The sequence below is a fragment of the Maylandia zebra genome, linkage group LG6 (genome assembly GCF_041146795.1).
Source record: "Maylandia zebra isolate NMK-2024a linkage group LG6, Mzebra_GT3a, whole genome shotgun sequence".
Lineage (NCBI taxonomy): Eukaryota > Metazoa > Chordata > Actinopteri > Cichliformes > Cichlidae > Maylandia > Maylandia zebra.
In genome coordinates, this window is record NC_135172.1 from 14,048,060 (window position 1) to 14,190,724 (window position 142,665).

At 40.7% G+C, this 142,665-nt stretch overlaps 8 protein-coding genes and 2 long non-coding RNA genes across 12 annotated transcripts; 3 read left to right on the forward strand and 7 right to left on the reverse strand.

Annotated features, from left to right (window-relative positions):
- The first annotated feature begins 3,294 nt into the window (after window positions 1–3,294).
- Window positions 3,295–6,315, forward strand: LOC143418972 (zinc finger MYM-type protein 1-like). 2 transcript variants are annotated; one of them, XM_076884709.1, is made up of 3 exons: window positions 3,295–3,423; window positions 4,204–4,353; window positions 6,138–6,223. In XM_076884709.1, exons 1-3 carry the CDS (start codon window positions 3,339–3,341, stop codon window positions 6,146–6,148), a joined length of 246 nt encoding a protein of 81 aa, XP_076740824.1. In that variant the 5' UTR covers window positions 3,295–3,338; the 3' UTR covers window positions 6,149–6,223. The 2 variants fall into 2 exon arrangements, with proteins under 2 accessions (XP_076740824.1, XP_076740823.1); XM_076884708.1 differs by having other exon boundaries at window positions 4,204–6,315.
- Window positions 6,316–12,594: 6,279 nt separating this feature from the next.
- Window positions 12,595–15,966, reverse strand: LOC143418973 (intercellular adhesion molecule 2-like). Its single transcript, XM_076884710.1, has 4 exons — window positions 15,380–15,966; window positions 14,555–14,824; window positions 14,061–14,387; window positions 12,595–13,827 (listed from the first exon to the last, which is right to left on the reverse strand). Exons 1-4 carry the CDS (start codon window positions 15,450–15,452, stop codon window positions 13,574–13,576), a joined length of 924 nt encoding a protein of 307 aa, XP_076740825.1. The 5' UTR covers window positions 15,453–15,966; the 3' UTR covers window positions 12,595–13,573.
- A 2,725-nt stretch (window positions 15,967–18,691) lies between these two features.
- On the reverse strand, window positions 18,692–41,771 carry gtf3c1 (general transcription factor IIIC subunit 1). The gene is made up of 39 exons (XM_004569036.3): window positions 41,318–41,771; window positions 39,442–39,654; window positions 38,606–38,782; window positions 38,346–38,489; window positions 37,982–38,081; window positions 37,777–37,900; window positions 37,167–37,346; window positions 36,246–36,361; window positions 35,000–35,052; window positions 34,502–34,893; window positions 34,305–34,373; window positions 32,935–33,172; window positions 32,702–32,855; window positions 32,479–32,582; window positions 31,360–31,451; window positions 30,631–31,005; window positions 30,341–30,486; window positions 29,658–29,755; window positions 29,463–29,559; window positions 29,069–29,252; window positions 28,883–28,979; window positions 28,235–28,367; window positions 28,058–28,145; window positions 27,889–27,950; window positions 27,226–27,334; window positions 27,001–27,143; window positions 26,765–26,907; window positions 26,607–26,691; window positions 26,401–26,513; window positions 26,256–26,315; window positions 26,080–26,173; window positions 25,386–25,558; window positions 23,950–24,558; window positions 23,489–23,631; window positions 22,484–22,588; window positions 22,105–22,394; window positions 20,663–21,216; window positions 20,393–20,576; window positions 18,692–19,091 (listed from the first exon to the last, which is right to left on the reverse strand). Exons 1-39 carry the CDS (start codon window positions 41,536–41,538, stop codon window positions 18,894–18,896), a joined length of 6,660 nt encoding a protein of 2,219 aa, XP_004569093.3. The 5' UTR covers window positions 41,539–41,771; the 3' UTR covers window positions 18,692–18,893.
- A 3,177-nt stretch (window positions 41,772–44,948) lies between these two features.
- On the reverse strand, window positions 44,949–61,231 carry LOC101472703 (axin-1). Of its 2 annotated transcripts, none has more exons than XM_004569035.4 (13): window positions 61,057–61,231; window positions 59,455–60,136; window positions 57,733–57,926; window positions 57,370–57,525; window positions 56,077–56,211; window positions 55,859–55,955; window positions 53,566–53,703; window positions 51,679–52,069; window positions 50,769–50,946; window positions 49,935–50,108; window positions 48,628–48,924; window positions 48,381–48,530; window positions 44,949–48,296 (listed from the first exon to the last, which is right to left on the reverse strand). In XM_004569035.4, exons 2-13 carry the CDS (start codon window positions 60,064–60,066, stop codon window positions 48,170–48,172), a joined length of 2,649 nt encoding a protein of 882 aa, XP_004569092.1. In that variant the 5' UTR covers window positions 60,067–60,136; window positions 61,057–61,231; the 3' UTR covers window positions 44,949–48,169. The 2 variants fall into 2 exon arrangements, with proteins under 2 accessions (XP_004569092.1, XP_004569090.1); XM_004569033.4 differs by having other exon boundaries at window positions 49,935–50,111.
- Window positions 61,232–62,703: 1,472 nt separating this feature from the next.
- On the reverse strand, window positions 62,704–67,781 carry LOC143419167 (uncharacterized). The gene is made up of 3 exons (XR_013099143.1): window positions 67,590–67,781; window positions 63,377–63,512; window positions 62,704–62,863 (listed from the first exon to the last, which is right to left on the reverse strand). It is a non-coding gene; the product is annotated as an uncharacterized LOC143419167 (long non-coding RNA).
- A 9,085-nt stretch (window positions 67,782–76,866) lies between these two features.
- On the reverse strand, window positions 76,867–79,752 carry thumpd1 (THUMP domain containing 1). Its single transcript, XM_004569031.3, has 5 exons — window positions 79,249–79,752; window positions 78,593–78,770; window positions 78,415–78,500; window positions 78,033–78,195; window positions 76,867–77,944 (listed from the first exon to the last, which is right to left on the reverse strand). Exons 1-5 carry the CDS (start codon window positions 79,453–79,455, stop codon window positions 77,616–77,618), a joined length of 963 nt encoding a protein of 320 aa, XP_004569088.1. The 5' UTR covers window positions 79,456–79,752; the 3' UTR covers window positions 76,867–77,615.
- A 91-nt stretch (window positions 79,753–79,843) lies between these two features.
- On the reverse strand, window positions 79,844–86,235 carry eri2 (ERI1 exoribonuclease family member 2). Its single transcript, XM_004569029.4, has 9 exons — window positions 85,991–86,235; window positions 85,677–85,738; window positions 85,502–85,582; window positions 85,282–85,409; window positions 85,045–85,201; window positions 84,720–84,820; window positions 84,380–84,461; window positions 84,209–84,297; window positions 79,844–83,487 (listed from the first exon to the last, which is right to left on the reverse strand). The coding sequence occupies exons 1-9, from the start codon at window positions 86,011–86,013 to the stop codon at window positions 82,021–82,023; spliced, it is 2,190 nt and encodes a 729-aa protein (XP_004569086.3). The 5' UTR covers window positions 86,014–86,235; the 3' UTR covers window positions 79,844–82,020.
- On the forward strand, window positions 82,360–84,571 carry LOC143418974 (uncharacterized). Its single transcript, XR_013098919.1, has 2 exons — window positions 82,360–82,441; window positions 83,445–84,571. It is a non-coding gene; the product is annotated as an uncharacterized LOC143418974 (long non-coding RNA).
- rexo5 (RNA exonuclease 5) lies at window positions 85,301–95,345 on the forward strand. The gene is made up of 19 exons (XM_004569030.4): window positions 85,301–85,451; window positions 87,626–87,898; window positions 88,028–88,154; window positions 88,253–88,364; window positions 88,551–88,658; window positions 89,255–89,343; window positions 89,760–89,875; window positions 90,041–90,179; window positions 90,445–90,539; window positions 90,614–90,716; window positions 90,796–90,860; window positions 91,830–91,917; window positions 92,132–92,248; window positions 92,330–92,467; window positions 92,564–92,656; window positions 92,770–93,130; window positions 93,219–93,376; window positions 94,797–94,906; window positions 94,993–95,345. The coding sequence occupies exons 2-19, from the start codon at window positions 87,648–87,650 to the stop codon at window positions 95,045–95,047; spliced, it is 2,325 nt and encodes a 774-aa protein (XP_004569087.2). The 5' UTR covers window positions 85,301–85,451; window positions 87,626–87,647; the 3' UTR covers window positions 95,048–95,345.
- A 2,167-nt stretch (window positions 95,346–97,512) lies between these two features.
- parn (poly(A)-specific ribonuclease (deadenylation nuclease)) lies at window positions 97,513–108,342 on the reverse strand. The gene is made up of 26 exons (XM_014411400.3): window positions 108,193–108,342; window positions 107,870–107,947; window positions 107,694–107,773; window positions 107,453–107,520; window positions 106,255–106,336; window positions 106,024–106,084; window positions 104,256–104,424; window positions 104,028–104,090; window positions 103,897–103,935; window positions 103,775–103,817; window positions 103,611–103,691; window positions 103,438–103,494; window positions 103,142–103,219; window positions 102,967–103,010; window positions 102,827–102,869; window positions 101,841–101,916; window positions 101,643–101,753; window positions 101,498–101,567; window positions 101,343–101,398; window positions 100,923–101,009; window positions 100,761–100,835; window positions 100,485–100,653; window positions 100,235–100,359; window positions 99,774–99,831; window positions 99,537–99,691; window positions 97,513–98,398 (listed from the first exon to the last, which is right to left on the reverse strand). Exons 1-26 carry the CDS (start codon window positions 108,209–108,211, stop codon window positions 98,352–98,354), a joined length of 2,034 nt encoding a protein of 677 aa, XP_014266886.1. The 5' UTR covers window positions 108,212–108,342; the 3' UTR covers window positions 97,513–98,351.
- Window positions 108,343–142,665: the final 34,323 nt, after the last annotated feature.

The window sequence follows — 142,665 nt, forward strand, 5'->3', positions numbered from 1 at the left end:
GTGGCAGCCCTAGTTTATTGGCTAGAGAAATATTGGATAGATAGAATCGGGCTACCCTCAATTGCACAGCTCTGTATCTAGAATCAGTCTCTTGGAGACAAAGCAGAGTGCTAAGCATGGCAGGACAGCATTAATATACACTTTATTTATCCCAAAAGTTATAGACCAAAATCAAAAAAGGAAACGAGAGACAGAGGGTAATGCCCACCGGATCTGTCACCACATGATGAGGACATCATTATACTTATCGCACAGACCACAGCTATCAAATTCAAATTGACCTTTTTTTATGGTACATTTTCTCACTTCAAATATTTGATAACATAAGCTCCAGGCAGTGTGCAGTACGACTGATGTTATATCTTAAGTGGATGCTATAGAGATTGTATCAGTTCCCAGTCTCTCTCATCGGCAGCTCTTGGGGGTTTAAAAAGGGGAAGTGTTGGGTGAAACTGTGAATGAGGTGCCAGTGTTGCTCATGGATAAAGGGAATTTATGCTCAGGAGTTTAAGAAGCAAAACAAATGTGACTATTGCAGTGTGTACTGTGCATTAGATGTACAGGAGTGATTTCCTGTGTCGTTCAGTGGTGTATTTGTGTAATCTCAGTCTCTCACTGGACATGCTCCTGTTACTGGCCAGCATGTCATGAAGTGGGTGGGAGGTATTGTCCAATATTTTCCTTATCTTGGGCAACATCTGCCTCTCCGAACCCAACTTCAGGGGATCCAGCTCCGTCCCCACAACATTACTGGCCTTCCGGATCAGTTTATTGAGTCTGCGACCCTCAACCTGCTGCCCCAGCATGCAATAGCTTAGATGATAGCACTGACCACAAGAGACAATCTTGGCCATTGTCCAACAGATGTTGAAAAACCTCAGCTGCCTCAGAAAATAGAGACGACTCTGGCCCTTCCTGTAGAGGGCAGTAGTGTTTTTAACCCAGTCCAGTTTATTATCGTTGTGTACTCTGAGGTATTTAAAGTCCTTCATAATGTGAGAATTTAATGGCTGTTTTGCTCGAATGTGCTGTGACTTTCAGTGACTCAATTTTCTGTTACTTGGCTGTGTCTTTTTTTTTCAAGGACACTGCTAGACAGCTTTTACATTTTCATGTATTTTTCACACAAGACAGACAAACAGATAATATGTTATATAATAATAATAATAATAAATTTCAAAAAGGTAGTAAAGAGATTTAAACTTTACTGGTAATTCTTCTATCAAAATAAAATAAAATAAAACAAAAATCCTCAGCTTCATAAGTCATAAATAGGCAAGAGAAACTTCAAGTCACCCATGTCTGTCCATACGTCAGTTTGTTCGCAGCTACCAAACGTTTAGCATCGACTAAAAAGAATTTGGAAACTTCTAACAGGATTCAACAAATGCAAGAGGAGAAAAGTGCCGAAACGATTAAAATGAAACAATTTACAGAAATATTGAAAGACAAATAAAAACAGGACAAGAAAAACAGAAATGCAGTGCAAGGTCCAAGACATGGAGAAAAACAATGAAAGCCTGCAAGTGATGTTTGATGAAATGCTGAAAAGAAACACATAACTTTTAAAAGAGAAGGAACAGCAGAAGGCTATACACCAAGAAATGCAGTTCAAACTCCAAGACATGGAAGGAATACATCACGAGATGCAATCCAAGCTCCAAGTCACTGAGAAAAAAAATGAAGGCCTCCAAGTAATGTTGATAACCACTGAGGAGAAACACAAATGCTGAGCCAAGAAATGCAAGCTCTGGGATAACCAAAAATACACCAAGAGATGCAGCGCAATAATGAAGGCCTCCAAGTGATGTTTGATGAAGTGCTGCAAAGAAAATGCTTAAAGCAGGATGCAACACACCAAGAAATGCAAGGCAAACTTTGAGACATGGAAGCAGTTCACCAAAAGATGCTGTGCAAGCTTCAAGCCACTGACAAAAAAAATGAAGGTCTGCGCTTAATGTTTAACGAAGCACGAAGAAGAAACAAGGAAATGTTGAAAGGAGCAACAGGAAGCAATACACAAAGGGATTGCGTGCAGGCTTCAAGACACCGAGAAAAACAATGGTTTGCATATCATGTTTGATTAAGCTCTCAAAAGAAATACACAAATGCTTAAAGCGAAGGAACAACAGAATTCATCAAAAGATGCAGTGCAAACTCCATGACACAGAGATAAAAATGGAAGCACTGCAGGAAGTCTTTGATAAAGCACTTCAAGAAAATGCAGACGTGCTAAATGAAAAGAAACAACTGGAAGAAACCCAGAAAGACGCAGCAGATTCTCCAAGACTTTGAAACAAGAAAGGCAGAATCGCAACTAGTTTACAATGACGTGAAGCACAAAAACACTGAAGTCGAGGAAGAGAAACGGCAACTAGAAAAAAAATGCAGGGATATGCGGTGCAACGTCCAAGTAATGGTGACAAAAAATATCCATTTGAAAGCGTTATACAACAAAGCCCAGTGTGCAAACACCGAAATTCAGGAGGAGAAACAATGGCAGGAAAAATCTCAAGAAGACACGCAGTCTTTGCTTGAAGAACTGCTGAAGAGACGACAAAAAGACATGCATGAGAAAAACAAAGAAGTGCGAGAAAAAACTGATGAAAAGCAAGAAACATTAGAAGAACTGGAGAAACATTGTAAGAATCTTGAGGTGCAGGATGAACACTTTTTCACCGACATGACAAATCTCATAGCGCAAAACAAAGATCTGCAGGAAATCTGCCTAAAAAAGAAAAGAAAGCAGTTCGGGATCTTCTGGAAGAAGGACTTCTTCCCAAGATTAGCTTCATCTTCCTCCTTCAGGGGCTAATTATTCAATAAAATACACAAATAAATTCAGTGTGCTTCAGGGGCTTATTTAATTTTAACATTACTGATGAAAAACACCGTTTAGCAGTGCTTACGAAAAGCTGAATAACTTAAACTGAGCTTTATTTAATATGACTTCCTGTTTTTAGATGAGTCAACAGGTTTGAGTTGGATAACAGGTACCAGTTCAAGACTCAAAACTCACCGTAATTGTAAAATAAATTTTAAGAAAAGTCACACTTTGATCCAGTGCCGTAGCTCCGCAAACGCACATAACGCACACTGCGTAGGGCACCAAATGGCCGGTAGGGCACCAAAAAAATCAGGGTCGTAAAAAAAAAAAGTAAACCATATTAATACTATAAATATCATATGCATTAATATGGTTAAACAATACAAAAGCAACATAAAACAATTTTCCCGAGAAAAGGGGTGAATCTGCTTTGTGCCCTGTCTCCAGTCTCCTCCTGGTGCCCCCCTACTCCCAGTGGTCTGTTCTATAATTGGTAAACACCTGTTTGAACATGGCCTCGAAACGGCAACAGGAGTCGGGAGCGGAGAAAAGAAAGAAGAAGAGGAAGCGTGATGAAACTCAGGCGTCGCTTGCCGGTAAGGCAATGTTTAAATAATAATAATAAAAAAAGTTCATTATTGTAGCCCTTGCTTGCACGCTCATGTCCGTCAACTCTGTGATAGCTCCTGTTAGCAGTGTTCATACTGTGTTAACAAATGTTGCAAATGATTGATGTTGGGTAGTTTGTTTACGTTGTGGATATGAATATAGAATGGACTACTAAAAGCAACTCATCATGGTCACTCAATTGACGGTTTTCAGATAACGTTAGCAATCGTGACTCACGATTGCTAACGTTATCGTGATTCGTGAGACTAGCATTTCCCTCCTCAGGTTGCTAGCTGGCTAACGTCATGCATGCTACTGATTAACCTTAACTTTGGGATAGGTCAGTGATGCAGTCAAGTATTATTATCAGATTAGACAAGATTACTTTGTATGTTGCTGCATTTCAGGATATCTATAAAGACGCATATCTTATTTATGCCATTGACGTCTGAACACATAAATAGTTCTCGTCTTTCTTTAGGTTCATAGATCAAGGGCGACATCTGTTGGTGAAACTGTAATATGAAACCTATATCTTCCAGTAATATAGATTTCCTACTTGCGCATTTATATCAAATTATGTACAGCATGTTTATATTGCCATTTGCCATTATGAAAATCTATACATGTAAAATATAGTTAGTAATTTTTAAATGTACCAGTGACTTACTTAATTTATTAGTCTTATAATGCAATCTTTCGTAGGCCTACTGTAGATTCAAAATTGTATTTCTGTAAAATCCCTGAATATTTTCTCTTGTATGCAGGGTCAATGCTTAAATATGTTCAAGGAGGATCTCAAGGACAGGATGAACCATCCAGTAGTAGTGCCATCCCTGGACATCAACCACCAGCCATTGTAGACCCTGCAACAATCCCTAGCCAAGAAGAACAAGAACCATCAACCACCAGTTCAGGTACAGTTCCATACACAAGTACCACTGAGAGTCCTGTCACTGAGAGACTATCAGAAAGTGACACTGTGGAGACATGTGTGCCCCCTTCAACCGATCCTGCTCTTTGGCCAGCTCACATTGTAGATGCTGATCGTGTTGAAATTGTGCGGAGAGGTCCTTTTAATGTCAGCTCTGATTTTAATTTTCCAAAGGGGCCTGATGGAAGAGCATTTCACACTAGCCTTAAGTTCAAAATTCTTCCCAATGGAGAAAAGGTTCACCGGAGCTGGTTAGTGTACTCACCGCAGAACAATGCTGTGTTCTGCTTTGCATGTAAGCTTTTCAGTGTGAAGGATATAAAGCTGAGTACAGAGGGCTTCAGTGACTGGTCGAACATCAACATCCGTTTGAGGGGTCATGAGTGTAGCCAAGACCACATACAGTGCATGCTTAAGTGGAGAGAACTGGACACACGGCTAAAGAAAAGCATGGCAATAGATCAACAGGAGTTGACCTTACTAGAGGCAGAAAGGAAAAAGTGGCGAGAGATTCTCAAACGATTACTCTCAATAACTCTCTCACTGGCTTCCAGAAATTTGTCTTTTAGGGGCTCTTCTGACTGTCTTTATGAGCCGGACAATGGCAACTTCTTGAAGGAAGTAGAGCTTATGGCAACATATGACCTTGTAATGGCAAATCACTTGGCCAACATAAAAGATGAAGGTTCCCACACACATTACCTCAGCCCTGAGACACAGAACGAACTAATTCAGATTATCTCTTCAGAAACATTCCGCGCCATTGTGAAGCAAATCCAGTTGGCAAAATACTTCTCCATCATTCTTGACTGTACTCCAGATGTGAGTCACACTGAACAAATGTCAGTCATAGTACGCATTGTTTGTTTCCAAGCACAACCAGATATTAAAGAATACTTTCTTGGCTATATAAATGTGGAGCAAACAACTGGCCTTAACCTGTCCAATGTTGTCCTTGACAAGTTGAAGGAGCTTGGCATTCCATTTGAAAACTGTCGAGGACAGGCCTATGACAATGGGGCCAACATGAAGGGGAAGAAGCAAGGTGTTCAGGCCAGACTGCTACAATTAAACCCGAGAGCATTGTTTGTGCCTTGTGGAGCTCACACGATGAATCTGGTCATAGCTGATGCTGCCAAGTCCTCTCCAGATGCAACTGGCTACTTTGGGTATTTGCAGAAGTTGTTCAATTTCTTTTCCAGTGCCACCCAGCGATGGGCCATTTTAACAAAACATGTGAAATTGACACTTAAATCTTGGAGTGACGTTAGATGGGAAAGCAGGCTTCAAAGTGTAACTGCTGTCCGGAGTCAGACAAAAGAAGTGAGGGATGCTCTCCTGGAGGCCAGAGAAGCTGTAAGTGATGCAGTCGCAAAGGTGGAGGCTCAAGTGCTTGCTGAGGAAGTAGCCTCATTTCGATTTTTGATTTGCTCCATCGTGTGGTGTGAACTTCTTACAATCACAAACCAGGTGAACAAGTTACTACAGTCCAGCTCCATGCAGCTCGATGTTGCTGTCAGGCTCATTGACACTGCCAAAAGTAACCTCTCTAAATACAGACAGTCTGGGTTTGATGAGGCTGTGTCAGCTGCCAAAGAACTCTGTGAGGCCCTGAACATAGAACCACAGTTGAAGGAGAAAAGGCTCAGGAGCACAAAAAGGCAGTTTGCATATGAAGCTGTTGATGAGCCCCTCCATGATGCCCTTAAAAAGCTTGAGGTCACATTTTTCAATTGTGTTGTGGACTCTGCTTTAATCTCCCTACAGGAGAGGTTTGAGACCATGAATCAAGTGAAGGAGAAATATGGAGTGCTGCTTGATTTCAGCAAAGTGAATGGGATGTCCAAGGAGGATTTTAAAAAAACACTGCACTGAAGTACAGAAGACACTGACAGATAAGGGAGTAGCTGACATTGATGGACCTGAGATGATGCGGGAAATCATCAACCTTCCTCAGCTGCCACCACAGACGTCTGCTTTGGAAATGCTGTCATTTTTACATGACAATCAGCTTCAAGAGGTATATCCCAATCTGTGGATTGCTCTGCGTATTGCACTGACCCTGCCTGTCACAGTTGCCTCTGCTGAGCGAAGCTTTTCAAAGCTCAAACTCATTAAAACGTACCTGCGTTCATCAATGGGGCAGGAACGTTTAAGTGGTCTGGCTGTTATCAGCATCAATGGTGACGTGGCTCAGAAGCTATCATATGATGACCTTATAGCTGATTTTGCAACCAGAAAATGCAGGCGTGTGCCTCTCTAGGCCCTAGAGAGGCACACCACGCCTGCATTTTCTGGTTGTCAGAGTATGCCCTAGAGTCTAGGGCATACTCTGACAACGAATTGTAAAAATGTTTAACATAGTTACTTAAGGAATGTGGCTTTTGTGTTCAAATTCTTATTTTTCTTATTTAAGTTTCTTATTTAAATTCTATTGTGAAACTATTTGTAAATATATTAATAATAATACTATTATATTATATATATTATTTTTTTATAAAAAAAATTACACATTATTGCCAGGCTCTTTGTTCTTGTTCCAATGTTCAATTTTTGTTCCAGTATTTATTTGTAACAGTATTTTTAACCTCCTTTAACCTTATTTATTTGTTTAACTGTCATGTTTGTTGTTATTTAATTAAACAAATTCCACTGAGAAATTCAAAAGTATTAATGTTTTTTTTTTTTTTTTTTTCAGTGGCGGGGGGGGGGGGCACCATAAAGCATTTGTGCTTAGGGCACCCAAATGGCTAGCAACGGCCCTGCTTTGATCATTTGCCTTCATTTTATGAAGATATGTATGCGTTAGTATTGACTGATTCTTTTAAGCCTTGCTGCTTTCCCAATGACCACAAAGATTTAAACAACAAACATATAAAAGTGGAACACAAGTTAAAAATAGAAGGATGAAATAATTTGCGGATTTCTTTCTTTCTAAAAGTTTCAGGGACTAAACAAAATGCAGATGTGCTTCTAGGTTTTAGGAGGCAAAGAAGACAAATAGGCACCATATTATTTTACATGCATTTTTTATAAAACATGCATTTAATGCACATCATGATCATTGACAAAGATCATTGAAGACCTGCTGGCATTAAAAAATAATCAAAAGGATTAACATTATTCTTTTTAACGTTTAAAAAAAGCTTTCTCGGTAATCTATTTAGTTCCCTGAGCTTACATTATCCACATTTGTTGCCTAAAAAAACCCAGGCAGAGCTTACTTAAAATGTGAGATTTCAGTTACTTGACCTGAATGCCGATTGGCCTGGAGAAGGTGACTGGACTAGACCAGTGATTACACAAACAGATTGACAGTATGAGAAAGTGATAAAGCTTAGATTTAACTGGCAACACCTGTGAGCGCACAGATGTGAGGCCATAGATCTTCCTTATTGAACTTGCGCATAAACTTCATTTAAAATATAAGTAAAATAGTAGTAATTTTATATAAACGTATATAATACGTAATAAAATATATATAATATATAATAGTGTAATATTATTTGGTTTGGTTGTGCTTAGGAAAAGAGAGAATATTTTATTGCATAAAAAAGCACTGATTACATCTTGCAAACATTTGCTTTGCCAGATGATTCTGTGGCTCGTTGCACCCAGACTGGCAACAAAATCAGGACTCCAACTTGTTGGCCTGGTGACTCAGACAGGCTCTCCTCCCTACAGTCCTCATTTATAAAGTGCTTTAAAAAACTAATATTACAGCTAACAGATGGCGTGCAGGTAGAACAACAACGTATAACCACTGACTGCTGAAGAGACTCCAATTTTTAGTTTAAGTGTTTATACATTTAGCATTTAGCAAACACTAGTGAGAGGAACTGAAGCTTAAACAAAAATCAAGCCCTTATTAGGGCTGATGACAAGGGTGTGAAACAAAACAACTTGAACAGTGGCAGGGGCTAAACTAAGACCCAAACCGGCAACACTAGAAAAGACTATGACGACTATGAACATGATTTTGTGCAGGCATGAAAGAAACTATGAAATACAAACATGAACTAGATACATGAACATGCCCTGAACAAAATGATGAAAACCTTGGAAACCTGAAGTGACATGGAGGGCAGGAAATAGAATAGAATAGCCTTTATTGTCATTGTACAGAGTACAACGAAATTGGAGTGCCACTCCCTTGGTGCAAGATTCAATAATAAATATAAATGTAAAATATAAAAAGTACAATAAAACAATTGCAAGTACTCAAACAATAGTAAGTACGATATATACAGGATAGCAGCATTAATATAATGACAGTATGAATAGCAGCATAATATAATGGCAGTGACGGTATGGTATAGCTAAGCAGGTTCATTTGATTTTGTGCTTATTTACTACGGTGATAGCTCTGGGAAAGAAGCTATCCCTGAATCTGTTTGTCCTGGTTTTATGTGACCTGTACCGTCGGCCTGACGGTAATAGTTCAAACAGTTGGTTGCTGGGGTGAGAGTGGTCCTTGATGATATTGCCAGCTCTGCTGAGGTACCGAGAGTTTGCAGTGACCTCCAGGCTGGGCAGAGAGCAGCCAGTGATCTTCTGGGCTGTGTTGATGACCCTCTGCAGTACTTTCCTGTCCGCAGCTGAGCACCCTGCATACCATGTTGTTATGCCGTACGTTAGGATGCTCTCTATGGTGGCTCTGTAAAATGTCACCAGCAGCCTCTCCTCCAGGTTGTTCCTCCTGAGCACTCTCAGAAAGTGCTCAGGCCTTTCTGAGCTGGGCCTTTTTTACCACCGCCGTGGTATTTGCAGAGGTCATCAGAGATCTGCACGCCCAGAAACCTCATGGAGTGTTCCCTCTCCACACAGTTCCCGTGAATGTAAAGTGGGGCCGGGTCTGCTCTGCCCTTCCTGAAGTCCAAGATAAGTTCTTTAGTTTTCGTGGTGTTCAGTTGGACGTTGTTAACTGAACAACACTCAGTCAGTCTGTTGACCTCATCTCTGTAGTCCGACTCATCCCCCCTTGAAAACAGACAACCTGACGCTGAACAATGGAAGACACACAGGAGGTGATCAGAGGAAGGAGAAACACATGAGGAAACAGTCAAAGTCAGCTTTAATGTCAAAGACCATATATACAATCATACACAGGAATTTGAAATTGCAATGCTCACATGGCCCTTAAAGTATACTAAAACAATATAAAGATAAAAAGATAGAATAAAATGGAAGTCTTATGTACAACACAATACTATACAACTGTATAAACAGCAGTTTCCAACACAATCATAGTGTTGTGAGCAAGTTCATGTGCAAATGGGGATGGGGCAGTTTTGTATGTTTGGGGGGCGGGGGTTCGGAGGGAGGAGGTGAATGCAGGTCTGGAGTTTGTGTGTGTGAGAGCAGAAAGTGAATTCAGCATCCTGACAGCCTGATGGATGAAGCTGTCTGTCAGTCTGCTGGTTCTAGCTTGGAGGCTCTTCAATCTCCTTTCTGATGGCAGCAAACTGAAGAAGCTGTTGGACAGATGAGTGGAGTCACCTGTAATTCAGAGAACTTTCCAGATGAGCCAGGTGCAGTAGATCTCCTGCAGGGAGGGAAGAGAAGTACCCACAATCCTCTCCACTGCTCTCACTACCATTGTAATTTTTTCCAGCAGGACCCAGTGCAGGAGTCATAGCACACAGTGATCCAGGTGGTGAGGATATCGCTCTCTCTTTTTTGACCAGGAAAGATCTTCTGGGATGTGCACACCCAGGAACTTACCCTCTCCACAGCAGCACCATTGATGGTTAGTGGAGTGTGCAGGGAGTGAGTTCTCCTGAAGTCTATGATGATCTCCTTGGTCTTCTCCACGTTCAGGTACTGGTTGTTGTTGCTGCACCACTCGGCCAGATGAACTTCACCCCTGCAGTAGGTCTCATCGTTGTTGCTGATGTGACCTACCACAGTTGTGTCGTCTGCAAACTTGCCTAAACCTACCCCCTAACCATAACCGTAAGAACCATAACCTTGGATGAGAGAAAAATAAGTTAATTTGGGTTTGGTGTTGTGCGCATGCGCAAAAAAAAACAAAACGTTGGCCGCGGAGGGTGAAACTGGGGAACCCATGGCAGACCCATGTTTCTGCCTGTAGTACTGACCCACAATGGAACAATAATACTGACCCTTGGGTGTGAAACTGTCATGGCTCAGAGGCCCATGGAGTGGAATGGACTCAAGCGCAGAACCAAGAGATCAGAGGCTTGAAGTGATTTGCAAAAACAAAACTTTTATTTACAAGAATTCCTAACTTAGATTCTCAAGGCAAAGGAGGGCTCCACCCAGAGGAGGAGAGCCGATGCTGTGGAAAGTTACTCAGACTCACCCAGACCATGACAGAAAAAGGTAGAATTAACACACAGTTCCAAAAGCAAACACAACTGATCAGTGCTGAGGCTGGTTCTGTTGCTGAATTTGGGGTCATCCTCTAATCTCTTGCAAACTACCTTCAGTGACTGGAATGCAAGTGAAGGGAGATGTAACATCTCTCTTCACTGACTGTACACGTACTAAGATTGGGGAAATCTGCAGTCAGCTGAGACTGAAAAAGTCACTTGGATGACAAAACATTCTCCCACTGAAAACACAACATCCAGATGAACAGAATCAAGAATCAATTTGGGATTTACAAAAGGTAATCCTGGATGATTGAACATGCATCAAGACATTATTTTATTAATATCTCTAAAATGATTGCAGCACAAACGTAGCACAAAAGTTTGACACCACTTTTGCTTGATTTGGGTAATGTGGGGGGCTGGTTGACCTTTTGACCTTTACATTTTCGTTAATACTTTAAAACAGAAGCAGCACAAACAACAATTTTAGTAGCACAAACGTAGCACAGTTGATTGACACCAATTTTGTTTGATTTCCTTAATGTGGGGACTGGTTGACCTCTGATGACCTCTAGAAATTCTTATTAATATCTTTAAAATAATAGCGGCACAAACTAAAATTTTTGCAGCACAATCAGAATCAGAATCAGAATACTTTATTGATCCCTGGGGGAAATTATTTTTTGTTACAGTGCTCCATTTTAAACCAACATTAAGACAAGACAGACAATACGCTAACTAAGAATAGTACAATATATACATATACATACATACATACATACATAAGTCACTTATAAATAAATATTTGGAAAAGAAACATGTGTAGCTGTAGCAGCAAACAGTGTGTTAAGTGGATGCGTTGTACAGGGAGATGGCCACAGGCAGGAAAGATTTCCTGTGTCGTTCAGTGGTGCTTTTCGGTAATCTCAGTCTCTCACTGAACGTGCTCCTGTGACTGACCAACATGTCATGGAGTGGGTGGGAGGTGTTATCCAACATTGTCTTTATCTTGGACAGCATCCGCCTCTCCGACACCACCTTGAGGGAGTCCAGCTCCATCCCCACAACATTGCTGGCCTTACGGATCAGTTTATTAAGTCTGTTGGCATCTGCGACCCTCAGCCTGCTCCCCCAGCATGCAACAGCATAGAGGATCGCACTGGCCACCACAGACTCATAGAAAATCCTCAGCATTTTCTGGCAGATGTTGAAGGACCTCAGTCGCCTCAAAAAATAGAGACGACTCTGGCCCTTCCTGTAAAGTGCTGTGGTGTTTTTAGCCCAGTCCAGTTTATTGTCAATGTGTACTCCAAGGTATTTATAGTCCTCCACAATGTCAACACTGACCCCCTGGATTGAAACAGGGGTCAAGTGTTTCCTGGTCTTCCTGAAGTCCACGATCAGTTCCTTGGTCTTTGCCACGTTGAGCTGCAGATGATTCTGCTCACACCACGTGACAAAGGAGTCGACCACAGCCCGGTACTCTGTCTCATCATCAGCACAAATGTTTGATACCACTTTTGTTGGATTTGAAGAAGGTTGGGGGTCCAACTTCACTCACATCTTAAATTTCTGTAAGCAGGTGTAGTTGAAACAGCAGTATTTTGTACATATATATTTCAAAGTCTTTTGATTTTTCATACGTCATAACTCTTCATAATTCATATATATTCAACTTTAAATATTATGCACAAATGTGTATCCTAATAATACCAAGTCATGGCTTCTCTTTGCCTTTTGGGTTTATCGCGGTTCTCCAGCTTCCTCTCTTTCGTCTAAAAATCGTTTAATCAGCTTGTGCCACTTGTCTTTTCAAACAGGCTAAATGAACAGAAAGACAGAAACTTCTCATGTACACATTAAATGTTGTGACCAAGAGGAAGAAGTTGTTTACATTAAAAAATCAACAACTTTATTTTGGTTCATATTTGGTGTACATACATAGAAAAATCATTATACACACATAAAACAGAATTCTGTGATTAAAGCCATTCTCAGATCATATGTTTCATTATATAGAAGGAAGCTAAAACTGGTGTTATTGTAACTACAGGAAGATCTGTTATAGTGGCTGTCAGTGAATAAAGCATTAACGCAAAACAAAATGTATAATGTGCATTTATATACAAATCAGCACTGTGGTACATGGGTCCAATGTCAGACTGTTTGGTCACCAGTTTGGCATTCATGATCCTCGCAGGACTAATGCACAGACTGATCCCGACTTTTCTCTGGCAGAAATGATTTGTTGCAACTTTGGTAATGCTGTGACCTCATCAAAGACCATCGACAGCTCAAATGAAAACATTTCCCTGCAGTGTTATTTATGATTAAATATCTAAATGTACTAAGTTCTTAGAGTAAAGTATTACTTTTCCTCCTGCGATCATGCCGGAGATTAAAGTCGACTGAGAGAATGTGCACAAAGGGAAAAATAAAGACAATATTATGAGATTGAACTTATATTTCTGCTGCTCCTCATTTGTTTGTAAAACAAATAGATTATAAATGTGAACACTGTCAGAATGGACGTGTTCTTATTTATAGGAAAATGAAGGTGTTTAATTTCTAATGAATTAAAATGAGGACGACATCCCAGAGCGACACTACAAGCTGAGAAACATCAGCTTGTTGGTGTTTCTAGCACAGCTGTAAACAACTCTAATGGTCTAAATAAAAGAAAGCAACTCTAACTACTCACCTTAGTTCGTTATGTGTGTGCATATATAGAACAACAACTCATTTAAATACTGCTCACTCACTGCCTTTAAAGCTAAGAAGCTATACAGAAAATGAATGAAGTATTTGCTATGATCTAATTACATTCATTGTTATAATAGGCTTATGGAATCTTTTGATATGAAATCAGATGAGAGCAGAGAGCAGAAGCGTTAAACACATGAAGCTGTGAGTTAATATTCTGTTGGAGCTGCTCTGTGGTGTAGTGATTGCTTGTGCAATTACTGCTGTCTTGGTCGCTGTTGTTGTTGTGGCTGAGCTTGTAGTTGATTTGGTGGTTGTAGTTGTGGACTTTGTAGTTTGGGGTGTTGTGGCTCTTGTGGTTGACCTTGTTGATTTAATGGTTGTAGGTTCTGGCTTTCTGGTTGTGGTAGTAAAATCTAGGAAAAGACAAACAGGTAATTTGAGCAAATAAACATGTATAAATCACGTGTTTTGGTCGGTCTGTTAATATTTTCAGTCTGTATTCTAAGATAAGCTAAGCTGCTCCCAGCAAAAGGTTTAAGATTATGCACAGATATGGAAGCGATACCAAACAAAGAAAAAACTGTGTCGGTTTGGTGTGAATATAAAACTGAGGTTTGATTCTTTTAATTTTCCCACAGTGACTTACAGACTGTAGCATTGAGTTTTTCTGATGTCACCACTGGAGGGGGCTGTGGTCCAGCTGGTCCCAGCTCCAGCTTGGCTTCACACCAGTACTGGGCTCCATCATCTTCTCTTCTGGGAGTGATGTTCAGAGTGAAGGTCTTATTCACTGGTTTCTTATGTTCACTGTTGGACTGTAGGTGACCCAGTGCTGTGTTTCCTCTGTAGAAGGTCATAGTGAGGCTTTGAACAGGAGCTACGTTCTGTACGCTACACTGCAGGGTGTACTGCTGATTCTCAAACATCATCTCAGTGTGGTTTACAAAGCTGATGGAGACACTTTCTGGAGGCTCTGAGAAGACAAGGAAAGAAAGAGTAGCACAGGTAGATATTAGTCAGTAACTGCTGAGAGCATGAATCCATCTAACCGTGTATTAACACAAAGAAATCAAATTCTGATAATAAATGATGCAAAATGATGCAAAATTCAGTCTCCTGTTATAAAGTAAGCATACTTACGATAAAGAGTTGGATTCAGAACGGTAGTACACTGATCACCAGCATCATTGGTATAATAGCACTGTAGAGATATGCCCCATTCAGTCAGTCTGTCAACTGTCCAGAACATCGTGGTTCCATTTTGTGAAATTTTTCCCACAGCGTGCTCTAAACCTGAAGCATCTCCACTGCAGTCCTTCTGACATGCAACACATGTAACATTGGCTGGGTCACCGTACTTCACTACCAGTGCAGATGGAGTGAACACAGGATACTCTGTGCAGATAGAATCTGTAAGAAACACAGTACATGTTTGAGAAAATCAATAAAACAGTAGTTACAACAATACTTAATTCTCACAGTATTTGGATACTGTCGGGTGATTTGGCAGTAAAAGTTTAAACAAATCCACAAATAAAATGAACATTTGTTTTTTATGGATGTCTGTCACATTTGGACTAGATCCCACAAAGCTTTATATTCTTTAAATACAAAATATCCACAAATAATAATCCTTCACCACACAACTGTACACGATGGTCTTGTTATATATGTGTGTTTGTTTTTCGCTTGAGTTATTAAAAATTTTAAGATTGACTGATCAAATTCAATGATCACATTACAAACTGATCAAGCACTAATCTAAGAGCCACAGTTAGAGTAATTAATCTATCACTTTACAACATCTAAAATAAAAAGTGAGAACCATTAAATTAATGGGGTATTACAGTATGCTTCCACCTGTAACGATGGCTCTAAGTTTCTAAGACATTCAGCAGCGTGAGCTGTAAATTAGTTGTACCATGCACATCGTGAACACAGCCTCTTGGAAAACCCTTCACTTACCTTGACTGGACACTTGGTGGGTACGCAGAAAAGTAACTGAGGAGGCTACCAGAAAAATAAAATAGGAAAACATTATTCCCAGCTAGATTTTTAGAAATCAAATGTTGTCGAGAAGATGATCAAACATTTAGTCCGAAGGCGTTCGCAGAGGGGAATGTGCTCTACGAGCTCCTCATTTTGGTTTTCTATTGTAAGAGAACAATGTTGGCAGTGTAGCCTGTTTTCACAGCACACATCCGCTGGTTTTTTCCTTTCCTGTTTTACAGCCATCAAGTTATCAACGTTGGCAAATTGTGAAAACGAAAGTGTAGCATTGTCACCATTATACATACCGTGCTGCAATCTTTTTATATACTGACTTTAAAGTAGTAATATCCTCATAATAATTAAAAAATCAATCAGTATGACTAAGGAGCTTGGAAAGAAAAGCGTCTGGACTTCTTTAAGTTGCTTGAAGACGTTTCACCTCTGATCCGAGAAGCTTCTTCAGGTCTAGGGTCAAATGTTGGAGAGACCCAGATTTAACCCCTGTGGGAGTGTCCCCCCGAGAGGGACAATGGACCCCCTAATGATCCTCTACCTAATCACATGAGCCAAGGTGTGAAAATGGGTGTGGGTCACAACCAGCCAGGGTTTCGGGTGAGCTCTTTGTGAAACCTAGCCCCACCCTATCATGTGATTTCCTGAGGTCAGATGGCCCAGGATGTGAGTGGGCGTTAAGGCGTCTGGGAAGGGATCTCAAAACTGGATCATAGATGGCAGACAGTGTCGTAAACCACCGCCTCTGTTCAAAGATGGTCGCTTACAGTGGACATAAATGGCTTCTTTTACCCCTCTTTCAAACCATCTGTCCTCTCTGTCCAAAAGGTGAACATTGGCATCCTCGAAAGAGTGACCTTTGACCTTTAGATGCAGATGGACTGCCGAGTCTTGTCCCGTGGAGGTGGCTCTTCTATGTTAGTACATACTGATTCTATGTCAATCAGTATGACCTTAACACACCATGCACTGTTTTTTTTTTATCAGTCTTGAGGTTTAAACATTTAGTGGATGCTTCCAAACGTTTGCTTTATATCCAGTTTATACTTATTGTGCAGTTACTGTTTTGTATTTTTTGCTTGTTGCTTTTAATGCCATTACAGTATACCATGCATTAGCTTATAGAGTACTCTGTATATGCATCGTAACTTTTCTAAACTGTAATATGGGAGAAACATCAGTTGTGCAATTGAGAGCTTTAGTCGTGAGCCAGCATTAGACAGTGGCTCTGATTAAAGTGAAGATTATCCATTTTAACATGTTCTGAGTGTCCCATTTCAGTCCTGTATTGTAGGCTATGGAGAACTCAAGGAATTCACACACACCTGCACAGTGCACTCAAACATATTCATCTGTACATAATATCTGTAGGCTGATCGGAGGTCCACACTTACAGTCAACAATGTTGAAGGTTTGGTACTTTGGCTGAAGGAAAAGAGGAAGTTTTGTGCTCATAAGTCACATTGAAATGAATGTGACTGTGGTACATTCCTTTCCTCTTTGTTTCCCCGGTGATCGTTATCACGGTTTCCTGAGACTCCCCCCATTCTGTATCAGTCTTGTATTTATTCACCCAATAACAACGGTATTATTCCTGCACTTTCTGTTGTAACCCCAGTTCTCTATATGACTGTACCTATCTCAAGTGTATCAACAGATGACGGCAGAACATCATAACTAGACTTAAACTGTGAGTCTTTAGGCTGTCTGTGAGGCTGTCAGGAAGCTAAACTCCCTCCCGATTCTGCCCCCCTCTCCCCTCTTCTCCACCACGGTCTCACTGAACTCTGTCACACACACACACACACACACTCACTCTCTGACGCACTCACTGGCCTGCTCCAGTCACTTTGTGGAGCATTGGACTGCTTAAGCATTGGACCTCATAAGACTTTGTTGTTACACTATCTCTTACCGTACACTACTAAATCTCCATTTGCACTATTTGCCTATTTTGCACCACTATGCCTTCTTACTTGAATATTGTATATTGTATATTGCATAGCTTTTTTTTGTTATACGTAAAATTGTATTGTATTTATTTAAATTTTTACTTTTTAATTATTTTATTTGCATTTTTCTAATCACTAGGGTTTGAGAGTAACGCAATTTCTATTCTGTGTATGTCCTGTACATGTGGCAGAATTGACAAATAAAGTTGACTTGACTTGACTTAAAAAAAACAAACAAAAACAGAGCAGTCCTGCCTAGTCCGACTTTCAGCACCTTTACAACCATCTAGGAAGTGAAAGCACAGCGTACGCCAGTAATTACAAAACCACCTGAACAAATAAAATTATAGCACTGGTCACAGACAGGCTGGTCTGAGCATTTCACATTTTCTCACACTAGCATCTCTAGGGTTTACAAACAAGTCTCAAAAAGAGAAAATATAGAGCAAGTTCTGTGCAAAATGTCCTGTTGATGCCAAATGACAATAAATGTAATAAAGGTTAGGCGAGCTTCCACTGCCAATCAAAGATACAGATGCTTTTCATTAAGTACTTAGAGCTCTGGTTTTCATATTGCACTCTCACCTGGCTTTTATATATTGTGATTGTCTTAAAATATCCTAATGACAGCTTATTGCTAAAACATCTCCACCTTCTTATCCTGTAATAAAACAGTTATTAAAGTGTTTTTCATTAGAGTGTGCTGGTGTTTTCGCCCTTTTCCAGATATCTGCCCGTTCTGTAAACACTACTCGCATTACTAGTCTTCTGCAGCTAGAAACAACCTCGCTCCACTACACCAATCTCTTGATACACTTTGAAGGTACCCAATCAGGCTATAGAGAGAACATGAGTGAACGAATGGGTCCAACAACAGGAGCCATGAAAACCTGACAAAAAGATGACTCCTCAGCAAACAGATATCAGACATACCATTTTTTTGCATGAAAGACTTCCCCCAGAGTCATTCACGCAACACCAAAGAATCTAAGTAATTGATAAACAATTAAATGACAGAAAATCTCTTGTTTTCCATTGTACTATAAAAAAATATGGGAAATATGGGACAGTGTGGGCAGTGAGCGCAAACATTTTCTGTGATTTCACACCTTCATCATGTAGAAAAAACTTGTAATGTAAAGAATCTAAATTTATTACTAAATAAAGTAAAAAATAGAGTACACCGAGTGCGTTTCTCTCATAAGACTTTACAAAGCTGATTTTAACCTTTAAGACCTGCATACTGTATGCATAAGTGTAAACACAGCTTTTGCATGTTTCAGAGAAAATGACAAAAACGTGATTAACTAATAAATACAAGTTTTAAGAAGACTTGTGGGTTTTTATTAAGAATTATAAGTTAGAGTACACAAAAGCTGAACACAAAAAAAAACTTTCCCAAAAGAAATACAAACAACCTGATCAAATTTTTAAAATATCCTCACTTAGCTCTCAAAGGCTTGATCATTGTGTCAATATTTTCTCAGTCCTTGGAGATCTAAAAGAAGTTTAGCAAACACTTTTCAGGGTATACAACAGTTCCAGGTTCGCTCGTTGGGCAACACTCGACAGAGTCGCAGGCAGCAGCTGATGGTGGGCTCATACATCACTATGTCTGGTTCTCTCTCGCTTTTTCTTTGCTGTGCAGGACGAGTGAACAGTGAGGGTTTAGGACTTTTAGCCAGAGTTTTCTTCGTCACACAGCCCAGTTCGATAAGTGCCTGTGGAAGAGACAAAAAGAGTAAAAACACAACCATAAAAAGGGTCAATTTTTGTCTTTGATGCATTTTGGCTCACGGGTATTCTTAACAAAGTTGCGGAACTTGTCATCTCAAACTTTGAACAGGTTTAATATGGGCACATTATCTATAGGACAAAAAATAAGGAAAGACAGCTCTTTTATAGCAATGCTAAAACTGTGACAAGCTAAAGAGTGCTAATGTGTAAAAACTAGTTATCCTGGGATGTACCACGTTTTAAGAATTTCTTCCTTTGCCCTCATCAAACTTGTGGTAACTTTTATAGTTGTCATTTTTCATGTTGTGTATACTGCCCCCCAAAAGTTGGGATGCTGCAATTTACAAATCTCATAAACTACTTCCAGCTAATTAGGTTAATGGGCAACAAGTCAGTAACATGACTGGATAAAAGAAGAGCATCTTAGAGACGCTCAGAGTTTCTCAGAAGTAAGGACGGGAAGAGGTTCACAATCTGCAAAAATAACGGTGTCTACAAATTGTGGAACAATTGAGAATGTTCAGCATCACGTCTTTTTCAGGGAAGATCTTGCATATTTCAGTAAGACACTACACTGCAGACCAGTATGGCTTCATAGCAGAAGAGTCCAAGTGCTGAACTGTCCTGCCTACAACCCAGCCTTCTCAACAACTGAAAACATTTAGAGCATGGAACCAAAAATGCAATAAAAAAAGCCAGGACTGCTGAGCGGCTAGAATCCTCCATCGGACAAGAATGGGAAAACATCCTCTCCCAAAAGTCCAGCAGTCGGTCTCCTCAGACGCTAAACGGCAGCAAACAACTTTTCTGAGACTTGATCTATTTCACAACTTTAAACATTTGATACCTTTTATTGTGTGAATAAAATCTGGGTTTATGAGATTTGCAAATCATTGCTTCCTATTTTTAAAATCACGTTTTACACAGCAATCGTGTTGCGTCTGCTATTCAAAGATACAGGCATATTTTTAACATTTAAGCATGGATTTAGTGCCGCTATAAGGCTGACTGGTTCATTTTCACTACTCTCATCAGTGCACTTGCTCAGCCCAGCAACAAACTGTCACTATAGAAAGCATTTACCTGCTAAAGGAGCTGATAGAGGTCAGAAGGGAGACTGAATATTGGACGTGTATGACCCAAGTGCTCAAATAATGGAAAGTCTATTTTATCTTTAGATCCTTTAGATTTAGATTTCTAGTGTTTGTGTGTATGAAATGTTGATACACTTAAACGAAAAAATAAAAAACTAATAGATGAAGTAACAACTACTAGACTGGAATACCTGCACAAGATCCTGAACTGCCACTGGCTGCAGCAAATCTTTGTAATGCTCTACCAGCGCCTGGTGTGTCAGGCCGGGCTGAGACATGATGTGGTAGAGAACAGCTTCCAGCATGCCCTTACACACCTGCCGGTTCACCTTACCATCAACCAAGCGCCAGGGCCGGCTGATGAAGCTGGTTTCACTGGATGCAAAAAGGAGAGAGATGAAACTTGGAATATTGATGAAGGGAAAAACGAAAACCTTGGTATGATTAAATTTGGTACTCACGCATCAGTATCGGGGCCTGTGGAGGAAGAGCATGCCTCATCGTTGTTCTCATCCTCTTTCCTTCCTCTTCTCAACCTCTGCTCTTTCCTGTTATCTTGTCTTCTCTCTGCGTCCGTCGTCTTCTTCCTTTCTGCAGCCTGTTTTTCCTCCTCCTGTATCTGCTTTCCTCCCTCCTCCTCCAATAACAACAACTGGTCTCCCCTCGATTCATCTGCCCTCTCCATCGGCCGTTCCAGTTGTTCCAGCTGTTTCTCCTCATTTGTTTCTTGGTTACTCGGCACTCCGTCCACATCCTCTTTGTCAGCGACGTCCTCTCTATCCACAGCCAATCTTTTCGCCGGTGGTTCTTCCTTCTCCACTTGGAATTCGCGGCTGCACCGCTTCCGTATAAAGGGGATGGTTTGCTTCTTCTCCAAAAACGGGTGTGACGCAGTGGATGACTGAGACCAGTGCTTGGAGCTGACAGTAAGAAGCCATGGTCCAGCGAGCTTCATGAGCACCCAGCGGACACTGAGACTCCCAACTTTTACCACCTGGCCTTCTTCTTCCAACTCCTAGAACACAAACATGTTGCTATGAGTCACTGCCATTTTTAATACTTTTTACAAGGTGATTCCTCTGTAATTATTGCAGCTTCAGTGTTGTATAACATTTCAACTACATATCAAGAAAATTAGAACAGACTAAAGAAACTGAATGAGCTGCTGTGGCTTTCATCATTGGAAAGAGGTGCGTGATGTAAAGCCTGGCTTAGGCTCCTGTGGGGAATCCTAGTAGAGACATACAACATAACCTATTCCCTACCTACCTAGTGTCTGATGTTATTGCCCACATTTATGCTGGTGCATTATGTGTAATAACCGTGTCCCGGTGCCAGTTTATAGAAGGGGAAAAAAAAAACTTTTTCCCCTCCTGGGTCTCCACTTTTTGTTCCGGTCATTTTTTTTTTTCAGGAAAAACATATTTGCTTCTATTCAGATAGTTTCAACTCGAGGAATTTGCTGGCATTTGGGAATCTTTATATTATACTATGACTACTATTCCTTATACTGAGAGAATGATTGTTATTCTCTCACTAATAAATTCAAAAACTGGTGAAAAAGTAGTGCACAGAATGAACTGATGGTGCTGAACGACATGTAGTTCCATGGGGTGTGCATTTATGACATCGCTACAGTGTAGATTTCCCATTGAAGCACAATGAAAGCAGTAATGCCTAGAATTTTAAAACATCCTGAGGACTTGTCATTTTTCAGTTCCTGCAGTGCAGACACGCAAACAAAGGGAGAAATCCTTAAAGAGTCATAAGAACGATGACGAAGATCCTGTAGCAGGAAATAAATTAAAACGATGCAGAAAACACATCGTAACATAACTTAGACACCAAATCTGTTTTCTTCACCCTTCACATAAGGATGTTGCGTTTAGATTTTGATTTTTACCTCCATGTACTGCTGCAGCTTCCTGCTGCGTCCAGACTGCCGCTCCAGCAGGTTCGCGTGAGCCTCGAGAAAGTCATAAGCATCCCAACCTCTTTCACCAGCTTCATCTAAGCTCCTCATGATCTGAGTGCACGCTTCAATGTCCCGCGGGGTGTATCCCTTTTGATTTACAAAGCGCCTGTAACACTCCTCCACACTGGGTGGAGAAAAGGAGGCTGAACGGACGAAGGAGGTGAGGTTGGAGGGCAGAAGGGATGGACCACATTTTGTCAAGTCCAGAGGTGCAAAGTCTAAAAATGAAGGAAACAGAAAATAAAGGATTTTATACAAACAGAGTTTGGTGTTCAAAAATAAAAGTCTAAAATGCGGTGGCTCTTACTCTCTTCACTGAACAGGCTGTGAGCGGGCGTGTTGCGCAGCTGCAACCTCATAATACACGACTCCATCACAATGCTATCATTGGTGTTTAGGTTGCGCACTTTTACTAGAAAAAGAGAAGAACAAACATAAATAGAAATGCAACATCCTTTAATCTTCTTAACACAGAAAACACCTACAAATTATATTACTAGCAATCAACTGATGCTACTGCAGGACTGCTGCTAATAAACACAATGCTAGCGACTGCTGTCCATGAGTGTGTGAAAGACAGACGGGACCAGCTTTGGCTGGAGGTTGTTTCTCCGAAGATTTTCTAAGAAGATTCTTGATCGAGTTATAATTGTTTACAAAACAATGAAACGGCTCAACGATCACAAAACTTTTCCACCTTTGTGCATAAATTATAAGCCACCTACCTACCTCACCTCTCTTAAGACTTACAGTTAGGCATAGATCATGTGACCCTGAACCCTCCTTTAGTTATACTGTCTTCTTCACTCACTATGTGTTTAGACACCACTCTGTATTTAATCATTTGTTATTATTAATCTCTGGTGTGTGTCTTTTTGTCATGTCTTTGTTCCCTCACCCCCAACCAGTCACAGCAGACGGCTGTCCCTCCAACAGACAGCTGTTGTGCTGGAGGCTTCTTCCTGTATAAGGAAGTTTTTCCCTCCCACTGTCGCTAAGTGCTTGCTCATAAATGGTCATTTGAATATTAAGCTTTCTATTTCTATTACTGTCGGGTCTTTACAATAAAGCACAGCGACTGTTGCTCTGATTTGGTGCTATATAAATAAAACAGTTTCTCCAAATATGGCAGGAACTTCACTGAAGAGTGTGTAAACTGTTTTAGAACAAAATGCACTGACATAAACTGCTTGCCGCTTGCTACAAAACTGTTTTGGAAGTTTGCTGACAAATTGTTCAATCAATCCAACAAACTTTCCGTTCAATCATCCACCAGGTATTATTACACAGTAAAAGGTTTCTAAAGCTTTACCGATGCCTGGGGTGCAATATCCTCGCATCATTAAGTACTTGGTGTGCGAAGCTTTTTGTGCCTTCACTTGTTGCCTTTTTTTCCCATCGTAATCGTCACCATCATCGTCATCCTCCTCTTCTTCTTCTACTAGTTCTGCCATACTGAAAAGAAAAGATTGTGACTTTTGTAAATCGGGCTACAAATAATTTTTTTATGTTTTCTGTTTGTAAGCTTCATGAGAGCCCACTGTACAGTTCCTTCTAGCTAAAAACGGGATATATCTGTACAACTTAATAATAAAAACTACTTTCTGATTTTGCTTTTACTTCAATGTGTTGTCACTACTACACTTTCAACCTGCTGTTGTTTATTAACACTTCAAGCAACATTTCATGTGTGAAAGATGATGTACATATCTTTGCCTGAGATGCTTTGAAACTGTATAAAAGTCATTACGGTGCTGAATCCTTATGCCTCACCTCTTCACTACATCCTTGTCCACCAGGTTGCTGTCCACCACCACCATCTGTTTAGGTATGGAGGCGTACACATTCAGCAGTCCTAGAGACATCAGGCTGAGCGAGACTAGGCAGGCTCCACCCGGGGACTGGAGAGAGAACTTGAGCATGTCCGACACATCTGGAGGCTCGTCTGAAGCTGGAGGTACCGTGTTTGACGTGGCCGACACTCCTGGAGCCTCTTCACCAGATCCAGATGTGGAGCTGTCGTCAGGCTTTTTCTGCTCGTCCGGCTTGCTCGAAACATCAGTTTTCTCGTTGTTCGTGTCAGCGTCCTTTATACTCTCGTCTCCTTTAATTTCACCTTGGTTGTCATCTCCTTCCTTTGTGGTGACATCTTTTGCCCTTTCCGGCTCACTCGCTGGTCTGTCAGCTTCTTTTCCTCCATGTTCTTTACTTTTGGAGCCTGTTTTTGTCTCCAGCACTTCCTCTCCATTCTGTGACCTGTACTCAGTTTCGTTGTAGAGTGTGATGATGGGCCTGTCATCATGCGTGCCATTGTCAATTAGACTCCTTAAGAAGCGGAAGGAATCGGTGCACAGGGAATGAGGAAAACGCCATGAAAAACACCTATAAGGAAGGAGAGGGAGAGGGGTGGTGAAAAACTTCAGGGGGCAGTAAGTAGTGCAGGAAGAATTCACATACTGGACTACTGGATTTTTATTTTATTTTTATTATTCTGTATCCACCTGTACAGTTTATGGATGCAGCTTATCAACCACGCTTGCTAGCTTTAGGTGAATATCTTGAAGCTTTACCATCTTCACTTGTTTCTAGGAATCCACCATATAATAAAAAGGGCCTGACACCGGACACAACTGGGTAATGAATCACTCTGGATTTCCTGTAAGCAGTCAAATGCAAACAGAAACAAAGGGCTGGAAGCTACACTGATCCCAGGGGCACCCCTTCCTAAAGGGTACTTACCATAACATAGTGCACATAACTATTTGTCATGAAAGCAGCTTTTGTGTGAGAAATTTAAAAAAACCAAAGACGTCCAGGTTTCTAGACGAGTTCTAGCAGTTACAAAAATCACCTATAAGTCCTACTTATGAGTGCTACTTAGGTGAAAGTGGCTACAGCTCTATTCCAGCTAATTAATCAACTCATTCATTCAGACATACAGTACATTTGGAAAGTGTCCATTAGTTATAATGTAGGTTTTTTTTCTTCTTTGTTTTGAATACCTCGCCACTTTTGATGAGCAAACAGTGGAGCAAATAACATGTGGAAGACAGAGGAGGAGCCGTGGGTTACCATGGTAATGAAACAGTTAGTAAAACATTCCCACTCCGTTCTCTGTAGTGCAGGACGTTCACTCCCGACCAGCTACCAGGATCAAGTGTTGTTTCAGTGATGCGTGCGAGCGTATCATTTCTCAATTGGTCGCGTACCTGAAGTAGGACTGGGACAGCTGGTAGGACATGGGCAGGATGGGCAGCGCTCGGTTCTTCTTCGGCCCAAACTGCTGGCTGATACGCCGGCGGTTGACCAGACCCCTCTTCCTGCACTGTATGAAGACTTTGCACAGAAGCTCCTGGTCATACTGACTGTACAAGTGGAAGATCTACGACAGAAGTGAGACAAATAATCAAAGGACTGAGCCTTAAAACATGACACAGATCTACTTATTAAGGGAATTTAATCCTATATAAAGCTTGATTACACTTTTTAATGATTTTTTTGTTTGAAGACATGAATAAAAAAAAAACATTCTTTACAGATAAACTTAGTTAACCTCCTAAGACCCGAACTCTTCCAAAGTATGCATTTTTAATTTCTCTTTGATATTTGGGCTGATTGGCACTTGATGAATGTAAAAAACAAAGAATTACCAGATTTTTTTTTTACCTTTTTTTTGTTTCTAAGAAAAATGAGAGCCACATATGAGGATTTTCGTTTAAAATTTCGATAGAATAGTGGCAGTATAATGTCCTTCTAAGTGGATATCAGGCCCTTGTAGAGTAAAATTGAGTATTTTGGTCTAAATAACCCAAAATGTGATGTCCACATATGTGGACGCCAGGTCCTAGGAGGTTAAAGGGAGATTTTATGGAAAAAAGGACTAAAACTGAAGGTTGGCTGTACCTGAAAGGATCTGGAGGTTTTCATTTGATTGTTGGTCATGGCCAGAGTGCTCTGGATCAAGTTATGTAACACTACAGAATGAATGTCATCTGTGCTGCAGTGGAGACACACAAACAAACAATCACTTACTGCCATAAACATTCATATTCTAATGTAAAAATCTTAGATAACCTTACCTGTTCAAAGTGTCTTTGTATGGGAGCTTTTTCCCGCTGTCTATTGCAGAAACCTTAAACCTGTTTAAAAAAAAAAACAAACACTTGTTAGCTTTACACTTAGCTACATATTGTATGTCAGCACATCAATCTTCCAGCTTTTTACCTCGAGAAGAGCTGCTGTTTGGTGTCAGGGATGATCAAATCATGAGCATTGACAATTGTGCTGAACTTCTGTCTGAGCAGCCGGATATACTCTGAGAACACTTTGGCACAATCCTAAAAAAGCACAGACAGAAATATTACACTTTCAATTCACTTAAATAAATAAAAATACAGAAAATGGAAATAAAAAGAACGGCAAACACATACCTCTGGTTTTTCGGGATCAGCAGGTTTCTCCTTCTCCAAAAGACTCATCAGCGACTTGTCCTGGTACACTTCAGCCAGGCAGATCCTGCAGCAAAATTCCACGAGTTTCACGAATGACTGGATTTAAAAGTATGTGTTTCTTTGCTATCTGCACTCACCTGTAGTTCAGAAGTGTCTGAGGATTTTTCAGGATGTATCTTGAGCGACGTCCAACGGCAACTGACGTTTTATCCGATGATATCTCAAACTCTGCGTGGAGCAGGTCTCTCACCACGCAGTGAGGTACAAACTGCCTTTTTAACTGCAACACATGATGTAACGTGCAGCACGTTTTGGAGGAAGTACGTGCGAGAAGCTGTAAAATTTAAAAAGATGATTGAATTTCTGTGCGTACCTTGCTGTTGAGCAGGTCTGCAGCCACACAGCAGAGCATCACCAGTGAGTCTTCCTGTACAGTCCAGTTGACTCTTTGTCTGGTCATCCGTTTCAAAGCCTGGTGGTCCGTCTCATCGTGTGCAGGAGTGCGTTTCTTGGGCTCTTTGATTATGAAAACACGTGTTTTTCCTCACATCCAGCAGACACATGCATTCATTTTTAGGTTAAGATGGACACTTTGTACCTTTTTTCTTCTTGCGTGGAACTTTGACAACATCTTTCTTGGTTCTCTTCCTCTTCTGCCCCTTTCCTCCAACCACCCGCTGGTTTCTGGATGCTGGTTCTATTCCCACCTGGTTATCAGTGAATAAGAATACAAACAATAACTTCTAGACAGTCTAAATAGATGTCTTTGAGCACTGACCAGTAATTAAATAAAAAGAAACAACACCATTACTGCCTTTGGATAGTTACAATACTGGACAAAGAATGAGCAGGTAAATAATTATGTTGTTTATTATATAATAAAGGCCCACATTATGATTGTACTCTCAATTTGAGCTTAATTAAACATACCTGCTTAAAAGCTTCTTCCACAAAGTTAGAATTATTAGTTTCTGTTAGCGTTGTGACGTACTAGATTATTAGACCAAATGTTGCACTGCTGCAACAGCGTTTCTATTCTTCTGCACATCCCATTACTATTAAGACGTGGCTGAAGACCAGAAACACCCCCACTGTTCAACAGCTTCCTCAAATTGTATGTCGGAAAAGAAAACCTCTGAACATTGTTCATTTTCTGCAGGCAGGATTTAATGCAGGGCTGTTGAGTAGCTTTGAACTTATTTAATAGACATAACAAACTGGAAGATGAGCATATGTTAGAGTTAGATAGAAAATCCCATACCTGAACTTTTTCTGCCCTCGCTGGCCGCTTGGATGTGACATAACGCGGTGTCGCTGTACCTCCTGTTGTAGAGATTTGTGGTTAATATAAATGTTAAAAGCTCCAGGAGCAGATGTGACATAGCTGATCACATGAAGTGGACAAAAGAAAAAAAAAAAAAAAAACTCACCAGCTTTAAGCGCAAATCTGAGAGCATCTTTACTCAGGAGGCTCTTTAGTCTGGTTTTGTTGTCCTGTGCCTCTAAACCAGATTGCCTCTTAAAAACAAAAAAACCCCAATATGTCAAAAATGCCAGCATGCATTCAACATGCACATGACTGTCTGTATTGCATACTGTGTTTGTACCATGTTAACAGAAAGCAGCTGATTGGTCCAAAACCAGTTGCGTTTAAGATGACCAAAAAATTCAGAGTCCAGTCCTCCTGCTCCTTTACCGTCTCCTGGTATCAATCCGTCATCACACACTTCAGTACTGCCCCTGTGTGTGTTTGACAGATGCACATTCATCAGCGTGACTTTAAAACACTGTGTATGAAAGGTTTCTGTGCTACTGTAGTACTGTAACTGCTCGAGTTAGTCAGCTTTAATTGAAAATGAGAAATGGAAGAAAAGAAGCACAGTGAATAAGAACCCAGCCACACAGAAAAATGGGTGCTCTCTGACTGGCTGACAAGTGGCTGCCGGGAGTCGCTAGTGTGAAGCTGGTTGTAAAGTGGTATACGGTTGTTAGCAGCTCAATAGTTTGCATGGAAGCTGCCAACTTGTCTGCAAACACTCGCAAACTACTCACCAAGTAGTGAAGTAAAACTACATTTCTTTTGCCTTCAAAGTTGGCTGCTGTGGTAAGGCACAACTTTTACTTTAATAAGTCACAATGCGATTTATGATGCAGCACCCTCTTTAAAACCGATTTCACTCGGCGACAGCCAGGAACCTTCATATCGTTTTTTTCCTCCCTTGCAGCCAGAGGGAGAGAAATCATTACACACGTACTTTAGCAGGTACGCCATTCCTGCGAAAACGTGGCGTTCTTGCACAAAAGAAGGAGTCGTTTCCTCATCAGTGGTGTTCCTCTTACAACGAACTACCCCTAAAAAGAACATTTTCAAACAGGGACATATTATTATTTGAATAATTGCCAGAGCAGTGCGTGCGTTTTATGGTCATGTATGTACGTACCCAGTGGTGTGTTGAGGCAGACGCACATCAGGTCAAACCAGTACTTTTCCAGGTCATCAGCAGTGTTGAAGACGTAAGGGCGCCTTTCAAACGGTTTTTCAAGGCACTCTGTGACCAGCCAGTAGTGAGGCTCGGTGTTGGTGGTGTCAACAATAGTAGCATTACGTTTAAGATACACAAACACCTGGATGATTGAATGGATAAAGACATATTAGTGCATAAAAATGCTCCTGAGCAGCTACATTTACAGTCATTGATAAGTAAGATTTTTGTGAAGATCAAGCAATTTTTACAACCTTAGAAAAAACCTTAAAAATCAAAAACATGTGCTTGTATTCCTTTTAATAGTCCTCGTACGCTTACACGTACTTTACTGTTTTAAGGTTTTGTGTACCTGGTCTTTCTCCATGAACTTCTCAATTGGACCAAACTGCAGAAGACCCATGTAGACCAACTTTAGCAGGTTTTCATGAAATACAAAGATGTACTTCCTAAAATAAAAAAATAAAAAATAAAAAAAATAGTCCATAAATGCTCACTTTCAGGTCCCAGATGTGGCGTGTTACCGAGAGGACAGAATGAAAATCACCGTTTATAAAGCAGCCGTCTTCTCATTCGTGCAGGCAGCGCTCTCACCAGATGATGTTGCTTTACAGGATCATTGAGATATTCCTCCAGTCCTTCCACCTGTGGGCACAAGTTAGCAGTGTTAACTCAAAAGAATGGGTCGTTCTAAAGAGCTCACTGAATTTATGCATGGCACTGTAGTGGTACAAGTGTATTTAGGAGCACAGCATCTCAGCCATGAAGCAGCAGACCACATAAAGTCCCAAACTGGAGTTTAGCCAAGTGCTGAGATGCACAGTGTGTAAACATCACCAGCACTCTGCAGACTCAGTAAGCGCAGAGCTCCAACCCTCCTCTGGCATTAACATCAGCACAAGAACTATACTACCGTCCATATAGTGCATCTCAAAAAACAATAACAGGGCTGATGTTTGCCACTTGAAACTCAGAGAAAACTGAAAGACGGATGCTTTTAAAATATGTGAGCACATTTTTTAGTATTTACACAGTATTAAGGTAACTGATCCACAAATACCTAAACATTGCACTACATCTGCTACAAAATGAGTTCAAACTGAGAAAATCTGCACATATCTGCCACAAAGTTGACCCGTTCATCTTTTCAGAGAAAACATATTTTCCACTCCACACTAGCCAATGAACTGCATGGCCTTTTTTCCCCCCAAAACAAAGCTTCACACTCACCTTATAAGTAACTTGAATAATTTGCACAAAAACAGAAAGAGGCAAACAGAGGAGCAGGTCGCCCACCATCGCCCAGCCGCTGCTGTACTCCTCGTGAACACGGACAGGAGGGATGAATCTCTTCCAGGAGTCTTCATCGAGATAGACTATCAGTGTCACACAGGAAATAAAAAAGGGGAACCAAGAACATTAGCTGGGAAAATGCAAAACTTCCACACCCCTGTAGACAGAAACAAGCAATCCAAATTACATTTTCATTAGAAATGCAAGTATACATGAGGCTGTCTCACCTTTCATGTCAGACTGAGAGTAACTATCTTTTTGCTCCTCTCCTTCATCACCAGATGCCACTTCCATGTTAGATAAGCTGGAGTCTGCACTTTTCCGGCCGTCACATCCGGTGCCAACACTGTCAGACAACGGTGTTGGTCTGTCTGCAGGTGTAGAGCTTTCTGCTTCTTTCAGATCCTGTTGTGCTTTGCTGTCTGCGGGTTTGGCAGCAGGATCGGAGCCGTCTGCGCCGCTTGATGATTGACTGGTTGAATCAGAGCTGCTACAGTTGTGTCGGAGCGGATGCCCATAGATCAGGTACCAGAGGAAGGTATGCATCATGCGTAGACGATGCATTTTAGGCTGGAAGCCATAAGTCTTACTCAACCCTGGAACTATTTAAAAATAATAATAATAATAAAAAAGTGAGTCAAACATTTACTGGAGACAGATCTGATTTAGTATACACAACAGCATGATCTTAGCACGCCTGCTCAATTTACTGAATTTAAAAATGTTTTTAGTCTCTTCTTATTTTTGACCATCTGATGACCATCATTCACTTGTTAGAAGAGTATTAAGGAAATCATGAAAATAATGTTTATTCTGCCAGTTTGATATAGAGCTTGAATCACATGATTGACCCACTGGGAGAAACTATTCGTTTTTGCTCATTTCTGTTCTTGGGAATAGAAATCTGTGGGAAATTAAAGTTGTCTTTTTGTTGTGGTATAAAATCAAAAAACAACCTCTTGTGGGCTTGAAGTCCGGGTCATCATCGATAATTGCTTTCTTTTTGTCAGCCTCCTTCTCTTGTTCTCTGGCTCTGTCTTCAGCATGGCTGAGGGACAGAAGAAGAATACCGGGGGCACAACAGGCATAAGCCAGTGAAACACAGAAGACAACACAGAAGTTCACATTCTGGTATAGAAAGATCTGAATACATAAACACAGCAATCAGGCAGGCCGAGTGATCATTACCAAGATCAGAAGTCCATTTAAATCTCTTCACATGTCAACAAACACCAGGTAACAGTAAAGGCACTGAGTACTGTGCAAAAGTGAGACGATATTTCTTTGCATTTTGCTTCCATTGTTCTCCAGACTTTCTGAATATGGTAAAATGGATCTTTCAAAGTTTTCCTTTAGACATTGGCTGCCTTTTTGCTCATTTACTCTTAACACTCAAGGATAAACAAGGCATCAAACTCAAGGGATGAACCTGTGTTGTGTCTACACATAACAGATAAATTAGCAAAGAACCAATTTTAAGTTATATTTAGACAAAAAACACAATTTCTTTTTTAGTTGTATCTATGGGAAACACCACTTTCCTCAGTTTCACAGCCATTAAATGGTGTTTTTGAGAGTCACCTTGTAGAGTGTTAGCTGAAAATACCTCGGCTTGGTGTGCAGCATGTCCTAAAATAATTTTTAAAAAATGGACAAGTGGAGGACAAAAGAAAAATGAGGGTTACCCCAAGTAGACGTTTAAGGGGGAAAAGGTCAAAGGGAAAAGGCGGGAAGACTAAGATATGCCAAATTACACACGAACTGGACTGAGAATCAGTGGCAACAGGTCTGATGGAGTGATGGATCTAAATTTAACATTTTTTGAGGCAGCATTTGAGCCTGTGGTGATGGGGATCTCTTCAAAATTGCTGGACTAATGATCAGTGATCATCCAATCTCATCATTGTTCAGAAACACACTGACACCTGTTTTAATAAAGCACTGCCACTACTTTCCATTTTCCTAGTAAAATATTTTTTTAAAATGGAGGGGTCACGTAAGACATTAGGACAGCTCAAACATCCTGTTGTTTTTGTTTTTTTAAAAATGTGACTTATCTTTGATTATGTGCTCACCGTAACACTGCTGAAGAGCTGGAAATTCTGAATCGGACCTGCTCAATAACCTGTTTGACTCGGTCATTGTTGGGCTGAATGGACGGATGAACAATCATTTCAACCTACAGGTGCAACAACAGACACACACATCAGGCAGACAGAGGAGACTTTATATATGACTCCATAAAACTCCCATCTTGCCTGTATAGAAAGGCAGAGCAGATGTGATGTGTTCACGTACCTTCCTTGTCATCCCATCCTGTACAACAGTGGTCGTGTATATTTTAAGCAAGCCTTCTCTAGCGAGACAGTGGACGAGACGTACGATAGTCTTCTTGCAGCACTTTGAACTGACACCGTCCTGTTTCTCATCATCATTGATCATCTTCTGCAGCCTGTGGAAAGCACAGCACGCTCTTACCGTGCATCAAAAACACTTTGAACTTGAACTATTGCCATTTCAGACAAACTTACTGGAAAAGACCTTCTATGATTCTTAAGTTGCAGACAGCCTCAACTATCAAGTTCTTCCTCCTTAGCAGGCGGTACGTCTCGTGAGACCTCTCCCGAGTTACGCTGGCTTTTTTTGGAGAGGGAATACTTTTAACGACCACTGTGATGGGTGCCGCATTATCAGCTGCATTTGGTGTCTCACTTTGATGCAAAGAGCTGGCATCAGTTGAACTGGTTTCTTCCTTTTCCTCAACCGGAGCTTTGTAGGAGAGAAAGGAAATTTCACGGGCACATAATGCACATCATCATCATCCCAAAGAAAACTATCAAAGTTATTTCAGTAACAAACAAAGAAAAGCCATAAAAGGAGAAATTACAATTTGGCAGATGTTTGGTTTTTTAGGGCTATAAATAAACTGGTGGCACTTTTCTTTGTTAGCTAGGTTTCTGCACCAATTGTCCAAAGCGCACCTGAGCAGGACTTTCTGAATCACCCAACAAAAAAATTCCTTAGGCTGGTTTTAAAGCCCAACCTCACATGTAAATAGAAAATACTTGAAAAATGTCCTGAACTAACAGTTGGTGACCCCAGCTGTCTCCATGTGTGTTGAACATTAATCCACGTCTGCACTCAGAGAATGTGTTTCTCCTGCTTTTGACACTACGCCATCAGATGCATATTTTTACACTTTCATAACTGTGACTACATTTCTCTATAAGGAATGTTGTAATTATGCATACATAAGCACATTGAAAATAAATGCATTATAATAGCAGGAGCACAGAAGAGCCCAAACAATTTCTTAAAACTGGATCACCTGACTGCACCTTCTGTCACCTTCTTTCAGCTTTATAGTGAAATTCTGCTTCTGCTTTAACGTCTACAAACTTTTTTCATCTATACTGTTATTCTTTATTGATTTCATCGCCACCCTGTGGCTCATTTGGAACAATCTCAGACCGCTTTACCTGGATTTGGGTAACAAAAACAATCAAACAAAAAACCCTGGTAAAATCCACTTTAGGCTTCAGTCTTCAGTCTGCTTGTTAGCAGATCACCATGTTTGCTATAATTTCCAATTACAGATGCTTGTTGAGTTTGTGTTTGCAGACAAGTCAGCGTCTTCCACGGAAACTAGTGGAGAAACCTGCTAACAATCAAAGTGATCGCAAGGAGGTGTGACCAGTGGTTGCCAGTAACTATACGCAGACAGCAAAGCAAATCGAAATCGAAATGAATATTTACTCGATGTTTTAAGTTTTAATTCAAATGCACGCGTTTGTAAATAAGTATTAGTTTGATCTTTCTCCAACTAGAAAATATACAAAAACATTTTTTACTTTATTTTAATCTACAGCCAGAGCTCTTCAGGTTAAAATGTGGGAATTACCTGTCACAGCACCAGACACCGAGTCGGGTGTCCCGTGAGTCGCAGGTTTGCTGCACACTGAAGTTTCACCTGAGAGGTTCCAAAAAAAAAAAAAAAAAAAAAACAACTCATCAACATTAAGAGGTTATGATGTGGATTTTACCTTATAGAGATTTAGTATCTATTCTGAAATCAGCAAAGGTGTAATGACTGCTCACACTCAGCTGGTGCACTCTGCATGACAGGAACGTCAGGCTGAGTGTGCTCTGCTGTCATGCTGCCATTTTCCCCTGTTGTCTTTCTCCTGGCTCCTGAGTTTTCCCTCACTTTACTTTCATTTCCATCCAGCCCTTCCTCTCTTGAATTTCCTTTCCCGTCTTCAGATGTCTGCCCCCCTTCCTCTGCCTCTTTGCTTCTTCCCTTAACTTCTTTTTTATTCTTCTTGGCTTCAGGAGTTCTGGAGCTTCCTTTCACTGGCGCCTTTGACGATGACGGCGTTTTAGGGGAGGTCGGTTCTGCACTTGACGTTTGAGGTGCGGAAGAAAAGAGCAGCATCTGCCGCTCCTGCTCTTTAGCAAACAGCTGGAGTTGATTGCTACTGCCGACACACCTGCCAAAAGATGTGAGCAAAAGATATTTTTAACGGCAGGATTTAGTGCAAAGTGGCGCGAAAATAAGAATTTAAAGGTATAATTTATGCATTTAGGGTTACAAACTTATGGCTGATGAATTTTGTAGTCCTCTGCCGACCCTCATCTTCCATGAATCCCTACAGAGCGAGGCACACACACACACACACACAAGTGAAAAACAGAAATTTACAATGTAAAACAAAACTAAGCAACACTAAACGACCCACTGCTTTGGTAGATTGCTGCGGCATATCATTTCCTGGTATGAAAAGTCAAGACAATGCTGAAGTGCCGGCTTATAGATCTATGACCTCATTAAACAATTTCCTGATGAGTTTATGATCGCAGTCAGTACTTGCAAGTTTTATTGAAAACAACGCGATATTCAGTTTGTAATTTTTGTTCCTCGTTTGAATCAAGAATGAGATCATGGATACCAGTGGCAGAAAAGAGTTTTCTCCAGTGGGTGGCTGTCCTCTGACTCAGAGACAGGGTGGGGCATCATTCGAAAAGGGCTCAGAGCAGCTGCTACTCTTTGGATGACAAGCAGAAATGATCCTGGGCTGGCAGTTGTGATGTCAGGTTTGGCATTTGCCGTTCATGAGGGCGAGAAGAGCTGATATAAAAAGGTTGTAACCGATAATTTCGGCTGCTCCCAAGGAGTTGCTTCAGAACATGGACCTGCATATTTAATTTGGCACAGATTTTACAGCCCAGGGTGGGTTCCTAATGCCTGTGCTTCCTCTCACTTGTGAACCGACGACCTTTCGCGTGTCAGAGAAACAACGGCAGAAGAATTAGAGGTTAAGCAGGGACAATTCTAGCACCATAAATATATACATTTTTAAAAATAAATAAAAACTGTATCAATCTATCAAGCAGATAATAATAAGGGCAATTAGAAACTGCTGATGGCACTAAAGGCCAAATCAGAGAGCACCAGAGGCAAGATTAGGTGCAGAATTTTGGGAAAACTTGGGGATTTACAGTTTGTAGCTCACCACAAATAAAAAAATAATACCAATAAAAAGGAAAAAAAAATTCCATTTAAATAAATATGCAATCCTCCAATTTGACACCAAATAAACTTTCAAGTGGGTATCTGATCGTCAGCACATGTGCCATTAATAATAGCGTTAGGAAGGACGTTGTTTGTGGCGGCTGACCTCTGGTCGTGTGGGTGGGAAGCCGAAACACATCTGACAATTGAGTATACCTCCAAATAAGCTATCCTGGTCATCAGTACTGCTTTTTCTATTTTTAGCCTCGATCTTTTTTTAAGAGAAGGGCAAAAAGAAAGAAAGAATAAAAGCATGTGCCCAGACGTCACCTTGATCAACCCATCTTTCTCTAGCCTTCGCCAGAGCATGCGAGCTTCCAATTTGCTGACGTTCAGTCTGAATGCAATATCACGCTGGGGGATGCCCTTAGTGCCAGAGGATAGTACTGCATTACAAGAGAAAAAAGACAAAAGGCTACAGTTAACACAACACTCGAGTGTTCAGCTGATTACGAGCAAGACAAACAACTTCCTGTGAGACTGAACAGAAACAAAGTGATTTGAAGGTAAAATGCAGCCTTCATTAGAGAGTGCAGAGAACTGCAGTCTGTTATTAACTGTCCTGCTGCACTTTCTTGAGTTATGAGGACTAGTGATGAACTTCAGAAACAACAATATTTGTTGCCTTATTTACACCTCACTGTCTTCATGGAAAGAGATGACATAAGAATGATATTGTACATTTCACGAGAAGATTACGCTTTAGCACAAAATCAAACTATTAATAACAAATTAAGTAGTAACAATTTATAATGTAAGGAAAAAGGCCTGAAGGAGAATTAGTCCTCTGCAGCTTTGGACACTGAAAGCATGGTTCAATGTGGTGAATGTCACCATGGAAACCGAGGTTTCAATCCCCCGTAAAAATTAAATCTTATTTTATCGCAGAAACCTTAAAAAAATTTTAAAAAAAGAACTTCGCAAAGAAGGAAGGCAATATTAAATATTGCATGAGATTTTAACTGTTGTAGTAAAATCAACGAGTTAAAAAGAGCTAAATGGGGTAAAAGCCCTTTGCTGTTGGCTCAGTACAGCTGTGATCACGCTCAAACATCTGCACCTTCATGCAACGGTTTGGAGCACAGACAGAAAAATATCGCTGTGTTTATGGAAGTGTTAGCTTTCACCAGTAAAAGCATCAAGACTTCATTTTTCTTTTGTTTCTTAACTTAAGGAAAAGATCAAACATACTGATGTGATAGGCCTGTGTTAACAGGTCCTTCTCCATGATCCGGCCCTCTGTAAGCAAACCCCCTCTTCCTGCTCCACCATCATCATCCTCGTCTTCATCGTCATCGTCATCTTCCTCAGCCACACCCTTCTTTATGTATGGCTTTAACAGCCTCACACAGCGAACAGTCACTTTGGAGCCTGAGAAATAAGTAAAGCAGTGTACTCTTTTATGTTTAAATTTTAGTAACGCACCAACAAAAACTAATTTCGAATACTCCAAAATCACTTCTTCATGGCTCTTTACTTTAGAAAGTCAAGCAGTGACAGAGTTGTTTTTTACCTCACCACTAAACATGGAATGACGACTTTTGCCAGGCACTGAAGGCCAGGCAAAAACGTGTGCATATACATCAAAATATTTGAGAAACTAAACACACAGAAGCAGCAACTCTGTAAACTGCACATGAAGGACAAATAAGACGTTGATTATATCAAGAAGCAGTTGAGTCATAAGCAATTTGTGTCTGATTTCTTGTCTTTCTGATAGGTCATTAATATCCAAATCAAGCATATGTTGTGGTGCACTCATGCACTGTGAGGCTTATGTGGTTTTTCAGTGTTGCATTACCATTTTTGTTGGTGCGGGGTCCAGCGCTGGGGTCCAACTCCTCCAAAGGGAATCGGCAAAACTCGATCAACTTGGACGCTCGCATGTACTTGAATAGACGCAAGTAAGTCCTGTCGTCCACGTTCTACGAGAAAAACAGACAACTTTCTACCACAAGCAGAAGGCTAGACAGACAGGGGCGACAGAAACTTAGAGGGATACTCACAACAAGCTGTTCTCTGAGCATGATGACTGTGGAAAACTGATTCGGACACTGCTGGAGAAAGTTGGACGTGACTTCCATCAGTATATCATACTTGGTCCTCCTGAAAGACAAAAACAGGAAGCAGATGTGATAAAGCCAACACACAGATGGATGCACCTAAATTTTAAAGCTGCAAAAACCGTGCACAGATTTAGGTGGTATCTTTATTGCAGAGGTGACGTGCATAAGACAGACTCTCAACTGAGGGTCCAAGGACAGACCATGTTTTATTTCATGCTTTTCTTTTTCACTGATGATGCTAAACCAACCATTCCCGTTTCTGCTTTTGATGAGATAAAATGTGAAACACAGAGCACAAACATACCTGTTTACATGGAAGCGTTTGAGCAGCAGAAGGATGGAGTGCTGCTGCTGTCCGGTCTTCATTCGCCTGACGTAGGACTGCATGGTGACCAACTGGTATCGGACAAGAGACTTTCTGAAGTAGTGAAACTTTCGGGCATCCACCCTGCTCAAACACAACACTGACTGTTAGAAGGAGGACACCTGAGTGCAAGCCGGTCTGTAAAGGAAACACAGAACAGTGATGGAACCGTGCGAAAGGTGGGTTTAAGTGTCTCCTACTTGAAAGAGCCTCCATGTAGATCCCTCTGCAGCTCCCCTTGCCATCGTGCTCGGCCCACTCTCTCCAGCACGCAGTAAGAGTCGCTGCCGAGTTTTACATCAGGATCGCTCTCGCTGCCAATCAGGGCACGATATCGCAGACACTGTGATGCCACGACAACCAGCTTTCTCCCGTATCTTAGAAGGAAGAGAGAGAGAAGAGGAGAATATGTTACTGAAAGACTTTGAAAGCACAATAAAGGACAAATACATCTGCTAATTCCACAGAGCATGTTAATCATCACGGGGGGGGGGTATGAAACATCCAACATCCCTCACTAAAAATCTCACCATCCTGCATTGATAGTTTCATGGTTAACACGAGCAGCTTTCATAAACACTATTTTAAAAATTGCATTTTATTGATGTTTTGTAGGCATAACCATGTGTTGCTAACTTTTCTGCCACTTAGGTCCTGTCTGCAACCATCTAGCAACCACCAGTCATCTGGAAAAATTTGTATTCTCCAACAGGTTGGGAGTGGTTGCTGCAGGAAAATCATTGCCAATGTCCCAGTCATGCAGGCCTGCAGACCAGTTGTTGCCCCTATGGCAACCACTTGTCACTAGGAAATCTAATAGCAACCAAAACAATCAATAGGAGGTTTTTGAAACAGCACCTCTGATGTCACACAACGCCAACCACTAGCAACCGGTATTATTAATCACATCCAATATAGCAGGCAACTCTGAAGCACTGTGCATGTGACATTGTATGAGAAATCTTCAATAAGCAGCATATTTAACCAGATTTAATTCCAGGTAGGGTTTTGTCAGTATCAGCGCATCTCTACAAACCTTTCCAAAGCCTCGCTCAAGCTGACCAATGGGGTCAGCGGGGACTTGGAGCGGACTTGCTTTGTGACGTCTTTCCTCGTTTTGAAGAAGGCACACGAGCCCTGAATCCCATCCTTGTTTTCTGGGACAACGTCAATGGGGTAGATGTCTTTGGGAGTGTCCGTAAAGCTGTCAGTCACTTCGATGCCTGTCTCTGCATCAATGTCCTTAAACCTGAAAGAAACAAGAGCAACTCCAAACATAAGGAGATGGCAAAATAACACATTTATTGCATTAAATTTCAATGGTAAACTTGACCCTGAAAGAAAAATGCTCTTAGAACTACTACTACCTCTACAAACTAGGGTGTAATATTAATAACTATCAATATTTACACTAATAAAAACAAAAGAATTCACTTCTGTTCAACCAGAAGAGCATTAGGAAAGTCCAAAACTTTTGTTAGGATGTCCACAAAAAGAGTTTACATCAGAGTTGTCAAACAAAAGGCTCGAGGACCAGAATAGGCCCACAAAAGATTCAAATTTGGCCCACTGGACATCTTCAAAGCAGGGAAGGCATAAACCTTGGATGTTTTGAGTTTTACAGGTTTTCCTACTGATAATCACCTTCACCATGGAAATTCATACAGCACCGAGGTAAATAAGAAACAGATGAATGAAGAACAGAAAGTTCTTGTTTTAAAACTAATGCAGAAATTTATTATTTCTACAGTGGGTTCACAGTTCAAGAAAGAAAGAAAGAAAGAAAGAAAGAAAGAAAGAAAGAAAGAAAGAAAAGACATTCTGTCAATTAACAACAATTTTCCATGTTATACATCTTTCGCCATCTTACAATGCTGTGATTGCAGCCATTCCCCAACTCTCTGTGAATGGTACTCATGGCCATTGATCAGTGGTCTTTGATCAGTGGGTTTTGATCAATGGGTTTTGGTCAGTGGTTGTTGATCAATGGTCATGAGAATTTGCATAATTGTGATTAAGGAACTGACCTCCCAGCCCAGCCATCGTTCCTTCAGTGGGCTGGTTTCAGTCATTATGCAAATGTACTGTTTATAAGATTGGGGAAACCTGCAGTCAGCTGAGACTGAAGAAGTCACTGGATGAGTGACGAAACGTTTCTCCCAGAAAACGCTACGTCCAGATGAACAGAATCAACTTTTGGAGAGTTTCCATGTTATAATTACAGGACAGCCTGTGCAATTAATTTCTTACAATGAAGGAAAACTGAGTTATACTGTTCAAATTGCACTTTTGTTCTTATATTAAGATATCTCAGGGATTAAATGTGTAATTACACTTCTTTACAACAACAGAAAAAAGAATTTCACTGCTTCGGCTCACTTAAGATCAGCATGGATTGGATGCGATCAATGGTGCAAAATGACTTTGACATTCCTGGTCTACTTGCTTTTAGGTAAAGGGCTCACAGCTAAATGTTGTTTTTAAAGGATCAGTCCATTACCACCAGTGCTATCCAGCTGATGTTTCAGGTCACTAAAATCTCAGGAGTCACTGATGAGGTTAAGATGACTAATCTTTTTCTTTTGGTCGAACAAAAGAAATCAATGGAGGATGACAACAAAGGCTTGAGAAATTTACAGTGGGAGATTTTCTAACACAGATGCACACAGAGGATTATTAAGTGCATCACAATCTGGTTTACTGCAGGGTTTAAGATGGAGTACATAAAGTGCAAGAGTGTTAAAGTGTAGGAAAACAACAGCCCCACTCAGAAAATAATTGTTCCGCCTGTCTGTGAACCATCGTGACAAATCTGAGGATTGATTTACTTGTTGTGTGGAAGCCTGCCGTTTGTTTTAACTGTGTTAAAACTGTGAGATTCCTTATGATATCTGTGAGGATGAGAACGTCACCTGTCGGTCAGCACGACATCGTCTCTCTCCTCCGGGAGCTCGTAAAACAACAGGTCGCTGTTGATGACCAGTGACTTCCAGATGAGCTCCTTGGTGCAGTCGTCGAGCTTGAGGGGAAACCCGGGCTGCCTGTCTTCCAGTCGTATCCACAAAGTCGGAATGGTTATCCCGTCCAGCCCTTCCAGAGCCACTTCATCCACAACTATACTCAGCAGATCCATTCCGTGCTATTGGCTAGCTAACATGCTAGCTCACCGGCAACTATCCTGCAGTCTGTGCGCGCGCTATAGACTCGTAAAGTCACGGGATGTGACCGGAGAGCTCGCGGGCTCAGATATCTGTGTTAGTGGCAGAATAAATAAAAAGATTGATTTAGAAAGCATTACTTCTTACTTCTACTACGTCTTCCAGCTACTTTGTGTCCGTGTACGTTCCTGCGTCATATTTAAACTTTGACCTCACGTTGCGTGATTAGTTGGGGGAAAATGAAATCCACCAGGGGGCGTACAGGTACACTTTCTGAATGAGCTTCATCGACGCACTGGCATATTTTGAAAAAAATTTTTTAAAATAGAATAACTCGAAAACATATTTGCTTTACAGGAAAGTGAAAATTTTACAATTATGTTCCCATTTAAAAATTATTCTGGTTTTATGTTGAGCCCTGGCATTATATTCCCCCCGCCGCCTTTTTAAGTACTGGTGCTAGTAAATTTTGAGGTATATTGTATATTAGCCATAATTGAACCTATATTGTCCTCTCACCCAGTTGGACAGTTTCCAGATTTGAACGCCTTGAAACAAATTTCTGCCTGCTTCACAACCCTTCCCAGCGGATGTCTGCATATTAATCAGCATATTAATCATGCTTTTCTTTGAATATACACTCTTTCAGCAGTCACTTTGTTTTTAAGTTGCTGAGTAACCGCTGCAGTTTGTTACACCAATATTAAATGGCCATTGTTTTATTACTTTTTGTAATTGCTATAAATTGACCTTCTATTCAGTGGAAAGGTTATCTCTTTACAACACAATACTCTGAGCCGATTACTCGAAAATAATAATAATAAATATGTACCAGTCAAGCATAAGAGTTTATTCATTTGAGACAGCGCGACAAACGACGGTGGTATATTTGGGGGGTTTCTGTCAACTTAACTTACAACCTTTTTCCTTAACTTGCTGTTTTTAAATATATTTATAAATATTTTTTATTTAAGTGTTTTGTGTGACTTCCCATCCATCCATCCATTCGCTTCCGCTTCTCCTTTTCAGGGTCGCGGGGGGCGCTGGAGCCTATCCCAGCTGTCATAGGGCGAGAGGCGGGGTACACCCTGGACAGGTCGCCAGTCTATCGCAGGGCCAACACACAGGGACAGACAACCATTCACACTCACATTCACACCTAGTGGCAATCTGGATTATCCAATTAACCTATCCCCACAAGCTGCATGTCTTTGGACTGTGGGAGGAAGCCGGAGTACCCGGAGGGAACCCACGCAAACACGGGGAGAACATGCAAACTCCACACAGAAAGACCCCGGCCTGATGGTGGAATTGAACTCAGGACCTTCTTGCTGTGTGGCAACAGTGCTAACCACCGTGCCAACGTGCTGCTATCCTGCTGTTTTGTGTGACTTAAATCTGTTGAATTTATCTGACTTAATTTTTTTTTTTCAAACCTGACATAATCTAATTAAGTTTGTCCAGCAATTCTCCTTTTCCTTTTTAGGTCATGGGGACCTAACTCCATCTGCTGCTGAAGACAGTGCGTCACATGTGACACCTGTGGACATGAAAGCGAAGTGGATGGTACATGACATTTGGTAAGATGCTGAGTACATTAACTATATGCAACAGAAAGTTATATACATTTACACCCACACCCCCTGATGGAACAAGTATTGATATTGGAGACATGTATGATTATTGAAATCATGCTAAATTACATTTTCTTAGATAGTGTTTCAATTAGTTAAGCTAAATAAGTGCCTGTAGACATTGCCAAGCGAAGGATCAATATTTGCTTCTAGGAGGACATTTTATATATCATACACTAGTGAACAAAGCTATAACTGATATAAAGACATTCAATTCTTGGCTTAAAATAAATCAGGCCCGACTTTATTAATTAGAGCTGTTTAACCTGCCAAGACCCGAACTCTTCCACAGCATGCATTTTTAATTTTTCTTTGATATTTGGGCATATTGGGTGGGGCCCAGTGAATGTAAAAACAAAGAATTACCAGCTTTATTTTTTTTACCCAATTTTTGTTTCTAAGAAAAATAAGAGCCACAAATGCGGGTATTCGTTTAAAATTTCGATAGAACGGTCGCAGTATAATGTCCTTCTAAGTGGATATCAGGCCCTTGTAGAGCAAAATTTAGTGTTTGGGTCTAAATAACCAAAAATGTGATGTCCACATATGTGGACGCCAGGTCCGAGGAGGTTAACTTCTCATTAACACAAATACAGTGTCTAATTAGCCAATCACATGGCAGAAACTTAGTGCATGCAGACATGTCAAGATAACCTGCGGAAGTTCAAACTGAGCATCAGAACAAGGAAGAAAGGTGATTTAATGATCTGAAAAAGAAGAAAATATCCAGAAGAAAAGCATCTCTGAATGTGGAACACAGCGAACCTTGAAGCAGATGGGTTAAAGCAGCAGAAGACCACACTGGCCCTGTCAGCTGAGGCTTACAATTTGCCCATTCCCACCAAAGTGGGGCGTTTGAAATACCAAAGGAGTTTGAAAAATGTTGTCTAGTCTGATGAGTCTCATTTTCAGCTGCAATATTTGGGTAGTGATGTCAGAATTTGGTATAAACAACATGACAGCACAGATCCAAACTTCCTTGTATCAGTAAGGCAGGCTGCTAGTGGTGGAGTAATAGTGTGGGGAAATGCCACAGCTTACCTGAGTATTGTTGATGACCATGTTAATCCCTTTATGGATAGCGCACCATGTCGCAAAGCTCAAATCATCTCAAACTGGTTTCATGAACATGACAGTGAGTTCACTGTACTCAAATGATATCCACAGTCACCAGATGTCAGCCCAACCTCTGGGACATCACATCACAAATGTGCAGCAACTGTGTGATGCTATCATGTAAATATGGACCAAAATCTCTGAGCAATGCTTCCAGAAACTTGTTGAATCTGTGCCATGAAGTATTAAGACAGTTAAAAGGGATCCACACTAATAGTAGTAAGGTATACCTATTGCAGAAGCTAGCGAGTGTACGTACATGCAGCCCTTATACAGAGTCTATACACACACGCACACACACACGCACGCGCGCGCGCACACACACACACACACACACACACACACACACACACACACACACACACACGTGTAAATATGCTGTATGTATACTCAAAATACTGATTTCATTTCACAATAAATTTATCTAATGAAGTGGCTCATGAGTGTATGTGTGATTGTTAAAGGCTGCCTGAATATTTTAGTGTTTTTCATCACCAGCTACAGCTATCACATAAATGCAGAAGCCAAACAAACTCCAAACTGCAGTGGTGTACAAGTGCAATGCATCTGAAAGTTAAGACTTTTAGTTTAAGGCAAAAAGAGAAAGCCATATAAAATACATTTAACCTCAAAAATAAAGTTGATGAATTTATTCAACATCTTTATTATGAAGTACCCTTTTAAAAGAAATGTACAAGTGGAACCAGCACAGTGACATCTTGGCGTTGGAAAAAAACAAAACAGAAAACACCATGGACATGTGGTGCAGGTCTGAAGACACGTATGAAATGATAATGTACATATTTACAGCAGAGGGTTGATCAGAACAGAAGAAATAGAAATAGCATGACTGCAGCTAAAAATACAAATGGGACTGAGTGATGATTAAAACTAATAATAAAAAGCATGGATTGGTTTCAATAAACACATTTTTGAAAGGTTAAAGGCACTGTGTTTCACACAAATCAACAACGCAACAGATGCAGTTATTTGTTCTTGTCCATCAAATCATAAATCACAAGAAACAACTCAATGTAGTCATTCAACTGTCCCTGGGTGCTCTTTCTAATAAAACAGATGCAAAATATATCAGAGGGCCAAAAGCAGTTTGCACATAAACATTAAACCAAAATAGACAGTTCAATTCATCTGGAAACATTCCTTAAAGAACATGCTCGCTGATTATTAAAATTACATTTTTTTTCTTATAAACAAATACATTTCTAAATTTTTTATTTCATACTGAAGGCATAATGGGTTGGAGTAAGGACAAACACATTTTCTGATCCTATGCTCCTCTTGCTGGGGCAAACCCAGGATGATTTCTATTTGACATTAATGCAACACATTCAATTAACAATCAGCATCGAGGACACAAAACAATCAGGTGAACAGATCAATAGTGAACCTGTCCTCAAGTAGCTGACATGATCGATCCTTCGAGGATATGGTGGACAAAAGTAAAAAAAACAAAAACAAACTTTAAAAAAAAAAAAAAAATTCATAAAGTTACATTCGGCTTACGTAGCTGGTGTGCCCTCAGTGCAACGTTTGCACTGCGCTTTATATTCTGACCTCAAGGCTTTACCGCGTTATGGTACAAACACAAGCAGGTTAAAAGACTAGCTTGACATGTTGAAAAATTCACTCTGCTGTTTTCATAACAAAAAAGTGACCAAATGTGTAACACTCCTCGTGTCTATACAGTAAACATGAAGCTATAGGCAATTAGCTGAGCTTAGAATAGAAGACATCTCGCCTGGCTCTGTCTACATTTCGCAGTCTGCCTCCCAGCACATTTCAGCGTTTCCTAATCAGCATGCATCTATAACCTGAGCTGAAGGCCTTACAATCATTACGATCTTACAATCTTACTCCGACCTCAAATCTGTTTTTCCCCACCCGCAAAAGCGAGTAGTTATTAGACAGCTCATCAGGCTCTAGGCAATCGTGATAGGTCCTCTGAATCATCAATTTATATGTAATAATCTAGCAATCCACAGATCAACCAAATATCAATACTGGCATATTTTGAATCATCTACCGTGTCACCAATTTTGTGCTGAGCTAGTGTGATATAAATCTGAAAAACCTTTAAACAGTTTAGAATGACAAAAACAAAATAAATAAATAAACAAAAACTAACAATCAGCTATCAAGCAAACTATTTTAAACATCACCACTGGTGCCACCTTTCTTATAAACCAATGAACAACAAATAACTGATAATTAAATTAAATTAACTTAACTTGTAGTTGAAACTCACGTAGTTTAACTCACGTAAGAGCCAGGGTAGGTCCAATCTTTTTAGTAAACTATAAACTAACAACTGCTGGCTTTAGCTTTGCATTTACCGCTTAGATATATGAGCTGTATTAACTTATCACAGTATTCCTGGTGAAAATTTCTAATGTCAAACTATTAATTTAATTTGGAGAAAGGAAAACAAACAAAACAAACAACCCTGCAGTTTTTAAACTCAGTGTTCCTCTACAAAGTTTAAAGATGTAGGAGGAAATACTACATTCCCTCACAGTTATGTCAAATAACACACATTAGATAGCAGTGGACTGCACATACATGTGTATGTAGGCGAAGGGGGCTCACACTACACTCTTTGGCTGAGTTCCGGTGTACACGACGGACACTTAACGCTTCAGAATAAGCACTGTAGATAGTAATGGCACTGGCCAGGCAGGCAGGCAGGCAGGCACCTAGACTGAGCTTGGAGTTCTGTGCGCAGGCTTGTGATATAGCAGAAGACTTCTAAAGTTACACAAGGGGCCAGTGTGACCGTTTAAAAAAAAAAAAGATATATTGTGGTCTTTTTTGAGGGTAATAAAAAAAATCCTATATTTAAAAATCCTCCCGCAGTAGAACACGACTGCACACTCAAAGGTAAACAGTACAGAGCTGAGGTGCAGTGATGTGGTATACTGGGAAGAAACAAACAAATCGGTTGCCCTGAAATGACTAATGAACTAGCTTCAAAACATACACAATAATACAACATTAAGTCTGAGATATGACGAAATTAAGCTGCAATAATAAGTAATAGTACCTGCCTTGTACATACACGATTCAAATAAAATGAAAACAAGTAGCTAGAATACTTGTCTTATTAAAAATACGGTAAACAAGTTATGCAGAGAACTGTTATCTGAACAAGGTGATGTGAGAGATCACTACGTGACTTCTTGGAATTGAGGGTGAGCAGGTTTCTCTGTTCTGAGGCTATGAAGTCAACGAGAGGCAGGCTAAATGTTCCACTCCCCAAAAATCTTCTGTCACCAGCTGATGAGGAACAGAGACAGCAAAAGGCAGCTAGACTCCCGAGAGGAACAAAACTGCTTCCTTTACCGTCCTGAGCACCGATTGAAGAGTTTCCGTGGTAATGTAGCAGCATCGTAATGGTCTGCGGAGGACGGGCTCCTCCAGAGCAGAAGTGGAAGACTACTTTAAACCTCTCTCCTTCAGCAGTCCCCTCACCCTTTTCCCATCCATTGCAGTAGAAGTGGAAGACTGGTCAGACATACCTGAACAGCTCTCCTTGATCGTCCACAGTGGAGACAGGACAGGTGAAATAATTTATGTTCTTCTACTACCCGCTGTATCATCTGACTGAGCTTTTTTGCTTTATGTGGGTTTGGATCCAGGCGTTGATGCTCCGTAAAATTAACCGCCTCCTTAACGCTTGAGCTTCGACTATGCAGCGCAATCTCCATTCGGTCGCACGTTACTCCTTCCGCCTTTCTACTTCCCGTTGTTCGTTTTCTGGCAGGTGAATTTCAATCCCACCTGAATGTTTTCTTCCTCTTTTTCATGCCATCTGATTTGTTTTCATGTTCCCAAAATTTCAGTCAACCTTCTCCACCTTCCCAACGATCTTCTCCTCGAAGATAGGCAAGATTGCGTCATCGTCACGAACCTCCTCGAACACCACACCACAGTCAAACTCGTCGCTCACTTTCTTGAAATAGAACCTAAACACAAGCACAAGTGTAAGAGCACATCTTTAACATTCCCACACACACTTATGGCTTTTTAAAACCTGTCTATGTATTTACCTGTAGTGGCCCTTTTTGGTAAGCAGCTCCTTGAACTGGCCCAAAGTCACTACACGGCCTTTAACAGATGTTCGATAGGGAATTGGTTCTCCACAAAAGTAGTAAGCCACTGTCATGTTCTCGCACATTTGACGCTTTCCAGACTTGTGCCTGAGACAGAAAAAATACACGTAAACACACAACATAAAGAATAAACATTAATAATAATAACAATAACCGAGTACACAGAATTTGGCCTGACACCTACCTAGGCTTGACCTGTTGTAGTGCAGCCCTCCTCCTCTCCTCCTCCAGCCTCCGTCTAGCCTCCTCCAGCTGGGTGAGGGGGTTGGGAGCTGGGTTGGGGGGCATAGCTGGGTCCTGGATGAAGGGATGAGAAGGCTGGACTTGGGTGGATGATGAGCCGGGGATAGCGGTGGACACTGAAGAAGGGTTACGTAGTTGAGCAGAGACCCAGGGGTGCACAGCTCCAGGCCGCTCCACTGAAGCTGGACGTGGCGATTCGCTGCTGGTTCCTGTCCTCCTTGAGCTACTGGTGCTCCCTCTGAAAAAACAAGAGAATTGCCTGCATTAAAATGGGCACAGGAACTAGAGTCTCACAATATGAGACTATGCTAAGCATAGTCTTATTGATCGCTATATCAAGAACCACTGAAATTCTGGTTCTTGATATAGCAAGTACGCGTTACTCAGGACAAACATTTAAAACCTGAAGAAGAATAACCCCCAACATAAGCAGAAATGATTTGTTCGATGTATCCACGTGCTCCCCTGTGAGATTCTCCCTCTCCGATGCTGCCTAAATATCACTTTACTCTCATTTATTAGTAGGCTCCAAATTCCATTCATTTGCAGTAAACGTTAAATATTTCTAAGATATGTATGTCTCTCTGATCTTGTTTGAGGGGAATGGGCATCTGCCACATGGTGTTGTACACAAAAACTCATTTTTTAGCATCACTGGGGAAGAGAATTAAACTCTCACAAATAAAGTTATACTTCACTTGCGTTGTTACTGACAACATGTGCAACAAGTTCCTTCCATGTTAGAGCAGAACACGGGCAATCTGTAACACATCTAATGCTGGAGGGCGGCCTTGCTGTTAATCTTGTTGGCACAGGTCTGTTATATATGCCAGCTGACTAGTGCCCGCACACACAGTTATGTGGTCATGGGTTAATAATAAAGAGTAATCATTAGCCAGGTTATTGCTTAGCTGTGGGCACAATCGCAGATTCCATTTGCCGTTATCAAAGTGTCATCTATAAGGTCACAGAGACATTCACTTTGCTAGGAGCAGAGTCTGCTTTTACTTTGATCCTCTGCTTTAAATGGCGACCAACAACACAAAGTGTTCTTCTTTTTTGCCAAGTAAAATATCAATGCCAAACCACTGCCAAATAAAAAAAAAATTCAATACACTATATCTGATGAGAAAGAAAACACATCACCTGTATTCCTAATTTAATTTTTATTTCATTATTTGATCTTAAGAATTTTAAAAATTTCAACAACTATAAATTACTGTCAGCTTTAAATATAAAACGACTCACCCATGGGAACTCTTTCTCTGTCTGTCTCCATCCATCATCCATTGCAGGATCTTCTGGTTTCTCTCCAAATCCTCCATTGGTACCTGTGCCTCCAGGCCACGCCCACTCTCGTCACCTTTCCCCGATGCCTCTGATGTCTTCTTACAACCTCGCCGTGATAGTGTGCTGCCTTTACTACTGCAGAACAAACAGGTAACAAAAGAAAAAAAAAAAACAGTTGGAGTCATCCGATTACTTAACAATAAGATACTTTACTGCCACTAGGGCACTACCAGGATACGGACTTGTCATTAATAATAGTATAATACATTAAAGAAATACAAATGTATGCAAAGTTCTGGAGCCTATCCCAGGGTGCACCTGTCACAGGACAAACACACAGAGACAACCATTGGCACTCACTTTCACACCTATGGGCAATTGAGGTTCATCAATTAACCTAATCCCACTAACTGCAAGTCTTTGGGTTGTGGGAGAGAACCCATGCAAACATGGGGAGAACATGCAAGCTCCACACAGAAAGATCCCGGCCTGATGACGGAATTGAACTCAGGACCTTCTTGCTGTGAGCCAATCGTGCTCAGTGGGAATATGGCTGTACGGTAAAAACTGTTCAGGAATTGTCTAGTTTTGAATTTTTCATGAATCTGTATCTCTTAGCAGACGGTAAAAGTTCAAAAACATTTTAGGCAGGATGGAAAGGGTTTTTGAGTTGTATGCAAGCAGCAAAGAGATGAAGATGTCACTCAAAGCTGGTAGGTGGAAGTTAGTGACGCCTCTGCAAAGCTGTTCCCCTTCCATACAACTTCCTATAGACCAAGTGCACATGCTTACCTATAACCCATCCCCTCGTGTGTGCTGGCTCCAGCTCCGTCAGCATAGTTTCGACTTCTCCCGGCATACTGATTGGCTGACTCTCCATTCCACAGGAAGTTGGGCTGAGACCTACTACCCGTTTCCTCTGGCCCATCCCTTCCTCTGTGGTGGTACAACGGCTTGTGGTGATGCATACCTGAGATGGAAATCAGTAAAGTAAATGGAAACTCACAGCACTGACATCTGTGCTATTTCACCTGAAGAGTCAGTTATGGCTTGCCATTAAAAAAATTTGTAACAGGATGCACTAGTTAGTCCAAGCATATTATAGTTCCTTCCTGTGTTGTAAAGGCACATTAAAAATCTCAAGACTCCATCTTCACATTAACTCAATATAATGAGCACGAGTTAAGCCTACTCTGTTATACCAACATCAATATTAAACAGAGCAACAACAGCACATTATTCCACAGCAACACAAACACTTGAGCAGAATAACAACTATTTCTTGCTACTTGAGGTTACATTTGCCAAAAACTACAGTGTACAGTAGGTGTGGGGAATACGGTCTCCAAAAAACCAAAACAAAACAAAACACTCTTAAAAAGACAGGGACACAGGATATGAACCAGGTATAATGTTGAAGCATCAGCATTAACTTCTAATGCACAGTTCCGCAAATAAATAAAATAATTTTTAATGTTTGTAGAAATAATTTACCCAAAGTTGTGTAATGTAAGAAAAAGTCTGCACTTTTTCTAAATGTGTTTGTAGAACTGGAGAGGACATGTAACTGTGTCCGTTGGAGAGTTGCTTTAGCGACATGTGGTATTGGGGGCAGAGCTTAACACAGAGAGTAACCTGGGCCCACATTTAGATCGTGGAAATCGTGCTCGACCATTTCTCCCTCCCCTTCACAGCCTCTTACCTTTGACTCCAGCAGCAGGCAGACTGTGACCTGCACCTCTGTGTGCAGGGTAGTGAGGCGGCCCGATTCCCCCGTCAGGTGAACGCGATGATTTGGGAGGAGTGTGCCGACCCCCTCCTGCTAAGGTGCTGTTGTTTGCCCCTGGCGACTGGCAGCCTGGCGTCCTCATCACCCGCTGTACATGCTCATCCAAAATAGATTCTGGGTCGTCGTCATGGGGATCATCTATGGGGACCAGGCCTCCGTAAGTGGCGACTGTTGCCGTGTTAGCAGTTGTCTCGGAATAACGGGCACCATAAAGAGGTGGAAACGATGAGGGGACGGGTAGAGACATGCTATGAGAAGACATTGAGGTTGTCATGGAGACGTCAGCATCATCCCCCTCTTCTTCCTGTTAAGAACAGAAAATACATTTAGTTTTTCAATTTTAAAACTGGGTTGTACATCAATACAGAAGACAATGATTAAGGTGATGGAGGCTAATAAATGTGTTTCTTTTTTTGCCTAGCCTTTCTGCCTGTGTATTACAAGCCGGATGGCTTCGTGGCAGTAACCTGACACCCAAGGGAAAAAAAGTAAATTAAAAAAGAAAAAGAAAAAAAGAATTGGGCAAACTTTATCTAAAAATGCTGTTGTGCCAGTTCACCTGATATCAACTCACTTAGAATCACCAATAATTAAACTATCGATATATAATCCCAGAGTGATTATCTCTTCTCTTGATGGCATAGTCTCTCTTCTTACCAGCAGCAATGAGTCTATACAGAAGCTATCACTGTTAAAGTGGAATGCTAGAGCCAGATTAACTGAGTATAATATTAAATTCCCACCGTGGCTGGTCACAAGAAACCGAAATGGCAAGTTTTTCTGGCAAGAATCTTGTTTGTCACTTGTTATAACAATGTGTTGCTGCTTAATAGGGCTGCACGATTTTGCATAAAATGAGAATCACAATTCGCTCACGATTTTCTTTTCTAATATAAATATTTATTGCACTTATTAACTGCACATCCACTTCGTAACAGTTGAGACTAAACAAAAACAATTACGTCTCCACCGTTGCTCGACACTGCGTGTATACAGCAGGTAGTGCAACATTTGAAAAATAGTTGCGGGACGGCACCGTGTAGCGTTTGTCTAGGGTTTTGATCATTTTCCTAAATCCCTCGTTTTGCACAGTGTTGATGGGAGCCATATCTTTGGTCAGGTGATAAGTGATAGCCTCCGTAATTTCTTTGTGCGTGCGGGAGTTCGACAGGTATAGGGAGGCGCTGTATAAGGTTCCTGTTATTGATGTTTGGGTGGTTGACCGGGACAGATTTTCTCCTGTCACTTTCTTGGGCTTTACAGCTTCGTCATCTCTCACGTGCTCTCCGTTGTTTTTTCCCTGCCAGCTGACTTCTGTATCACGTGGTATAAGCCTCCGCCCTTGTCATTTGTTGAGCAGGAAGAGTGAGCGCTTGTTTTCATGCAGATTATGTCCCGGATCAAAATGCGGTACAATCGTCATCTTTTTTTTTTTTTTTTTTAAATCGTTGTCATTTGGAAATGAGATCACACATAAGTATGAATTGAGATTGCGATTTTCTAACGATTAATTGTGCAGCCCTACTGCTTCATACAACTCTACCCTACTGCAAGAGAGTAGAATCAATCGCTAAACTGTTCACAGGCATTTCTGCATATATGGCATAATGCATTGTCTAAATTTCTACTGTGTAAATCTCCTTGTAGATGAGAAGCTAGCTGTGAGTCTGGAATAGAAGTGACAGAGCTGCATAGGCAGGCTGACTAAAATGGAAACAACTCTTTCTTTCACTTACAAAGTTTTAATTTCGAAGAATTAAAATCACATTGCAGGGTGCATATATATGATCGTGTACTCACCAGCCGTACTCTCTTCAGCCTCTCTTCAAGTCTTTCCTGAGCCTCTCGCTCTCTGAGCACCGTCTCCAGCCTGCTGATAAGCTCCGCTGCAAACCTCTCAGGCTCTACGTGGATGTCCTTTGGCATTCGATACGTGCGCTGTGTATTGACACAAGTAGAAATTATTACATACTACACACGGGTGCATATGTCTGCTGCCATAATTTAAATGGCAAACTTATAAACTAATATGCATTTAACACATTCAAATGGGAAAACTTAACTTGTGCAAACAATCAATGTTAGCAATGTGTGACAGTTATGGTAATTCCTTCTCAACTACTTGCAGATAATTACTGCCTTAAGACCACCTCACATTATGAGCTAAATCTGCCTGCTGTGTATAGTACCATTACATCTACTCCTCCTACTTCTTCAAACCCAGAATTTAGGAATATGTAACTATGTTTTATTCCAAAGTTTTAACTGGTATCAATCAGATGCCTCTCAGATGTCACTTCTGAGTGTCTGTACATCAAGTGCTTTTAGTTTTTAATGGGGCTGGTGATTTCAATCAGTGTCCAAGTTGATCCTGAACTTTTAAAAATCCAGTGCCAATAAGTTGCTGAACTTTAGCTGTACTCATTTTGACCAACAAGCTGGTAGTGCACCAGGACCTCAGCTTTGCATGGGATGCAGCACCTTTACTTCCAGTTTAAACTGTGGAATGTGCACACAAGTCACTTCACTGACACCAAAAAACACACAGCACCTCTGGCAGCGATTCAACACAGTAGCAGGCTACAAGCCCACCGATCAGACATGCTGTAATGACCTCGCACTGCCAGATAACCTCAATACACCAACAACAAAGGGCTCCCGTCGTCACCTGCCAAACAGATCATGTTCTGAAGGAATGTGTAGAACAACTGAAAGATGTTTTCACAAGGACATTTTCAACATCTTCCTCAGACAAAAATAACATTCCCACTTGTCTAAACGGCACCACTATAATTTTGTACCCAAGAAATCTAACCCAGCTTGTTTGAATGACTACCACCCTCTAGCCCTCACCCCAAGAAATGTGAAATGCTTTGAAAGGCTTGTCTTGCAACATAATAAGTCACATCTCCCTTTTAACCCCTAGAATTTGCATGCAGAGAAAACCAGCCTACAAAAGATGCCATTATATCCACCCTGCACCACCTCAGTCTGACTCACCTGCAATACAGAAAGTCATACACATCCTACTGATTCAAGTCAACTTTTTACACTATCTTGCCACAGCAGCTTGTGGAGAAGCTGAACCTGCTCCGTGTGGGACCTGGTACCTAGAACTGGATCTTGGGCTTTCTTACACAGAGATGGCAGATGGCCAGAAAAGGAAGAAAACAACACAATATGCTGAATACAAGATCGCTTTAAAGGGTGTGTATTCAGCCCATTATTGTTCAAGATGTGGATACATGACTGCTCTGCTAGTTTTAACACAACCACACCAAAAGGTTTGCTAAGGTAGGCCTCATTGCCAATCAAGATGAGTCAGCACACAGAGGAGTTGACAGCCTGACAACCTTAACCTCAACACAGGGAAAAACATCAACAATGAGATAATTGCTGACTTCTCGACAATCAGTTTCACCTTCCACTAATTGTTGGTTCTGTGGTAGAAACAAAAGCATGTAATTTCTGCCGATATGCCAAACTGATGACATCACTTCCAGTTACTACACCACCACAGCCTTAATCAAAAAAGGCCTAGCAGCACCCTCCGCCTCCTCCACATGCTGCAACTCCCATCAGACATTTACAACCAGTGCAGTCTGGGCATTGCCAACGTCCCCACTCATCCTTCTCACAGCCTGTCGCAGCATTCGCTCAAGGACACCCCCCCCCCCCCCCCCCCCCCCCACACACACACACACACACACCAGCTTTTCAACCCACATCGATCACAATGCTGAACCAGAACAACAAGAAGGGCCTTACTTAACATATTTATTTACTTGTGCATCACTTATTTATTATCGTCATGATATTTTGCACTGAGCAGGATGCCAAGCCCAAGTTGCTCTCCAATGCATCGATCCGTGTATGAATGATACACTGAAAGCACTTAACCATAAAAAAAAGTATGAAAAATACGAACAGGTGTGAATTTAGCAAAGATTACAAAGTTGTATTGTCACATAAAAGCCTAATAGTGTGCAGAAAAACTTTAAAACTGCATTCCAGTGTCAAATTCTGCACATATTTCACTGTGCATGCAGCAATACAAGAACTGATATTGCAGCGAATTGCTGTTTGTACTCACAGGTATATGAGGTAGGGGCACACGTCCGTTGGCTTTGGCACTTTCATGCATCTCTTTACGATGCTGTTTCCAATATCTGTATGGAGGAATACCATCTCTACACAAACACAGAGGGAAAAAAAAGATGAACAAAAATCAATTACAGATCTGTAACATTTTTACAAAACTCAAAAGTGTAGTATTGTCCGAGGCGCAGCAGGCTGTCTGTGAGTACTTACACACTGCTGTCGGTCAGTGACATTGTGTCTGCATCGCTCGACATGCTCTGCTGCTCACTGTCATTGGCACTGGTTGCTGGAGCCCGCGCATAACCCATGTTTGCGTAGTATGGGTTTATCGGCTCTCTCCATGGCCTGAAGAAGAATTGAGACATCGTGATTCATGCGAAGGAGCCATGTTAAATTTTCAGGGGTTCTTACAAAACATTCGCACCAGTTTTTTTTTTTGCCTTAGTCATGTCTGATATGATGCTTGTGAATTGTGCTAAAAAAAAATGTGTTAAAGGCTTCAAAATTGTGAATTCAAAAGTGTGAAGCGTCCCGATTAAATACACAAAATGGAAAAAAAGGCTCAGAAAGTTTGGCTGCACACTAAATTTGCTCTTCTCAAGAAAGACTTGTGTTCATGATTTCGCAATAAGACAAAATGCCACCTACTCTTGATATAAGTGGGTGTGCTGCAAAGATTCCCCGAAAAGAGCTATTTGCAATCTTGAAAGGGTTACAAAGAAGCTAACAGAAAAAAGTCTCAGCCTTGCCACATGAATATTTCCACTATAAGAATATCAACAGGTATTATATATTATTACTTATTATAATGAAAAATATTATAGATGTATTTTGGAAATGTTTGTAAATGACAAACTCTAATTACCAAAATATTACTCTTGCATAATACTAGGTCATCTACACCGCTATACACGAAACAAGAAACACCCACCGTTTCCCACGGGACATGATAGGGCATGTGATTATGTATACGCACATGCATGTATGCAAGTGAAAGGAGGGGCACTCAAGCATTTTAAAAATGAATAAACATAACATAACCCAACCCAAACAAACATAACCTGACATCTACTTAGTAAGAACATATACAGAAACAATCAACAGCCTCTCCACAAAGTTCCTCCTCAAACAGATCAATTCTGAGTCCACTCTCTTAGACTGCAGCTGGTCCCTGTTCTGTTCTGAAAGTCTCAGAGAGCTCAGCCCAGTAGCATCAGCTCTCCGCCTGCTGTGGGTTCTACTTAGAGCTGAATCTAGGGCTTGCATCAGATCTCCAGAGAACCAAATACAAACGTAACCAGCTGCAGTCCAAGTCTGTCCAACTGCAGGACATGGGAAACACTAGACGCAAAGGATCGAAGCTGACTGGTTAGCACAGAACATTCAGATCTAGACTATGTTGTTTTTTTTAAAAATTGACATCGCATGGAAGTTTCAATAAATGTTTAGATATTATTTATGTTATGACTGCAAAACAGCAGGCGTATACACACACACACACACCTGTACTCCCTGCTGTCCTGCCTCCTCCTACTGGCTGAGGCTCTCTGTGGTGCCGTCTGCATCAGCAGGGTCTGAGTCAACCTGCAAGCTGGTGTGTCTCCACAGTCGTCCTCATCTTTCTCTTCCTCCACTTCCCTCACTCCTCCTCCTCCACACCTAAGACCACATTTATGTTATTAAAAAAAGTCAGATGAATTATATTACTTTTAAATATTTAGACAAATGAATTTCAGCTTCAAAACTTTGTTAGAGCTGTTCTGATCAGCTGAGACAGATTAGTGAAGTTTACAGTTAAATCCTATGCAATGCATCAGAATTGAAATGTGGTATAACACAAAGTCTCAGGTTCCTTTCTCTTCTCACCTCCACTCCTCATCCTCAGCGAGTGTAGGCAAATACCCAGAAACAGGCTTGGCTGGTCCTGATGAAGGGCTCTGATCACTGGGGTTTGGCTTTGGGCTTTCTCCCCCTGTCCGTGTGTACTCCAGGTACAGATCTGACTTAAGGAACAAAGGGTAGGTGTTCTCCTCGATTATAGTCTGGATCTCTGTCTGAGCCTGGAACACACAAAGACCAAGTTGGTACAATAAAAATGAAGACATTATTTCTCACCTCTCACTAAGTTCACTGTGACACAGTGCTCCCAGACTGAAAGGCTTTGCCCTTTCAAACTATATATTTCATGCCAAATGAATACTCATTACAGACCAACACAATTACACAGGATATACCAGCATTTATGTCAGAGACTACACAGCTAGGCTAACACCTATTCCAGACTGAAAAAGCAATGTGTGTCAAACCACATGCAAGCAATAAACCTGAAAGGGTCAAAGTGCATCCCTCGATGTGGCTTCGCACAAGTCAAGTTGGTTTGAATTCTAGTTGAACAGTACACAGCTTTGGATTTTATTACTTTGATGACTTGCGGAGAAACAGCAACGGAAATAAAATCAAACGCAAGTCTGTGGAACAGCTATAAAGAAAGCTAATTGAAACAAGCTTCATTTGGTCCATCACAGTAATACCCATGCATTCTTACTCAACATAACATTATTAAGTATACTCTATGAGACTCAAGTCTTTAAGACTGGTGATAGAAGTCTCATAGAGTATACATGTGGTCTCAACATTAAGAAGATAAAAATGAGCAGTCATCTACGCAAAACTGAAAGTGTTCAGGGTTAAAGAGGGCAGAGAGGAGCAGATGATCCTTTGGTGTGGTTTGCTCATTAAGGCAGAAACAAAGCACAAGGAAACACAAATCTGTAGTTTAACAAAACAGCGACAAGTGTGTGACTTCTCTTGCTCTTTTACTTTTCCTGTCAGGATGAATGCCCCCTGTCAACCACAGGAACACTGTCAGAAGATCAGAAACTGATTGAGGTACTCAGGAAGTATAGCTGCACTTACACCGTGGGAACCTGGGTAAGCTTATAGTTTGAGTCACTGTTCCCTCCCCCTAAATAAAACCCTAAAGTCAATAAAGCAGAACTGAACGGCCCTGACAAATCTAACACGTTTCAAGACAGCAAAAGCTCCTTGTTCTGAGATTGTTTTAAATATTCAATGGAAATGAATACATGCAAGAACAAACTCTGTGAATTATAAATATGCTACTTTCCATGTTTTTAAATAAAGATACTCACTACAAAATCTGATCTGTATAAGGGCTGGTTAAATAGATATGGCTTTAAGTTCCTTAAATCTGGGAGTAAATATTGACACTAAAATTATAACGACTTGACAGGAATAGACCTAGTGCAGTGAGAAGAGCGAAAAACATAAGTTCCCAGCACCAGTCAACTGAAAGCACAGCCATATGAAAGCCATTGTCTGATTTTTTTTTTCATCATGAACCATCTTGCCAACATCCACAATTCAGTTTCAGTTTCCTAACCTGTCGGCCTGCAACACTGTTTAGCATTGGCACCTTAATGGCTACAGTTTCCATTCCTTAGCCAAATCTGGCCATTTAAACAAACAAAATAATAGCTGTCAGGAATGAATAACAGTATCTACTAGACTGTTCTCTTCAACCTGACTGGCATTCTGTTAAATATTACAATATAAAATTCTAATAACCTGTTCAAAAATGGCTGCATCGGGATGCGGCTTTCCCACGCAGTCTCTGATGAAGCTCTTGGTGGCAGCTTTGATCTGCCTGGAGACGATCCCATTCCCATCTACAATATACTTTCTGTAGATAGCCTTGGCCAGCTTTGCCCTCTTGTCCTGGCTGGTCTTCCTGAACCCAGAGCAGGCAAACCAGAAGTCGAGAAGGTCTGCACACCCTTCCTGGCACAGGAAGGTTCTGAACAGCTGGGTGCCTTCCCTGTCGTCCAGGAGGGAGTGAAGTGACTCGGCCCACTTCAGGTAAGGAGGGGTTGGTGAAGCAGAGCCCTCAGGTTCATAGCCCAAGTCCAAGTCAGGGCGACGTGGGGTCGCAGACGAGGAGGAGGGTGTATAACTTGACGGGTCCCCCATTTTAGACGACAGGGGATAGCCTGCGGTTTGGGAAAGGGTGTTTGGACGGGTGCTGACTGACTGGACTGGGGTGTCCACGTCTGAGCCCTCCTCACCAGGAACCGGGGGCCGCGGTGCATCCTCTGTAAAGTGGGTAGGGGCACTCATGGAGGCCACAACCCCACCCCCGCCCCTGTACCCGATCCCATGCAATTCTCTGACAACGCTCATGTCTCTGATTGCACAAGGCAGAGGTCAGATATTCCCCTTTAGCAATGACTTGGCTGGCAAACAATTCACCCTGCAATGGAAACAAGAAAAGCAGTTAGATGTAGCAGTGGAAGGTGATGACTCAAATACAAATATTATTGCTAAGGTGAGAATGATGACTTGAGTCACACCTCATCACTGAACTGTGTCACCCCACTAATACACACACAGTATGTATATATTTAGAGTGCGAGAGATCACTGAGTAATAACGTTAGATGATGAGCAGACACACGAAGTATGATACTAACAGTATGAGACTCATGAGAATATAGTCATAGAAACTGAAAATACAGCTAGTTTGTTAACTTGGCATCTAAACCTACTAGCAAATACACCTTAGTTTAAATAATCTCGTATTTCTCCAACTAAATCTCCAGTTTAACGATGACGAACTCAACATGCTTTACTTGAGTATCCAAGCTTAAGTTCACCAACAAGTTTATTTCGCCTGTGTAGCAGCTAGCTTTAGCGCTAACTCCTGTCAAATAACACGCTCGGTATTGCTGGACACTGTTTTGCAAATAACCAACTAATGCTAACAAGCTAAAATGGCTAGCTAGCCTTGTAGCAATGCCACCACCAATGCCAGGGCTTTGAAGTGAGAATCTCATTCATCTTGGCCTGCAAAGACTGTGGGGGATGGGCACCGAAACAAACTCCACACAACACGGGCCTCCGTGCAAAAAAAGGAAAAAAACTTCAGCACTAGAGGAAACTATAAACGTACTCGTAAAGAGCACATTTGTACAGAAGCAACGCAAACTTTCTTGTTGGTTAACCCCAACAAATCTAGTCGCATAAGATCAAACAAAACAAGAAAGCGAGGGCACGTTTCTGACTCTGCTGGCTGCAGCGCCAGCTAGCTTGATGTGTTAGCTAGTTTTGATTAGCTGGCTAGCTTAGCTAGGTCCGTTAACGTCTGTGTTTTCCACAAAAGTTTACGTCCTACCGTCTCTGAAAGCCCGTTCCCCGTAATCCGCTGCATTGGGGATACTGGCGCGAACAGTGTACTCCAAAACGCAGCATATGGATAGCTTTTGAGATTAAATATTAACGAAAATAACCCGTCGTCTTGCCCTTAACTCCCCATGGTGGCTGCTTTCAGAGCAATAATACAGAGCGAGTACGTGAGTGCACGCCGACTGTAAGCGGAGCGTAGTACGTTTCTAGAAATGCGCCGGATAGAAACGCCAAACACACGAAAAAATACCCGAGATTCTTTAATCTTATCCACGATAAATGCAGCGATACGTGAACGTTATTATAAGTGTCCAGCGTGCATCATTTCCAAATAGTTACAAGAATACAAGAAATGTAAAATTATTTACTATGCAAGGCAAAACTGACTGATGCAGCATTTTGATTCTGCAGCAATGTAGAGCTAATTCAAATTGTTTTATGGGATATTTACTGAAAATGTGTTTGTTTCAAAACCAAAGTATGACCGCCAAGTCAATGTAGTAAAGTACAACTAGACTCCAACAGCATTTATGGAAAAAGGAAAATGTGCAAACTGCACAAGGTTTAAATATCCAAGTAAATTTAACCTATTTTAGAAACGCACCTAAATCCTGCAATTTAGCAAAGAGAAATTAGGTTCTTCTTACTTCTGATATTTTAATGGCTTTGCACTTAGAAGGCAGGCCATATGGTAGTGTAGAATAGTGTAGTGTAACTACACTATTCAAAGGCTTACTTTGAATGTTGCCAGCAACCAGTTACAACTGGAGCTTTTCTGACAATGCTCAATCATTCTCTGATGCATTAGTGTATGTATGTTTTTTGAATTATGTATTATTACTATGAAATGTATGTTAGCGCAGGCCCTTAACTGCTATTATTACCATTTTATGAACCTACTTAGTTGCAGGTAACAGTGCAGACATATCATCAAGAAACATGCAAAAGTATCACAGGAAAAAAAATACATCTGGAACCATAAGTGTAGTATTATTACAGATTATATGATTATATTATTATTGCAATGGCGACTTTGTGTAGAATGATTGTATGTAGGTAGCTATAAAAATAGTGAAAATCTTTTTACTCTTCTGGAGTAAAAAGTTGATACTACTGCTTCTCAACACAATGAGAAAGACATGTTAAAAAAGTAAGCTTGAAGTATTTATTTATGTATTCATTAGTTTATTTGTTAATTTTCACCACTGTGGGTACATTAAATGAGTTATGAAGAAGAGTTTGTACTTCGTGTCGGTTCTATATGTCTCCGTTCTATGTCAAGGTAACCAAAAAAAGTGCACAACGGCGCCCCCATTGGCAAGAACGAGCAATTTCACAATATCTCTAAATGAATGGAAGTGTAATTCAAACGGTAGCCTTTTAATAGACTCCAATAAAAAAGTTATTCACGATAAGCCGACTGCACCGTACACTGTCACGCACATTTAAAAAAAAAAGTGGATGAAAAAGAAAAAACAAACAAATAAATAAATGAGCCAGAATCCCCAAACAGCACCAGGGCACCACAATAGATCAGGTAGGCTACGGCTCACTTTGCTCCAGGCAATCTGTGAGTCTAAAGGTGAGACAGTTTTTGAGCAACGCGCGATGACAAAACAAGGCGACTCACCTCTAATGCGTCTTTGCGTCTGAACAGGTGCTCAGTCCGAAGAGCCCATCTCTGCCGGCGCAGTGACTCACAGGACAGAGGGAGCACGCTGCTGCCGCCACCTGAGCATGTCACTCCTCTCCGCCGGGCTGTCAGTCATGCAGGAGCACCGAGCTCCCACCGGCTGCTGGAGGGACGGAGAGAGAGAGAGGGAGAGAAGGGTGTGTGGGTGTGTGTGTGTGTGTGGGGGGGGACTACAGTTATCAGGCTGAATCAATATTTCCAAAGGCTCGTGGGAAAAAAAGAACACCTGAACGTGGCCTTATTAAATGTTATTCCACAGATGTGTTGCAAATATCTGATATGAGCCATGTGTTACTGCATGATGTAAATTTGCCTTACACGTGGATTAAACTGTCACGTGTCTTAGTAAGTAACAAGACTAAAGAAATTACTGCACACACTGCCAAATTTTTTAATTTCTATAATCAGCAAGAATGATTTCAATTCACAGCACTCCTCGTCTTTGACAACAGCAAAAACATGAGAAAATACACTAATGCAAATGTCCATTAACAAATTGTTTTTGGTATGAATTTGAATCAGAAAATGAAAATAGCCCATGCCAGTAAAATCAGAAGAAGCAGCATTTACTCTCTTTGGAGATAATAAAACCAAACCAAGGATGCATGGAGCTTACTATGCCTCCTGAGGGGTCGTCAGGCCAGCTGTCCCATGTGAAGGAGAGCAGGGTCCGGTGGCTCAGGTGAGGTCCAGACACCTGTCCTCATCTCTGCCCACTCCTCGATGCACTGCTTCTTCATAACAACTCGAAGCTGGGAAATAATAACAATAATCATCATCACCATCATCCTTCCTGTTAAAAGGGAGTTTGTCCTTCCCACTTATGCCAAGTTCTTGGTAATAAGTGGTTTACTGATTGTTGGGGGTTTTCTCTGTATTATTGTAGGGGCTTTACCTTACAATATAAAGCATCTCGAGGGGACTGTTGCTGTGATTGATGCAGTATAAATAAAGTGAATTGAATTATTATTTTTATTATTTCATATGAGATTCAAAAATAAATTGTAACCCTCTTGTATATCTGGTTCTTTTATTTGATCGTGTATATTTGAGCAGAACAATATAACAGTATAGTTTTCAACCCTTATGACATGACATTGTTGGTAAAAAGCTTTTACCAGTCACATGAATTAACCGTGTGCAACTAAAAACAACAGATCCCTCAATTTCATGTTAACTTACTACTACATGTGAAAATCCTGCTGTGTAAATGCTCCACTTATGTCATAAGAGCTGATACTTCTTAAATGTAACTCTCTTAATATTGGATACAGCCTACATGTTGCGGTCAAAGGCTAATAAAAAAAAAATCATATTTCTAGACTAACCCAACACAATAAACGCCTCCGTTTATTTCAACATATCCAGAACAAAATTATTTTCTTCATCTTGATTTTCATTTCTGTACATGTTCACTGTACCATTGTAATATATTTACATTTCAAAGATATTATTATTATTTTGTTAGCATTGTTTAATTTTGTCCGCCCTTTCGACGAGTGCCGTTGAATCCAACAAAAGCACGGTGAAATTTCCAGCACTTTAACTTTAAAACTCTATTTGGCATGCGCCATTTAAAACCATGTAATCGTCTCTAAACAGATAATCGCTGTGAAATTGTCAGAGAAGGCTTTCAGAGGACAGTAATGAAGACGGGCGGCAAGGTTTAGCGAATGGCAGTGTGTTTGATTGGCAGACTTTACAGCCAAGGCAAACACACTTCATTATGGAAATGTATGCACATTATTTTGGCCTATATCATCAACAGTCAACACACATACACTCGTTGCACCTGCAGATACAGGTTCTTGTGTGGTAACAGGCTGGTGTTGTCAGGGCTGCTGTGGTGCCCCCGGAGACAATGAGGGGAGAGGGAAGAAGACAAAGAGAGAATACTGACGAAGATGAACTTGACCTTTATGATGTCTTGGTGAGGAGGGGTTGGGGGCATGTTGGTACTTATGAATCTATAATGAATCTGAACTATGTATGTGTGTGAGTATTGCTGGTCTGTACTCTAAGCTGAAGAAAGGTCATCACACAAGGGGACCACTAATACACCTGGTGCTATCTATCTATCTATCTATCTATCTATCTATCTATCTATCTATCTATCTATCTATCTATCTATCTATCTATCTATCTATCTATCTATCTATCTATCTATCTATCTATCTATTGCTTGAGACATACATGAAACATACTTTTCCATCCTAATACATTTTTCTTGACTAACTCATCATAACTCATCAGAGCAAAATCGTATTGTATTGACTGACGGCTGAGTTGCCTAGGGTGAAGACGTGGATATACCAATAACCACGTCTTGGTATTTGACAGATAGGATTGGCTCCAGCACCCCTGCAACACTCAGTTGGATAACCTGCTACGAAAATGAACGGATTTAATAGTTATATGATCATTAGTTGTGTTTAGACTTGAGTTTTTGTGGCTTTGGAGTGTAGTTTTCAGAGTTTATGTGATTGTATGTTAAGATTTAGCTAGCAATGGGCTACCGTCACCAAAACTCCATGAGGTGTACAGGGAAATCAGAACCAATCTACTTGTTTGTTCAAGAAGGTCAAGCAACTGAATTCAGGAAACAGAGGAAAAGACATGCAGATTGAGACAGTGTTCAGTGTAAGGAATAGTGCATTTATAGATACAGATCCATAGTACTTGATTGCTTTCCTTATCAGTTTCAGTTTTAGAATTTTAAAGACTTGGATGGTAGGAAGTGACATTCAGAGAATGAATATTCCTGCACACCTATATGCTCCACATCATTTGACATTTATGCAATACGACAATGTAACACATTTTTACTCATAGACAACATATATGTTTGTTAAACATTAAGCACATTGTGCCTCATTTATTCCTGTTATATATCTTGTTTTATTGGCTTTACTGACTTTTTTATTGCATTATTAGCAGAGCAGCTGTTACTAATAAAACTGACAAAGACGCCTTTCAACTCAGTGCGCCAGAACCAACGACGCCTGAACTCTGGAATCAAAGAAGGTAAATGGTATTCAACAATTATTAAACGTATTACCTGTGCTGTGCTTTTACTCCTCTGATGTGTCAAAATATCTTCTGGGAAAAGCTTTCAGTAGATCATGTTTGAAGTGAAGTCATTTTTATTCATAAAGTCCAATATCCCGGATCACAGCCCTTTACACTCTCTGTCGTCAGATGCCAGACTGGGTTAAGGAAGACTCATCCACCAAAATTCAAACAAACCTACCGTATGTTTTGGCTAACAAGAATCAAATAATGTGTTCTGCTGCACCTGTTGCCACTGGACTAATTCAGATGAATAACGTGATTGATACATGGATGATCAATAATCGACTGGTCACCCTTGCTAGCTCTTCTCAATTTCAGTAAAAACACAGTCACCTTTTCATAAGCTGAAGTGAAGTGAAGACGAGAGTAGATCATTAATTCCTAAATTGAGGCAACCCTCTTAGACTACTGAGACGGAGCTTTTTGTCAGTGAGCCGGTCCAGCTCAGGGGTCCCTTTGTTCCAGCTGCCACAGCAGATTTGGGCGTCTGTACGGAGGCCTGTCAGAAACAGGCTTATCTCTTGGGGGCCTCCCAGCACAAAGACCCATTTAGATGCTCAGAGAAAGTGAAATCTTCATTATATACCCCTTAAAAGAAAAACACACCCCTGCTCTTTAGGAAAATTAATTGGAGACAAGTATTTTATTCGGGTGAAATAAGAGCTCCAAAGCAAAGTATAAGGCTGAGCTTGTACAGTGAGCCCTTTTATTATGTTTGATATGTAGTAGTGAGTAGGATAACGTCAACGTTTCAGGCAACTTTGCACTGAGAATTGGCGATTACATTAGTCACAAACATTGCCACAGAGCTATGAAGGACGGCTAGCGTCATCACCCTCCTACTTAAACACTTCCCTCTGTTTTCATTTTTTTCTTTCAATCCTCAAAGTTACACAAGCCAACCAAAACAATATGTGAACTACAGAAAGCACAATATCAACACTCTCCCATCTATATCTATCTCTCTATCATTTATCCACCTATCCGTCAATCCACCTTTCCCAGCCATGCCTGTAGTGAGAGTGTCAGTATATCTGCCATGGCGTCCCGCTGATGTGTATTGTGATGGGGCTGAATACTCCAGCAACCAATATGGCCCGCACCAATACTGGATTAGCCACAGTGGATTAGCTCGCTGCCCTCCTGCTGCTTATTCAAATATTGTTTCACGTATTGTCATCATTGGGGCTGAGCTCTGGCCCAGTAGCCTGCAAGCTACAGAATATTTTCAAAGAAACCCAAAAAAAATGTCTTTGCTTCCATTTCCCTACAAAAGCGTCTGATTTCAGCGAATGTGGGATCTGGACCACTGAGGGTCGGGGGAAATTGTTGAGGGTTCGGAGAGCATCCGCAGCCCTAGAACAGGCAGGGGGGAAAAGGGATGGAAAGATGATGGAAAAGCAAAAACCCAACTAGGCCAAAAACAGGCATGAAAGCGTGCCTTGATCTTTGATACATGGTGTTCTTCTTTTTTTTCTCCTCTCTCCCTTTCTTTCACCCTCACACATACACTTGGGAGTCAAGGCAATTGATGTGCTGCCTTTGATGGCAAAGAGAGGCCTATATTAACGGCCAAAAAGACCATGATGAAAGGGCTGAGGAAAAAGAAGCAAAATGGGTAGAAAATGTGTTATTAGAAAGAATGGCAACTCATGATGAATACTTGGGATGAAGTGATGGTAACCAGACATCGGGGTCTTGAGGGTTTGATGATTTAACGGCAGCGGAGGAAAGGCTAAGGTAGACGGAAGGCTTACCGTGCTAGCCCCGCGGTAGTGATGGCTGAGGTTGGCTTGGTGGTTCCAGTGTGTCATGCTGATGGTCGTCCTGTTAGAATAAGGGAGGTGAATACACCTGCTGCATTGCCCGAGTTCATCGCAGTGATTCCGAGGTCTGGACGCCAGTGGACGTCCCATTGCAGAAGCAGTCGCCATCTTTGTCCCGTTGTTGTCTTGGATATGCTCTCCTGCGTCTTCATCCCTCCCTCTTTCCTTTGATCATGCCTCCCTCCCTTGCTGTCTGCCGTATGACATCATCACGCAGCGGTATCGACAAGCATCAAAGAACCTCTGGGCAGGACGGGGTGTAAATATGGAGCATAAAGAGTGCTGTAACCCCCCCTGCTCCTAGCATCCACTCCTCTTCTCTCACTGCAGATGGGTGGTTTATTAGGCCGATACAAAACTATAAGCACACACCCACACCACCCATTTCTCAGACGGGTGTATCCCAAGGCCCCCTGCTGTGCTTGCAGCGTTTGATGATGCGTCTAGCTTAATTCGATCCCAAAGCTCGCTCCTTTTCTAAGACGTTCATTTCACCCTTCTTATATGTTTTTGCAAGCTGCTGCAACAAAACACAAATGTGTTCTTGGTCAACTTTGTGACTAAATGACAACACTACTCTTCGCGTAGCCACCCCTCCTTCTTCACACTTTGACTCTCATCCCCTGCTCTTTCTCTCTTACCTCTTACAGCTGGTCGGTACCATTTCCAATCCTGTTAAAGTTCTATGTCCTCTCAAGGAGACCTTCTGTCTGTCTGTCATCGGCCCCAAAATCACATATACATGTTTCACTGTCACACTCTCAATCCTCTGTGGCAGCTGGTATCAAACCCAATAAGATCATCCCTTAAAAAAACACACAGAATTAGCAACTGAATGGATTAGATTTGTCCAACATCAATGTACCTGCAAAGAGAATGAAGCAAACCAACGTTTTACTACATATATTTAAAATACACTGTAATGGATTTACAATTAAACTGCTCTGCAAAGGCCGGCAGTAGTAATGTAATTATAAAGATAATAAAGTCAAGAAGAAACAATTAATAGTTTAAAGTTTTCAAAGTGGAAAAGACAGAAAGGCTGCAGTACAATTACTTTATGCGTTCTTAAAAGCTGATTATTTTACCCTAATTTAACCAAACTGAATCACATAAACTACTCTAGTTACTGCTAAAATGGCTTAGCTAGCTTTTAGCCAAGCTAGTTATACAGTTTTTCTACATCAAGACTAAAAATTAATGTTTTGCACTTTTTTCAGTCATAAAGTCAACACTTCAGCAGAATAGCATTTTTTAACTGTTGAATCTTGTGTCAAAAAGTCCTGTCCAAGCAAAGTTTTAAGCGAATACAGTAAAGCTATGTAGCAAGACAGTTTTAGCTTAATACTAACATTTTTGTCAATCCAAATAATTTCATAATAAAAGCTTTTCAGTAAAATAAATGTGTCCCCCTATCAAAAATGTTATTAACAGTCTATCTTTGACTGAACTGCTGTATTATTATACCTAATAATTTATATTGGCTGCTGTCTCTGCTGTTCACTAGCTAAACGGGCCTACTTCAGGCCAATGCAGTTGAAGTAACCTGGGCTCACGCTGTATAATATCACTGAAACAACATGCTGTATCACTGCGGTCTTTCTGATGCAGTTTTTCTGATGGAAAAACGAAAACTGACCATCAAAGCAATGAACAGTCCCACAGTCCCATTCAGTTACCGAGGTATTTTCTGTAATAGACAAAGAGCCGAATCAAACATGACTCATCAGTGTAACAGAACCTGGATCAGCTTTCTCTCAAGCACTGATCATTGAGTGGAAAAAAGAATGAAAAGTAATTGGAGCTCTTTAGAGTCACACAGCTACCGCCTCCTCGCCTGTCTGCTGTTCTTCTACTTTCCCCCAGTTTCCATTCACATCTTTACTCTGCCCTGCCGCCTCTCTGCCCCCACTCTCTACACCCCCCCCCCCCCCCCCCCCCCCCCCCAACTAATTGTCAAGGTTCTTGTTAGCGTTATGCTTAAATGCACCTCTCTGCAGCGAAAGCCACCCAGTGATATGGAAAGTATCCTTAGCAAAGGATTATACACCACTGATTGGAAGTACCAAACAAACGTGAGTGTTTGGAGAGGAATAACTGCTACGAAATCTGTTGTTCACTCAGGCTTTCACCTTTTTCCATCCTGTACTTCCCTCTATTCAACTCAACAAACTGTTTCTCAGCTTTCCAACTCTAAGACCAGGCATTCTCTTTCTCCTTCCCAAACCAATCGCATAAACAGCCATTTCCATTCAAACAGCAACTTCATTCCAGGTATTAGGAGAACTAATTCCACCACATTATTAGACTCCTTAAAAATGCCCACTTATTTCCTCCACAAATTACTTCCCGTAATCCCAATCAACTAAATCCATTTGCTGATTGCTGCCCTTCTGCAGGGGACAAACAGCAATGTCTGGAATCAATATGAGGACTCTTAGCCTACCTGTAAGATTGTTGGGGTAACAGCTAATGGCAGCAAGCTGATGGGCTGTAGAGGGTTGATAAGCATTTCTCATTACTGAACCCCCATTCACATAAGCGCCTGCCACACTTGTATAATACACATTCACACACACACAATCTGTGGGAGAAATACATGTCCTCCAAAACATATTGCCATTGTTGTAACAATAGATATAAATAAATAAATAAATCATCGGTGTGTGCATCTATTAACTATGTGTGACAAAAGAGAAGGCATCTGGAAATGCTATAAACTGGCACATAGCTAGAGGGTATGGATAAAATAGCAGAAAAGCTTCAACTATACAAAAACATACCAGCTTGGCGAGGCTTGTAATTGCTTATTGTCACCATCGCACAAGTGCGTCCAACTCTGTGGTCATTTCTGATTTCATTTTTTTGGCTCTAATTTGTTATGAAGTAAATACCACACTCAGCGTCTTTCAGTCAGTTTTAGTCAGCTCAGTGCATTCCCCTCCACTTTTAATAGATGTGCTTGAAAATTATGCAAAGAACAACAAAAAACAACAAGATAAATATTCAGTATGTATTTTATGTAATGCTAGCAGAATACCCGGATTTTATTCTTACTTTGGGGTTACTTCACAGCAGAATATTTGACTTGTCACAGTAAAGCACTGACATTTTCATTAATGTGACATAGCACAAGTCAAATGTGTTTATACAGGGGTTATTAGTTTAACTGGAATTAAACAGTTCGAGTAGTGGTTTCCATCACAGAAGATGAGACCACGCGAGGTAACTCTGTAGGACGGAAAAATGATTAACGGGACAAATATAGCTTTTCTTTAGGTTGCCTTACTTGTTGTGTGATGCTGGATTGTTTCACCTTGAATTTCTGATCTAGTTCTTTTTGAGGAGAAAATCTTTGGTCAGCATCCACAATGATTGTTCAAAATATCTTTTGGTTAAATAGTGTCTTTTTTGCGGACTCAGTCGAATTTAATGCTTTTTGTACTTTTTTTGTACTTGGACATTTTATGTGTGGTTAATGGAAAGTGAATGAGAGTGCCCTTGTTCATTGCAGTTAGCAAACTTACCATATTAAGGCTTTGCCATACATAGAATACATGTCGGTCCAATGTATTTGTTGCTGTTCACCCAGTTTTAATGAATCAATCTCATGGAATCAGGGTTAACTCTGTTAACTATTTCAAACTGTTAACATTAACCCTATAATGCCCATTGTATCATTTTTGATACATGAGTTTCTGAGACCTCTATATCATCAACATGATCAATACTTGGCATAATTTCAAAATGTTATGAACAAAACTCTTTTTTTTGTCTAAAATTAACATTGTTGTTAACAAAAAGTTGCCAAAAATGCCTAATGTATCAAATGTGATACAAAAAATATATAATAAATATGTAATAAAAATATATCATACACCACATGATACAGCAAAAAAAGTGGATTTTGTTATAAGGGTTAATAAACATCTCAGTTTTTTGATTGCTTGGGTCTTACAGGGTTAACACTGAAGACAATCTTCAGGGCTCTAAATGCTTATTAGTGCAATTGATGCGCATTACGACCATAAAGCCAAGGATGATAATGTAGTCATGATGCCAGTTGATGAAGAACCTCATAATGCTGATGTCCATGTAGTACTGTATGCCCACTCACACCCACACATGGACAAGCTAACCTTTTGTTTTCCACCGTGTCTTGTTCTAATAAAGCTTGTCATACTGTAATGATTGTACTCTTTCACTATTTAATGCTTTCATCACATTATTACACCATGTGTATATTTTTAGGAGCGGCATTTTAAGGCACTAAAAGGTTTTTTCTTAGTCATTTTCTTGCATATTTTTTTTTTGTCTGAGCTCTACTCACTGGTTTGCTGCAAGAAGAGATGATACTATCTGTATTATATTATAAATTCCTTAATCCTTTTTTGTAAAATCCAGAATTGAGTCCATTTCCTAGATCATTTTACATAATTCTGATTGTATCTACAACTCAGTCTCAGTCAGTCATCTATATTATCAGTTCCCAGAGTCAGAACCAGACACGGAGAAGCTGCATTCAGCTTTTATGCTCCTTATATCTGGAACAAACTCCCAGAAAGCCTCAGATCAGCTGAAACACTCAGTTTATTTAAATCCAGGTTGAAGACTCACCTGTTCTCAGCTGCATTTGAATAAAGCACCAAATCCACACTTTAAGCTTAAATTTCAAAACTTACATTAACTACTGATTTTATCTACTGTTCTGATTTTATCTGTTTTGATTTTATATACTGTTTTGTTTGTTTGTTTGTTTGTTTGTTTGTTTGTTAATTAGTTAGTTTATTTGCTTGTTTTAATCAATTTTTGTTCTTGTTTCTAATGTCTCTGTAAAGCACTTTGAATCACCTTGTTGTTGAATTGTGCTATACAAATAAACTTGCCTTGCCTTGCCTATATGTGCACTGGAGGCTTCAACCTTTCATATTTTATTCAGCTTACATGTTAAAACCAGGTTACAGGTGAGCAGAAGTTATATTGAAAAACTATTTCCTGATGTAGCCATAAAGGGTCCTTAATAACCAGGAACTAAATGCTTTCTTACAAATTGTCACTTTCGACAGTGGTTTGCTTGCTTAATGTTACATTTTGGAACCAAATTTTCACACCTTTAATGGTTATTTCATCCACCTATAAGTGGACCTCGAGTCCTTGGTGTGCTCTTAAGCTCAACAATTTCAGGCTCTGAATGTTCATTCTGCAGAGAGAGAAAGCTGCAGTCGTGAGGGGATTGAGGCCATTGTTCAGTTAAAGTGAGACAAATGAGACCCCGGAGAGCACTACTTAGCCACTCATAAAGGTCAGATATGGAGCCACACCAATGGATGCTAATCCTGACCCTGGGGACTGTGTGCACATGCGCCTGTGGATGTAATTGTTTCACAGGCCTGTGACATTTAAACCTGAATGAGTGTACAATCCTGGGTGGCTGAACAGTGTGTACGTGCTTGTAAGTCCTTTGGCTGGAAACCAATGGGCTGCAGTGCCCACAGAGGTTTAATTAGACATTGCCTTGGGGGCAATTAAAACATCAGAGGCTATGTTTTTATGTAGACAACACCATTTTATTACTGCTGTAAATATTCTCTTGATTTAGATGATGTTGTTTCTGGCTAAACATTTAAAACTGTGAGCTCTGAAAGACAGATTTTCAAAACCTTCATATGCCATGAAGAATCATCTGGAAGTTACTAATATTAGAAAAAAAGAATCGATGGGAAATGATACATTTTCTATACCATACGAATTTCACCTGATGGTAGATATGTCATAATGAGGCATCACTGTATGTCTCTCATTAAAATGACTAGCTACATAGTCTAATTGGTATTGCACTAATAACACACTATTGAGGCTGAAAACAGCCAATCCTTCCTTCCTGTATAAGCGCCACAAGCTTGTCAGTAGGTCTCACTGGCTGGGGCACCAGAGAGCTGGAGGTAATGCAATTTGTGAGTTTTAGCAGAATGTGGTGTAGATAACGACTGCCAGGGTCACAACAACAGTTCAGCACAAGTGTAATGAGCAGAAAAAGAAATGACAAATCAGTTAGAGCATGTGTGCGTATCTGAAAGAGACAGAAAACGTGAACTGGAGGTCCTTATTATGATTAATTACCATCACTACACTGTATCCAACATCCTAGTTATACTGCACAATTTTTTTCAGAGACAATTCTTGCTATTTCTCTTAGATTTGACATGAAGTTTGATGTGTCTGCCCACAAATCTATATACAGTGCCTGGTTCTCCTGGTAATATCTTTAAAAGGCAAACTGCAAAACTGTTTATGACCTTTAGAGGAAGGCAGAGCAGAAACAGAGAACATACCCAGGATAATTCTACAAAGATATGAACATGTACTCTGGCATGAACCTGTAAACTGAGGGAAGAGTCACAGATGCGAGACCTTTTGCAAACAATGGCAAAACAAACAATGCAAAAAGAGAAAGCGGCTCTTATTTTTTGTCATTGTTTGCAAGGCAAAGGTGCCAATGAGTGAAATCTGAGTTTTTATTTTAAATCTATCATCATCAGCAAAATGAATTTCACTGGCAATTTCATGCCACAATATCTGCAAAACAAACAGCAGCAAACATTTCCATCAGCTGCTTTTGTCTTTGTGCTAATAAACAAACGTTAGCATGCTAACAAGCTAAACTGAGATGTACACATGAAACATTATATGTGTAAACAATTACTGTTAGGTTTGTCATTGTAATTCTATTAGCATGATTAGATCAAAAACGATGACTCACTTTATTGTGGCTCCCCTTGGAGACTTTTCAGCAACATGAGAGTGCACCAAATGATCTTTGTTTTTATTCTGCTCCCAGTTCCCACCTCTCCTCTGTTAGCTAGGTAGTTTTTGCTTAATCTTACAAAAAAGCAACAATGATCACTTCTGCTGCAGTGTTCCTCTTACCGGGGGAAATTTATAATAATAACAACAACAATAATAATAATAATAATAATAATATAGCACCATATTATCAATCAAAAACACAGCTGGCTCTAGCCGTTTCAGTGCCCTGGGTGAGATAAGTACTGTTCTATCTACAAGTTTGTTCATCTGTCTGAGATGCACACTGATGTTTGGGGATGCTCATATGTATGATACTGTAGGTTGGTATAATAAACTCAGGAGAAAGACACGAACAGATGTTTGATTCTTCTCTTTTTCATTCATTCTCTTTTAGATTTGCTGCTGTGCTTAAGATTATCGTCCTGACAGATGATTTATTTTCAGCCAACCTTCAGCTGTCAGACAGATGCTCTCACATTTTTCAAAATTTTGGTATACAGCAGAGGTCATGGTCATCTCAGTGACTGCAAGGTGCCCAGGTCCTTTGGAACAAGTCCAAATTATCATCCTTCCATTTCCATGTCTAACAGGTGGCAGAGGTGCTGATAGGCTGTGTTTTCTTCTGGCCAAACATGATTTGCACTACAGCCAAATATCTTGCCTTTGGTATCTTCTGTGCAAAGAACATTGATCCAGAACTCTTGTGATTTGTTGTGATATAAGTTTGCAATCCTAAAATGTGCTGTCATGTTCATTTTAGAGAAAGGAGGCGTTTTCCTGGCAACCCATCCAAACAAGTCGTACCTGTTCCGCCATTCTCTGATTTCACTGTCAGAAACTTCAACATGTAACATGCTACTTGAGGCCTACTTGAAGTAGTTTCTGAGATGTACAGTGCTAAACAATGTTAATAGAAACCAGATATTTTGGAAATCTGTCAAAAACTTGTTTCAAACTAAACTTATTTATTAGGCAAATAACCAACAGGTTTCAAGTTTAGTTTAGCTTTGTTTTGTTTTTTTTTACCAAATTTGAGCTAGAAGTCAGCGATTAATCAAGCATAACATTCAACCGCAAAAACACATCTTTCTGTGCAGGAATACAAGTAAATACCTCTATTTTGGCATCTTAATCAAAAAATAATATTGTGCTTTACTATGTTTCTTTCCATTTTTGTAAAGCAGTAAATCTGAAAATTAATTTTCAACAATAATCATATTTTTTGCTTTAAAAACTTTGATTAAAGAGCTTGCACATACTGGTGGTTTAACCATTACAAAAACATAAAAATTATTTACCAATACTGTTAACTGTGGCATAAACCTTACATTGGTTGACGGCCTAATAAATTGCTAAGCACTGTAGCTCTTGCTGCTTTTATTCCCTCTCTGAACATTGCACGCTCTTGGGCTGAATTTGAGTGTCGACTCCTGCAGGCTGTGGCTCTACGTCTCCTCCAGACCAGCAAACTGTTCACACATCTGCTTCTACAGAGGTGATCACACTCTGAATTTCAGTTAATCAAGTACATTTAACTAACAGCACCTGGCTGCTATTACCCTCTTAATTCCTATGGAAGCAGTGAGGCTGTACTTAGTATTTCACAGGACTGCACTACAGACTTTTGCATTTATAGCTTACAGGTTATCAAAATGTCTGAATATGCTTCCTCGTGACATTGACTTAATTAGGATGTGGGTTGCTCCTAATTACAGACTTTTTCTGTTTTTGTTAAACCTACTGACTCACAGACCTGCGTGAGCCACATTGAGAGCACACCTTCACTTAGACAATGCCATCTACACTGTATCTGGTTACAAAATGGATCATGTTATATTTGCATGACACATAAGTAACACGGGCTGTTTGACTTAGGTGTAGGAGCAATTACCTTTGGGACCTGATAATATAGAAATGAAAAACCCCCCCCCCCAAAAAAAACCAGCTTATGTGAGAGTCGGTGCCTCTCACAGCCCACCCGTACTTTCTTCCCAGTATCAGTTGTTTATTGCAGTGTTCTAAACAATGCACTTGACACACTGCACGGGAGTAGTCAGTATTCATTAGAAACTTAATGCATGAATAACAAGTACTCACAGGTAGGACCGCACCTTCAGACCAGAGATTAATTTGTTCTCAACTGCACGATATCAATCAAGCACTAGAATGGCTGAAATATTTCTTCCTCTGCTGGCGTCGCTCCAGCAGCAACAGCTGGAGCGACGCCAAAAGAAAAAACTGCACTCATATAAAATTTGTCTGTGTAACAGGTTATACTCTTCATGTATTCTGTAATAAGATGTTACTCTCTTATATGAAGTGTTTTATATTTTAAACGGTAGGTACAGCCTGGAGTATTCAAGTAGGATTATGTAGTATTCAAGACTAAAACAAACGCAAGTCTGTTTCTCCTAAAATAATTTTTAAAAGAAAACAACAGTACACAGTATAGCTACAAATATCCATTTAGAGGGTAGCACAATTATCACGTAACAGTCAGTACTCTGGAAAATAATGTTTTATCTCCATCTTGTGGAGCACAAAAGAACTGCCAAAGAAGTATCTACACTTTCTAAGTGTAACACACCATACAGAGTTTATATGTATGCCATTTCTAACCTGCTCACTCTCCTCCACTTCGTTCTGTTTATTGTCCCAATGAGCAGAACAGAGAGCACCACGAACCAAGTAAAGGATACGTGAGGAACCAGTTAAACACACGGGCAGCAGGGACGAATATAGGAAACAAGTTACACAACAGTAAAAGGTACTAGGAGTGATGCCTGTTAACTTGAAGAAAAGTCCATTTTTAAGCGAGTAATAAAAACACACTGAAATTAAAAGTCAAATTAACCATTTAAAAGAACAAACAAACAAAAAGACAAACCAAAAACTGTGAGCAGCTACAAATAGTTTGTAACATCAATTAAAAAATTCTCCCATTTGAAATGTACAACTCAATAAAGGTGATAATGGATGCCAGATATCCCCATGAATATTAAAAAACCCCAAATATTAAATTATATTAGAATCGTTTGTGATGTTTACGGAGTTCATGATGTTGACAAATCAGTCCATTTAAAACAAAAGCACGGCACTACAAAGAAAATTAAACGGTATTTCCTCAACGATTTTCTTCAGTGTGAGCTTTCACTCCCCCCCACCTTCACCCTCATCACCCTCCCCCTTCTCTGAAACACTCGTGCCCTTATCTTCTTCGCCCTTCGTCTCTCTTCTGTCAGTCTCTCCCGCATCGGGTTTCTCCGTCTGATCGCTTGTGTCTGCGTCTGCTTTTGCTGTGGTCACGTCAGGCTTCAATATGTCGTCTTTCACCACTTCCTGAACGTTGTACTTTCTGTACAGCGTATAGTCTTTTACCACACTGAGGCAACACACTGTCTTGATGACCTCCACAATGATTGTCAGTTCAGGGTTTGTCAAATCCACTTTGTTCTTAGGGTTCATCTTCCCCACAAGGCCTGTAAAACAGTCGGATTCGAAAGGAGTTAGTTTCCTTTAGCACGGGCACCGGCAGCCATGAAAAACATGGAAAATGAACGAGCCTACCTGCGATAGATTTGATGATTTCGTCTCGCTTGTTGTGGTTGCTGTTGCGAGCCTTGAACGCAATCTGGTAGGTAGCACAGCTTGGAGTTTTGAACCAAGGCTCCAGGAAAGTGGTCAGATATTTCACCATGTCTTCCTGAAAAGCTTTGCAGGTTCCAGTTACCTGAAAGAAGAAAGAAAAAAACCCCAAGGGTTTTACTGTTGTTGTCATAATGCATCAATATCAAATAATAGCTCATTTTAAAAGCACTATTTTAGAGCTTCAGTCATGTGAATGCTCAGATGATTCAACAACCCCTCGACTTACAGTACGGCGGCATCTCTCTATCCTGCATCAGTTCAAACGCATATGCACATCGAGACTCGCAACTAAGCTACTTACTGGCAACATTCGAAGGATGACACGTGACTTTTTCTTCTTTGTAGTATGGAGATCTGACAGGATATGATGAACCAGTTTATCAGACTCTACAGAAAAACAAAATAAAACAAAAATCAGAAAAAAAAGCCCAAACAAAAACACTGAAAGACAGACTCGCATCAACTACAAAAAGCTTTACCGATATTCTGAGTTCTGATGAAGATCACGTTGTTTGCTCCGCTGTCGAGTGCCTGGAAGCGCCTCTCCTGTTTAGTTTCTGATGCTCGCAGCTGGGCCACTTCTTTCTTCAGGGCAACATCAACATCTTCTTCTTCAGCCTCCTCTTCTTCACTGCTGCTCCCCGTATTTTCCTGAAGCTGTGAGCAAGAATCAAGTCAACTTTTTTGTCATATATGCACACTGCAAAACACAGAGGTTACGCTGGGCAATGCCATTCTTACTTTGTATGTTGCCTTGACACAAGTTAAATCAAAGAACTACACTAAGAGAATAATAAGCACAGAAAATTACTGAATGTAGAGCATTAAAAACACACAAAAAAGTACAAGTGATACGAAAAAGCAACATGTGTGCTTCTCGTTTTACGCATGTGGAACACGAAAGCATTTCCAGTAACGTAAAACATGAGAAAAGAAGCAATCACACGTGGAAACACCGAAACCAGCCATTTGTTCTTCACATATTCATTATAGCTTGTATGAGATCGTTGCTTTTCCCTTACTCCATTAACAGAGCAAGCTAAATCCTAGTTTAACTCAAACCATCCAGCATATTAGCCCCAAACACTGCTCGTCGGAGGCCTTTGATCCAATAATGTAAACAATGTAAACTTACCTGCTCGAGACCATAGAGCTTGTCTGCGTATTCACCGAGCAGATTCAAGGCCTCCGCCGTGCACTTTCTCTCGTTCATGTTGCATGTGATGAGGATCCCCTGCATGCCCACCTCCAGCTCCCGGGAGCCCTTCCACCGCTTGCTGTGGTGGCCGGCCATAAAGCGCTTCTTGCTCCGTTTCCTGGATTCGTTTTGCACGGCTGACATGTTTCCAGAGCGCTTTCAGATACAGAACTAAAACCGGGAGTTTGGAGGCTCACTAGCTTATCGGCTACCTGTTTTGTGTTTGTTTTGATTGTACCTCCTCGCCTGTATTAGCCGTAAGCTCAACACGAACTGTCGGAGATTTTAAACCTGCAGCAACAATATAAAAACCGAGTGAAGTTGACGGACTGGTGCAGCCTTTTCCCCCCTCACGTGCGTTCAAACCATAGCCGTTCCAAGAAAGGAGGTCTCCGTGCACGTTTGTTGGTCATCCTGTACGGCGTGTTAGGAGGGACAAAAGTCTCTGGCCGCGTGTTAAACTACGCTACTCTAGGACACCGTATCAGATTTCCAAATAAATGACCACATTCTTAAAATAATACAAAATAACTAAAAAAAACAACAACTTTATTTACAATGTTGTCACAGTAAACATTTGTTCTTGTTCACAATCTTTTTTCTGTTAAAATTGCTATTGTACATTATATTGTTTGACAAGAAAAAAACCCATATATTTAAAAATGTATTTGGTAAATAATAATAATCATTATAAGGTTGATATATATTTGGGGGAGGGGGGTCAAACTCGAAATCATTCCAAAACAATGCTAAAGTACATCCTGAATGAATAAGTGTTAAAGAGTTTCCACCCATGTAATTTATATCAGGAATCAGTGTTTACAAATAACTCAATTTCACAGACAATGTTACACAAGAGTTACTGATTTCTTTTAGCCAACACTAGGGGTGAGTGTCTTCCTTCTCTCACCCCAACCGGTCGCAGCAGATGGCCGCCCCTCCCTGAGCCTGGTTCTGCCGGAGGTTTGTTCCTGTTAAAAGGGAGTTTTTCCTTCCCACTGTCGCCAAAGTGCTTGCTCATAAGGGGTCATATGATTGTTGGGTTTTTCCTCTGTATCTATGAAGCGCCTTGAGGCAACTTTTGTTGTGATTTGGTGCTATATAAATAAAAATGAATTGAAATTGCATTGAATTGAATAGAACCATAGATGGTATAAAAAAAATTATACTATCACATGTAGATTATGTGATAGTATAAAAAAAACCCTGAACACTATCTGAAAGCCACTAGAAGGCGATGCCGGTGGTTCCAAAAAAGACATCCAGCCCTATTGAAGTCTATGGAAAAATCACCATGACATGACCTCTCGAGTTTATGGGCTCAGTCACTCATTTTGGAACACATTGAATAAATAAAGTTGTCTTTTTTTAAAAATTTTGGTCATGGGATTATCTTAAAAACCACATTATTATTACCTAATGAGCTGTCAGTCAGAAGTCATTAGCCAGTGTGTGGTTTGACAGTCAGACCCGCCTTTCCTTGTCACATCTGATTTTTTGTAGTGGTGGCAACACTCAACTGGAAGCTTAAACTTCAAACTGGGACCATCTGTAACCAATAGGTTATGTCACAGTGGAAATAGTCGAGGAAATAATTATTTCAACCGCAGGTGAATCTGTAAGTTTGCTAGCTTACAAAGAAATGAACAGTCTCACATTTTTAATAATATTTTCATATTAATGGAGAGAGACAGAATTTTAACCAAACTAATTACACAACAGTTATACACTGAATTGCTTGTCATTGAGTGAATTATTTGAGCTACTAAAACTCAGCCTGAGTTCTGGCTCCTACAGATTCAAACGCGACCTGACCAATTTTTAGGACCAATGCTTCTACCAATATTTAGCGATATAAAAAGCCAATATTCTGATACATTAGCTGATATTTATTTCAAAAATGCAATACAAGCAGAATTCCCTAACATTTGTTATATGTAGTTACTTTTTCCACACTCTGCTTATACCAGCTAGTTGTTTTTGTGATATTCTAAACACCAACAGAGAAGTTGCCTTCTGGTGGTCAATACTTTCTATACTCTGTTAAAGATCATGGTTCCTCTCTACCTGCAGACAAATATAATCAACTTTATTATTATAAAAGAATTTAATGGATCCTTGATTCAAATTTAAAAATATATTTAATATAAACAACATAATAATAAATTATTTTCTCTTTTGAGTGGCCCCAGTTATTGATCAGTGTAGTAATGAATGAATCCAGTGTTTCCCAAACACGTGGGCCAGGTCCCCCTGGTGTGTCTCAAAGGTTCTCCAGGTGGACCACAGTGATAACAGAAATTCAGTTTGAAATTATTAACAAGTATGTAAAGTTACAAATGTATATAAATGCCTATATTTATATAAAGAGTTAATTAAAACTGGTAATCAGAGGTGGTTAGTTTGTGATATTGATTGGCATTGATGCCATAATACTAGCCTTTCCACCAATAATACTAATGCAGGGGTAGGCAACTCAAGGCCTCGAGTGCCGGTGTCCTGCAGGTTTTAGATCGCACCCTGGGTTAACACACCTGAATCAAATGATTAGTTCATTACCAGGCCTCTGGAGAACTTCAAGAAATGCTGAGGAGTCATTTAGCCCTTTAAATCAGCTGTGATGGATCATGGACACATCTAAAACCTCCAGGACACCGGCACTCGAGGCCTGGAGTTGCCTACCCCTGTACTAATGTATGATGGAGGATTTCAGTAGCTTTTCCTTAGCAGTGACGTGTGGGCTGGACGATGGGACACAGTGGAGTTGAGCTGACAGAGTGAAACAGAGGATCCGACAGCAGGAGCGGCCGCTGATGCGCTCTTCATCACGGCCGACTCCCACTTAAAAAACTCGCACCCTTTCTCCATCCGTCCTCCGCTGCCCGATCGGCGGACTGGGCAGCAATAAAACCCTCGACCGTGGTTTGGACCGCCGTTTGACACGACCTGACGCTTTGCACGACGACCGCACGCGCACAGTGGAGAAGTGATCTTCTGAGCTCCTCTCACAGAAATGATGGAACGGTCGGCACGAGAGGGGAGAGCGTTGGTTGACAAAGAGGAGAGGACACTGCCGTGTGAGGAAGGACGCAAGGGAGCTGTAGCTTGTTTGGCCGGCTCGGTGTAGATGGTAAAGGAGGATCTCAGAGTGTCTTTATGTTTTGGGATTTGTGTGATGGCGGGTTTGGGCCGGGCAAAGGACGTGTTGGGGGTGGAGGTTTTTTCTGGGACAAAAGGATTAGGCCTAATCGAACAGTTCTTAGTGGGAACATATGATGTTTTGTGAAGTTGGAGGGAGGTTCTAAGTCCTGTGTTGCACTGATTTGATTTACCAATGTTAACAGTTTTAGGCACAGCAAAATAAATATCTGAGGTCACTGAATGCATCGTTTCTGTTGTTGTTCTGTTGTTCATTGCTGTTAAGATACAACAATGAGATTTTTGACCTTTACTGGTAGAATCTGTGGTAATCTTTTGCATTTTAGAGCTCTTTCCAGTTGATTCTCTCATATCATCATTCAAAGTGAGCCGACTTCCTGCTGAATGTGAAGTATGCTGCTCTAACCAATCATAAGATCCACTATCAAACTCGGACATGTACTCTGCATCACATTCATCATTTGCTTCATTAACATCACCCTCCAACACCATGTCGTCATATGAGCCGCACCTCTCCTCAGTTTCCACTAAAAGCTCCGCACCCTCCTCTTTCTCCGTGGATCCTAGCATTGCTTCTGTTTTTGAGGCCCAGTTTGGTGGAGACAGATTTGAAAAGCAGCTCACGGTAGTGGAACACAGAATAAGACTGCTATTGTTATTCTGGGGAGAAACACAGTTTGTAACAACTGAGGTGGAAAGGCTAGGGGCAGCCTCTGCTGTGACTGATTTCCTGCCGTGCCTCAACAGCGGCGCCATCGTGCCGTTCAGAAGAGTCTTTGGTGAGATCAGGCTTTGACAGATTTGAGCAGATTTGTAAACGGAGCTTGGGTTTTTCTCTGTGGCAAAGTTTTGAGCAATCTCCTCGGGACATGGTTGTTTTTGACAAGCTTTGAGGGGAATTTTAAATGAGTGTTTGCTACGGATGACTGCATTTTTCTTTTCATTCTCATTAGGTTTTTCTTTCTTGTCTGCAGGACAGGCAGTGTTTCCAAACACTGGTTTGGCCATCACCGGGGTCTACAGGACACAGAGAAGATTTTAAATCAGTATCTGAATGGTACAACCCATTAACTATCAAATTAACTCTGGAAGCACTTCTTCTGAGTTACATAAACTATATTGCCAACAGCATTCCCTCAGCCAGCAAAATAATTGGATTTCCAAACTCAGGTTTTCCAGTTATTTCCATGGATGCAGGTGTGAAAGAATGGCCTGCACAGAGTCCTGACCTGAACCCAATAGAACACCTTTGAGATAAGTTAGTGTAGAAACTCCGAGCCAGGCCTTGTCATCCAACATCAGTGTCTGACCTTACAAATGTGATTCCAGACAACGGTCAGAAATTCCCATAAACAGTCCTAAACCCAGTGGAAAGGTTTCCCAGAAGAGCTGAAGCTATCACAGCTACAAAGGGTGAACTGACATAAAACTCTTTGGATTAAAAATGGGACGTCACTAAAGACGAGCGAACACCATTGGCAATACAGTATACTTAGTTCTAATGTTGTCTTCTCTCCAAGCACACAAAATACAAACTTAAAGATATAATTTTATTAATAAATAAAATCTAAATCAGTACAACATTTTTAAAAAATGTCCACAATCAAAATGTTTTTGCACAGAGCAAATTTCCTTTATATTATTATCTTCACAGAGCTTTTAAATTTGGAAGATGATGAGGGATGCTAGGATTTCCAGAGTTGGGGTTCGTTAAGGGCGACATCGGCCAGCCACTCACCCTCTCCAGGCTCCTAGTAACCTTCATTATGCACCCATCCCTCATCATTCTTGCTGCCAGCTGAGCTGTGTTTCGGGCATCATCTAATCCTGAGAGAGAAAACAAAGAAGGGTTAGGCCGTTAGGTTGATGGACGTGTGTAATACAGAATTATCTACACTTGGTCACATACCAGAATGTTCTCTGCCCGAAAACTGTATTCCGAGATCCTGAAGAGCTCCATTCAGGCCTTTGGGTTTCCTGTTGTAAAAAAGCTGGAAAAACAAAAAGAAGTTAGAGAAACAACCACATGAGCAGAGGTAATTAGAGTAAATCAGCTCAATTACACAGTCTGTGACATCTTAGATCTTAATAAAAATATGTACTCCTTTTACTGCATAATATATGCCTTTTTGGACTCACTTAAATCTGTATTCTAGTCTTTGTGCTTTTACCTTAAAACTGACACCCATTTAAACATTTTATGCTTAAATAAAACATACAATAAACAAAGACACCTTCGAAACTCTTACCCGGTATGTGCTTCTCAGGTCTATCCAGCTGTTGAGAACATCAGGTTTATGAAGCTGTTTGCGTTTACACTCGTACTGCAGACAAACTCCAAGATCCCAGTCTGACACCCAGCAGAGACCAAAGAACACAAATTTCAGTGCACTTTTGCTCATTTTATACCATTTAATACCTTAAATAGTCTTAAGAACTGCAGTAAATGAGCAGACTTAATGGTTCTCTATAGCTAGTTTAAAAATACAATTGAGACCCCAGTGGTTCACCAATGTCAATTCATAGCAATGCTGAGCTTACAGATGTGTAGACCAATATACTGAGAACTTTTACCTGACCACGTGAGGAAAGTACACAGCTTTTGAGACGGTCCCGAACATCTCTGGTCTTTGTTGGCAAAGGCCACTCCCATTTCGAGCTGAAGGTTTTGGAGCCAACGGCTGAACCGCGAGAGACAGATGTGAAGCGGGATCCCTGCTTCAACCTGCATCTGTACAAGAGAGAAATAAAAGTTGGTTGTAATGTAACACAGAGCATGCTGGCATTTTTAAATGTGTATGCTGCAGACACCTGTGTAATCCCAGTCAGCTCAGTGCAGAAGTCAGACAGGATGGGGTGCTCCTGGGGTTGAACATAAGTGTGAAATTCAGACTCCATCTCCCCCGTGGACGTGTTCAGCAGAACAGCAGGAAACTCGACTGCAGGGAGGAAGAAAGAAAAGATGGGCCGGTGTTAAAACAGTAAGGACATCACCCGGATGTAAACTGTGAATGTTAAATCTGCTCCTTACTAATTTCTTGGCTGCGGTTGTTTTTCTCTCTCCAGCAAGTGGACTCAAAGTCGATCACAATCAGATAAGAAAATATTTGATCTGAAAGAACCAGACAGTTTTCACAGCCATGATCCAGTGTAAAAAAAAAAAAATCAACTGTCAAACAAATCCGATTTGAACGTGGCATACTCACTTGATACCACAGATTTCTTCGACACAGAGGACTTGCTCCGCTGTCTCAACAATCCTAATTCCCTGCGAAGGGACGAAGATAAAATAGTGTGTATATCGTAACAACACCTGAATTTAAAGTTTACAGTGAACCACAATTCTACTTTTAACTGAATACGCTGTCCTCGCAGATGTACTTATAGCACTTATCTAAAACAATATTGAAAAACGTAACTTGTAATCGACATAAACTTATTCGTTGCTTTCAAAACACGTTCCTTTGTTCAGTTTGTTTAGGTTAGCAGATAAGCCAGCAAACAGGCTAATTTTACTTACTTCGCCAATTTCCTTGTGGTCATAGCTGTTATTTTATTTTGCCACGGTGATGTTTCTGCGACCGTCTTTCTATGAGAAACTGTGAACTATAGCAGGAGCTTGACTTTAGCCATTAATTGAAAACTCGGGGAATTCGCGCTGTTTCTTTCAAAACGGCATCTGTAGCTCCGAGCTCGATTATTTAAGCCTGCAAGTCGGCAGGCATCACTGTAGAGTCAAAAATAGTCGAGCTTCTGTTGCCGTCTTACGATTTCTTATCAAAATAAAAGACCTCTTAACACTCAAAGCAGCTAGGTTGTTATATAGTTAACAAAAAACTGAACAAAATCTAAGACTAGATGTGTGAAAAATACTCCACTTTTGTAAAAACTTAAACAAAAATAAAAACGACTTAAAAACGTCAAATTAAACTATCAGAAACGGTTTTGTGAACTCGAAAAATGTTTAAAACAAAAAGAATAAAAACTATAGATGAAATATCCTGTTTTAGTATCTGTTTGGTAAAAACCTTATTACAACATGCTTGATGAGGCACTGACGTCGTGTATACTGAGATTGTGGTTGTCTGCATGCCTGTGAGCCAGCTGCTTTTAAAAAGTGCTGTGTTTTTATTGTAGTAACTTTGCTGATTTTCCTGAAGCTTGCCCCTGAAATATGTGCTTCATACAATAATAATTGAAAAAATTGTGAAAAATAACACTGAAACCATTAACAAATAAATCTAAACATTAAATAACAATAACTAAATTAAAACAAAGAAAATTCCCCCTGGAAACTAACTGAAACCAAGCTCAATTTTAAACAAAAAAGTCAAAATGGAATAAAAATTAAGAACTAACTAGAAAATGCTAATCTATAAACAACAATTCTGCTACATGCACATAGCCGTAGCTACTCGTGTTTTATTTTTAAAGTTACAGACAGGAAGTAGTGCTAGTACCTGTTTTTATTTGCACTTACAAGACAAAACTAGTAACACATGCTTTAGCCATGTGTTACTAACTGAAGATATTGGCAGAAACATATAATTTTGGACCAAACCGGACCTATGGCGTGTGGTATTTACACAATTTTACCCTTATTATACATCTCACGCGTATACCGGACTTCAAATTTGATTTAAACTAAAATTTCAGCTAGGTTGAGATTTCCTGTGTAACTGTGACTCTGATATAAATAAACTAACTAACCAGAAAGAGAAGAATAAGAAAGTCGTCCGCTGAACCAGCATTTATGAGCACTTTAATTTGTGAAACTGAACTTTTGTTGATAACAAATGGCTTCGCTGTGTTTTCAGTTCCCCAGCTCTGGGTAATGTGCTGTAAACGTAGCATAGTCTTTCTGTATTTTATTTTGGTTTAAACTGCCTGTCGAAAATACAGTTCAACGAACAATTACCAGCTCCAAAATTAAGTAAACATGAAAATGAAAAAGCTCACTGACAGCGTGTGATTCTTAGCTGTTTTTAATGCCCACAGCTATATTAGTAACTCTAAAGTTTGAGCTCCAGCTCTACAGAACAAGGCTGCATTGCTCTGCACTTATTTGAACCTACAAACATTGCACATTTAAAAAGGAGCATCAGTAAATCTTAGCTCTACCCAAACTGAAATATGTTTTTGGTTTGCCTTCCAGTGTAAATATAATTGGCTGGAACATGGAGTCTTCCACAGTTGCAAAGTGCAAAGCAAAGAAAAGGAAAAACAGCACCCACACAGCTCAGGAGGAGGCTAAGAGATTCAAAACTGAACAGCGAGATGATGAGGTGCTGCAGTGTGGACCTGCCTCTTGCTTGCCAAGGGTTTCGATATTGCCTGACTGCCTTCAGCAACCGATCGCCCTGAATGAACTGACAGAGCTGCTGCAGTATGCCGCTCTCGGGAAAGCAGGTGGCATCAAAAAGCCCAGGTAACAGCTGCAGTAGTAATGTGTTATCTACCCCATCAGCTGGTGTCAAAGAGTCCTCAGTAACTCATACTGTGCCGTTATACTCACATAATAATAATAATTTAAAATGTGTTTTTTTCTGTCTACCAGCTGGTGCCGTCTCCGCCATCACAGAAGGGTTAAAGGTGTAAATGTTGTGATTGTGGAGGACCTGACACAGAATCACTTTTACAAACACTACCACTGTCTGCAGCACCTCAGGACCAGCTACACTTCTGTAAGAGGGAAAATAAACACAGCAAATCAAATTATTTATGAGTGAAGTCATATTCGTAGCACTTTAGCAAAAAAATAAATAAATCTTACTTTTTTTAGAGGGTCACCTTCACGCCATCATCTGTAGATGTAGTATCTGGAATCTTTTCCAGTCAAGTTCCCAAACAGGACAGTTTGTCTGTCTCCAAACCAGATGAGGAACTGCAGGAAGGTGAGAATCATGTGATGGATGATGGATTCATTTAGCTCCTATTATCTTTTCTTATTAATATTCATTATATTATTATACTGTAACATTAAGTGAAGAATATTCGATCTCTCTGGTGTTTTTGAGTTTTCATGTAAGGTTTTTGCTCTTCTCTGTACCTGTGTTCACTTTTTCTGTGCACTGGTGCAGCGATGAAGAACCACCCAATCATCACTGTGTTTGGGACCGAGAGGAGAGGACTCACAGCATATGTTCTCACAGAGGATGAGATGATCAAGAATAACTACCCTGTTAAAGGTAAGAATTTTTCTCTTTGTAATATTGTGTCAACTAAGAGTTGACACAATATTACAAATATTACATTTGGTAATAAAAAAAAAATCATGAAATAAGAGATGAGAGGGATCTTTTTTCTGTCGATGCATTTTTTTAATGTTGTCATGGCCATCCAACAAAAAGGAAAAGAAAAATAGATGTTCATACTGGGATCAATCACAATTGTTTCTGTTTTCCATCCTTTTTTTTAATTGCCACTTGGCTTCTTCTTGTTTCTATCTAACACTTTTCTACTCCCAAGGTGCTTTTTACTACAAGCCGTAGCAACCCATTCATACAGAGCTTTATTCTGTGCTCCTGAGCACTGATCTCTGAAGGATCAGGGCCCATTTGGGGTTTAGTGTGTTAAAACAGTAATCTGATATTTTTTAAACTATATCTTGTGACAAAATTACCAAATATTAGATGGAAAAATAAAATAAGCCAACCTGGGGCATTTCAACATGAGTGCTGAGTGGCGAGATTTACTTTGAGCTTTGACCTTGAATATGAGTGGTATGGTGTTGTGTGGGCTCAGCGTCTCCTCCTCACCTGTTGGTTTATTTGTTTTCAAACAGGAATGCCCGGCTTTGAGGAATTTGTGTGTACAAACTGCGCTGACTGTGTGACTGACAGCAGCCCCCTCTTTGGAATCGACTGTGAAATGGTGAGAGACTAAAATATTTTGTCACTTCCCATTTTCCACGATGGAATCAGGTGGCATCACAGAGGTGCAGCTGACAGCTAACAACCTGTACGGCGCTATATTGTGTGGCTGATTTTTGACTTACCCAACACTTTTGAAAACCAGATCCCAGATTAAAAATAAACAAACAAACAAAAAAAAACTGTAGCACTATGTCCATTTCTTTGCCCAGTGTTTCCCAGCAGGGCAGTGTGCCTCGGTAAATAGGAAGCTTCCACTCACATGCCTGTGTTAGCATCTCATTGACTATGCCTATGATAACAACTGCAGCACAAAAGGCATAAATCCATAACATCGATTTGTAGCTTTTTTCCTGCAATTTTTAGTATGATTGAGTTTTTGCATTCACTCACTGTTATGTTTATTTTATGTTTCAGTGTGTAACAAAAGATGGAAAAGAGCTAACTCGTGTTTCTCTGGTGGACGGTGATGGGAAGTGTTTAATGGATGAGCTGGTGAAACCTCCGAACCACATTCTCAACTACTGTACCAAGTACACACGCTTTTTTATGGTCTCGAGTTTTAATAAATTGTTAAGAGTCACATTATGTTTGTACAGGAATCTGTGTCAGTCAGTGTCATATGTTACATCTTATAGAAACATATTCATTGTTCTGTCTGAAATTCTTTCTCCAACACTGCTCGTATCTCCTGATAGATTCTCTGGTATCACACCTGCGATGTTGCAACGAGTAACAACGACTCTGCAGGATGTTCAAGAAATGCTTATTAGGATTTTGCCACATGAGGCAGTTCTGGTGGGCCATTCTCTTGAACATGACCTCATAGCTTTGAAAGTGAGTGATTTCTTTCAAACCTTCTGATGAAGTCATGGCTCACAAAAACAAAATATTAAAACAAAACACTGTGTGCAGGATATTGGCAGCTTTTTAACATTTATCAGAAATGTTAGAACATGATCATCTTGACTCGGCTGAAATAGTACTTTATTCCAGCAGTAATCATGTCCTGTAATTTCAGAGAAAATATCTTAAAAGAAATACTTCAGTTTTGTCATTAACATGAACTGTAAACCATGTTGCGTCTGTGCCCGCCCCGCAGCTCATCCACAAGCATGTAATTGACACGTCACTGCTGTACAAGAGGGAGTGTGGGCGAAGGTATAAGCTCAAGGTTCTGACTGGGATCATACTGAAGTGAGTTCTCGTGTTATCTCTAAATATTTCTGTCCCACTGTGATCGATAACCTAATTTTCCACTCGTATCTCAGGAGGAAAATACAAACAGAAGATATGTTGGGTCATCATCCAACTGAGGATGCTCTGGCAGCCCTAGAGCTGGCCCAGTACTTTATCAAAACAGGACCTCGCCAGGTAGGAAATCATATTTGGAAAAGCACACACACACTCACACACACAGGAATAATCTAACATTTCCTTTGCTTACTGTCAGGTTTTAGAGATTCACTGGAAGGCGCTGTGGAGAGAAACAAGAGAGGAGCCCTCACAGAGTCACAGGTACAACAGTCTCTATATTGTTAGCGTGCAGGTCAGTCTGTAACTTGTGTTTGGGTAACCTTAAAAAGAAAAAAAAAACATGGGTCTGACTAAAAACGTAAAACACAGTGATCCACTAAGCCATGCTGGGATTACTCATCCAGTCTTTCTTCCTTCGCGTCATGTGTAAACCCCACACACAGCAGAGGGTGTGGGTTTTCTTATAGCCAGGCATTAACAAATTATAAAGTGACCTGATGTAACCTGTAGGTGGAGCAGGTCAGAAAATTAACCTTACTGCACTCAGATGCTGCCATTATATATAATTTAAGGTCAAATAACTTAAATGACCCTGCTTGTCATTTACTGAGAGAGAGAAGGAGAAAACCCTGAACGAATAAACTCAATCTGCTGCATTCAGCTTCAAGGTGATCGCTGGAGTGGGTGAAATGGAGGAGAAGTGGATGAAATGGAATCGTAGAATAACAAATGTCACTTTAGTGTTGCAGGTCAGGTCAAGTAGTTAATGTCCACATATTTTGGAGGTCTGCTGGGGTGGATTGTCTCATGTTTGCTCTGAGCTGAGTGAACTGTGTCTTTGTCCGGGTTTTTTTAACCTTCAAGTTAAGGCAGTGCATTGCACACCTGAAAATTAAGCACTTGAAGAAATGTAGGTTTTAAAACAGGATGTAAACCTCCTGCAGTAAGCATGTAGGAACTGACCCATGTGACCCACTGTGTTATCTTCAGAGGTATTTAACACACTGTGAAACTATTTGCAATCGGCCTCCTGATCTCTGTAATCTGTTTTTGTCTTGTTTTGGATCTCTTTCCATCCAGTGGCCTCAGCTACCAGCTAAGACTGACCAACTTTATGAAAGTCTGAAATGAGAAAACAAATTTAGGCATTAAAGTCGTCTCAGAATACTGTGGATGGATTGAGTTGTTCACCTGCTGCTGACAGGTCCTCTGTCTTTCCTTCTTGTGCAGGTTTTCTGACGTGCTACACGCACTTGGACGTTCAGTAGCCTTTTTAGGAAAAGATTCCAGTCACAAGCAGTGTAACTCAGACAAAGAGGTAAGAAGTAAGGTGATGTCTCTTGTGTCTGTAATGAAACACTCGACTGAACCCCCCAAAGCTTTTTAGACGTTACTGACTCCTTCTCCAGTACATGTGAAAGTATTGGTTCATTGTTTTTCTTTCATATTTACCCTCACTTTCCTCTTGTAAACTCTTCCTGCTTTGCTTCTGCCCAATTACACCTAACTCATTATGCACCGCCCCCCTCCAGGTGCTTAAATCTTTCCGAAATCTGAAAGCGCAGCCGTTCTTCTCCGTCCTTCAGTTTTCCACCTTGTCAAACCATCTGAAGAGTTACTTCCCTCATCAGGAGCGGCACCATCAGATGGTGAGGCTTTTCGCCAGCGCTTTGTATCATTTTGAAGACATTCGCTTGCTTGTATTTACTCTGTCTATTTATTCCCTGCAGACTTGCTCAAGACTTCAGGACATGTGCGTAGTGTTTGCTGGGCCGTTCCCCACAGGCTTCTCTGACGGAGACGTGAAGCAGCTGTTTAGTTTCTGCGGAGCCGTTCGAAAAGTCAAGATGTTGAACACAGTGGTCAGGGTGTGCATCGCTTTCATTGTTTCACCAATTCGCTATAAAACCAGAGCTGCGAAATTCTTCACCGTTGCTTGAATGCTTAAGTGTTTGATCTCCCAGGTACACGCAGAGATTGAGTTTGAGTTGCTGGAGGGAGCGATGCTGGCGGTAAAAACTCTGAATGGCCTTAATGTGCTCGGGCAGAGTATAAAGGTAGCTCTCTTCCTTTTCCTTTTTTTCCCATTTGCTTCTGTTATTTATTCCCTTTGTGCTGCAGTTAGGCCCACATTTATGCAGATTATCTCCAACTACTTGTTATTTTCTAGGTACAGAGGCCGGTGTGTGAGTCAATGCTAGATCTGGACGTGACTCTTAAAGCACTGATGGGTGACGCTCTGAATGCCCGTCACCTCTACGCTGTTAAAATGAACCACAGTATGACTGAGTGCATCAGCACTTCCACAAAAGTTAATGGGCATGCGTCAGATGCTGAATGCTTAGATGTCACTCTTGTGAAAACAGTAAACGGGCTACTTCCTGCTAAAATAAACAAATGGTTGCATCTCAATACCTCTAAATCTGAACTGTGTGAGGAGTCAGTCAGAGAGACATTTGGCCACTTTGGCACAGTTAAGAGAGTCATCCTATCTGCCAAGCCTAAAGAATCCACAGGACATGCACGCATAGGTAAGGTGAAAACTACATTTATCACGCGTTGCACGTGCTGTGTGGGACGTTTGCGTACACTTCAGAGTCTAACGTGTCCGGCTGTCAGTGTTTGTGAATTCAGAGGACAGACGCGCAGCGCTCAACTCTTCTGAGGATCTGTGGAAGAAGAACTACCTCATCTGTCCATCGCTGACACCGGTCCATTTGCCTTCATGGGTTGGAGCGGAGATTAAGGAGACAACCCACAGGCACAGCAGCGCTCAGGTAACGAGTAGATTGTTCTTTTTTTAACCCTTTATCACCCGTGTTTGACACAGGTTGCCTGGACTTGTTTCATAATTTTGGCTGTAAAAATGACAAAATAATTCTCATCTTTTTGGAACCATTTGAATTTTCTTTCTAGCCAAAAATGGTTGAGAGGGAAGCCAATCAAAAAGCTGACCTGAAAGTGAGGGGAGTTAAAACGACCTGTTTTCAGAAAGCGCGTGAACTCGGGGCCTGCTAACAGGGCAGAACTGTGAGTCATGCAAAGCTACTCCAGTCAAGTCAAGCATAAAAATATTGATCTGGAAATGTGCACAAAAAGGTCTCATTTGAAATGTTTGGGTTTTTTTTTCCAAGGCTCTGAATTCAATACTGTTGTTTTCTTTGAACAAGTATTTCAACCATCCTGGGTCATAACGCAGTTCTGTTGTGTCATCCTATAAAAATCCCAAATAAAAAGGGAAAAAGGAAAGGCTACACCAAGAAGAAACATCACACACAGATGACTTCACTAATTAAGAATATGACCAAAAATATAATATAGTAAAGTCTTACAGAAGAATTTGAATCTGTTAGTTACTTTTATTCTTTCCTATCTGCACACTTTCTGAACGTGTGGTCAGGTTTTATTGAGTTGAAATGTGACTAGTAATTAATTTCTCCCTCCTGTGGAAAATCAAACTGATCCCAGAATTCACACAGCGTGTCAGCACCTCAAAAGAGAAAAAAGAAAACACGTCATGAATTCTAAATAACTCTGTAGAGCGCAGGGATAAAACTGCAGCCTTGAGCTCACAGTATATCAGGGTTACTCTGAGCAGAGGCCAAGTGACAGCCCCACTGGAGTTTGTTAAATTGGATTTAAGAGTACGAGAAACAGAAAGCTGGATAGTGCTGGGACCATGATTATCTTTAGATGCTTAGCTGGCACGATCTTACAAATACAGATCCCCATGGTGAGCGTGATAAGCTGCTACGTTTAACGAATGGAGTATGATGGATGTCATCATGTGGTTTCAGGATATCTCCGTGTGATTGGTTGATATAGATAGTGCTGCATTGTGTTTTTTTCTTTTATAAGAATCCAATCTCAGTATAGGTTCATTTCCTGTAATAGTTATGCTGCAATATGTTTGTGCAGATGACTGCGCCTGGCTCTGCTGGAGGTTTCTTCCTGTTAAAAGGGAGTTTTTCCTTCCCACTGTCGCCAAGGAGCTTGCTCATAGGGGAATCATATGATTGTTGGAGTTTTCTTGCAATAAAAAGCACTTTGAGGCAATTCCTGTTGTGATTTGGAGCTATAAAAATAAAATTGAATTCAATTAGGAGAGCTAAAAGCATCTTTGGTAATTAGATTTTTCAGAATATTATTGATGTACAGAACATGTATAATGATGACTCTTATGTTTTATATGCGTAGGAACAGCAGATGGATGTCGTGATGAGGAAGCTAGACCGCTGCCTGCAGAAGCTCTTCAGATTCCTCCCGGCTGGCACCTTGTCTGTGGTTGTGTTGCTCGGACACGCCAGGTGAGAACCCCGCAGCGTCTCTGCCTCATTCTGCCCTCCAGTCATACATTTCTGAACCATTTCCTCCCTGTTTTTCCTCCCCCTAGCACAAATGGTCACCTTCCCGGCTTGTGTCTAATGGAAGTCAAGCAAGATTGTTGAGGAGATGGAGCTGTCGGCTCCAGGATGCCTGAACCTGTGTCACCTGGATCAAATGAAATCTGTTCAGTAAAGTGAAACCTGAAGGTGTTGGGTTTTACTGAGACTTGCTCTACCTCAGGAATTGCTTTTTTAGTTTTGTGTAATGCGGCAAGTTTTTTTTATGGCCTTGAAATAATCAAAGCTGCAAACTAAGATTTGCCTTTAGTGTGTGGATCTAAATTGAAGAACTCCATACCCTAAGGGTATAATAAAAATATGATGGTTGTCATTCCATGAATAAACAATATTTATACATTAACCTGGCTTCATGTTGTGGTACAATGATAGAAAATGAAGAAAACAACTTGGGAGTCTCATTTATGAGGGGAAAACATGCAGAGGGATTATGCTGTATGTAAAAGGAAGATGGAATGATTTCCACGAATGTAATGCTTGAATTAAATACAAAACACATGAATATTATTGTGCTTAGAATATAGGAACTTTGAATTTGGATGTTGTACTTAAAAGGGATTACATTTACAGACTAAAATTACACATTAAAGCAGTTCTGCTGCAACTGAGTGCAAACATTTATAAGCCAAACCTGCGTATAAATATAAAGGTCATTGCATATAAAATCAATCAGTGCTTCTTATCTGATTCCCTCAGAGATAGCTGATGTTTTTGTGATACAGAAACTTTAGCATATTTAATCAAACCATGCACGTCTGAATTGCAGGTCCTACAGTACAAAGTTATGCTGCGATATTTCTTTGGAATATATCCACACGAATATTTAAGGGTTGAAAAAGGCTGGGCATCAGTGCATGACTGATCGAGGCCCTGCTCTGTGGATGTGTGTGAGAACCTCTATCAGGATGTAAAATTGTTTAATCAGTGTTGTATGTTCAAAATAATAGATCCCAGAATTAATACAGAACATGTAAGCGCCAATGCAGTTTCTTCATTTAACATTTGCAGGATTAAAGAAATGATTGTTTTAGAAGAAATCACAGCTAGAAAAATGACCCTGGTATCAATATAGGTATGGAAATGCCACTAATCACAAATATATCCATCCATCCACTTTCTTCTGCTTAATCTGCTGTATGGTGACACGGCCCTTGAAAATGTGCACAAAATGAACTTTTTGTAGTATTCTCCAGTGAATTATCAGAAGATAAAACAGTCAGGATACCAGTGCTTGTTTGCGCTCTGTGCAGAGGTGCCGCTTCCCAACAGGAAAAGGCTTCTCACCAAAACAGTGGTGAGTGGATTAGCTAAAAACTTATAAATATATTAATATAATGGGCTGCATAGTGGTTAGCACTGTTGCCTCACAGCAAAAGGGTCACTGGTTTGAATCGACCATTTGGCCTCTGTGTGTGTAGTTTGTTCTGAATGGTTGTCTGCCTCTGTGTTGGCAACAGATTGTCAAGCTGCTCAAGGTGTACTCCACCTCTCATCCTAAGGTAGCTCCACCGCTCTGAATTGCATAAATAGAACAGAATTCAATTCAATAAAACTTTATTGATCCTGAAGGTTGACCCCAAAGGAAATTGTTTTATTTTATTTTTTTCCAATTCATGCATGGATATTACATATGACGCTATGTAAATGCAGCCAGTAGGGAAGAGGAACTTCCACCAGTATCACATTATTTCTTTTCTACACTTTGATGTTCAGCATTAATTAATTTAGCCAGCAGGGTAGTAATCTCTTTCATCAGGGTCAGATCATTTATGATGTTAAAAGGGACAGGATGGTCTCCCTGTGACTTTTTACCAAACAATCATGTCACAGACGTTACACTGCTGCGCTTTTAATTCCAGTCTAATATATTCCATGACGCTGATGTCCAACACTTTGGATATATAACTGATTTAACTGTGTTCTCAAACAGAGCTCAAATGTGTTTAAAAAAGTGGCACCTGTTCTTAAAAACCCAAAAGACATATTCAATACAGTGCCATGTACTTAAAGAATGAAGGCACAATTTTGTAAGGCTTTAACACATGTTCTGGAAAAAACAAAACAAGGAAAGAAAACAAACAACCCCTCAACTGATTCTGAAAGCCTCGTGGGATTTGAATGATTTTGCATTTTAAAGATCTGCAAGCTGGACAGATAACACAAGAATCGGGAATCAACACAACTCTCAAGTTTCCATTTAGGCTCCAGAATTTCCCATCTTCCCCCTCTGGGAGCAGTTTCAAGCCTTCCACCACCCCAGCATCCTCCTATAGGCTGCGGGGGTGTATACACAGAAATTGAGTGCAATATTTAACAACGTGGGAGGATCTTGAAGCCAAGTCACCAAATTAAATTCCTCTGCTATAATAAATAATTTCAGGCATGTTTTCCATTCAACAACATCAAAAATAATCAGAAGTAGTCAATTTAATCATGAGGAATGTTTAAAAAAAAAAAAAAAAAAAAAAAAGTCTATTTAACAATTGTTTAAGAAAATGAGACAAAAACAATTAGTAAGAAACATTCTTTAATTTTTTCCCCCTTTTCCAAGGAAATATTCAAGGATTTTTAAACTTTCTCATACAAAAATGTATACGTCATTTTAACGCTTACACCTTTTGCATTAGAACATACTCAGACAGCTGAAGGTTGACACGGTTACAAAACATTCAACACAAAAAGGTAAAGAAAAATCATTTCTGTACAAGAGAAAAAAAAAAAAAAAAAAAAAAAAAAAGAAATACAAGCACCTCTCATTACTTTTTTAAAAATGGAAAAAATATTGGACTGCATTAAAATACTAAATAACCCTGACTTTGTAAACTATAGGACCTGTCAAGTGGTATATCTCACAATTTATGACTCACAGGGATACAAAGACGGGAGAAAAATGTACATGTCCCTCACATGCATAAACTCTCACACTCACAACTCACACTCACAAAAATAAGACTGACTACAGGTATCCGTCATTAAAACGTGTAAATGTTTCCAAAGTGACAACGTGGATGTGGTGGCAGATACCAGTCTGAACACATCAGAGAATAAATGAACAATAATTTCGATATTAAAGATCTGGTGGTACATCTGTGTGTGTTTACCCAGAGGAGTTGCCTGCTCCTCTGATGTAGGATCAAAATATGGCAGCTGCTGTTATGGCTTGTGTTCTCTGTCAGTAGTCCAGTTATGTAGCTTGGCTGGTAGCTATGGACACGGTATCCACAGCTGTTGGATGAACAAATTAATATAGTACTGTACGACCTTGAAGGAGAATATCCCAAGTGCTTAGGAAGAGAGACTGTGCAGGAGCCCAGTATGAGACAGCGGCCTCTACATGCTTCACCTCTCGCTACCAGACTTCTGGGACTTCGAACAGCGTTGGTGTAGATTCAGCACCTGCACAGGAGAGACGCACATTTTTCACATGACTGAAAAAACCCAACAACTTGCTCCCAGTGTCTACATTCACCAGGTCATATTAAACAGTATATGATAAATGTACAGTTTTATTTTTTACCGTTAGTCCTCCCCTTCCTTAAACTGCCATGTAATCCCTTACTAACATCCTCAGGCTGTTGTGAACCCTTAGATTCTCACCTAATTTCAGCTTTCACAAATGAGACTCCCAGCAACAAAGAAAAGAAAGAAAGAAAAAAACAAAACAAAAACAAACTATAGTCCAAGTATATTTGGTAACTATATTATTTCTATGAGATCAACTACAAGCAGATCTCCTTTGTCAAGTATTCCCTACCTGACTCCCACCATATTCCAGTTTCTCCCAATTCTCTGGAATGTCAAAAAGATGGCATAAAGGAACATAACACAAAAATACTGGCACCCTCAGTGCCATTTCTTGGCCTCCTGCAATATCAATTTCATAATCCTACGTCACCCAGTGTAAGTTATTGCATTCACAGGATTTTCAGAAAACTTGACCTCTGACCTTGAGGTCAAGGCCACTGGGATTCGAACTTGCCTGAGATTTTTTTTTTTTTAGTAGATACACCTATGGTCTCACTCTGAAACTCCTATTTTGCCCTGTTCAAGTTAAAACACACACACACACACACACACACACACACACACACACACACACACACACACACACACACACACGATATTTAGTTTGTCTTATTCTTATCTAGGATAAAAGAAGGGAGTAGTTAACTTAGGAAAGGGCGCAGCTAAGCAGATTTTAGCTACACATCTTTATATTTGACAACACTACAAAGAGCCCAAAGCAGTGAGTCAGCCTGAATCTGACCTGGTCCTGTTTTTTTACTTCCAGAACATCTAAATGTGATGATGAACCATTATTTAATAAATAAAAAAAAAAACAAAAAACAAAACTAAAAACCACATGAGGAGAATCTTTGTTCCAGGCCTGCAAGTAGGTTAATGGACCGGTAATAAATCCGCTTGGCATCTTTCTTGGCCTTAAGACAACAATTCTGATGGCTAAAGATCCAAACGGGACACAAAAAAAAAAAAAAGAAGGTTAATGGACCGGTATCAAAAAACTAAAACGCACCTTCAGATTTCTTTTTCTTTTGACCCTTCCTCTTGTGTACTGTTGGAGTTTGTTGCCAAGGGACAGTCCCATCAGCGTCATTGCCTGGATTTGTACCCTCTGGGCTTTTCTCATCATCAGGGGCTGGACTTAGCCCAGGTGAATCTGATAGATCCCTGCAGAACACAGCAACCATAAGAGGCTTAAATCACAACAAACATGACAGTGTCAGCATAAATGATGGCTGCTTTTACTTACGTCGTCTTCAGCCATCCCTCGGATGTCTTACTCTCGACAGCTTTAGTATTTGCCGCATCTAGGAAACAGTGACAACAGTGCACAAAACCCAAGATTATAGTTCAGAGTATTCATTATCATTTAATGGGACACAGCGTGTGTGTAGAAAATGCATTAAGACAGAGCTTTTATTAGTATATGCACTCCCTCACTATTCACCATAAATATCTTTGGGAATAATGTCATCAAAGTCATTTGACATCTCTGCTTTGGAGCAGGTCAATATTAATAAAATTACACTAATCTAGCGCTAGAGTACCCAGGCTTACTTAACTTTAACTCCTTGGCAGTGATTATCATTCACCATGCCACCTGCTCTCATCCTCTACTAAGTACTTTCCTAGGGGAATCCTGCTGCATACTACCAAACAGAGAAAAAACAAAACAAAAAACAGTACAGATGAACACACGTATTCACACACCATCAGTTTTCATCTTCTTGGTGCCTGTGGTATCAGGATAAGAGTAGTGACTCCAGCCATCTGTAATTTGAGCATCATCAGCTCCCTGCTCTCCCTGCATGGGACTGATGCTTCGCTTCCTCATCCTACAACAGCAGAATATTTCATGTAAACACAACCTGTGAAAATCTGAAGAAAATACTACAGAAGAGAAAAATGGACAGAATTTCATCAGGAAATGTACAACGTGAAGCATTCATTGCACGAGTACCTGGAATATCCAAACCCAGAAGTGGTGGAGCAGGTGTAGTGAGGCTTCACCCAACTGTCTTCTCCCCATGTTTTGGTTGTCTGCTTCTCCTTTTCCTGCTGCTTTCCCTGGATGTACTCTGCATATGTCTGGATCTTGTAGCTCTCTGCATAGCGGCTGGTGTTCATAGCTGTGTTTAAATTAAAAAGAAAAAAAAAGAAAAAAAAAAAAGCACAGTTTGAAACATTTATGAAAGACTATTTACTACTTTGTGATTAGCTAAAGCGTCACACTCACCTATCTGTACCTGGTCCGTCTGACTTAGGGACACAAAGGCAGACGTGTCATCTATCCATGAAACCTGGATGTTCCCTGAGTAGATAAAGAGCAGAGGGTAAATTATAAAGAACTGCTAATATCCGTTTAAAAGCAGAATTAATGGGCTAAATTGTGACATACCAAAGGCACTAAAGAGCTGGTAGAGGTCACTAGTCTTCCATTCTTTTGGGAAGGTGACGTACAGGACATGGTCTCTCTTGGGTTGCACTGTGCAAGAAGAAGGGAAGAAAGACAAACATGACGTGGACGAGCTGCAGTTTGAATTTGTACCAAGCATATTTTATGTTTGAAACTTAACTTTGTATTGTGTTAGGGTGAGTCTAACAATATTTAAGCTGTTTCAGTTTATTTTGGTTTAATACCGCCGCAGCTCTAAGAAATGCTCAAAATTTAACATTTGGTCTGTAAAAAAAACAAAACAAAATAAATAAATAAAAAATAAAAAAAATAAAAAAAACACTTTGGAATTAGTGAGTCCAAACCAAGATAATATAATAGACCATTAGTGACAGTCATGTTGCGTTGCAGTACTTTACTCACAATCCGGTCCTGTGATGTTGAGGTAGGGTATATCTATAATCCTCATCAGAAAAAGCCTTAATAACAGAAAACAAGTATTAAAAAGGTTTTATTAAAATAAAAATGTAAATCAAAATAAAACACTTAAAGCAAATCAAATCTATGAAATCACTTACTTATTGAAGAAAGGCTCAATTAATTTGGAACGAGCTGAGATGTATGCTTTGGGCGGAGTCAAGAAAGAACCTGTAAAGGGAAACGCCAAGTTTAAAATCAAATATCTGAACTGAAACTTTCTGTGTGAAAAGAATCAGTGATTACCCAGATAATTGGCCATGGCGATGAAACAAAGGCCAGTGATGTAGGCATCATAACCCGCTTCATGGAGCTGCTCCTGGGCTGTGTCATAGCTGGGGAAGCCCTCTGCTGTTTCTGAGAACAGCAGCACAGAGACAAAAGTGTGTCAGCGGGGTTTCTGGACAGTCACTGCATTTCAGACAGTCTGCTTTATTTACTCACCAACTTGTGGTGACTTGAAGGGGCTCTCCTTCAGCTGCTTCTCCAACTCTGCCAGAGAAGTATTTGTGATCAACTCCTGAAATGTAAAAGAACGTGCAATTATCGCCCTGATCACTTATAATTTACAACAAATCACAAATGATATCTTCAGTTGATTGAGGGCTCTAGCCACTTGTACCATCACATTATAATTAGACCCAATTACAAAAACTGTCTTAATAAGCCCTACTTAAAATCATAATCAGCTTGTGGTCAAGTTTGTTGACACCAGAGAAATTAAGGCACGGGAGCTCTTAAAGTACTTACAGAGCAGCGGGAATTTACAGGTTGACACAGATTTAGTGGACACTAATCTCAAACAACCACATCACAGGGATGTGGGGGTGACATGTTTGATGTCAGAAGCTTTTTGTTTCCATTTGTATTTTGAGCTCTCTTGACTAACTGGATATCAGCAGAATTCTAACTGTGTAGGCAAACGTTATTATTAATGCTACTGTTACTACCAAAACTGCAGGTCAGCACAACAGCAATATAAATCATACTGGCACTTGTTTAGAGTTCGGGCAGGATAACCCAGAAATGTTGAAGGTGTCGCCACTCAGGACTTAGCAGGCAATGCAGCCATCATACTGGGTAACAGTGTTAACCTTTCAGGGAGACTGTTGCCCTTAGATGAAGACTTCAAAGTAACTGCCTACATCCAGGAAAAAAAAAAGTCTACATGAAGCAGAAGACGAATTGAATTTTGAACACTGTCCAATTAAGACTGAGTTTTAAAAATAGGAAATTGTAGCCTAGATATTGGCTGGCTGTAGCAGAAGGCCTGAAAAATGGGCCTCATGAGGGTAAGTCAGCAGTTCAGCTGATGGGTTCACAGATGGAAAGTAAACAAAACATAAATTAGTGTTACCCCACCCCCATCTTTTCAATACATCTTAGTGACCAACAGCGATCCACTAAAAGCACTTAAGCAAATGATTTACCTTAAATGGCTGAGTGGAAGCCATCAATTTGGTGTCTAGAAGTCTGCAAGTGAATAAATCAATCAATTAAAGCAAACAAATAAAAAAGTAATGCAAAACCCCTGCTGTAATGACAAAAACCCCAAATTTAACAACATTACCTTGGGAAGACGCACATTGTAACTTCTTTAAAGTCTTGAATATCCTTAAAAAAAAAAAAAAAAAAAAAAAGTGTACCACCTTAAATAATGCATACATCTCATACCAAGCTTGAAATTGCCATTTCTTGTACCGAAAATGCATTTTAGCTCCATATTTAAAATATGCAAAACATACCTCAGGCAGAGGGCAGTAAAACTGATGGATGGTGTGCATCACATCCAAGAGCATGTTGTGGCCGACAACCAGTTTACCCTGCAACTCAGAAAGAGTGGTTCTGTAAATGTCACATTTATGGGCGCAAATTTAAAAATCTTCTAAAAACAAAAAAACCAACAACAACAAAAAAAACAAAACGCAACACTATAAAAGAAATTCTTTAACAAACAAAACTTTGCTCACAAAATTGCATGTTGGTATAAAGCCTCAGTCTATATTTGTGTATAAATCTGTAAGTGAAAAACTAGACTTACAGACTTTGAGATGGCATGGATGACTCTGGAGAAACCAACAGCGTCATTTAGCTCCTCCTGTCAGGGGGAGGTGATTCAGTTCGGTTAGTTTTATAAATGCATAAAGCTACAACATGTTTTTCTGAATTTCATACAAGCTTGACAATTAGCACAAGAAACATTTGATAGCTTGCCTGCTCTTTCTCTAGTTTCTGCTGCTCCCTCCGCTTCCTCTCCTCCTCGTCAACTTTACTGATTTGTATGTATCGCTCCTTCTGCAAAGACACAAATATGTATTTTCAAATGTTCACAAAACAGAAAAAAGTGAAAAACAGCTTCAAACAAAATATAAGCATACCTTTTCTGTTTCCACAGTTTCCACGTGCAGGCCCTTTGGAAACCTGTAGGAACAAGACAAATGTTAATCTTTAAGCCAAGCAAGACCGTCAGAGCAAAGACAGGGCTTTAAGCAACACTCACTTCCAGTTCAGCGTCTGGTATATCAGCTTTCGCTGAAATCTGGAAAGCAAAAGTAGAAATAAAATGAAATTTACATGGTGAAAACAAAAGTTTGGGTTAGATGCAGCTTTTCTAGAAGAGTGTCCAGTTACCCAGTGCATGGTTCCAGGTCCAAAGTCTTCTCAGAGTTAACCATGAGGGCCTCAACCTTCTCGCTGTAGTGGAAACAAAACAAAATGATTGTAGAGTATTCAAAAGCAAACAATGTTTCCTTTGTGGCTTCCTTGACCAATACACCACCAAGGACATCAACCAAAAGCTAAAACATGATCAAAGAACTCATTTGATGCTGTAAAGAAAACAACTGAAGCAGCACTTACACAACTTTGTTGATGAAATCTTTATGTTCCTCAGGTACATGTGAAGAGCCTTTGGAGGATGATGGGGAGATAAAGGATGGTGTCCCTACACCATTGGCATGCTGATTCCTCCTCTCCTCTGTCTGCTCTCTCAGCTGGGCTTCCTCTTCCTGATTTAGGTAGGGGATTCCTTTAAAATACCACAAAGCCTCGTTTTTAAACTTTGCAGTGACCTGGAGCTTATTGTGCAGCGTGTACAAACATGGAATGTGTATCCAGATGAGGTTTAATGCACGTAATATAATGCAACCGATTCATCCCAACTGCATTTGTGGAAGGCCAGGTAGCAGCAGTCACGCTATTGTGCACTGCTGGTCCACTGCTTGCCTGGGACGTGCAATGTTTGTTGACAAATCAGCCGTCTGTGCCAAACTAATTTGCACATTGAGATTAGATGAAATTGCAGGCGCACAATTGAGACAGAAAGAATGCAACGTGAAAATAGAGAGAGACCCACAGGTTGTTGATTAACATGATTCAAGCAGGGTTCACTGGGCGTAAATGGGGCATAGTTGTAATGTGTGGTTTGTGCTCTGGAGTGTGCGCTAAGCCACAAGAAAAAGTTTCAGCAATGGGCCACATTCACAATGTGCACACAAACATTTGTACCTGAATTTGTTCGTACTCGATGAATGAATTGAAGATGACCGCAGACCATACAGATAAACAGATGAAGATTTAGCAGTCTAAGAAAATGTACTCACTTCTTTCAAATGAGCACTGATTTTACTACAACATTGTTACAGCTTTCTAAAATAACCATAAACCAAAAGAAAAAAAAAAATGCTCAGAATTAAATACGATTCATTGAGTAATACTATAAAGAATTCAACACAAATTCTTTGCTTCCTTTAACACGAAGCTCTGTAGCCCATCCCAAAAAACAAACCCCTGCTAACAACAGTAGCAGTGACAATGACGCCGTTGCAGTTTAACGTGCAGCCGGAGACTGTTTACACACAGCGAAGAGCAAAGAGGTGGAGCCGTTACCAAGACAGTGAGAAACCGTGTTTCTAGTGTCCAAAACAGCAGTGCTATTCCTGTAATCACCATTAAAACCTTTACTGGGAAGAAGCTAGTGGATGATGGTGCCCTGATGCATGTTTATTTTATGATTAATCTTATTACCATTCATTAAAAATGACTTCCATCAGTCCTGGGTGTCACCACTTATATAACTTTGTTTAATTAGTTTCTAGTATTCCACAGATGCCGAAGGATACAGATGTTTTTTGATAACTGCAGTGTTTCTCTTTGGAGACTGACCATCATCCGTCCTGTGAAAACTTATTTTAAAGCTGCACCTTTTCTGGCTTCCTTCTCAGACCCTTGTTTCAGTTTCTTCAGCTGGACGACTTCTGCCCTTTTTTCTACACTTTGCAGTACAGGCTTCTCTCTCCCTCTCGCTCAACTCAAAGTACACAGGCTTCCATTTATATTGTAAAAGCCTGCTGATGTAGAATGATTCTGATTCACTAACATACCCACGGTGGCAAGAAAACTGGCCAGAGCACATGGTTCATAAATCTGATGGCAATTTTGTGCGTGCACATCACCATAACTGCTATAAAGTAGAAGCAGAAAACCCTTTATAGCTTTTATGAGTAATTATATATCAAGTATAGAGGCCAAGTAATCACAGTGAGCTTCCATTTTAAGATTTTTGTATAACAATAGATATCTAGAACTGCTTTTTTTTTTTTTTTTTTTTTTTTTTTTTTGCACTCACCGTGACAGAACACCTTGTTGAAGTCAAATCCCTGACTGGCCAGGAAGTCGATACTGGAACTCTGAAATGACAAAATGTGTTTGTGTTAATACTGTTATTAAAGCTTTCTGCAGCTGAACCAGCATTTCATGAAGCACCATTTTTAAACCATCTAAATCTCTCTGAATCCAAAAGGTCATATCCCAGTTGCTTATTAAGAAGCAATTCAATAATGTGGGGAACAATACTCACTTGACAGATGAACTTTATGTCAGGAGATGTCCTGTTGAACGGTTTAGGGAATATATAAAAGTTAAAGGGCTTTGTGATGTACCTGCAGAGCAAGGAAATGGGGAGGAGAAATAATTTAAGTTCCTGGGAGTTTATTGCAATAACCTGCAGAAATATATATGGTTCAAGCACTTTACATCTTTTAAGCACCACAGGGAGACTGGGCCCCAGTTATATATTGCTACAATGTCTTGCATTACTGACAAATATTTTGCAAGGTATACAGACACACACATACACAAAAATTACAGTGTCTTCAGAACCTGGATTTAACATTATCTCACATGCACAAATGCACAGAGAATTGGTTTAAACTGTATGCATCACAAAAGTAAACCAAACAATGGCTCAAAGATAGATTTTTGGACCAAAGGCCAAAATAGGACATCAACCTCCTTGTAAGTAGAAATAAATAAGGAAAACTAGGAATAGCATACATTAACGAATTAATAAAAAATGCCTGCACCCATGTCAATCTATGAGATTCTGGCTACACTCTGCAAGTAGTTGATGTGAATACTCGCTTATGCAATCAGCAACTGGCATTGGCCAGTTTCCCTGATTTATCATGGTTATTCTCTGTATTACCACAAAGAGAAGCTGGTCACGCAACAGCAGACTGGCTTCATCTTTTATTGCCATATTGATGCACCAGAGTTGTTTTGAAGACAACACCTGACTGAGTGGTCACAGGCCTGGTCCCCACCTTTAAAGTAACCATATCAAAAGCGACAAGCCTAATATTACTGGACACAGTTGCTCTAATTTTGGCCTCCAACCACCTCTTTCCCTAAACAGATTATGATAATGTGTCTAGAAACTGCACTGTCCCAGACCCTCATTTGAAATGGTACAAGGCAATGGGCATGTAGTAAGCCTGGAGGCTTTTGGGCCTAATTGTGGGCAGTGATCCATTTCATAATCCGGCTTTAAGTGTGAGAATGCCCAAGGAGGAGAATATCAGTAGATAAGTCTGAATCTAAAACAGTATGCCTACACTTGACCAGAGGCCATCTGTGGTTTATGCATTATGGTGCACTTCAATGTAAAGGACCAGACCCCAGCAAACTAATGGGAGTCCAGTAGCTGATTAGTTATTTTTGTGTTTCACCAATTAGAATAACACATTTACTGTATTCAACAAACAGACACCACTCACTTTGACTTTGCCTGGTCGTACTTGAAGGTACACAAACCAAACTGGAACAAGAGGAAGTCCATGGAATGCTGCAGGCATGGAGAGAAACACATGTTAACACGTTCAAACGATAAACGGAAAAGTGAAAGTGTTCAAGCTACTGCAGGACCATAAAAGAAGTAGAGGTTCCAACTAGAATTGTGTGTATGGAGGTTGCAGTATTATTTAATATGCATAAACTGCGTTTCTCAACGTTGCTAACCTTTTTAAGCTTCGTGTATCGCTCTTCCGGTGTGTCCAGTCCATTGGTTAGTGCACTGACATTAGGACCGTCGCTTATCCCTTTAAAATAAACAATTAAAAAAAAAAAAAGTCAGTTTCCACATATAATGCTGGGGACTTCAATACCAACGTCTGCTACAGCTCTGACACGGATACCTGAAAATTCCCCATCGATGGCAAGGAAGTCAGCCTCTTCTATCGCGCTGTACACAGTGTTTAAGCAGTCTTTATAATCTGAGAGAAGGAAACAGTCAGTCAGTATCAGAATGCTAGCGCAATGCTAGCCAGCAGTTGAACACACTGCAGCTATCAAGCTAGCTGGGTAGCTCGCTCGCAGGCAGCACTCACGCTGGGATGTTCATTTTCAGTCTGCTCAGTACTGAATATCTGTCATACCACTAGTCTATTTCATCCTATCGTGAAATGTATGGTGAGACAAAAAGTCCGTAAATCGCTGAAAACGGTGTCTGGCTACTTACTTTTCCGTGTAACCTCCATCCCTACACAATGACTGGACCCGGCTGACAGCTACGGTTAGCTAGCCTTCGTCAACTGGCTTTTAACCCGTTTGACATACACTTCCGGCGGCGGTGCCGCAGCACGAAGTAACGCTGTCGCGGTCATGCATCTTTGTAGCTTTTGAGCTGAAAGAGATTTAATTGACAATTATAAAAGGACAATATTTAAAATAAATGTTCCATTTTTTTCATGAAACCTTTGGGGCATGTTTATAGAGTAACACTTAAAATACGATTTTGCAATTTATTGCAGCTATCCAGTTATTTTCCTTAATTTTAACGCTGTTGACATTTCCGTTTAAAATTCCATTTCTTTTTCATTTTTAATATTTTTCTCTAAAGTTGAAATAGATTTTTCACATAAAAAAAAAATCCTACCAGAAGGAAATCTCTACAAAAACGACAGCCATCTTGAAACGCCTGCAGCTATTTCTCTGGGCAGTTCTCTAGGATTTCTGAGGGTCTTTCAAATGTTTTTTTGGAGAAATTGGCCGCTTTTTCACAAATTTCAGTCCATTTGCAGAGGAATGTTTTGTCTGTCACTTAACACTTACCTATAGATCATTCAAGTATAAAATGCCATCTCACAATGGGTCTCGTGGAGTGATGAATCAAATGAGGTTTGAAATGTTTGGTTGAAATTATTGTCAGCAGAGCAGATCAGGAGAGAGGTATCACAGTGAAGGTCTACAGCCATTTGTAAAACACAGTGGAGGGTCTGTCATGGTTTGGAGCAGCATTTCAGTCGGTGGTATTGGAGATTTGTCAAAATAAATGGAACTATAGGTCGAAATCAACAGATTTTGATCCATAATGCAATACCATCATTGTTATCAGCATGACAATGATCCCAAACACACTGCCAATGAATTAAAAGCATACCGGGGTAGAAAAGCAGACAATAGATACGATCAGTCATGGACTGGCCTCCCCAGAGGCCAGACCTCAACATCATTGAAGCAGCATGGGATCATTTTTACAGAGAAGAGAACAAATGGCAGCAAAAATCCAAAGAAATGTCTAAGGCAGTTCAAACTTGTTAGAAGTTTGTACTGTACTCCCATGTATGTTTGTATGCCTTCATCCACCCACTTTCCATTTTCTAGCAAAATATAAAGAAAAGGGAGTTGCTCAAGACTTTTGCACAGTATTGTAGCTCTTTTCAGTCATCTCTTTTATTCTTGCCTACTGCGTCATTGTGATCATTATTTGTCATTTCTGGCTTGTTTCGAGGTACAATCTTGATTCGACCTCCTCCTTCGCCATTTTGCACCCATGATACTTACACTTATCAGTGGTAAACATTACCATCCTTACAGTTTTCATGTGTAAAACATACCACACATTCTTCCTCTTCATATTCTTCACAGTGACAGAATTCATCTCAAACACTGAACAAAAACCATTAACTCTGCGTACACCTGTCAAGCTGTACAAATGGTGCCTTGTAGGAGGCTGTGTTTTGTGGATCTTATATCTGTGGGCTACTCCAGATCTTGACTGATTTGTAACTGTCAGTTCCAGATGTGTTGTAAAGTGGTGACTCAATTCAATCTGGCAGTGTGTCTGCCACTGATTTTCTTAGAGCTGGAACAGCTTCTGCAATTATCATATGCATTTGTCAAAGGAATATATATATAAAAAAAATCTTTGTCAATAGAAAATGTCTTCCCAGTGGAAGAAGCAAGGGGTGACGTGTTTTCTCCATTGAAATGCAAAGATGACATTTCAAAAAATAGGGACAGGAAGGTTTTCCTTTTCATACTTTTTTATAAAGGAAAGGGAAAAGAAAAGCTTCTGCTTGTATGTATTTTCTCAGGGGGTGTAAAGCTGCAGAATTACATTTTTTTTACTTCTCAGATTCAAATGTGAAATGCCACATCCTTTCTAGTTGTCACACTGAAAGCATTTTATGCTCAGTAGAAATGTAAAAAGTTTGTTTTGTTTTTATTCTTAGAGTTTTACTATGTGTTAGGATCGAGACAGAATGTATGCATTGCTACAAAAGGAGGATTAAATAATAATAATAGTATGAACAGATCTCACACCAGAACAAACAAAGGGAAATGCAGCAGCAAACCAACTGTTGGGATGACTCACAAAGAAAAACAAATTAGAGCACAGTCCGACATGATGACAAATGCTTACATAAGAGATGAATGACAAGTCATATTAAACAGATTTAATTAAATATGGTTAATGAGTGGAAGTGATAGAGTGTGGGGGAGGGTGTGGGAAGGGTGTGGGGGTGTGTGCATTAACCTTCAGCTGAATCACGACTAATCTGAGGAAGCCCTGATTTTTAAATGACCTTTAAGGTGTCGCTTCACATTTGCTGCCGTTCTCTTTTTCCTCCTATACACTCAGTGAGAGATCTGTGCGCTTCTCAAAAACAGCAAGGATGCTTGATTATTCTCCAGCTCGAAAAAGGAAAAATCTTTGTCTGCTAAATGTGAAAAGAAAAGTCACCTGTAATAGCTGAGCAACACCTGAACGAGTCGCAACGTTTCCATGACAAATATAAATTTTGTAACTTGATTCATTTCAGGAAACTCATTTCCCTGAAGGATGTTTGCTCTTGTAATATTGAGAACACGTCGAGTTTGAGCAAAGATTTTGGCTTTAAAAGGGAAACGTTTTTGCTGACATGGTGACAGTACCCTCACATATGTAATACTGAAAGAGTTTCTGGTTGCATTATTGGCAGCAAACACATGTCACATCAAGGTTTGTTGTAGTGCCGGTGATCTCAGCATTAGCTTCTGACAGGCCAACAATTCAAACAACTCTCATCATATGGATAGATTATAACTTAACTATGAAATTACATGCTACCCTTATGTCTGTGGATGTTTGTGTTGCAGTGATCAGGTTTAGTGATTCAAGACTTGAGTGTCAGCTACTAAAGAAATAATCTTTAAATTATGTTATTGTTAACTGTAAAACAGTTTTAGGAATAAAAACTTTATACTTCAAATCTCTTTCAGTGCAAATTGACTGCTTTGCAACATCTCATGAGTTTCTCTCTCCTTTTATCTTCTTTTTCCCTCCTTGGGTGATTCCTGTCCATTGTATTCCCATCATTTAACAGCTTTTCATTTGTTGTCTTTTGTACACTGATCAGGTATAAAATTAAGTGCACTGACAGATGACAGGTAAAGTGAATAACACTGATTATCTCTTCATCGTGGCATCTGTTAGTGGGTGGGATATATTAGGGAACAAGTCAACATTTTGTCTTCAAAGTTGGTGTTAGAAGCAAGAAAATGGGCGAGCATAAGGACCGAAGCAAGTTGGATAAGGGCTAAACTGTGATGACTGGGTGAGAGCATTTCCAAAACTGCAGCTCCTGTGAGGTGTTCCCAGTCTGCAGTGGTGAGTGTCTATCGAAAATGATCCAAATAAGAAACAGTAGCGAATGAGCGACAAGGTCTTGCGTGGCCAAAGGCTCATTGATGCACTTGGAGAGTCATGGTTTTTCCTGTGTGGTCTGATCCAACAGGCAAACGATTGTAGTTTAAACTGTAGATAAAGTTAATGCTGGTTCTAATAGTCAGGTGTCACATTACAGAACACATTGCAGTTTGGTGTGTATGGGGCTGCATAGCTGCAGACCAGTGAGGGATCCCATGTGGATCCCTGTCCACCGCCTAAAGCACCAACAATGGGCACGCAAACATCAGAAGTGGACCACGAATCATGTTTTCTTCTACATCACATGGGTGACCGGGTTTCATGTATAACACTTACATGGAGGAACACCTGGCACCAAGCTGCACTATGGGAAGAAGGCAAGCTGGTAGAGGCAGGGAAAACCTGAGAAAAAACAGTGAACCTCCACAGGAGTCCTGCAGGTGGAACTAATTATGTGGATGTTACTTGAACTAGCTACCTGGACTAGCTACCTATAAGCAATGTTGCAGACCATATACACCTGTTCATGGTATTCCCTGATGGGTGCGGCCTCGTTCAGCAGGATAATGCAACCTGCCACAAAGTAAAAATGGTTTAAGAAATTTTTGAGGGTGCACAACAACAAGTGTGAGATATTGGCCTCCAAATTCCCCAAGTCGCAATCCAGTGTAGCATCTATGGGGGATGTGCTGGACAAACCGCAAAGTCCGATCCATGGAGGCCCCACCTCACAACTTACACTTTCCCATAGCGCTTAAAATATCTGTTGCTAACATCTTGGTGCCAGATACTACAGCACAACTTCAGGGGTCTAGTGGAGTCCATGTCTTGATGGGTCAGGGCTGCTTTGGTAGCAAAAGGGGGTAAAAAAACAAATCCTTTTCTGAAAACAGCTTCAATTTACAACCTACACCGTTTTTCTTTTGTGCAAACATCCATGTGGAAGATGCCCATTTTAAACCACAAGAAGCCTCATTCAGACAAAATGATGACCTCTTACAGTGAAAATACGTGACGAGTTCAGGTTGGAATCATGAAGCACTTGGTTCATTTCAGTTCTGTTCAAAGAGTCATAGCTACTGACTATGTTTGCCACCCCACCGCCCTGCTACATCTTATTCAAAGGCTTCACCATTCATACACCAAACATTCAGCTCTAATACAGACTAGATACAGACAGTTTAGTCTGTTTCTACTATAGGTTATTAAGATCATTTCAGTGTAAAACCTACAGAACATAAGCCTGCCAAAGCCTTTGAGCACCCCACATAATATCAATAACTCAGCAGCATATTATTTAAGCCAGCTTATCAGATCATAATTGTTTGATTTTAATTTACTGCCAATCCCAGCTGAGCAGTCAACGGCGCTGTTTCACCACTGAGGAGCTCCACCACAACTGCCACTCTAATCCTCGACAAGTGTCTATTAAGTCCAAGTTTTCATTTTCAGTAAATTTTCATTTGTTTGTACACGAACTGTTTCAGGAAGCGTGCTGCCAGGAAACAATCACAGCAAACGAAAACTTTTATGTACTAATATTCATGCAATTATTTTTTAAGACAGGCTTTCAAAATGTAGACTTAACCTTTAACTGACAGATGGGAAGTGATTGAAACAAATGTCCTCAGTTAGTGTCATGTGCAGTCTCCAAATCTTGAGGATAAGGCAGGACTTGCAGTACTGTGGCATTTCAAAAGTAAGGTAGTATGTGTTATATGTTCAGAGTCAATTAACTTGAGTGTACACATCACACTATATCACAAAGTACTTTTGTATTTTCCCTGGAAGCTCAAACCACTATATCATCTGGCACATGTTCTGGTGTGTTTGTCAAATAGGTTTCTGGTAATTTTATCAAGGTAGAGCTTTTCTGTATTTATTTATTTTTGTCATATTTAAAATAAGGTTCATGAAAATACAAGTAATCCCTAAGAGCCCAAAGATCAGGCTTTACACTGCTCATAAATGCTCAATTTGTTACAGTTTTCTTTCCTACACTTTGATCTGTATAATGTCAAACAGAGTAGATATCCTTAAGATCTCCAGAAACACATTTCTAGCTGTTAGCACAGTGGCCTTGCTGTTCAAACCTTCTATCTGTGAAGGGCAGAGAGTCATAGAAAGCTGGTTTAAAGGGAGGGGGTCCTTAAAGGAGAGAGGAGTTAAACAATGAAAAAAAGCTGTTATAAGTTAAAGAATAAAAATATTGAGCTGGAAATGCCTGTAATAGGTCCCCTTCAGCTGCTTGTTAACACAAATATCTAATTACCCAATCACGTGGTAGTACGTCATTGCATTTAGGTACGCAGATATGATCAAGAAGACCTGCTGAAGTTCAAACTGAGCATCAGAATGATTTAAGTGACTTTGAATGTGGCATGGTTGTTGGTGCCAGACAGGCTGGTCTGACTACTTCACAAACTGCTGATCCACTGGAATCAGCAGTTTGTGATCCCAGTTGACACGGCTATCTCCTGGGTTTACAGAAAATGAAAAGAGAAAAGAGAAGATAACCAGTGAGCTGCAGTTTCTTGGGAAAAGTGCCTTGTTTATTCAAGAGGAGGGAAGAATGGCCAGACTGTTTGAAGCTGATAGGAAAGCAACAGTAACTCAAATAACCAATCTTTACAAAAAGGAATACAGAAGAGCATCTCTGAATGCACAATATGTTGACTTTGAAGCAGAGCTGTCAGCTAAAGACAGGAAACAGAAGCTACAATTCGCATGAGCTCTCCAAAACTGGACAAGAAAACACTGGAAAACACATTTGACTTGTATCAACAGTTCATACCACTGCTGTAATGGTATGGGGGGATAGTTTCTTTGGGCCCTTTTTGGGTTAACTGAGCATCATTTAAACTCCACAACCTTCCTGAATATTGTTGATGACCATGTCCATCCCTTAATGACCATCTTGTGACCACCATGTCAGAAAGCTTAGGTCATTTCAAACTTGCACTGAAATGGCTTCTAGAGTCACCAGATGCAGTCACCAGAAAAAGGGCGTCCAACCCAGTACTAGCAACTCATGTCAGTTTTCAAACTCAAATAGAAAGTTCTTCCTTATTTCTCTTTCAGTTGTCCGGACTCTTTGAAAAGCTTGTTTGACAACACTGAAAATTCCTTTTCATTCATTATACATATATTTATGACAGTTGTCAAGTTAATATTTGAGTGTCGTAACGAGTGATATTTTCCCCTGGCATGACAATCCGGCGTTAAGTTTGACTTTACGGATCAGATATGAATGCTTTGTATTAACCAGTTCTATTATCTAACATCATCCGGAAGATTTAATTGACCACCATCATTTTCAGCTTATAATATAAGTATAACCTAATTTAAGACAAGTAATTTTGCTATTGATGTGTATTTTTCTGGCAATGTTTTTTGTAGCCATTTAAAAACACTTTCTCGTACAAAACTGTGATGGATTAGGTGTTTACTTCCAAATAGTGACAAAGCCATCAAGACCACAAAGTCAACATTTAATTGGGCAATGAAAATGAATAGGAAAAAAAATCTATCCATAAATAACTCGGCTAACAAAATCCTGAAACAAAGCAGAGTATTAAATTCACTGATATTTTCTGATGGCCAATATAAAATTCAATTATTCATTCAGTATTTTTGAAAAGTGTAGCTTTTGCATGTTTTAATAGCTTAAATTATGCAACTAGATCTGATTTGTAAATTCTTGTAAAGTCATTCATAAATAAATTTTGCTGCGCTGCATGATAAGGCTGAACGCTGAAGAAAACACTTGATCATTACCAACTTCACCGGTTTTGCAGAGGGTGGGTGTCACATTTTTGTTTCTTTCCATTCACATTTGGGGATAGGCTCCAGCCTTCCCATGACCCTGAACTGGATAAGTGGAAGTAAATGAATGGATGGCTGGCGATCTTTAAATCCAGAGATGCACAAACTTGGATGGTAAAAATAGACAAGCACCACATGAGGGTGCTGTACTCCAGAAATTGAGATTTGTTTTTTAGCTTGCTATTACATCGCCGCATTCCACTCTCCCTTTTACACACACACACGCACACACACACACACACACACACACACACACACACACACACACACACACACACACACACACACACACACACACACACACACACACACCGGTTCTTGAGATCACTGTAAAACCATTCTATGCCTCTTCTCCAACAAAGTCCACCATACCTTTTCAGTCAAAAGGAGCACAATGTCTGCAAACTGGGCAGAGTAGGAAGTGAATGTAAGAATGAAATGAAGTGAAGGCGAGGGGATGAATGGTGGGAGAGAGGCAGAGAAGGGGTGGAGGCGAGAAGGGGAGTAGCAATTTGTGGAAAAAGCATGCTGAGAGGAGACTGTTGGCTTCTGTCAAGTGAGAGTGTCCATTGTTTGCTGATCCAACGGTGGATGTCTCCTCAACCACCCTTTTTTCAGAGTAAAGAAATTGAAGTGCAGCCACAAGTGATGAAAGAGGTAAAGAGGGAAAATTGAGAATGTTAGATGAAGGTCAAGGGCAGAGATTTGTTATCCGGTTGGTATAAAAACAAAGATGGAAGGTGCACAGGTGGGGGGGAAAAGAAAGAGTCTGGTTGTAATGTGACAGTTAGTGGTTCGATAAACATTTTCTAGGCTGTCGCACACAGGGAAGCGTACATGCAAACACACACTGAGAAGGGACGCTCACATTTTTGTAACCTGCTCAGACAGTCGTGTTATTGCTCTCCTAATCATGCGTGAGATTAGGTAGCAACACACAAGCAAAAACCTGCTGTTGACACGTCCTGTGCCATTTCATCACTTACACACACAAATGCGCACACACTCTCTGTTTAAACTGGGCCTCCGGTGAATAGAAACTGATTTGCTTTCAGGCCAAAGAGACGAACGGTAAAGTGCGGTTTATCGCACGATAATTGCAGGGTGGGGAAGGGAAAGGAACAGAAACAGAGTTGTTGAAAGAGATAAAAGTTTTTCAGAGTTGTAGAAGTGTAACAGATAAGTGAGAACAAAGAATAAATTGATGGCAATTTAGGGAGCGGAGCTTTGCTGGCTGCCTGTCGCTGGTCTGGCTCTTTGTTTAAAAAAGAACTTGTGGGAGGATGAGGAGTTTGACTCGGATGAAAGGAAAGATGCTTGAATGAATCTCAGCTGTGGAGACAAGTAAGAGGAAGTCTCCCTGTCAGAGGTGAGCCTCGGAATTTATACACTCATTTCCATCGCTGGTGTGCAGAAATGGCGTCACTTATTACACTTGGACTCTAAAATTATCACACTTAATCAGAGAGCTGCTGCTCAGTCTGAACATGACTCTCATTTGTTTGCTGTTGGTTTGACTGAGATCTCAAGCCAAACACGTGTGTGACAGCTCATGGGTACACAGGGATAACAGAGACTCAGTTTAAGTCCAAAGGCAGGGTGCAGGGCACGAAAGACAGAGGAAAATAGCTGTCACTGAGCTACTGTTCTTTTTTGATGTATAAAATTGTGCCCAATTGTCTCCCATTCAATCTTTATTACATTTATGTATCAAAAAAAGCTAATCAGTTTCATACTAAACACATGCATGTGTGTGAACGAGAGGCAGACAGCTGTAACAGCAAAGCTGCAAGGATTAGAGGTTGCAAAGGAGTTTAATTACCTGGCATCAACAGACAGTATATAAGAGAGGTGAAGAAGAGAGTGCAGGCAGGATGGAGTGGGTGGAGACGAATGTCAGGGGTGATTTGGGACATAAGGATAGCAGCGAGAGTGAAAGTGATGGCTTAGATGATGGTAGTGAAATCTGCCGTGATGTATGGTTTGGAGACTGCAGCACTGACAAAAGGACAGGAGGTGAAGCTGGAGGTGGCAGAGTTGAAGATGCTCAGATTTTCACTGGGAGTGATGAGGATGGACAAGATTTTAGTACATCAGAGGGACAGCTCAGGTTGAGCAGTGTGGAGACAAAGTCAGAGAGTCAAGGGTGCGAAGCTTTGGCCATGTGCAGAGGAGGGATAGTGGATATGCTGGACAAAGGATGTTGAATATGGAGCTGCCAGGGAGGAGGAAATGAGGAAGACCATAAAACACATTCATGGATGTTGTCAAGTAGGACATGCAGAGGGTTGGTGCGACAGAGCTCGATGCTAGGGATAGCGTGACATGGAAGCAGATGTTCTTCTGTGGCGACCCCTAAAGGGACCTGATGGAGGAGGAGGAGGGGAAGAAGAAGAGCCATCAAGACATTACAGTTATATCATTTAACTGAAGCTCACATTCGCTGAAGACGCCATGGAGTATATGTTGAGTGTCTAATATAGTCCATGTTGACTTGATCAAATTTCTAGACTTGATCAAAATTCTTAGAACACATTCAATAACACAGTATTTGCTAGCTTATGAGGGTATTATTTATTCTTGAATTAGTTTTACATTGGAATCAAGTCTGTCTGGCACAGAAACAAGTGTAAGGAAACTTACTGTATCTAGAAAACACTCCCATGGGTGTCTGTTGGACAAAGATCATTCACACTGGCCCAGTTTTATAAATGAATCAATCTGAGGATGATGACTGGTAACCTCTTGGACATGTACTCTTCCTTTTTCAGCAGGTATTGGCTACAGCCAGGTGGATGAGTGGTTAAGAAAACAGACAGATGTATGGATATACAAATATAATTGAATTGAACTGAAAATGTTGACTTCTGAAACAACAACAGAACATTTGCAGCTCATTTGAGGCCATGGGCTATTGCTATTCCTGGATAAGTACTTGTTATTACTTATATCTCTCTACAACACTAAAATAAATATTTATAACACAAATCTGTGCACACATATTTTATTGACACCATACCTTAGTTGAACTGTAGCCACAAACACAAAAGGGTGGACACTGCAGATTTATATTTTAATATATTCATTATGAAATAAGAACTCCTCCTAGATATTATAGGGCGAAAGGGGGATACACCATGGACAGCACTCCAATCTTTCAGAGGGCTAACTAATAGACACAACCATTCACTCACATTCACACCTATGGCCAATTTAGAATCACCAGTTAACCTCGCGTGCATGTCTTTGGACTGTGGGAGGAAGCTGGAGTAGCCAGAGAGACCCCACACCCAGCCATCCAGTGGATTCTCTTGCCGTCATGGCGCCACATGTTTCAATCAGCTCTATGAAATATCTGACACTATACACGGAATAATTCTAACACAGCCCTCAACTAAGAGGTTAATGGTAGAATTGTAGCCACTAAACATGCTTATTTGATATTTACATGAGAAGATATTAAAGATAGAGTTAAACAGAGATTTGTAAAGTCAGGAGACTTTGCTGGCTTATATAGGTCCTGTTACTGCTTTTCAGCTTTGCCTTTTTCTTTGTACAAAGTGGCACTGCAGTTGTGCTAGAGTCCTAAATCAGAGTCTGACTCTCACTAATGATCACTTGACCCAATAAGTCCAATCAGCCTTTTTGTTGCTGTTGTGTAAGTTTGTCGCAAACAAATCTGTTGTGCAGCAACATAGTCTTGAGTCCTTTTCTGTCTTACAAGGACACACATGAAGAGCAACGGGGTGTTAAAAGATTAGAATTAGAATCAGGCTTCATTTGAAGCAAAACTCAAAGTGACAAAACATGGCCTGAGGAGAATGTGGCTGCAATGTCAGTGTTAATTTAATAGCCATAATGCTATGTTTGGAAGCTAAACATGTGGCTGGATAGCAATATCTGCAAAGTCTTTTAATTATGTCAGACAACCACAAAAACATATAATATAAGATAAAGTTAAACTAAAGTTACATCTTAGTTCACATGTGCTTCAAAAGATTTGGCCTACTGGTCTCAGATCTTATACATTTTCCTGGCCTTTAGTGGTTGTTCACCCTAAATACACCATCCTAAGTTACATGAACAAACCGCAAGACAGATGATACAACAATATGAAAATGGATCAATATGAATCATAATAAGTATGATTCATATTGATCGCACAAAGACTTTTGTCTCTTCATCCATCAAAGTAAACGCACCACATGCACATCTCTACCGTGGGGCGCCTGGGAAAGATGAGCAGATTAAGCTCCAGAGCTGTGACACAGTTTAATGATGAAACACAGTGTAATAACAACAATATCTATCCATCTATCTTAGTAAGAGCATCTTGCAACTAGCGATAGTATTGGACACAGGGAATTGGATGTTAGAAGAGGTCTAACACAGCCATTTTTTTAAACTGGTAACTGCCTCCTTTCTTGTAGAGTCAGAGGGCTGGGAAATTGGAAGTGAGTCATAAAATTACTGTGTCAGTGAGTGCCATCACAGACTGAGATTATCACCATCCAATGCTCAGCTCTGCGTAAGTGGCTCTGAGTGTGTGTGTTAATGTGAGTCCGTGTGCGTATCCCGTTAGATGATATAGCCAATAAAATGCACACCTTGACAACAGGCAGCCTGCTGTTAGGTTAATTAAGTTGTGTGTTAACTGTTTTGTGGCCACTTGGGGATATACCAAGCAGTAAATATAACGTGGACATAAGAGAGAGGTAGGACACTGCGCTCTTTTAAGTCAACTGGTCAGTCACCTCTGCATTATAGTCTGTTTAACACTAGATGCAATTATATGTTTGTGAAAAATCATCATCTTCCTTGTGATGTATTAAATAATACCTGAAACTAGTGGCTGGCATCATAAAACCTTCAAGAAAAGTTTTGCTGAGGTAATAAATCAAGTGTGCATTCTTAAATAGACTTCAAGATAATCTGATTTCTTTATGCAGCCAAGCGAATCACCCCCTGCTGGCTATCTGAAAGAATGGAGTTTGAAGGCGCTGTTGCACATGCTTCAGTTTTCAGACCCAGAGGCTTTTATATAAGGTCTGATCATGCTGTATTAGCAGCAAGCTGCATCCACTAGATGCAGAGCAACATCACCATTATCTTCAGGAATTGAAGCATTTTGCACCTAACAAATGTGCAGTTAGGTCCATAAGTAGCTGGAGGAAGCCATAAGTTTTGCAATTTTGCCTCTGTGCACCACCACAATGGATCAAACAGGACAGACTGATTGCTTGGATAAATCAAACAATCAATATGTGTCCAATGAGTGCAGACTTTCAGCTTTAATTCAGGGATTATTTTACATGAACTGTTTAGGAATTAGAGCCATTTTTATAGACAGTCCATTTTTTTCAAGAATGTAAATTAATTGGACAAGCTGACATAACTCTACATGTAAGGATTGTTTTAAAAAATTGGATGAAAATTATTTGCATTCAGTCAGTGTCTAGAACCCATGGACATCACCAGATGCTGTGTTTGCTCCCTTGAGATGCTCTATCAAGCCTTTGCTATAGCCACCTTCACTTGCTGCTTGTTTGTGGGTCTCTCTGCCTTCAGTTTTTTATTTGATAACTGAAAGCATGCTCTGTGCTCAGGTGCTGACTTAGCCATTTAAGGCTACTTTTTCTGCCTAGAGAAACTCTTGGGTTGCTTTTGCAGTTGGCTTTGGGTCATTAGCCATTATCCAGTCTGCACTTCAATCACATTTGGATTGTTTGATTTAACATTCACTGTGACAGTTCAGTTCAAGCAGTTCAATTCAGTTTTACTTATATAGCACCAAATCACAACATCAGTTGCCACAAAGTACTTTATATTGTAAGGTAAAGACCCCACAATAATACAGAGAAAATCTCAATAATCAATCAACCCCCTTATGAGCAAGCACTTGGCGACAGTGGGAAAGAAAAACTCCCTTTTAATAGCAAGAAACCTCCAGTAGAATCAGACGCAGTGAGGCGCAGCTATCTGCAGTTGTGGAAAAAAATTGTATCAGACTGTTGAAAACTTCTCCATGTCAGATGTGTAGTTTAGTAGCATGAGCTAGCTAGCTGAAATGCAGTTGTTTGCTAAGCTAGCATAGTTAGCTAAGTGCCTCACAAACTAATAGCTTTCTGGATTATCTATTTCATGATACCACAACTTAACCTCTGGACATATAACCTAATAGCCTATCCAAAGTAGCCCAGCTTGTGTATTTGCCATATTTCCTGTTGCCTGCATTCAAATTTTTCTCCTTAGAATCCACAATTTTCATTTTTTTGTAAGTTTGTCAAATTTAGTTCTTCCCCTTTACTTAGTTGTTAATGGATCGCACCACAAGTACAGCCTTAAGATAATGTTTTTAGATTTTTTGCTGACAGACATAATCAACATAGAGGTAACTTCATGTGGTCAGATTTGTGATCCGTCTCATTATTACTTTTTTTGGGCCTCATTTTATCCTGCGCTAATTACTGAGAAAAATATCAAGCTCTGTAGTTCATAAATGATCTACTGTTTACTATTTACTAGTTGATAACTTTTGTTCTGGACAGGTATTTCATAATTAATTTCATTAAAGCTATTTGCCAAGAAGCAGCTGCCTGTTGTGTCTGGGAACAGTTGGTCCTACCAGCAGGTCAGAAACCCAATGCAGGGAGGAAAGAGATGCTGAAATACTCAGAAAACTGAAGAAAGCAGAAAGCAAATGACAACATTAAACACAATAATTTGAGCTATAAAGATGCTGAATAATTTTACGCAGATGACTTCTTTATTGGAAAGGTGTGCCATATCACAGATAATCATATTAAAACATTAGATTATTAATAGAATCTTCATCTGTAGAGATCTCAGCTGCTAACACTTAATCACTCCAGAGACACAGTGGTCTTAAAAAAAATCAGCTGCTTTTCAATTGAGTGTGCATGGCTTAAAATGATGGGTTTGTTTATTTAAGTTATGACTACACACACTGCTTCTGTCTTTCTAAACCAAGATTCAGAGATTAAATGAAGTGTTTTTAAAAAAATCCACAGGGATGAGAAGAAAGTTTCGGTGTTGCCACTTCATTTAACTGAGAAATGGATTTTAGGCTCTGCCAAATCTTGATTTCATACTTGTTCTGATTGGATGGACTCGATGAATTAATCAACTTTTTTTAACCAAAGTGGGAAAAAACCCATTTCTCACATCAGTCGAATCTTTCTGATAATCCGTGTTTGGCTTTGATCACTATCAATGAATCACTGTTCGTTTACACAGTTCCTCAAAAATGGCCATTTTACAATCCGGCTTAATAAATATATTTCGGATATGATATGAAAACTATAGCTACATGTAATACTGTATAATATTTAAATTAGATCATTACTATGAATAATCGTCTCCAATGAATTATAGTCACGTACTGAGATGATATGGAAACTTTACTATTACCACTAAAATGTTCATCAAGGGAAGAATAATGACATTTAGAGTTAGAAAGATATGAATTATATATAGGATACCTCTTAATCAGCAGCACCTCCAACTCATTCGCACAGAAAATGTAATCTGAGCATCCATGTGGAAGAAATGGTTCCTGCAGTTGTCGACATTATGGCTTTTTGCAGGATTAGCTTGCTACACTACACAGGATCACTTCCTGTCTGATAAGTGCCCACAGATTCTCTATCACCAGCCACTACAGATAAAAAAATCACAGAGTTAAAGGGGCTTGGATTAAAGCTAATGCACAATCACAAATTTTAATCAAAGACGATTTCCACTACCTTATTATTCTTATGAGCTCAAGCTAAAAAAAAATGTATTGAATACCTTGCTAACACAATCTAACACAAATCAGGACCAGTAGGCTTGGAACAAACCTAATAAATGGTTGCATGTGGTGCTTGGCAAAATCACTTTTCTTTGCTGAGAAAAAAAAATCATTCTAAAAGAAGATATTACTGGCTTCAAATTCTTTATTTGCAGCGCAACTCGTGCCTTTCGTGTGAAGCAGGGTTATGTAAAAATTAATGCTGCCCACAGCTCTCAGCTAATACAATATAGCCTCCACTCTTTTGGACTCTGCAGCTCTCAGTTCCCTCATAGGTCAGTGCTGTCAGGGCAGTTTGCGGCTGGTTAATAACGCAAATTATGCATGTCAGAGTTCACCAAAGATGAACTTTTCCAGTGACTGGACTAATATAGGCTCTTTTCCACAAAAAACTTTTTGACATCTTAATATCATTTAGCTTCTTCATTCCTCATTTCCTACTCACTGCCCATGTTCTTGGGACACAGGACTAAAACAAGTCATAGTTGCCAGAGCAAAATGGCCACTGAACAAGGCCTATATCTCTGGCACTCACCTTGGAGAGGCTGTGGCTCCATATTAGAGTAGGTCACCTAGTAATCAGAAGGTTGGTGGTTTAATCCCCATCTGCTTCAGTCTGCATGCCAAATATCCTTGGCTAAGACGGTAACCCCAAGTTACTCTCCATATGAATGTGTGTGAATGTTAGCTAGAGAGCACCTACATAGGAAAAGAGTAGAAAAAAGGGCTTGGGTGAGTGAGTCAAGTTGTATAAAGAGCTTTGAGTGCTCACTTAGAGTAGAGTATGTAAGAACCATTCCATTTACCTCTGAAATCAGTTCTGCTACAACAAAATACAGCTGGTTTGCATCTATGCAGCCATATTGAAAGGATTCATTTTAACATTGGTTTCTAACGTTTAAATGAAGCTTACGTATAACTTCAATAAGGAAGATCTGTTGTGTAGCTTAAATCTGTGATTTCTGTCACTCTTCCTTTTCAGACTCTCATTGATGCAACCCACCTCCTCCCCATCTCTACCTCTCTACCTTTATCTTCACCAGCATCTAGACTCCTGGGGGTCCTGTCCTAAATCCTATCATCACTGGGATTCTGTTCGGTCGAATCGGAGTCTAATCACTGAAAACGTGACTTTCTCGATCTCATTAAATCATGTTCAGTTCTTCCAAGTGATCTCTTCTTATTGAAATAGCATTTGTTTCAACATCAATTCAATTCAATTCAGGTTTACTTATATGGCGCCAAATCGCAGCAACAGTCGCCTCAAGGCACATCCAAGTCATAATTATGAGAGGTGAGAGATGATTGAACCAGTGTGCTTCCTTGTTAGTTGTTAGAAGAAACTCCAGTGAGCCGGGTGAGTGTCCACTAGTCTTTACGATCTGGTCGTGGCAGATGGCAGCCGTCTCCTGAGTTTGGTTCTGCGAGAGGTTTCTTCCTGTTAAAAGGGAGTTTTTCATTCCTGCTGTCACCAAAGCACTTGCTCAAAGGGGGTCATGATTATTGGGGGTTTCTCTGTTTTCTTTGTATTATTGTAGGGTCTTCATCTTACAATTTAAAGCACTTTGAGGCAACTTTTGTTGTGATTTGACGTTACATAAATAAAAATGAATTGAATTGACCTGAATTACCAATAGGAAATTGAGTTGTGGAGGTGAGTATCCAGTTTGTATTCTGTGGGAAGATTAGGAGTTTTTATGGAAATGGGAAGACAGCGAGCAACTCTTCTTCAAGACTTAATTTACTTGGTACATGGACAGTGTTCTGCTTTATCAGTACTGGTACACAGATTGTTGACGCGATGCAATTTCTGGACAGCCTCATCCATCCTCTACCTGACTACAGGGCTAACAGGCCAGGGTAATTAAGGACACGTGAGAGGTTGTGCTGGGCCTTTAATCTGTAAATTCAATGTCGTCAATGCACATTACTCTTAACATTCACAAGACTTTCTCTGCAATCAGACAATCATATAGAGTTTTCCAGGTAAGTCAGCTTGGCCTAAAGAAATCGTTCCCATTCTCCACCCATCCCTGACGGCATTACCACAGCTTTAGAATCTCAAAGAGAAACTGATTGGGAGCTTCACAAAAGTGGAATTTGTTGCAGGAGTTTGCCATGGCATTGCATTAGATTGCAGGGCTATACCTCATTAAGACCTAACTGATTTCTCCTACAGTTGTGGCCGTCATTCTGGCTCAGTAGCTCCTTTCATCCATTCACGATATAGAGTCTGACTCTGAATATACAACATGTCAACCTGGACAAATCCCACCATCTGGTATCTGAGACAGGCTGGTAGAAACGCACAGTCACTGACAGTATTTACATGGACTGCAACAATCTGTCCTGTGGCTGAGTGGAAATTTTCCCTCGATCTGTTCTTTCGGTGACTATATGCTGGAGTTGATTCATGCACAGTAATAACCCATGCATCACTGAGCAGCTGGATTGCTGTATGTGACGCAAAATGCCATGAAAACTCTGAGTCACAGTCAGATAAAGGCATATACATGTCTTGAGTGCCCTTTCATAACAAGATTGAATCCCTCTCATCTTCAATTCAAAGCTCTGACCTTATTTGGGTTAAGCTAATTAAAAACTGCTGTTTACAATTTCTTACTGAGAGTACTGTTTTAATTGGATTAATGTAGTATTGCTTTCCATTTCAACACTGCGTACATTATATGCTAAAGTTACGGGGGTGGATGGTACCCAGCTAATCAAGGTTGCTGGGTTTGTGAATGTTGTCTATGCGTGTGTCTAGGCGTGAGAAAATATGCCTTGATGAAGGTGGAAGTCTTTGAACAGCGGTTTAATGAAGCCTGTGCGTCGAGATGCTGATCAAACTATGCGTGAGGCATAAATATTTTGTGTATATAAGCTTGCACATGTAATTTAGCTGTGTTATCTTCAGCCGGTGTGTGGGCAAAGCATGGGGGTGACACCAACATGAAAATATTGTACATTATTTATTAAGAAGTTGCCGCAGTTTGTAAAAAAAAAAAAGAAGTTGTCTGAGGCTGTGAATGCATGGATAAGTTAGGATGGGGCTTGTCAAAAGTGTTTAGTTGGCAATCGCACGGGTGTAGCTGTGCAGCCAGACACTTTGATCTAAGTTCTTCATCTGCTAGGCAGCGACAAAATTAGACAGCTGCTTGATAATTTCTCAGCCACGCTAGTGGCATGGCTTCAGGGTGCCAATGAAGATCTGTCAGTAAGTTCACCACTGTGGTTTCAGATTGAAATATCTCAACAACTATTTAATAACTTGAACAGACCTTCACTGGGCCCAGACGATGGATTCTACAGATGTTCAGGATCCCCTGACTTTTACTTTTAGCACCAACATAAGGGAGAGTTTTTTTTATTTTATTTGTTGTACTCATATTACCTAGAGACAAAGCACGTACAAACTCCAAAACACTTGCAAACTCCAAAGCACATGCAAACTCCAGAACATATGCAAATTCCAAAACACTTGCAAACTAAAAAACACTTGCAAACTCCAAAACACGTGCAAACTCCAAAACACATGCAAACTCCAAAACACTTGCACACTAAAAAACACATGCAAACTCCAAAACACTTGCAAAATCCAAAACACTTGCAAACTAAAAAACACATGCAAACTCCAAAACACGTACAAACTCCAAAACACTTGCAAAATTCAAAACACGTACAAACTAAAAAACACTTGCAAAATGACCGGATTTTGGGGTTTGCAGCCTTAAAGGCCACATTTTAAGGCTGATTAAGTCACAGCGACAAGAGAAGGCTTTCCCAATTCAAAGGCTGCTCGAAATGCGGCCCTCAAATGCGTCCTTAATTTCCCTGAATTTTAAGGATGGGTCGGTGTAGCCTTCATGGCCCAACATATCCCAGACTTCATAGTGCGGTGGTGGTGTGGATAATTTTGCCGAAAAAAAAACGGTGGAAGCGGAGCGGAGGAAGAGTAAACTTTCAGAAGTAAGTACTGAATATTATGTCACTTATTTATGCGCAAATATTTTTTTAATGAAGAACATTAAACCATTATTGTTGGCCACATGTCGGGAAAGTTATGTGACATTAGCGATGTCTGTACTTTCAGAATTAACTTGGTTTTAAAGCCTTTACTTTAAAAATATATATATAGTCGACCTTAATCTTACAGAGATTGTGATGATTTTGTGGATAATTAAAGTCAGTCATATATCCACAAACACAACAAGCTGAAAGTCAGTGATGCTGCTCGGTTTGCAGTCCTGAATATCACGACACAAGCAGGATCCACTGCACTGTTTAACGTGTGTTTGAACGAGCTGACGGTTCACTCGTTAAGCTGAAAGAAAGATGCTTTAATCACAGGAGTCACACATGTGTCCACTGTACCATCTGGGAACTCTTCTTGTTTAGCACTCGTAATGACACAAACACTAAATCCTCCTTCTCTGGTGCTGTTTTGTAGCAGTGTGTACACCTGAGACTTTCACCTGTCTGTCTGTCCTGCACTCTCTCTCTGTTTCTTTCTCTCTGATTGTGTAATAAAAGTATGAACATGTGTTTATAAGTTACACTTGTGTTTGAATCCTGCAGCTTATCACACATTTGATTTCCATGTGTGACAACTGCAAGTGTCCAGAGTGAGGACAGACTGAGGGACCCACTGCATTACATCATCTGTGAGGCTTTGCACCCCTAATGATCCACCAGGACAAACTCAACAGTGTGTGAGGAAGAGGAGGAGGAAGAGCCAGCAGCAGCTGACAGATGGAGAGAATAGACAGACTGTTCCCTGTTTGTGAAGGACTGCTAGAAAAGTTTAAAATAACTAATTGTCTGTCCTGAATCAGTCTTATTAGGTAATTTTCAAATAATTTGATCATTCCAGTGTTTCCAGTGTGGGAGAAAGTACTCAGGGCCTTCAAGTTACACACTATGAAAGGCAGCAACAAGTTTAATGTTCAGAAACCTAAAGTATGTATCAGCAGCAGAATGGACCTAAAAATAAATGTTTGTTTCAGTTCTATGAAGCTTTGAGTATTTTGGATCAGTAGCACTGCTGTGTTTGTTGCATCATATTGCTGTAATTGTTTATATGCTTTATATATTCTGAGGTAAGTTGATCTATAGTGTTACATCATATTCTATAAGGATGTTATGTGTTTGTATACTTTCTGCCCAGTTTGACCCATTTAGCAGAAGTCAGCCTGTTTAAGGCTCTGATATCTATTCTGTATGACTTAAAGCAGTTATGACATGGTCTGATTTTCTCACCCAATAAAGGAATATTTCATATATCAGTCTACTCTTCATTTTATCAGAAACAGTTATCACAGCTTGTACATTTTCTTTTTATAAATATATGTAAGCAATGAGCCAAATTTAGTAATGCCAACATACTGAAGGAACAACATTTGTCTCTTATATATGATACACCTATATATACACTGTCAAAGATACTTGTCTTTGAGTGAAGATTTAAGGTGATAGGACATATAAATAACTGCAACTTGAATCTGTACTGAAGCTCAGTATTTGACACAGAGTTCATGTTCACTGCTGTAATAGCTAATAATGATTAATATAATAACTATAATATTGGCCATATTATATTTACATTACCAAAGTGATATGACTTTAGTCTCATGAACAACATCAGCTAATTCTTATTTACTAACTAATCTTGAAATAACTAATCTTGAAATAACTGTTCAGTACACTGGGGTGGCTGTAGCTCAGGTGGCAGAGCAGGTCAGCCACTAATCAGAAGGTCGGTGGTTTGATCCCAGGCTGCATCCTGGCATGCCAAATATCCTTGGGCAAGATACTAACCCCGTGTTTGCCTACTGGTGGTGGTCAGAGGGCCCGGTGGCGCCTGTGTCTGGCAGCCTCGCCTCTGTCAGTGCGCCCCAGGGCAGCTGTGGCTACAATGTAGCTTGCTATCGCCAGTGTGTGAATGTGTGTGTGAATGACTGAATGTAGTGTAAAGCGCTTTGGGGTCCTATGGACTAGAAAAGCGCTATACAAATGCAGGCCATTTACCATACAAATGCAGGCCATTTACCATACAAATGCAGGCCATTTTACAGAAATGAAGCCCAAAAATCATGTTTTACTGTCCTGTGGTCTCAGCCTCAGATACTTATCAAATCACACAAAGCTCTTGTAGAAACAAACAAACAAATGAACAAAATATGTTCTCCCTCATTTCTATCAAACAAAGTTGTATGACACGTTTCCAGCAGTTAGTATCATGGTTGCTAGGCAACCTGGGAAGCGCGACGGAGACTAGACCGTCCCATACAGACAAACTTGCCGTTTATTTTGCAAATCAAGCTCAACACTGCCCCTAGCGTCCTGGAGCACTTCCGTTGTGTTTTGGAATTTGCATGTGTTTTTGAGTTTGCAAGTGTTTTGGAGTTTGTACGTGCTTTGTCTCTGGGGGCCACCATACATAAGCACTCAAGTTATATACGTTTATAAGCTTAAAGAAGAGATTTAAAAGAGGCTACAGATTTTGCCTGTCAGAGATCTTTAGGTTCTATAGCTTTGCGGCTTGAACTGCAAAGGAGTGACCACCTTTAGTGATCAGACGAATCTTTGAGATCACCGCCATGGCCTTGACGGAAGATCTTGAAAATACGCTGCTTACAGATGTGGGCAGGAGCCTGATCATATAGGGCTTTAAAAATGAGCAATAACATCTAATAGGTAACAAGCAATGTTCCCTCTAATTTTTCATGCGTCTGAGCGAACACACAAACTCTCTGAGCGGTCCCTTGGACCACTGTGAGCAACATTAGACGTGTGCACTGTGGTCACGCCAGCCACTATGGGATAAAAGAGATCAACAGCCTGACACCTGCAGGCCTGACAGCAGGAGATGTATCACTCCTGTAACACCTGTAACATTCAGCAGTCGCCTCATTGTTCTGACACACACTAAAAAACTATTGACTACACTACACACTAACTACACAAGAGTTGAGCTAAACGTCGCAAATCTCTCACATCTCAAAACACCGCTGCTCCTAACTCCCCCCGCCCCCCAATAACTAAATGCCATGTTGCCATATCATTTTTTGATTGGTCCACATGGTACATTTTTCGACCAATAGAAAAGGGTGGGGTTTTTTTGGTTTTTTTTTGTTTTTGCTCACAGTCGGAGAGCGCTTTCCTTATGAAATGCTGTTTTACTGTTAATGATGTACAATAGACAACAATAGTATTTGGGAAGAAAACCAAACATTGCATATTTTTATCATAACTCTGGTTTTACGTGGTCTATCAACACAATTTAAAAAGTGGTATAAAGTCCACACTTTTTCCGTCAATTGTTCCATCTGTCCTGCTCACATCTCCAATGGTTGTAGGCTACACGTTGTCATTAACATAGCTTCACTCCACATCAGCCACGCCGCTTTGCTTGCTAAAACACCGGTGTCGGCACATAAGGATGCTGTCATAGCCTGTCAACGATGTCAATTAGCTGAGTATGTACGAATGTGAATCGCATCATTGGCTGGACTATGGGATAAGGTGGCATCGTTCTAATCCCATATGGTAGCAGCCTGTCACTTACTGACTAACACTGCAAAACAGAATTTTTAAAGTTTTAATTTTAATTGCAGTTCAGGTTAGATTTTTTTGTGCGCAACGCAGATTTTCTGTGTGCAGAGGCTGTGCCAGCAGTGCGCAATTGCGCACGCGTGCAGCTTAGAGGGAACATTGGTAACAAGTGAAAGGGTGCAAGGGCTGGTGTAATGTGTTAGAGGCCTGGCAGCAGCATTTTGAGTTAATTATAGCTTGTTGATAACTTAATGACTTATTCCAGATTCAAAGTGCACTACGGTAATTAAATCTGGAAGAAATAAAAGTGTGGGGGCATGCTTTTTCTTGCAGAATACTTTTGAACATCCAGTTTCTAGCTTCACTTCTTCAGTTCTTTTGGACTACATCAATAATATATTTTATCTTTCATCTTACTGAGGTTTTGAGTTAGTTTACTTTCTCTCAGCCTCATATTTCTTACAGTGTAATAAAATATATGGCGTTTCCTTATTATGAATAATGTGCCAGCAAACATGCCCATGTGAGCCCACAGTGGGTAGGGGTGAGGCTGTGTGGGTTGGGGAAAACCCACACTTATTTAACATGGGTGTGCTCACACAGGGCCCACAGCAGTTTTGCACTTTGGGGCTCCTATATGATTTTCTATGCACAAACCCACTATGGGTCGCCCACAGAAAACTGTTATGGAGGCCTCAAACTCCACTTGGGTTTTTAAGCCCTAAAGGGCAAAACTGCTGTAGGCCGTGTGTGAACCAGTGCTAACTTCACTGATTCATTAATGATTCATTAATCATAGTTTTCATCTAAAAGGTTTATTTTGATAACAAATGATAACAAAATAAAAACGAATACATGTTGAATTGTGACGAAATGTACCAACACATTCATCAACAAATAAAAACAGATAAAAATGTTGTGGAGAGACATGCAGTAAGGTTAGACATGCACAGACATTTACTAAATAGTTCAGTGAACATTTGGACACATTTGGCACATTTGACATCTGATGTCAAGGAAAAAAGAGATTGTGTAAACTGTGTGGAGCAGCTCTCACCGGTAAAAACCCAACAGACTGATTCAACGTTAGATTTAATCGACTGTAATCTTATATTATCAGTATGAATTAAAATAGAGAACAGATGCTTCTATAACAATTAACATTCAAGTTTCTTCAGTTTACACAATCATTTGAATTATTTGTCATTATCCTGTGTGACTTTCATAAACATTGCTCAAACAAAATTTAGTTGTTGATGAATGCAGAACTGGTAGAGCTAAATGAGAGTTTAACAGTTTGTTTCACAAAAGGAGATAAGAAATGGATGAGGTGAATTTTCTGGGAATTGACATGGTGATAAAGAACAAGGTGGAAAGTGTACAATCACGATTTTTCTAAGAAAGATTTTTCCACAGCGAATCCAGAGGAGATTTGCTCCAAAAGGAGCTGTCAGGCAATTGGCTGGAGATTCAAACACCAAGGAGAGTCTAGGACAGGAAATGAGAGAACACAAAACACAAAAAACACATTTGCAAGAAAGTAAGCTGAGTCTGAACATGTTACTGCTACTGAAGGTGCATGATGCAATGAAGAGTGGATGACTGAGTCCTTAAATACACAGGTGGGTGATGAGCTGTTGGAGAGCAGGTGTGCCAGGCAGGATCATCCACTGGGAACCAGTGGGAAGGCATGCCTGCAGAAAGACGTCTCAGGAGCTGTAAAGTCTGCCCACCCACAGGCACACAAACCAGACCAAGGAAAATGAAGAGGTAGAAGGGTGAAGGCGCAGAGCGAGAAAGCAAGAAAAAGAAACAGGAAAAGTAAAAGAAAAGCACGAACAACAAAAAGTTCGATACAGGAAAAGCATTTACTACATTTGAAAGATTACTTACCCCACCAGAGATTCTACAATTGTAGGGCTTCAATCAACCTCAGACACACTCATCATTTGCAGTTGTTGACATCCAATGACATATCATAACAATGCTAACCAACTGAGGTGCTGTGTGTCTACCTCTGCCAGCTGACAGTGACAGCAGCAAACATAGCTGGATTGAGGACAATAAGCAGGATGAGACAATGAAGGAGTTTATATATAGGAAACACAAAAAATGAATCGCTACCTTATCGTGGTGGAGGGGTTTGTGTGTCCCAGGGATCCCAGGGGCTATGTTGTCTGGGGGCTTTTGCCCCCTGGTAGGGTCTCCCATGGCAAACTGGTCCTGGGTGAGGGACCAGACAAAGAGCGATTCAGAAGACCCCCATGAAAAGAATATCGAGGGAACAGTTTACCCTGCCCGGGATAGGGTTACCGGGGCCCCGCCCTGGAGCCAGGCCCGGGGAGGGTGCCCGAGGGCGAGCGTCTGGTGGCCGGGCCTTAGTCCATGGGACCCGGCCGGGCACAGCCCGAAGAGGAGACATGGGCCCATCCTCCCGCAGGCCCACCACCCGCAGGAGGCGCCATAGGGGTCGGGTGCATTGTGAGCCGGGTGGCGGCCAGGAGCGGAGGCCCTGGCGGACCGACCCCCGGCTGCCAAGACTGGCAATAGGGACATGGAATGTCACCTCTCTGGTGGGGAAGGAGCCTGAGTTGGTGCGTGAGGTTGAGAGGTACCGGCTAGATATAGTTGGGCTCACCTCTACGCATTGTCTGGGCTCTGGAACCAGTCTCCTGGAGAGGGGCTGGACTCTGTCTCAGTCTGGAGTTGCCCCTGGTGAGAGGCGGCGGGCTGGGGTGGGTATTCTTATATCCCCTCGGCTTGCTGCCGGTACGTTGGGGTTTTTCCCGGTGGACGAGAGGGTTTGTTCCCTGCGCCTTAGGGTCGGGGAACGGGTCCTGACTGTCATCTGCGCTTATGCGCCGAGTGGCAGTTCGGAGTACCCAGCCTTCTTAGAGTCCCTGGGGGGGGTGCTGGAAGGTGCTCCACCTGGAGACTCTGTTGTCCTGCTGGGAGACTTCAATGCTCACGTGGGTAACGACAGCGAGACCTGGAGGGGCGTGATTGGGAGGAACGGCCTCCCTGATCTGAACCCGAGCGGTGCTTTGTTATTGGACTTCTGTGCTAATCACAGTTTGGCCATAACGAACACCCTGTTCGAACATAAGAGTGTTCATAAGTGCACGTGGCACCAGGATGCTCTAGGCCGTAGGTCGATGATCGATTTTGTAATCGTATCACCAGACCTGCGACCATATGTTCTGGACACTCGGGTAAAGAGAGGGGCTGAGCTGTCAACTGATCACCACCTGGTGGTGAGTTGGATCAGGTGGCGGGGGAGGACGCTGGACAGACCTGGTGCACCTAAACGCGTAGTGAGGGTGTGCTGGGAACGTCTAGCAGAGGCCCCAGTCCGCGAGATCTTCAACGCACACCTCCGGCAGAGCTTCAACAGCATTCCGAGGGAGACTGGGGACATTGAGTCCGAATGGACCATGTTCAGCGTCTCCATTGCCGAAGCTGCTGCATTGAGCTGCGGCCGCAAGGTGGTTGGTGCCTGCCGTGGTGGTAATCCCCGAACCAAATGGTGGACACCAGAGGTGAAGGGAGCCACCAGGCTGAAGAAGGAGGCCTATCGGGCTTGGTTAGCCTGTGGGACTCCGGAGGCAGCCGACAGGTATCGACAGGCCAAGCGGAATGCGGCTCGGGCAGTGGCTGAAGCAAAAACTCGGGTGTGGGAGGAGTTCGGAGAGGCCATGGAAAAAGACTTTCGGACTGCCTCGAAGAGATTCTGGCAAACCGTCAGGCGTCTCAGGAGGGGAAAGCGGTGCTCTACCTGCACTGTGTATAGTGCTGGCGGAGCGCTGTTGACGTCGACTGAGAAAATTGTCGGGCGGTGGAAGGAATACTTCGAGGACCTCCTTAATCCCACTGACACGTCTTCCGGGGAGGAAGCAGAGTCTGGGGATGAGGGGTGTGACCCACCGATTTCCGGGGGCGAGGTCACTGAGGCAGTTAAACAACTCCTTGGTGGCAGAGCCCCTGGTGTCGATGAGGTCCGCCCCGAGTTCCTGAAGGCTCTGGACGTTGTAGGGCTGTCTTGGTTGACACGTCTCTGCAATGTTGCGTGGAGATCAGGGGCAGTACCTGTGGACTGGCAGACCGGGGTGGTGGTCCCCATCTTCAAGAAGGGGGACCGGAGGGTGTGTTCCAACTACAGGGGGATCACACTCCTCAGCCTCCCCGGGAAAGTCTATGCCAGGGTGCTGGAGAGGAGGGTTCGTCCGCTAGTCGAACCTCGGATACAGGAGGAACAATGCGGTTTTCGTCCTGGTCGCGGAACACTGGACCAGCTCTTTGTCCTCTCGAGGATACTTGAGGGTGCATGGGAGTTTGCCCAACCAGTCTACATGTGTTTTGTGGACCTGGAGAAGGCATTCGACCGTGTCCCTCGGGGCGTCCTGTGGGAGGTGTTGCGCGAGTATGGGGTGTCTGGCCCATTGCTACGGGCCATTCAATCCCTATACAACCGTTGCAAGAGCTTGGTTCGCATTGCCGGCAATAAGTCGGACTCGTTCCCGGTGGGTGATGGGCTCCGCCAAGGCTGCCCTTTGTCTCCGGTTCTGTTCATAATTTTTATGGACAGGATTTCTAGGCGCAGCCAAGTGGCGGAGGGCTTTCGCTTTGGTGGCCTCAGAATCTCATCTCTGATTTTTGCGGATGATGTGGTTCTGTTGGCTTCATCGGGTGAGGGCCTCCAGCTCGCACTGGAGCGGTTCGCAGCCGAGTGTAACGCAGCGGGATCAGCACCTCCAAATCTGAGGCCATGGTTCTCAGCCGGAAAAGGGTGGAGTGCCCACTCCGGGTCGGGGATGAGTTCCTGCCCCAAGTGGAGGAGTTCAAGTATCTCGGGGTCTTGTTCGCGAGTGATGGGAGAAGGGAGCTGGAGATCGACAGACGGATTGGGGCTGCGGCTGCAGTAATGCGGACGCTGCACCGGTCAGTCGTGGTGAAGAGGGAGCTGAGTGTAAAAGCGAAGCTCTCAATTTACCGGTCGATCTACGTCCCTACCCTCACCTATGGCCACGAGCTGTGGGTAGTGACCGAAAGAACGAGATCGCGGATACAAGCGGCGGAAATGAGCTTCCTCCGAAGGGTGGCTGGCCTCTCCCTTAGAGATAGGGTGAGAAGTTCGGCCATCCGGGAGGGGCTTAGAGTAGAGCAGCTGCTGCTCCACATCGAAAGGAGCCAGCTGAGGTGGTTCGGGCATCTGGCAAGGATGCCCCCTGGGCGCCTCCTGGGCGAGGTGTTCCAGGCATGTCCCACCGGGAGGAGGCCCCGGGGCAGACCCAGGACACGCTGGAGAGATTATATCTCTCGGCTGGCCTGGGAACGCCTTGGTATTCCCCCGGACAAGCTGGAGGAGGTGGCTGGGGAGAGGGAGGTCTGGACCTCTTTGCTTAGGCTGCTACCCCCGCGACCCGACCTCGGATAAGCGGATGAAGATGGATGGATGGATGGATGGAAAAAATGTATTTATGAAGATGAATCTGACTTGAAATATGGCCTGAAACAATCACTGGTTGCTAAGAAAAAAGTTGATTGCTGCCATTTGCTAACGTAAAAATTCTTGCAATTGCATAGTTTGCTAAAGCAATGCAGGTTGCTGTTGTCTATAGTCCGAAAGATGCAGACTTTTCTGTAAACGCTTGGAAGCAAAGACATTTGTCTTTAAAGTAGTGCTGTCGGTGTTAATCTCGCTAAAATGATGTTAACGCCATAACCGCATTAACGCGGCAAATCTCCGTTAGCGAGTTAACGCGGATCGCCCCGTGCGTGGGGCTGCACTCCCTCACTAACTGGTCTGGGAGTACATAGTTTTTACCTACGAGTTTGCCAGAGTTTGCGTCTCTGTGTTACTGAGGCTTAAGCAGCATTAAATTGTTAACTTGCTGCTAGCTGCTTCACAATTTTAAGTTAGTCAGCTGTATACATGTCACACAAAAGTGAAAATAAAGGGTTTACAAAATAGAACATAGATCTGCTTAGACATGGTTTGGAGACAGTGGACTGACAAAAAGACAAGAGACTGAGTTGGAGGTTGGCTGAGATGAAGATGTTAAGATGTTTATTGAAAGTGACCAGAATGACTGAGATTAGAAATGAGCACATCAGAGGGACTGCTCAAGTTTGGAAGCAAAGTTAGACATGGAGAGGGCTGGTGTGACTGAGATGGAGGCAAATGAGCTCCTGTGGTGGTCCTTAAAGGGAGCAACTGAAAGAAAAAAAGAAGCTGCAAACATGTCACACTGAGGCTGACCTCTGTTAACTAAACAAAAGTTAAACAAAAGCTTTTGTCATTGGGAACAAAGCTGTTCCTGATTGTATTCTCAGTCTCAGACAGTGCCATTCTTTATGAACAACCTCACAGTCTGTCCTTTAGGGCAGCTGAAAACTGCACAGGCTTCCTGGACATCATTGTCAACATTACGATTATTATTTAACTATGTAAAGTTATGTAACTTTACTTCTAGTACTTTTATTCATTTTTGTGTGTAGAAAAATTGAACTATGTTTTAAAGAAAACATCTCCCACTCCTGAGTGATTCACAGGTAAAGGAAGGAAAGAAAATAGAGAAGGATCTAAAACATTATCTTTCAAAAAAGAAAGGAAAGAGCTCAAGGCAGCTAGGATGCTGTATGACTGCACAAATCATCTGTAGTAAAAGAACACCAAATCAATGAGTGCTTATCATCACAGTGGTGATATAAGCCACAGAGATTGGAATAAAATAATTATGTGCGAGATTGCTAGTTCACAGTCTGCCCATGAATTTTTCAAACACGGTGTGAAATGCGTTGATTCAAAAATCTCTTCTTTTAAACGTTACATCTGTGTCCTTTCCTTTCCTCCTCAATCTCTTCTATCTCACCTTTTCTCTATCTCTGTTCTCACCCGTTTACCAATCCCCCACTTTCAGCATTTATTTAGTATGATCCTACTTTTTTACTTTTCTCTTTGAACTCCCATCTGCACTGTCCAAAGTGCCATATTTCTCTGTTACTGCCCAACAGATGCTCAGCCAAAGCCTGAATCATATATTTTCAGATGCCTCTGTCATAGGACTTAACAGCACCAGACAGATTTGTCCTTCTGCCAACTGAATTTGTGATGCATAGCAACAACCACAAAGCTTTTCTGACGCCTTCATGCATTAATAGTGAGAATATTTATGCTGATACACTTTAATTCATATTTTTCAATCACCACTAATCATATTAACGTCATCAACTGCAGTTGTTAGATTTGTATTGTTGATTGTCATTTATGCTTAGCAATATCTACTCATATATGCTTAGAGTTGTATAATCAATGTCATGTTGGTAGAGGGTTGATCCTTAATAGTCTGCAAAGACTTTGTGTGCATTCCAGAATGTTCTGGCATTCACACTTACATCCTGGGAGCATGGAAGAGGTCGTACCTTCTCTTATTGTTTTATGGTAGGATAAACGTAGCTATATCTGTTTTAGTCTAAGTGCCTTGAACTGCTGGACTTCCAGACCAGCAGGTTTAGAGAAGTCTTTATGGGGTCACACATTGACACCCCCCCCCCCCACACACACACACACACAGCCACACATACTTACACAACGCACAGGCAAGGTACTCTTTGTGTGTATGTATACGTTGTATGTTAATGAACCTATGTATACTCATGTGACCTCAATAAAAGAGCAGTGTTACGGGGGAGCAGATGAGAGAAACTGGGGTCAAGCGAAGGAACGGCGTTTGTCCAGTTCTCTCCCGTGCACAGGAAACATAAAGAACTTTGCCTACTCGTGTCTTGCTTTTGCTGTGTAATTAAATTGTCTTCAAAGTTCCAGCGAATAGGTTTAAGCTACAAACCTATCAGCAGTCATGTGAAAAAATTTTCCTGTGAGAGACTAAATATATCCTATGGTTCAGTAGCTTGTAGAACCACCTTTAGCAGCAATACCTTGAAGTAATAATTTTTCCGTATGTCTCTCACATTGTTATGGAGTCATCTGGGCCTGCTCTTGTTTACAGCACCACTTTGGTTCACTGAGAGTTGCAAGTGTTCATTTATGCACAGCTCTCTTGAAATTCCACCACAGCATTTCAATCAAATTGATGTCTGGACTTTGACTGGACCGTTGCAACATCTTGATTATTTTCTTTACAGCCATCCGGTTGTAGATTTGCTGCTGTTGCTGCACGACCCAATTTCGGCCAAGCTTTAGCTGTCAGACAGATTTTCTATACTTTGTATATAAAGGGGTTCAAAGTCGACTCAAATGTCTGGTGGAAACCAAAACAAGCCCAAATCATCACCCCTTCACTGTCGTGCTTGACCGTTGGTATAAGATGTTTGTGTCTGTTTGATTTTCACCAAACATGGCGCTGTTCATTATGGCCAAAAACCTCCGCTTGTTGATCTACACTGCACCAGAAATCTCACTGTGCGACCACATTCTTTTTAGAGAGACGAAACTTTGACCTGGCAGTCACTAAAAGTAACCCATACTTGTGCAGTCTTTTTCTAACTAAAGACCTAAGAAATGACTGTGGACCAGGAAAACAGTGACCTCTGTTTCAATCCAGCCAGAGCTGTCTCTATTCTCAGGTCTATTTTGAGGTCTTTTAACACACAATTAGGTCCATAAATATTTGGACAGAGACAACATTTTTCTAATTTTGGTTCTCTGCGTTATCACAATGAATTTAAAATAATCAACTCAGATGCAGTTGAAGTGCAGACTTTCAGCTTTAATTCTGAACAAAAGAATACTTAAAAATGTCAGGAACTAAAGCATTTTTAATACAATCTCTCCATTTCACGGGCTCAAAAATAATTGGACAAATTAAATAACTGAGAATAAAATGTTCATTTCTAATACTTGGTTGAAAACCCTTTGCTGGTAATGACAGCCTGAAGTCTTGAACTCATGAAGGTCACCAGATGCTGAGTTCCCTTTTTCTTAATGCTCTGCCAGGCCTTTACTGCAGCAGCTTTCCGTTGCAGTTTGGTTGTGGGCCTTTCTGTCTGACGTTTAGTCCTCAACACGTGAAATGCATGCTTAGTTGGGTTAAGATCAGTTGACTGACTTGGCCATTGAAGAATATTCCACTTCTTTGCCTTAATAAACTCCTGGGTTGCTTTGGCTGTATGTTTTGGGTCATTGTGCATGTATACTATAAAAAGGCCACCCAGTCAGTTTGACTGCATTTAGCTGGATTTGAGCAGAAAGTATGTCTACGAACACCTCAGACTTCATTCAGCTGCTTCTGTCCTGTGTCACATCATCAGTAAACACTAGTGTTCCAGTGCTACTGGCAGCCATGCATGGCCGAGCCATCACACTGCCTCTGCTGTGTTTTACAGATGATATGGTATGCTTTGGATCATGAGCTGTTCCACACCTTCTCCATACTTTTTTCTTACCATCATTCTGGTGGACGTTGATCTTGGTTTTATCTGTCCAAAGACTGTTTTTTCAGAACTCTGCTGGCTTTTTTTTAGAAGTCCAATCTAGCCTTTCTGTTCTTGAGGCTTATGGCTTCCACCTTGCAGTGAACTCTCTGTATTTACTTTCATGCAGTCTTCTCTTTATGGTAGACTTGGATATCGATACACCTACTCCCTGGAGAGTGTTGTTCACTTGCTGGTTGTTGTGAAGGGGTTTCTCTTTACCGTGGAAATGATTCTGCGATCATCCACCACTGTTGTCTTCCGTGAATGTCCAGGTCTTTTTGCGTTGCTGAGTTTACCAGTGCTTTCTTCCCTTTTGTAGATTTTGCGACTCCTAATATATTATCAGTTTCTCAGGTATTTTTTTTTCCTTTTTCACAACTTAAGGATGTCTTGTGTCACCTGCATGGAGAGCTTCTTTAACCGCATGTTGTCTGTTCACAGCAAAATCTTCCAAGTGCAATCACCACACCTCAAATCAACTCCAGGCCTTTTATTTGCTTAATTGATAATGACATAGCTAAAGAATAGCTTACACCTGCCCATTAAATAGCCTTTGAGTCCAATTACTTTTGATCCATTTAAAAAGAGGGGGCACGTGTTAAGGAGCTGAAACTCCTAAAGCCTTCATCTAATTTGAGTGTGGATACCCTCAAATGAAAGCTGGGTGTCGACACGTTATGTCCATGTTAATCATATGACTATAATTGGAATATGTTTCAGTAAACAGGTAAAAAAAAGTAAAACTTGTGTCCAAATATACATAACTGTATGTTGGACAATGCTCCGGATATTCTACATGTCTGTGGTATCATTGCTTTCCTCTATGCTGTTGCATGCTGGGGCAGCAGGTTGATTGCTGCGAATGCCAACAGAATCAATAAATTGATCCGCATGTGGCTATCTCACTGTACAATTTCTCCATGTAAAGAACAACTACAGACTGCACTAGTTGCACACCCTTAGTTTCTGCACATCCTCTACAGAGTATACAGTATGATAAGACGGGCACCTAAATGTTTAACCATGTATATTTAGTTTTGTGTATTATACTCAGATATTTATTATTAGAGCTATTTGTATTTATTATAGCTATTTTGTTATAGTTTGTAACTTTGTAATATATTGTATCATTTAATTTAGTCTTGTTAGCTGGAGTAATTAACCACATTATTTCCTCAGGGATTAATAAAGTGTTCTGATTCTGATAATTGTACTTGTATGAAGGGCTGTAGAATCTGAGATGTAGATTTGGATTTCTTTTTTCTTTTTTCATGGGAAGATTGTGCACTCAGGTACTGCTTTTTTAAGGTGTTCACACTTGCTTGCACATCCATTTAATCAAGCCTATTTTATTATCAGCACCTGAATGCTACTTCCTTATGTCTCATGAAGGCAGCAAGGGGGGGACTGTAGATGTGTTTTCACAGTGGATCTCCTTAAAGGAATAGTTCAAGATTTTGAAAACTATGGCATCATGGTGTCTCCACTTATGGCTTGCTATTGGTATTCTATAAGACAATGGTAAAGAGGCAAAATGATTAAAGAGGAGTAGTCACATAGCGCATTCAACCTATAAATAATAAATAAATAAATAAAACGCATCATCTTTCATGATATGTTTTTTTTTATCCTGAGACCTGTTTTATCATTTCCAGCACAGAGCAGATAAAAGCAGTTTTTGTCAGTGTAGAGTACTTACAAATAACCTCATCTATCTAGTTCTATGTGGGGGGAAACATGGGGAGGAAAGAGGAGAATTTATGGTAAACACACACACACACACACACACACACACACACACACACACACACACACACACACACACACACACACACACACACACACTGTTAATCTTGCATGGCCTTGTGTTGAGGGAGGATTCTGAGGTAGCTTGAGTTCAGCCTTGAAGGCAGAGAGAAGCAGCGATAAAGAAATGAAAAATGAAAAAAGAGGGCGAAAGGAGAACATGAGGAGGATCATATGGAGTTTTCAAGCTATTCTCATTTGCTAATTTTTAACAGTGTACACATTTAACACAGAAACACATTTATGTTTCGCTTTTCATGGGCAGCTACAGTGTTATTTTTTGTAGTTTACTCTTTGAGCTTCCTTTTGCATGAATATATATTAAATAATTTGCATGTAAATAATATATTTGTACATGTAAACAGTTTATTACACAACAGAAGGACTGATTATGTTCTGTAAGCTGACATTGGACACACTCTGGCTTCGACATGCAGCCCTGAAACAAGCAGGAAATGAGATTGTGTTTTACTAGCATCTAACACAGATGCGTGCATGCACACACACACACACACAAACATGCACACACACTCTTAAATACCGTACAGTCCCCAAATGTAGAGCAAAAAGCAAAAAGTAACTCTTAT

Excerpts from the sequence above, each read along its gene's own strand:
- gtf3c1 (XM_004569036.3), bottom strand. The coding sequence starts at position 41,538 with ATGGATCTGCTGAGTATAGTTGTGGATGAAGTGGCTCTGGAAGGGCTG. Across the intron at positions 34,894-34,999 it reads ACAAAATTCATCAGCCATAA|GTGTGTCGGCAGTAGCAATC; the intron begins GTTTGTAACCCT and ends ATCTTTTGGCAG. Across the intron at positions 20,577-20,662 it reads ACAGGCCCCGATACTGATGC|TGAAACCAGCTTCATCAGCC; the intron begins GTGAGTACCAAA and ends TTTTGCATCCAG.
- rexo5 (XM_004569030.4), top strand. The coding sequence starts at position 87,648 with ATGGAGTCTTCCACAGTTGCAAAGTGCAAAGCAAAGAAAAGGAAAAAC. Across the intron at positions 89,344-89,759 it reads TTGGAATCGACTGTGAAATG|TGTGTAACAAAAGATGGAAA; the intron begins GTGAGAGACTAA and ends TTTATGTTTCAG. Across the intron at positions 90,180-90,444 it reads ATGACCTCATAGCTTTGAAA|CTCATCCACAAGCATGTAAT; the intron begins GTGAGTGATTTC and ends CCCGCCCCGCAG.
- LOC143418973 (XM_076884710.1), bottom strand. The coding sequence starts at position 15,452 with ATGTTTTCCTATTTTATTTTTCTGGTAGCCTCCTCAGTTACTTTTCTG. Across the intron at positions 14,388-14,554 it reads TCTGAATCCAACTCTTTATC|AGCCTCCAGAAAGTGTCTCC; the intron begins GTAAGTATGCTT and ends TTGTCTTCTCAG. Across the intron at positions 13,828-14,060 it reads AAAACTCAATGCTACAGTCT|ATTTTACTACCACAACCAGA; the intron begins GTAAGTCACTGT and ends GTCTTTTCCTAG.
- thumpd1 (XM_004569031.3), bottom strand. The coding sequence starts at position 79,455 with ATGTCAGCCGTGCAAAACGAATCCAGGAAACGGAGCAAGAAGCGCTTT. Across the intron at positions 78,501-78,592 it reads CATCAGAACTCAGAATATCG|AGTCTGATAAACTGGTTCAT; the intron begins GTAAAGCTTTTT and ends GTTTTTCTGTAG. Across the intron at positions 78,196-78,414 it reads TCATCCTTCGAATGTTGCCA|GTAACTGGAACCTGCAAAGC; the intron begins GTAAGTAGCTTA and ends TTCTTCTTTCAG.
- LOC101472703 (XM_004569033.4), bottom strand. The coding sequence starts at position 60,066 with ATGAGCGTTGTCAGAGAATTGCATGGGATCGGGTACAGGGGCGGGGGT. Across the intron at positions 52,070-53,565 it reads GGCTGAAGAGAGTACGGCTG|GAAGAAGAGGGGGATGATGC; the intron begins GTGAGTACACGA and ends TGTTCTTAACAG. Across the intron at positions 50,112-50,768 it reads CACGAGGGGATGGGTTATAG|TAGTAAAGGCAGCACACTAT; the intron begins GTAAGCATGTGC and ends TTTGTTCTGCAG.
- LOC143418972 (XM_076884708.1), top strand. The coding sequence starts at position 3,339 with ATGGCCTCGAAACGGCAACAGGAGTCGGGAGCGGAGAAAAGAAAGAAG. Across the intron at positions 3,424-4,203 it reads AACTCAGGCGTCGCTTGCCG|GGTCAATGCTTAAATATGTT; the intron begins GTAAGGCAATGT and ends TCTTGTATGCAG.
- eri2 (XM_004569029.4), bottom strand. The coding sequence starts at position 86,013 with ATGACCACAAGGAAATTGGCGAA. Across the intron at positions 85,410-85,501 it reads CAACCGCAGCCAAGAAATTA|TCGAGTTTCCTGCTGTTCTG; the intron begins GTAAGGAGCAGA and ends TCCTCCCTGCAG. Across the intron at positions 85,202-85,281 it reads AGCTGACTGGGATTACACAG|ATGCAGGTTGAAGCAGGGAT; the intron begins GTGTCTGCAGCA and ends TCTCTTGTACAG.
- parn (XM_014411400.3), bottom strand. Across the intron at positions 106,085-106,254 it reads ACATAAAGTTCATCTGTCAA|AGTTCCAGTATCGACTTCCT; the intron begins GTGAGTATTGTT and ends TTGTCATTTCAG. Across the intron at positions 104,425-106,023 it reads CAACAAGGTGTTCTGTCACG|GAATCCCCTACCTAAATCAG; the intron begins GTGAGTGCAAAA and ends GGTATTTTAAAG.